Source organism: Oncorhynchus mykiss, chromosome 17 (genome assembly GCF_057628025.1).
Source record: "Oncorhynchus mykiss isolate SJ-2025 chromosome 17, ASM5762802v1, whole genome shotgun sequence".
Lineage (NCBI taxonomy): Eukaryota > Metazoa > Chordata > Actinopteri > Salmoniformes > Salmonidae > Oncorhynchus > Oncorhynchus mykiss.
In genome coordinates this window covers 58,666,114-58,810,292 of record NC_143038.1, presented here as the reverse complement: position 1 = coordinate 58,810,292, position 144,179 = coordinate 58,666,114, and the positions used below count along the sequence as shown (strand labels likewise).

Genomic DNA, 144,179 nt, shown 5'->3' with positions numbered 1-144,179 from the left:
GCTAATCTACAGGACTGTTTTGCTATCACAAACTGGAACATGTTCCATTCTTACGATTGCATTGAGGAGTACACCACATCAGTCACTGACTTTATCAATAAGTTCATCGAGGATGTCATCCCCACAGTGACTGTACATACATACCGCAACCAGAAGCCATGGAATACAGGCAACATTCGCAGTGAGCTAAAGGGTAGAGCTGCCGCTTTCAAGGTGTGGGACTCTAACCCGGAAGCTTATAAGAAATCCTGCCATACCCTCCAACGAACCATCAAACAAGCAAAGTGCCAATACAGGTCTAAGATTGAATCGTACTATACCGGCTCCAACGCTTGTCTTATGTGGTAGGGTTTGCAAATTATTACAGAATACAAATGGAAGCACAGCTACGAGCTGCCCAGTGACACACACTTACCAGACGAGCTAAATCACCTCTATGTCCGCTTCGAGGCAAGCAACACTGAGGCATGTATGAGAGCATCAGCTGTTCCAGACAACTGTGTGATCACTCTCTCCGTAGCCAAAGTGAGTAAGACCTTTAAACAGATCGACATTCACAAGGCCGCGGGGCCAGACGGATTACCAGGACGTGTGCTCCGGGCATGTGCTGACCAACTGGCAGGTATCTTCACTGACATTTTCAACATGTCCCTGATTGAGTCTGTAATGACAACATGTTTCAAGCAGACCACCATAGTCCCTGTGCCCAAGAACACTAAGGAAACATGCCTAAATGACTACAAACCCATAGCACTCACCTCCGTAGCCATGAAGTTCTTTGAAAGGTTGGTAATGGGTCACATCAACACCATTATCCCAGAAAACCTAGACCCACTCCTATTTGCATACTGCACAAACAGATCCACAGATGATGCAATCTCTATTGCACTCCACACTGCCCTTTCCCACCTGGACAAAAGGAACACCTTCGTGAGAATGCTATTCATTGACTGCAGCTCAGAGTTCCACACCATAGTGCCCTCAAAGCTCATCACTAAGCTAAGGATCCTGGGACTAAACACCTCCCTCTGCAACTGGATCCTGGACTTCCTCATGGGCCGCCCCCAGGTGGTGAGGGTAGGTAGCAACATATCTGCCACGCTGATCCTCAACACTGGAGCCCCTCAGGGGTGCTTGCTCAGTCCCCTCCTGTACTCCCTGTTCACCCACGACTGCGTAGCCAGATACAACTCCAACACCATCATTAAGTTTGCTCACGACACAACAGTGGTAGGCCTGATCACCAACAATGATGAGACAGCTTACAGAGAGAAGGTCAGCGACCTGGTGGTGCCAGAATAACAACATATCCCTCAAGGTAACCAAGACTAAGGAGATGATTGTTGACTACAGGAAAAGGAGGACCAAGCACGCCGTCTCATCAACGGGGCTGTAGCGGAGCAAGTTTTCGAGCTTCAAGTTCCTTGGTGTCCACATCACCAACAAACAAACATGGTCCAAACACACCAAGACAGTCGTGAAGAGGGCACTACAAAGCTTATTCCCCCTCAGGAAACTAAAAAGATTTGGCATGGGTCCTGAGATCCTCAAAAGGTTCTACAGCTTCAACATTGAGAAGCTGGTTGCATCACTGCCTGGTACGGCAATTGCTCGGCCTCCGACCACAAGGCACTGCAGAGGGTAGTGTGTACGGCCCAGTACATCACTAGGGCTAAGCTGCCTGCCATCAAGGACCTCTACACCAGGCGGGGTCAGTGGAAGGCCCTACAAATTGTCCAAGACCCCAGCCACCCCAGTCATGTTCTCTCTATTACCGCATGGCAAGCAGTACCGGAGAGCCAAGTCTAGGACCAAAAGGCTTCTCAGCAGCTTTTACCCCCAAGCCATAAGACTCCTGAACTGGTAATCAAATGGCTACTCTGACATTTGCATTGTGTTCCCGCCCCCCAACCCCTCTTTTACGCTGCTGCTACTCTCTGGTTATCATATATGCATAGTCACTTTAACTATAGATTTATGTACATACTACCTCAATTAGCCCGACTAACCGGCACATTGACTACCCAAACTGTCTGCATTGTGTCCCGCCACCCACCACCCGCCAACCCCTCTTTAACGCTACTGCCTCTCTCTGTTTATCATATATGCATAGTCACTTTAACCATATCTACATGTACACACTATCTCAATCAGCCTGACTAACCGGTGCCTGTATATAGCCTCGCTACTGTTATAGCCTCACTACTGTATATAGCCTCACTTCTGTTATTTTTCACTGTCTTTTTACTGTTGTTTTTTATGTCTTTACTTATCTATGGTTCACCTAATACCCATTTCTTTACTTAAAAATGGTAAGGTTGTATACCAGTTGTATACCTGTTGTATTCGGTGCATGTGACAAATACACAATGATTGGATTTGATTTGAATTGATAGAGTTGGGTTAAGACGGCCACCCCAATGAAACCTGTTGAGTCTCTTCTAGAGATCTGCCAATTTCTCCCACACTGCTGTCAAATGTATAAGATGAAGACAAACTGAGGACATCATGTTTTTTCACACATATAATTTGTTTGAGGGCCTCGATCCATTTATTATTATATAATTGAAGCATGCATCATTTAGTGGTGTCTTGAACACAAGCCTAAGTACATATTTCTGAAGGCAAATTGAGGGAATTGTATATGAGGAATCTCTCTTTTTTATTATGCGCAATCACTCGGGTCTCTTGCCAACCCTCTTTCTCCTTCTCGCATCTCTCTAGTCCTCTCTCTCTCTCTCTCTCTCTGATGTTTTTCTGAGGAAATGAATGTGAATGTGTGTAAATGTGTGTAATTGACCTGCTTTAGACTGAAGTGGTGTGGTGCTTGCAAACCAGGCTGTGTGCATGTGTGCATTAACCAGACCCTGGGGCCTGACAGCTCTCCAGTGGAAGCAGGCAGCAGGACTACAGGGGCGGGGGAACAGGGACCAATGCCTGTCATGGTGCATTCTGACTCCCATGACTAACACTAACAGCAGCCAAGTTCTGGTACACATCTATGGGATTAACACTAAGGACTGGAGTCAAAGGTCAATGGGTTTTAAATGGTGATATCCAGTACATAGTAATATTATAAATCAAGAAGAATGCAGCCTTGTTTTGAGTGAATGTAAACCAGAAAGAGCATCTCTAGTGTTAATGGCTGGCCTTTCAACTCCTGCTGTGCTGAATTAATGGTTATTCCCCAATGAAACTAGGTTGCTGAAAACACTCTCATCTAAATGCTAGATCAGGCCTCTTTACCATTGGCTTGTTTTCCCTTGGAACTCTTGTCCTGTCCTGGCAGTTGTTCAGAGCTCACTTTTTAAAGGTCCATTGAGTTGGTTTGGGGTTTGGGGGGATTGAGCCTCTGCTCTTGATCACACAATGTTGTATGTCCTGTCCTGTTGAGTGTCCTGCACCTCTTCAGTTCACCCCTCAGTGAATCTTAATGCAAGTGTTCATTTATGGGTTTTAGGCATTACGTCGTTACTCATCCCCGTTTCCTAATCAACTTCATGCTTGTATTGTTTTACCACAGGACTACTTTCATACATCTGTTTCTGATTCTCCTGAAAGCAGGGATATAAATGCATTCCTATCAACTGAATATAGACGGGAAGTGCAATTGCGATTCTGAGTTTTGCTACAGTACGAGTATTGAATTACTCCTGTAAAACAATGTGTTCTACTTGAAACTGAAAAGAGGAGACACAGGAGTACTAGTGCTCATGTTAATCGCCTACTCTATTCCAAATAACTCAACTTCTCTCCTCTGCCCTCAAAGGAGAAACAAGGGGTTATCAAGGGTCATCACCTTTTCATAATTTTGATTCAGAGGCCTCTTTCCTGTAATTCGTTTCTAGCTAGCGTCATTATTTATATCTGTAATCTATTTGTCTTACTCTTCATTGCTCTGTCCTCCTCAAGACCATATGATACTGGGCTTTTAGTGGATGGCTCCTGTCATTCCACCTCATTGTAAGCTTTATTTAACTAAGTGGTTAAAGTTTGTTATTGGAATTTATTGTTACAGCATATTGTCTTCTGCTGACAATATAGTATGTGGACACCCCTTCAAATTAGTGGATTTGACTATTTCAGCCACATGACAGAGCTTCTCATTCTGCTTCAAGCTCTTCACATGCGCAGCTTTCACACGCTATAAAATAGCCAATGATACACACTTAGAGAGGACTCCTGGATCGTGGCCCCTGCTGCCCCTATGCCAGGGAAAGGTCATGTGTCAACACTGCTGCATCTCTATATCCTCTCTTTAATGAGAACTTCCAATACTCAATGAGTCATGGACAAACATGTCCTTTAGCCCTTCCCCCCGTTGTGGACTGGAGAGAGTTGTGGGAAGGATGGAAGTGGGGCCAGGTGTACTGGGGGTGTTGCTCAGCTGTCAAAGAGAAGGAAACTGGCTTTGAAGAGAGTGAGACTGGACCCTGCTGTGCCTCATCTAAACTGATCCTGAAATGTTGTCACACAGAGAAGCAGAGTAAACACAGTACACAGGATTATGAGCTAGATTCAGCCTGTACCCACCATGCCGCCACACAAAGAGTTGAGATGACATCAGCTTGATCATTTTAATTATCCTGTAATCCGCTCTTCCTTGAATGAACTTCTCATTAAGCCATGCTGTAATGTGCCTGTCATAAGAAAAATCACTGTAGTGTAGGATTGTTTTGCTATTTTGCTAAATATGGCTGAACTTTTTGGGGAAAGATGTGTGGTCAAAGCAGTAAGTGGTTTTCCACTCATAATGCCTCTTATAATTCTGGCTGAGAGTTTTTGGTGTGATGTCACAGATGGCATGACCTCCGCTACGCCTGCACCCGGGAACATTTCCTACTCAGATATATCGCAAGTCATGTTTAACTACCTCCCATTCATTGTGCTGTAGTACTATTTTACTACAGTTGTGTGTGAGAGGATAACGATGGAAGTATATCTTAGAGTGACGCAACTTTAATTCATGAGAATTTATAGGGCCTTGTAGTGACCACAGTTTCCAGGGGAGGCCTGACACACTTTGCTTCCACTAACATAAACATGCAGGGGCATAAGCATCTTGGCGTAAGACCATAGCCCCCATACCAATAGGCCTACACATACCACCATCCACTGTATGAATCAACCTTCTTCTGTTTCAAAACTTCCCTCTCCCATTCTCCAACCTGGCAGTTGCTCTGTTCCAACAGTAAAGTATGTTATGACCAGTCACAGCATCTCTATACTTTAAACTGCATTGGCCACAGTGCTGCCTGGAAACGGACATTGGTGCCAACTAGGGCACATTCACCCAATGGCTTACAACTTAGAATGTGGATTTAGCTAATCGCTCCACTCCTGCAGTAGAGCCAGTTGAAAAGCACAGTTTGGTATATAATTACTGCTTTGATTAAAGAGACAGTAGCGTGATGATCCTTAGCATTCCAAACATGATTAATGGCTGTTTGGATTTAGTTGACTGACTTAAAATGTCTGTTTAACCTCCAAGAGGTCTGATGTGAAAATGAACCGGGCATATTTAATGAAAAGCCAGGAGAAACAAGTTACATCCCCATGAACCCTCGGTCCTTCAGGAATTTGACCCTTTTTCGAGGGGTTTAGTTCAAGTGATATTGCAACAGCTGTACTTCTCTTTCTAGTTGGGAAAATGGTATAAACTTGAGAAGGGTGCTTTCCTTTGAAGTATGAAGGACAGGGCCTGTCAGTCAATCTGTGGAGGACTAAGTAATTACAGAGAGGCCAAGTGAGAAAGGCCAGAGGGTGCGGGGTGGGGCCGAGCTGTGTGTCTTTGGACTTTTGAGAAATATTGTCAAACCATGGTCCAAAGGATTGTTTATACTTGCAAAACACTTTTATTTAAACAGTTGAAGAGAGTCTTCCACAAAGTTTTCCAAGGCTTCGACATTCTACAATAACCAAAACAACCAAGTGATACTGCACTCCAGGAAAACAAATCCTTCAGTATGCAAAATATTCAAAAATTCTTTCATCAGATAAGGGCTAAGATATATGGAGGCCCCAGTGAGCCAGCTAGTGATGCATTTATACAAATAATGAGTTTCCATTTAGGCTGTTTTGAAAATCTTCATGCCCCTCGGGTGATTCATGAAGTTTTGTGCCGATTTGTAACACGTTGTCAGAGTCAGTCATTCATAATGTGACAAATCTGGGTCAACATCAACTTGAAAAGGGGTCATGATGAGGCATACCTCTCTAAAAGGCAAATTATGAAATACATTTTGTTTATTAGTGCATGTTATGCTTTCATTATAGATTATGTGCCTACAGTTGTTTGAATGAATTGATGAATGTATGAATGAATAACCCCTATTTGCATTGATCAATGTCACTCTCGCTATGTGTTGTGTAAGCCTGTCAATACTGGAGTCACTCTAGTGGTAGAAATATGGCGCTCAGGTCGATGGACAGCTAAAGGCCATTGTTAAGAGCAGTTCATAAATGAGGAGCACTCAACACCCAGACAGGGGTTGGGAGGTCACATCTTCTCTGGTGGTTTGGTTTGATGCCACTAACTGACAGAGCCAGACTGATACTTCACTGCCTGCCTGCCCAGAGTGTTTGGGCTCAGAGACCTTGGATCCAGTGGCTGACAGGGAGAAATGCAATTACATCAATCAATACCTTCCCATCCAAACACACCTTAGAGACATCTTAAAGACAAGATGGTTTAGAGTCCACTTGTTGATAATTACGTCCATTATTATGCAGTCGTTGAAGGAATAAATGTTTTGTATGTTCCTGTTTCTTTCAATCTAATCCTTAGTACTGTACTTTACCACAAAAAGAATGAATCTGAAAATCTGAGTAGCCTAAATGAATATAAAACAGTTAATTGAGAGGTGGAGGTGTTCATTTCCACCTGGCCCTGGTGTTATTTATGGTCACCTCGTTGGTGTGTGGGGGCTGGTGATTTGTCATGTAGCTGAGTTAGGGCTGGGCCGTTCTGAGTGTGACTGAGATGCTGGCCCACGGCTGTCCTTTGGCTTTAAGTGACTCTGACAAAGCACTGTAATGAGTGTGCCCAGTGTAGAACCAGGGCGTGGGAAAACGTGTCACGGTGTGCGTGTGTGGCATGCTCCTAGAGTGGCTAACCCCCTGTGCCATGATGGCTGTGTGTGTGCTCCCTTTGAGTGTTAATTTTCCATAGAGAAGCACAAGAAGGCATCCCACCCCTACCCTCTTAGAAAAAAAGGTGCTATCTAGAACCTAAAAAGGTTATTCAGCTGTCCTGATTGGAGAACACTTTGAATAACCCTTTTTGGTTCCAGGTAGAACCATTTTGGTTCCAGGTAGAACTATTTTGGGTTCCATGTAGCGTTCTACCTGGAACCAAAAAGGGTTCTTCCTGGAAGCAAAAAGGTTTATCCTATGGGGGTAGCCAAATAACCCTTTTGGAACCGTTTTTTCTAAGAGCATAACATAGAGATGCAGGCTATGCCTCTTTTGTGGGCAGGCCACTCAGGCTTGTGAGGAAACAAATTATATTTTTTGTTGCCTTCCACAGCCATCTTGGAACTGGTGTCTCTGGTTTGATGTACTGTAACTCTACCAGTTGAAAGAAGACATGTGAGGAGTGACATATTTTGTGTGAGGAGATACTTATTTTATCAAGATGGGGAAACAAAACACCCTAGTATTAATAGAGACACATTCCTGCCAGGGTCTTCTTTAATGGAGTCTTCTTCTCTGAACATCCATCAGATCATTAGATCATCAACACAGATTGCATTTCCCAATGATATCACATACAGACATATCCCCAGGGACAAGCGGAGGTGAAATCATGGCACCTCGCAAAATGTACTTGAGAAAAGTGAAAAGGTTACTGATACTTTTTAATCCAGGTTGCCATGCAGCTCAGATACCTCATATCATAAGAAAGCATTGCAAACACAGGAGGAATCCACATCAATTGTGTCTTTTCTAAGAAGTTTTTTTTTTTTTTGCCCCGCCAATGATACACTGTGGTAGAAGAACATCTGTCATCTCAGACTGGGCGAGACAGGTAGGACAGAAAGACGACATATGTTGTCACTGGTGCCTTGCTGATCAATCTCTCATTTTCTGGAGCCCCTTTTTACGTGACCTGGTCACATGAAAGGGAGCGGCCTTCACAGATGAAGAGGGACGTCACTCAGCTTCCCCAACAAGCCTGCCCAGCTGTAGCTGCCCTGAATACCTTCTAACCAGATAGCTAATGAGATATCATGTCAGAGTAGCTAGATTAGGAGCCGCTAAGGGGTACAGATATACAGTACCAGACCCAACCTCTCTGTTCTGTTATTTTCTGCTGTGGAGCAGTGGCCAGGTCATTGATACGGGACAATGACGGGATTATCTGTCACCCTCTAATGCTGCCAAATACCAGCACTGTGTTGTTGATTGACCCCCTATCTACTTTCATGCTCCATAGCTCTGGGGAACAGGTGGTCCTTTCTAATGAGTGCCCAGAGGTCCAAGTGCCCAGTCCTTTATATACTGTTGTTTGTCTCAGATACTGTAGATCTGTAGATACTCGCTTTCCACATTAGTTCTTATTTTTGTATCCTTTCTCTTGCAGCCAACATTGTTACTCTTTAAAACTAAACTTGCACTTGGCTTAAAAAAAAAATATATATATATATATGTCATTATCCATTCAAGTCTTTGTTAGCATTTTAAAATGTCTTCCGAGCTGATGATTCTCCAAAACAAATGTTATATAATACATTCCTATGTAATGGGCCCCTGAGTGGCGCAGTGGTCTAAGGCACTGTATCTCAGTGCTAGAGGCGTCACTACAGACCCTGGTTTGAATCCAGGCTGTATCACAACTGCCGTGATTGGGAGTCCCATAGGTCAGCACACAATTGTCCCAGTGTCATTAGGGTTTGGCTGGGGTAGGCTGTCAACATTTCAAGTTATTTAAAATTACCCCAACTGGTCTGAACTGTACTCCATTTACTCAGTGGACCTTGTCTTCAACACTATATTCAGATCAGAATCACCTTTTTTTCACCAAGTACATTTACACATACCAATAATTTGTCTTAGTGTGATAATATGTTTCCTCTGCTGTATGGGAATCTATGTCAGCATACACCAGGGTGCCTGAACACAAACACACAGACTAAAACACACACTTTTGGACATGTCCGCTCATGGTCAGGGGAGTGTTAGGCAGCTCCTAAGATGACAGGACCATGAATAATGGCAGTTTACAGCAGAAAAAATCACCTCTAACTCAAGAGGCTGTAAATTATCTCCCATTAGGCCGTCTTTGAAGTGAGGAAAGCCACAGCGGACCTCTGCTGGGTTGTGATGAGGTGCTAAAAGTGTGATTTTATTTTATTTTTATTGGACAAGTCAAACATAATTCTGTAAAGTGAAAATATAATTTCACATTAATAAGGAACCATTAACTTTTATTTAAAGTTCAATTGCGTGTAGATGATTTACTTGAGAGCATCTGTTGGCATGCTTTATCACAGACATCTGCAATGAACAGGTTTATTTACACATTATGAATCCTCTCTCTAACAGTATCCATTAACCTTTAGTGAGAGATGCTAGCTATGCTTACATGCTCATTGTAGCTTGCCAGTCCAGAGTTTCCAAAATAAGAATTGAATTCTCACATCATTGCATTGACTCTCCAGGTATTTTGCTGCTGTGGCTTCTGGCATCAGGTGACAGAGACTCTGAATGTAGTGGCTTCTGTAGTGACTCTGCATCCCAAGCTCCCAAGGTCCTTAGGGACAACACGTTTCCCATTTTGGTAGCAGGTAATAATTCAAAGCAGCTGCTCTCTAATTGGAGCTCAGTGGTCTAATAGGTTGGACAGGCAGAACAAGCATTCCATATCAATCATTCCCTCATTTGCTCCTGTAATTTTGTTCCTTCTAAAGACAAAAGCAAAAACATCAGGTTTTTGGCTCTGCTCCATGAAGCACTATTCTCTGTTGCTGTACTGTAGATAGCCAACAGTGTTTTACAGTATCACCAGTTTGCTATGGATACTTCTGTTAGAGCTGGGCTAAGCTGGGCAGTGCTAATACTGGTGTCAGAAATGTTAGCATCCTAGTCAAGCGCATGAAGGGGACAACCCCAAAGCCTTGCCTTGGGTTTCACCCAGAACTAGATGCTTACTTAGTCTAGACAAACAACTCTCACTGAGGTTCCCTCTCTCCCACATGGTATGGTCTCCATGGAGATAGACACCTATGTCCTGCCTTCCTCTTACTCCCATAACGTTGTCTGTCATGCCTTACAGATGTAGAATCTTAATTTGATCATCACCCTGTTGCAGGAGAACTTAAAACGTTAAAGTTTAAAAAGGCTACGTAAGTTTGTAATTTCCACTTGGAAACTTCTGACTTGATTTTCCCTTATGAAAAATGAATCAACCCCTACAACAATTTCCATTAATTATAATCCACATAATAATTAAAATGTCCTGTTGCTGCAGGATTTTCCTGCAGTAGCAAACTGGCTCAAATTAAGATTCTGCATCTTTATGAGAGTCCACTGGCCAGTCCTCCGATGGGCACTCAGTAGTTCAACCAGGATGAAGTTGGGATCTTTTACTGGTTTGATATTCCAAAGTATTTTGTTTACTCTTACTGTGTGTTGTTAGCAAGAGGAATATTTTGACTGGCAGCATAAGGGAGTTGAAGTGGTCATCAGTGGTGTGTTCATCTTCACAACATTCTAGGACCACTTGCATGTGTATTAGCATTCTGGAGAGAAGGAGCATTCAAGGTTAACATTCAACACACATGCAAACGCACAGACATACTGTACATGCATACATACACCATACACACATGCACGCACACACAGGCATACACCACACACACAACCGAAACAGACTCAAATCACACCAAAGTCTTAATAATTTACACCCCAAAGTTCAGTCTGTTTCTCTCTGTTTTAACAGAGAGTGAGACAGAGAAAGACTTAAGAACCTTGTGTGTTTTATTCATTTTTTCCTCAAGCTCCTTGTCAGTTTGCCTCAAATGATGGCTTCTCCTCAGCTCACACTCTCAAAGCATGACATGTCCAAAGTTCAAGTAATTCAAGGAGTTTGTAGTTCATTTTGGAAAGTGGGAAGTAAGATTCTAGGTTGGACTTTGAAAATATGTCAGGTATTTGTTGGCCGTTGAGCTTACCCAAACAATGGCTCCTCTGTGCAAAACTGCCAACATTATTTCCATTCCCCTAATAATTTATTTCCAAAGAAGAGGCCTGCATGTCTTATTAATGTCAATCCATCAGAGTGCTGGAGATAACATAACTTGTTCACAATGTAGAGGGGTTTGTATGTCACCAGGGAAAAGGAGGTGAAGACTCTTTATGATGTTCCATAAAGGTGAGTGGAGTAGCAGGCCCACTGTAATAGTAGCACAGAGGGGCAGTCTGTATGTCATCAGGTCGCAGGGACATTGTAGACAACACAATAGATTTGATGTGGCCAACCATTCCATTCCATTCTCAGTGTAAGTTGTCAGATCCCCAGGGCTCTGCTGGATGACATGCCCTCAAGGCTGGCTGACTATATGATGATACACTGCTCATAAAGACAAACTTTAAAAGATCTCTGTGTGGAGGTGTCAATGATACACCATCTCCTGGTGACTTGTGTAGCCTACATTTCCCCATCAATAGACCACCTGTGTTCTCAAGGTGCTTGTGATGCAAATGCCAACAGCACTGGGATAAGATACCTTTACTTTTTTAAGGGCCTATAGAGGTCTGTTATTTTATGCTAAGAATATGACTCTCTGTTGTGTGTGTGTTTGGGCTCTATTTTAATCAACATAACGTAGTGACAGTAGCGCTATAGGTTCGGGAGTGTGTCTGAAATATTTTTGCTATTTTCGAAACCAACATGTTTTTGGCGCAGTGCTGACAGTGGCTTTTGATGAATAATCCAGTTGTGGGTGTGTTGAGACTTTGCCCCTTTGTGGCCAATCAGAACGTGCACCATGGCTAAATATGTGGTTGCTTCAAATTGTGTATTTACGGTATTTTATATAGTACCTTGGAATCAACTCCAAATCCAATGTTAGTCCGATTCCAATGTTAGTCCATTATAGTTTGTTAATAAACAGCTTACAGAAATGGAAGAGCAAAATGTAGACCTAATCCATCTTTGCTAAATATGTTAACTTGAACTTGAACCTGTTTGCAGTCAACATTGTTCAAAGTAAATGCATCGCTTGAATGTGGAAATATATACATAGCATTCACACTGATATAGGCCTACTGTAAATTGCATTATGGTTGAGCATGGACATGCCAAATGTTGTTAATAACCAAGATAAAATGCATTATTGCTAAGGCCTAAAAAGAGAGTAATTCTAATCAAATTGTAAACAACTAAACAACTTATTTTAAATAGGCTATCTCTAAATGAACTTACAAGCACCATAATTGCTCCCCTTGGGTATATAATATTAAAACTAAATAGACTATTGAGGGGTTTTACGCACATCCAAACTATTCACAGTAGCTGGACAAAAATCTAATATAAAGAGAAAGCGAGAATGTCCACTCCGTTAAACTGCTCCCAAATATAATGTTTATATACAGTTGAATTCGGGAAGTTTACATACACTTAGGTTGGAGTCATTAAAACTGGTTTTTCATTGCCTCCCGGGTGGCGCAGTGGTTAAGGGTGCTGTGCTGCAGCGGCAGCTGTGCCATCAGAGACTGTGTTCGCACCCAGTCGTCACTGGGAGGTCAATTGGCCTAGCGTCATCCGGGTTAGGGAGGGCTTGGCTGGTAGAGATGTCCTCGTCTCATCACGCACCAGCGACTCCTGTGGCGGGCCGGGTGCAGTGCGCACTAACCAAGGTTGCACGGTGTTTCCTCTGACACATTGGTTGGGTTGTGTATCGGAGGACGCATGACTTTCAACCTTCGTCTCTCCCGAGCCTGTACGGGAGTTGTAGCGATGAGACAAGATAGTAGCTTGGATACCATGAAATTGAGGAGAAAAAAGAGGTTCAAATTATATAAATTAAAATTCAACCACTCCACAAATGTCTTGTTAACACACTATAGTTTTGGCAAGTCAAGGACATCTACGCCTCACAAGTCATTTTTCCAACAATTGTTAACAGACAACTCTACATATAATTCACTTCATCACAATTCCAGTGGGTCAGAAGTTTACATTCATTCATTTACACTCATTTTCTTTAAACAGAAAATGAGGTCATGGCTTTAGAAGCTTCCAATAGGCTAATTGACATCATTTGAGTCAATTGGAGGTGTACAACCTGTGGTTGTATTTCAAGTTCTACCTTCAAACTCAGTGCCTCTTTACTTGACAACATGGGAAAATCAAAAGAAATCGGCCAAGACCTCAAAAAAAAGTGTAGACCTCCACAAGCCTGGTTCATCCTTGGGAGCAATTTCCACACGCCTGAAGGTACCATGTTCATCTGAACAAACAATAGTACGCAAGTATAAACACTATGGGACCACGCAGCCGTCACACCACTCAGGAAGATGACGCGTTCTGTCTCCTAGAGATGAACGTACTTTGGTGCGAAAAGTGCGAATCAATCCCAGAACAACAGCAAAGGACCTTGTGAAGATGCTGGGGGAAACAGGTACAAAAGTATCTATATTCACAGTAAAACGAGTCCTATATCGACATAACCTGAAAGGCCGCTCAGCAAGAAAGAAGCCACTGCTCCAAAACCGCAATAAAAAAAGCCAGACTACGGTTTGCAAATGCACATGGGGACAAAGATCGTACTTTTTGGAGAAATGTCCTCTGATCTGATGAAACGAAAAAAATAGCTATTTGGCTATAATGGCCATCGTTATGTTTGGAGGAAACCGGGGGAGGCTTGCAAGCCGAAGAACACTATCCCAAACGTGAAGCACGGGGGTGACAGCATCATGTTGTGGGCGTGATTTGTTGCAGGAGGGACTGGTGTACTTCACAAACTAGATGGCATCATGAGGTTGGAAAATGAGGTGAACATATTGAAGTAACATCTCAAGACATCAGTCAGGATATCAAAACTTGGTCTCAAATGGGTCTTCCAAATGGACAATGACCCCAAGCATACTTCCAAAGTTATGGCAAAATGGCTTAAGGACAACAAAGTGGCCATCACAAAGCCCTGACCTCAATACCATAGAACATTTGTTGGCAGAACTGAAAAAGTGTGTGCGAGCAAGGAGGCCTACAAACCTGACTCAGTTACACCAGCACTGTCAGGAGGAATGGGCCAAAATTCACCCAACTCATTGTGGGAAGCATGTGGAAGGCTAACCGAAATGTTTGAGCCAAGATAAACAATTTAAAGGCAATGCTACCAAATATTAATTGAGTGTATCTAAACTTCTGATCCACTGGGAATGTGATGAAAGAAATAAAAGCTGAAAGAAATAATTATCTCTACTATTATTCTGACGTTTCACATTCTTAAAATAAAGTGTTGATCCTAACTGACCTAAGACAGGGAATTTTTAAAAGGATTAAATGTCAGGAATTGTGAAAAACTGAGTTTAAATGTATTTGTCTAAGGTAATATATAAACTTCCGACTTCTACTGTACATATTTGAGCCATCTTACAGATCGCATTCATACTTCTCCAGAAGTTGCATACGCACCAAGGATGTTCACACCATAAACCCAAGACAGGACTCCTAGAAACATTAATTGATGTTGCTTATCCTGCTTCACTGCACATAACTGTAAGCAGTATCAGGTAGGCCGTCATTGTAAATAAGAATTTGTTCTTAACTGAATTGCCTTGTTAAATGAAGGTTAAATTTAAAAAAAATATGTAAAAAAATCTGCAGTTAGTTTTTCTGGAATCATACCAAGAAGCAGGTTATAATGATGCCATACTAGAGTGTGTATGTGTGTGGGGGGGGGGGGGGGGGGGTTGACACACCAGCCTACTTGGGGGAGAGGGCGAGGTCTACTAAATAACAAATCATTCAGCCACCATGCCTCTCCCTCTCACAGTACCAAAGAACATCTCAAAGGCCTGCTTAACATGCCCAACTAAGGCCCGTGTCTCTCTCTCAACCTTTTGTTATGAGACATTATCGTGTCTCTCTGTGTTATCTCCGGCTCACTTATCTGCTCTGAGTGGGCTCTTTGTCACTGTCCAGACCTCCATCTTCTAATGCCTGAGTACTGGGCTCTGGGCTGTGTGGCTGCTGTGTGGGATAGGGGGATTTAACTCCAATATTCTGGCTCCAGCGGAATGGGGCGACAAGCTGCAGGTGGTGTCTATCAGTTGCCTCCCTCCTTCCCTCTTTTCCCTCTCTCGCCTAAAATCACTCTTTCTCACCTCCTCTTAATTGAGATGTCCCTCCAATTCAAAAAATCTCATCAAATTCATATAACAATTTATTTGTCACATGCTTTGTAAACAACATGTGTAGACTAACAGTGAAACGCTAACTTACAGAGCTTCCCAACAATGCAGAGAGACAATTATATAAATACAATGACACAAGGATAAATGCACATTGAGTGAAGATACCATGGATATTTACACGGGGTACCAGTACCAAGTCTATGTGCAGGGGTACAAGGTAATTGAGGTAGATACTGTATGTGCATTTAAAGGTGGGGGTAAAGTCACTATGCAACAGGATAGATAATAAGCAGTAGCAGCAGCTTATGTGATGAGTCGAAACATTTAGAGCAAAGAGGGTCAATGCAGATTGTCCAGGTAGCTATTTGGTTAACTATTTAGTAGTCTTATGGCTTGGGGGTAGAAGGTGTTCAAGGTCCTGTTGGTGTACTGGGTTGTACGCATCTCCCTCTGTAGCGTCTTGCTGTCAGATGCCAAGTAGTTGCCATAACATGCAGAGATGCAGCCAGTCAAGATGCTCTCAAGGGTGCAGCTGTATAACTTTTTGATGATCTGAGGGCCCATGCCAAATATTTTCAGGCTCCCGAGGGGTAGAGGCATTGTTGTGCCTTCTGCATGACTGTGTTGGTGTGTGTGGACAATTTTAATTCTTAGTGACGTGGACCGAGGAACTTGAAACTCTTGACCCACTCCACTACAGCCCCGTTGATGTGGATAGGGGCGTGCTCGGACCTCTGTTTCCTGTAGTTTACGATCAGCTCCTTTGTCTTGCGGATGTTGAGGGAGAGGTTGTTGAGTCATGTCGCCACACTGCCTACCACAGTCGTGTCATCAGCAAACTTAATGATGGTGTTGGAGTCGTGCGTGGCTACGCATTTCCCAGGCCATTGAAGGTCATTTATGTCTAGTGAGTCAATACTAAGACCTCGATATTGTGCTTGTCCCTCCAGGTGCTTTGTTTTTATGGAGGACAGTTCTGTGGAAGGACCTATTACTAATTGAGCAGCAATAAATAGTAGCTAGCCAATCAGAATTGTTACCTATGTTTCCCCCTTTAATAATGATGACAAAGGGCCCTTTCATCTTTTCTTATTGGGAAGGAAACAGTCTGTGCACCGCAGGCATTAACATACCCCCACCTACCTGTGGTGAGGCCTTTCCTATTGCTGCACCTTTACGAGCTAACCAATAAACTCTGGTGGGTTCTCAGAGAGTTGGGAGGTCAGGTGACTCTAGTTATTGTTACTGTTGGACATTTACAGTGGTGTCCCCTGTTTACAGTGGAGTCCCCTGTTAAACTGAAGTTTCACTGGTGAAGTCAAGTGTCTCTGTGTGACATGCAATGCAACTGCCAATTACAACATTTTAAATAAATCACAGCGGGATGAAATAACAGGTTCATGTCAATTATAGGAATGTATCATTACTGCAGTTTAGTTATTGCCACACTGTGCTCTTTGTCTGGCAGTGGTATAGCCAGGGCTTGCCGTTAGTCAGAAACCAAATATGAATCCCAGGATAAATCACATCCAAATGACCTGTCTGTGGGTTGGACACTTGTGTATGATTCCTCTAAGCTGTACAAAGATACAGCATGTTAGATGTTCTAATCCTAGAGAATCAGCTCGTGTTTATTTGAATTAGAACAAGATAGCGGGAAGGTTCCTGGCTTTTTCCATGGCTAAACCAACTAGGCTCGTAATTTAACAATTTAATTTGTATTTACAGATGGCATACAAATGTGTTGTTAAGGCACATGAAAGTTCACAGGTTCCAGATGGCATTTCTGCCAAAATACACATTTTGATCCACAAAAAAAAGTTTACATTCAAATGTCTCTCCTGTGAACAAGTGAAGCGTGACATACGCCTAGCTTCCTGAAACGAGTCACGCATTTGTTTACATCCCTGCTAGTGAGCATTTCTGCTTTGCTAGGATAATCCATCCACAAGTCAGTATCTAGTGTCAGTCAATTGAAATAAATTCATTAGGCCATAGGTGGACCTTGGAGGTTATAGCCCCAACCATTTGGCAGCCAGGCTCAGCAAATCAGTTTTTCCTCACAAAAGGCCTCCCCACACACACATAAGCCAGATGTGGAGGTGCTGGGGCTGGCGTGGTCACACGTGGTCCCTCATCTGTGGCATTGTGTTGTGCGACAAAACTGCACATTTTAAGGTGGCCTTTTATTGTCCCTAGCACAAGGTGCCCCTGTGTAATGATCATGCTGTTTAATCAGCTTCCTGATATGCCACACCTGTCAGGTTGATGGATTATCTTGGCAAATGAGAAATTCTCACTAACAGGCATTTAAACAAATTTCAGCACAATATTTTAGAGAATTAAGCTTTTTGTGCGTATGATACACTTCTGGGATTTTTTAAATTTCAGTTCATGAAACATGGGACCAACACTTTACGTTTATATTGCGTTTATATTTTTGTTCAGTGTATATACTGTGTATATATAACCTCATCAGACAGTTTATTAGGTACACCCATGTAGTACCGGGTCGAACCCCCCTTTGGCTCCAGAACAGCCTGAATTGTTCAGGGCATTTTTACAAGATTTCAAAAATGTTCCACAGGGATGGTGGTCCACGCTGACTTGATGGTGTCACGCAGTTGCTACAGATTGGATGGCGGTACATTCATGCTGCCAACAGCCATCTCATCCCAAAGATCCTCTATTGGCAACTCGCTATCATGTTCCAGGTAATGTTTTTCCACTCCTCAATTGTGCTGTGTTGGTGATCGGTTGCCCACTGGAGTCGCTTCTTCTTGTATTTAGCTGATTGGAGTAGAACCCGGTAGTATACAATATATATAATATATATTGTTTGTAGTTTTTTGGGGGGAGGCGGTCTCGGGCTTCGACCCCTGGTATCATATAAACAAACAGATGACATATCATATAAACAAACAGATGAAATAGCAGGAAATGCGCTTTAAAACAGCAAAAAAAAGTATCTCCCCATGCAAAATTGTAGATTTGTGAGAATTTAGCATTAAAACAGAAAAAATATTGGTCAAGAAAAGGGGTGTGAACAGTTTGGTGTTGCATGGATTGCGAGGTGGGGGTTTGTTGCTGCGTCGATAAATGACAATATCCATCTGGACCTTTGCCATCTAGGAAATTAGTGTGACCAGAACTTTTAAAATATTACTTGAGTACCCCTGCAATAGAGCATAATGGAGAAAACATGAGGGTTCAGGGTAGGCCATAAATCCAGCTGGAGCTAAAATCAAGCTGTGAAATCTGTTTTAATAGCTTGATGGTGGCTGAATTGATACTCAGTTCAAACATATCATTGGACTTTAGCGACAGTCTCAGGGGAATTGTACAGGGTCCAGTTGGCAAACATCTATACTTAAACAGGTCATAAATCGTCTGAGTTTAAAGGGTGTCGGCTATGGCACTCAGCACTCCTAGTCATTAGCCGTACATGAGACCTAATGAGTTTGTCACCTGGAGTATAGAGCCCTGGAGCTCTAGAGAGAACCTGTGGTTTAACACCTCTACTGGGTGAGCTGGGCTGGGTAGAACTTGTGCTTTAACACCTCTACTGGGTGAGCTGGGCTGGGTAGAACCTGTGGTTTAACCATCTCTACTGGGTGAGCTGGGCTGGGTAGAACCTGTGGTTTAACCATCTCTACTGGGTGGGCTGGGATGTGTAGAACCTGTGGTTTAACACCTCTACTGGGTGAGCTGGGCTGGGTAGAACCTGTGGTTTAACTTCTTATGGCTGCCATCTCGTTAACGGGATAATTGTCATCAACAACCGCTGAATTGCATAGCGCCACATTCAAATAATATTACAAAAAATATTTATATTCATGAAATCACAAGTGCAATATATCAAAACACAGCGTAGCCTTTTGTTAATCCACCTGTCGTGTCAAATTTTGAAAATATGCTTTACAGCGAAAGCAATCCAAGCGTTTGTGTAAGTTCATCGATCGCTCGACACAACATTATGTACACCTAGCATCAAGTAGCTTGGTCACGAAAATCAGAAAAGCAATCAAATTAATAGTTTACCTTTGATGATCTTCGGATGTTTTCACTCACGAGACTCCCAGTTACACAATCAATGTCCTTTTGTTCCATAAAGATTATTTTTATATCCAAAATACCTCTGTTTGTTTGGCTGGGTGAGCTTGGCTGGGTAGAACCTGTGGTTTAAACACCTCTACTGGGTGAGCTTGGCTGGGTAGAACCTGTGGTTTAAACACCTCTACTGGGTGAGCTTGGCTGGGTAGAACCTGTGGTTTAACCACCTTTACTGAGTGAACTTTTCTTGGTAAAGCCTGTTGTTTAACCACCTCTACTGGGCGAGCTGTGCTGGGCTGATCCTCCTGGGATCTCTGCCGGTCTGTGATGACACTTGAGCTGGATGTGTTTTCCACCTGTGAGGTTTAGAAGCACCAGGGTTACAAACAATCCTTAATCAGTTATGTCATCGACACAAGATCACAGGATGACCTGTTTGGTAGACTGATCAACAGCCTGACAAGTTAAGAGGTGTGCCACACCTGTGATTTACTAAGGAGAGTCTCATCCAAAGAACATGCTCTGCTGGGGATTTGTCTGTTTGTTTCCACCCAACAGGAAATGCAGTGCCGGGTTCTAGTGGCATGGAGAGGGTGGCAGAGTGGTCTGGTCAGCTCTGGTCTCCTATCGCCACATCATGTCAATTCGGCGATGTGGTCTGTAGATATGAGAATGATTTATTGCATCAGACATGGTCTTGATTTCACTGGAATTAGAGTTTAAAGCACATAAATCATTCAGCAATGGTTTCCTGGCACTGTGCGGCATCAGTGTTTGTTTGTAGCAGGGGGTGAGAGAGTTATTGAAAACATCCAGCACTCAACCTAGAAATGAAGTTTATGTTAGGAACCCCTCCCTTGACATAATTCACTCGCCAAACGTGATCCTGGCAAAAGACGACAAAATAATAAAACAATTTTAGCATCTGATTTCTGTCAATGAGGCTTTAGAAACAAAGACTTAGCTTGGCAAGGCATTTAAGTTACATATAGCAACCAATGCCGCACTGTGTTTTAGGAAAACTTTTTCAGTGACCGGTAGAAAAAGGGCTAAAGCCTTAGAGCCGTTCTACGGGGTTTGCGTAGTAGTCTACACAGAGAAGCAGAGGAGCCCAGACGTGCAGGTCCCTCAGCCCCTCCAGCTCTATGGCAGACAAGTACAAGTGCCTCTAATAGCATCAAAAGCTTCTCCCCTTCCTAAAAACACCCAAACACAATTTCACTAAGTGTCAAGCTGTCTGTCACCTGGAGAACTATCATGTGTGTGTGTGTGTGTGTGTGTATGTTGTCTATCCAACTAGCCTCTGGCACTGAGGGGTAATTATCCTGAAGCACCTTTCACCACTCAGTCTTCTTCCTCCCTTCTCAACATCAAAGAGCTGATTCACCAAGCAAACAAGTGCTGTGGAGTTGTTCTGAGGGATGTTTTCAGAGTTGACCAGCTACTAATTTCACTACCTCTGTGGGTAATTTGCACTAGTAGGTGCTGGACAGAGGATACATTTATCCTGAGAATAGCTGAAGTACGCACACGCTTGTTCTGACAGCTCATTTTCTGACAGCTTTTGTCAATCTTCCTATTAAACACCTTCGTCATACATCATGACTCTGCAGAAACAGCATGATTCAGTGCTGGCTCCAGTTGGTTGCAAGGAAGCAGGTGGTTTCATGATGCGAAATCATGACTGCTGATATTTCCTGTGAAAGATACTAGAGTGAGTTTCCAGAACTTTTGGGTGGTGTGCATGTGAGAGTTATGTCATAGAGTGACATTTTGAGAGCACGCCCTGGGCTTTGCCTGGCTTCCTGTGGGCTGGCACGGGGGAAACAGGCAAGCTTCAGCAGGAAAAGGAAAGAGCAACTACATGGGAGCAGGTTTCCTTTACTATGGAATGACGTGATGAGGTGTGTGCCACTGTCATGAATGACTGTCAAACACACAGCCTTTCCACAGAATCCTTATGGTAAAACACAGACACTAGTACTGTATGTTCCTTACACATTACCCATACAAATCACCATGGCAATGTGTTTAATGAGGTTGTGAACATGAGGGATACTCCCCCACCAGTGGTGTAGTAGATGAATCAGATAAGGGACTGTTAATACATTCCTCTCATAGGTCTAATGCATTCTCCAACCAGCATCCAAAGACAGCAGACAAAGCAGCCAAAGTATCAGCACAGCACACCTAATTTGCAGTGTGAATAATGTCAGTTGTTGTTTTATTCTGGTGTGGGACAACAGCAATTCACAGCAGTTGTGTCTAATGTCTCCCATGTCTACTCTCTGCTCACTCGTTGGGGGTTGCACCTCATCAATTAGAGGAAGGGAGTGCTCTGTCTCTGCTGCTGCAATAGCTGATAGGACAGCCAGTGAGATCCTCTCAAGCTTGGTTCCCATGGACCCTTCTAGATAACCCTTCACCTCTGGCAACCCTTACAGGCCCAACTCATAGTGACAAGACTGGATATGAAGACATATTCAGCAAAACAGTCGACCCATTCCATTACTATCATGACTGTGCAGTATGCAGGAGAGGTTTGCATTGAGAGAATGGTAAACTTGTGAATACATTAGTTTGAACACATTTCACAGACTCCTGTCAGTATTTGAAATGTAGATATTATGCTGTAAGAAACTTAATGAATGCGTTCTGTGAATTCAAAGCTTTCTCTTCTCAAAAAAGAGCTTCAAGTATCAAACACATTGAGTTCATTCTCCTTTCAAACAGCCTAATTATGCGTGCTTAATCATGCACCTTAACCACCAATTTGTGACTAACAGCTATTACATTTTTTATTTTTTTTCTAATGTTCTTCGATGAACAATTAGAAGTTGCTTTTCTATTCTCTCTAAATATTTTTTACAATTCCTTTTCTGTGTCTTTCGTTGTCATGTCTGTCATTAATCCCTGCCATGTGGTATTTACAATAGAGTATTGGGATGCAGTATTCTTGAACTAAGCCTATCCATCCCAGTAGAGGTTCTGATGTAGGCTGGTGTCATCTCTGACCTCTGGCACAGCAACCTCCTGGTAGTGCCTAGTGATGGAGGAAAAAATAGATACAGTAATACATCAGGACATTATTTTTGATTTTATATCGTATCGTTTTGACAATATTGCAATATTATTTTTGCTCTTGTTGGCTGTACCTGCACCAAAAACTCCATATTCTTTTTAAATAGGGAGCCAATTTGTTTTCAGCACATGTATTTATGTTACTGATCAAAACTCAATTTCTCATGGCTCTCTCTTGTCCCTGTGCAACAGACATATGCTTAGCAATATGTTTGGAACATCGAAACGCAGAAAAATCACAGTATCGAATTGCAAGCCAAATAGATCTTGAGAATCGCAATATATATCGTATTGGCACCTAAGTATCATGATAATATCATATTGTGAGGTCCCTGGCAATTCCCAGCCCTAGTTAGTGCCCTTGTAGGATGTGAGTGTCATGGAGACTGAGGTCATAACCCAACTGCCCAGTAGCAAGGCAGGAAGTAGATGAACACATAGAGGAACTGGTGCGCTCTTACCCAGTAGAAGCCTGCTGCCTTCCCACAATATCCTCAGGAAGTATCAATGGGCTGGGCAACGCCAAGCCTACAGCACAATAGACCACTTGGGGAGAGAAGCCGCTGACGTCCTTTTGCTCAAGAGATGGATTAAGTAAAAGACGATACTGAACTTCAGAGTTTTATTACATATTTTCTGTCAATTCAAATGAAGTAAACAGATAACTGGTAAAAGACAGAGGGTAGAAGAAAGACATCATAAAGGTAGGGATATAATCAGCAGTAAGTGATTGTGTTGAGGACAAAGTGGAGGGAAATAGACTCCAGTAAGCCTAAATCTAACATTTAAGCAGATGGTGGTGAGGAGTTAACATGCACTCTACCCGACAGAGTACCTGCATGGTCTCAGTGACCTCTCTGACCTGACCGCCACAGCCACCTGCTCCATGGGCCTGTCAGCCCCAGTGATGACAGACACCCACTCCCAGGGAGAGGAGGGGAAAGGGGACAGCAGAGGGGTGAGGTGGGCTGAGCACACAAAGTTTCCAATATTCAATAATACTGATGTTTATCTTTTTGTAATGGTATGCAATCATACAGGGTCATATGACAACACTAATAATTCCTGTCCTCATTGAATAGAAAGCTTGGTGTAGAGAATAGCCCAGCATTCCTCTGGGGGAGATGCAGTGGTTTCCACACAATAACCACAGTAGCTGGCAGTGAGACAGCGTGGCATTGGCAAAGTGGTGGGGCCGGCAGCATTGAGCTGCTAATCTGTTTTTAAATGTACCCATACCTTTCAGTGCCCTTGCACATTCTCTGTCTGTCTGATAGACATGGGCACCACAATGTGTAGTGCAGCAATACGATACAATACAATAAAACTTGTCCAATATAACATCTTCATTGGTGGTTTTCTTTGTTGGGGGCATTAGCAAATAAAAAATGTCTGGTGATATCACAATAAGATATCAATGTATGGTGATATACTCTTATTTAAATTCAGTTGTTGTAAATAGGCACTCCCAACGATGCCGTCCATCCAATAACAATGCAGTAGTGACATAATAGAGGAGTTTTTGACTGTACTCTAAGGTACTACCAGCCAGCACAATGCACAGTCCCTACTTGCTGTTACTCCCCTGAAACGTCCCTTTAAATTGCATCAAAGCATGACGCATACTATGCATGAATCATGAATGACCCACCTCTAATTGTGCTTATTTCCCTTTCCGCAGATTGAAATCACCACTCAAAGTTTGAAAGATGGATTCTTTTTTACAAAGTTCTGCCCCTTGACTTGACTTTAGCAGCCAAGAAGGACCACAGAATTTGAGGTCCTGTCCCCATGAAAATAGGTTTATTGAGCAACATTGAGTTAGTGGATACTGAGATATTCTCCGCCCTAGCACTGTAGAGTTGTGACTTTGTTTAATTATCAGACTATTTACCTTAGACATATTTCAGCATTGATGTAGGGCGGTCGTGGGTAAAAATGAGCTCACCTTTTCCTCCATGCACACACAAGCACACGCACACACACGCACGCACACACACACACACGCACACACGCACACACGCACACACGCATACATCATGGGCAGTGGTCCAGTGGTCTCACTGGGATACTGATTTATTTGTGCAGCTTGGAAGAGAGAAGTTTACAGTACTCCTTCCCTTTCCTATTTGATGTGTGAAAGGTGGAAGGAAATCAAAGATTCTGGCCACAATGGGTTGTGGCTCCTCTTAGATACTGGCAGTAAGGAAACATAAGGGGCTGCAGTTAGAGTCTGGGAGGGAGCGAGGGAGGGAAGGAGGGAGGTGTGCTTCGTGAAAAGCTCAACATGCTGCCAAAAACAACAGAGGAAACTGTGGCTGAATCACTCCAACCACAGGTACGGGGAAAGGTGGTCCTGTAACATTAGTGTTCTTGTGAGGACCATGCTATTAAGGGCATTCAGAAAACATTATCAATCCAAATAATCTTTCAAATTAGATTTTTGGCACTGTTCGAGCTGAGGGGGCAGTTGACCAAAATGGCATGGTTGTGTGGTGAAAGCTGCAGAGGGTTGTGGTCTGTTGCTAAAGGGGCCAACACACAGCCAGTTGCCCTGTTCATCACTGCTGCCAGGCCCCACTCACTCCATCACTTAGACATTCACTCTCTTGCTAGCTTGCTTACTCACTCACTCTTCAACTCTCTATTTCACTCACTCTCTAACTTACTCACTCACTGACTCACACACTCTCTATCTCGCTCACTCTCTAACTCACTCACTACAGTAACTCACTCTCTAACTCACTCATTCGCTAACTCTAACACACTCACTCACTCTAACTAAGTCACTCACTCTCTAACTCAGTCACTCACCCTCTAACTCACTCACTCACTCTCTAACTAACTTACTCACTCTCTAACTCACTCACTCACTATCTAATTCACTCACTCTTTAACTCACTCTCTAAATCACTCACTCACTCTCTAACTAACTCACTCATTCATTTTTTAACTCACTCACTCTCTAACTCACTTACTCACTCTTCAACTCACTTTCAAATGCACTCATTTACTCTCTAACTCACTCACTCACTCTCTAACGCACTCACTCACTCACTCTTTAACTCACTCACTCCCCCTCTAACTCACACACTCTCTAAGTCACTCACTCACTCACTTACTCACTCACTCACTTGCTCTCTAACTCACTCTCTAACTCACTCACTCACTCACTCACTCACTCACTCACTCACTCACTTGCTCTCTATATCACTCACTCAGTCTCTAACTCACTCACTCTCTAATTCACTCACTCACTCTCTAACTCACTCTCCAACTCACTAATTCACTCACTCTCTCTACAGCACTCATTCATTCTCTAACTAACTAACTCACTCATTCATTTAACTCACTCACTATCTAACCCACTCACTCACTCTGTAATTCACTCACTCTCTAACTAACTCACTCATTCATTCTTTAAATCACTAACTATCTAACTCACTCACTCACTCACTCAGTCTCTCACTCACTTACTCACTCTCTAACTCACTCACTCACTCAATTCTCTAACTCACTCACTCACTCACTCTCTAATTAACTCACTCATTCATGTTTTAACTCACTCACTATCTAACTCACTCACTCTGTAATTCACTCACTCTGTAATTCACTCACTTTCTAATTCACTCACTCTCTAAGTAACTCACTCTCTAACCCACTCACTCTCTAACCCACTCTCTAACTCATTCACTTGGTTCTGTAAAATACTGCATGTGTGTTTAATTTGAAAAGTATTTTCAGCAAAAGTTATTACGTCTGTACTGCAGGTGGACTATAACTACTTACCAATGACAAAAGCAGTATAGGAGAAAGATTATTCCATGATCAAGGTGAGATGCTGTCTACTGCAATAACCTATTTTTCCATTTAAATGCTAATAACACTGAGAACATCGACTTCAGACCAGCATTTTTTGTCATATCTTGTCACACCATAAGGCTACAGCTTTTCTACTGAAGTTGAAAGATTACTACATGTGCAGCCCTTAAACTCAGCAAGGTTGTGTGTGTGTGCGCGCGTGTGCGCGTGTGTGCGTAGTTATGGGTTTCAGGTCGGAAGGTGCAATGTTAAACACATTAAACATGGTCAAAGACCAATGACCTAACACCCATATGTACAGCCAACCTTTTTGCCTCGTCATTATTCCTCCCTTGGAGATGTGTCTGTGATTATGCTTTACCTTTAGGCTTATTGACAGGGACTTCAGGCTCTCAAGAGGTTAAATTATGTCATATGTTTTACAATAAGGAACTAGTTGCCAAGCAATGAGGTAGATGTCCTGAAACAGAGTGTTTTGAAATGGCAACACAGCATGTGAAGACCGTAATACCTATTTCCAGGATGAACAAGACACCTCATGTGTTTCCCACAAAATTACTAAAACAATTCCCACAACTTGCCTGAAACATCCAGACAGAGACAGTTCAGTGCTGACAACTACACCTTTCAGCTCAGCAGCACCAACACCAGGTGGATTCTGAAACCTGCATTGTTCATCTGAATGCCAGCAGCACTGTAAAGCATGCAGTCACAAAGAGTGGAGAGCCAGACACACACCAGGGTTGTTACATCTCTCTATACAATGGGACTGTGAAGATGAACACAATGTGGATGTCACGCCTACTCCCGCTCCTCTCTCTGGCGCTCGAGGGTGCCAGGCTGCCCATCATTACGCACACCTGTCACCATCATTACACAGATCAGTGCTCATTGGACTCACCTGGACTCCTTCACTTTGTTGATTGCCCCTCTATCTATATATGTCTGTTCCTCAGTTGGTTCCCTGTGTCAGCATTATTTTTGAAATGTCGTTTTGTTCCCCCTGTCCAGACGCTGTTCTTCTTTTGTTATATGTCCGTTGTTTCATTAAATGTTCACTCCCTGTACTTCCTTCTCGTCTCCATCATCTGTCCTTACAGAACGCTGACACCACTATTTGAAGCATCAGGGAGTTCGTGTTTTTTGGTTTTGGTGGTGACGTCGGGTCCGGGTGCCGCTGCCGATGGAACAAGGGATGCCTCAGCTGGCTCGTTGGGCTTCCAAGCCTTTTTTAACCTTTTTTATTTCACCTTTATTTAACCAGGTAGGCTAGTTGAGAACAAGTTCTCATTTGCAACTGTGACCTGGCCAAGATAAAGCATGGAATAAAAAACATACAATCAATAATACAGTAGAAAAGTCTATATACAGTGAGAGCAAATGAGGTAGCATAAGGGAGGTAAAGGCAATAAATAGGCCATGGTGGCGAAGTAATTACAATATAGCAATTAAACACTGGAATGGTAGATGAAGCAGTTGGATGGTGTCACACCCTGACCATAGTTTGTTTTGTATGTTTCTATGTTTTGTTTGGTCAGGGTGTGATCTGAGTGGGCATTCTATGTTGGATGTCAAGTTTGTCTGTTTCTGTGTTTGGCCTGATATGGTTCTCAATCAGAGGCAGGTGTTAGTCATTGTCTCTGATTGGGAGCCATATTTAGTTAGCCTGTTTTGTCATTGTGGGTTGTGGGTGATTGTCTATGTTAGTTGCTTTTGTCAGCACAGTTCTCATTATAGCTTCACAGTCGTTTATTTTTATTTTTTATATTAATTTTTTTGACCCCTTTTTCTCCCCAATTTTCGTGGTATCCAATTGTTGTAGAAGCTACTATCTTGTCTCATCGCTACAACTCCCGTACGGACTCGGGAGAGACGAAGGTTGAAAGTCATGCGTCCTCCGATACACAACCCATCCAGCTTCTTAACACAGCGCGCCTCCAACCCGGAAGCCAGCCGCACCAATGTGTCGGAGGATACACCGTGCACCTGGCAACCTTGGTTAGCGCGCACTGCGCCCGGCCCGCCACAGGAGTCACTGGTGCGCGATGAGACAAGGACATCCCTACCGACCAAGCCCTCCCTAACCCGGACGACGCTAGGCCAATTGTGCGTCGCCCCACAGACCTCCCGGTCGTGGCCGGTTACGACAGAGCCTGGGCGCGAACCCAGGGACTCTGATGGCACAGCTGGCGCTGCAGTACAGCGCCCTTAACCACTGTGCCACCCGGGAGGCCTAGCTTCACGGTCGTTATTCGTTTATTGTTTTGTATAGTTGTATTCAGTGTTCAGTGCTTTCTTTAATTAAAAAATCATCATGAACACATACCACGCTGCATTTTGGTCCGCTCCTTACGACGATCGTGACAGATGGTTTATTTACAGATGTGCTATGCACAAGTGCAGTGATCTGTGAGCTGCTCTGACAGCTGGTGCTTAAAGCTAGTGAATGGGGATATGAGTCTCCAGCTTCAGGGATTTTTGTAGTTTGTCACAGTTATTGGCAGCAGAGAACTGGAAGGAAAGGCAGCCAAAGGAAGAATTGGCTTTGGGGGTGACCAGCAATACCTGCTGGAGCGAGTGCTACGGGTGGGTGCTGCTATGGTGACCAGTGAGCTGAGATAAGGCGGGGCTTAACTAGCAGAGACTTGTAGATGACCTGGAGCCAGTGGGTTTGACAACGAGCATGAAGCGAGGGCCAGCCAACGAGAGCGTACAGGTCGCAGTGGTGGTTAGTATATGGTTGGCTTTGGTGACACAACGGACAGCACTGTGATAGACTGCATCCTATTTGTTTAGTAGAGTGTTGGAGGCTATTTTGTAAATGACATTGCCGAAGTCAAGGAACCGTAGGATGGTCAGTTTTACGAGGGTATGTTTGACAGCATGAGTGAAGGATGCTTTGTTGCGAAATAGGAAGCTGATTCTAGATTTAATTTTGGATTGGAGATGCTTAATGTGAGTCTGGTAGGAGAGTTTACAGTCTAACCAGACACCTAGGTATTTGTAGTTGTCCACATATTCTAAGTCAGAACCGTCACAACCAAGTAGTGATGCTGTACATGTGGGCAGGTGCGGGTAGCGATCGGTTGAAGATCATGCAATTAGTTTTACTTGCATTTAAGGGCAGTTGGAGGCCATGGGAGGAGAGTTGTTTGGCATTGAAGCCCATCTGGAGGTTAGTTAACACAGTGTCCAAAGAAGGGCCAGATGTATACAGAATGGTGTCGTCTGCGTTGAGGTGGATCAGAGTATCACCAGCAGCAAGAGCGACATCATTGATGTATACAGAAGAGAGTCAGCCCAACAATTGAACCCTGTGGCACCCCCATAGAGACTGCCAGTGGTCCGGACAACAGGCCCTCCGATTTGACACACTGAACTCTGTCTGCAAAGTAGTTGGTGAACCAGGCGAGGCGGTCATTTGAGAAACCAAGGCTGTTGAGTCTGCCGATAAGAATGCAGTGATTGACAGAGTCAAAAGTCTTGGCCGGGTCGATGAAGACGGCTCCACAGTAATGTCTCCTATTGATGGCGGTTATGATATCCTGTAAGACCTTGAGCGTGGCTGAGGTTCACCCATGACCAGCTCTGAAACCAGATAGCATTCCAGAGAAGATACGGTGGGATTCTAAATGGTCGGTAATCTGTTTGTTAACTTGGCTTTCAAAGACCTTAGAAAGGCATGGTAGGATAGATATAGGTCTGTAGCAGTTTGTGTCTAGAGTGTCTCCCTCTTTGAATAGGGGGTGACCACGGCAACTTTCCAATCTTTGGGAATCTCAGATGATCCTGAAGAGAGGTTGAACAGGCTATTAATAGGGGTTGCAACAATTTCGGCAGATAATTTTAGAAAGAGAGGGTCCAGATTGTCTAGCCCGGCTGATTTGTAGGGGTCCAGATTTTGCAGCTCTTTCAGAACATCAGCTATCTGGATTTGGGTGTAGGAGAAATGGGGAGGCCTGGGCGAGCTGCTGTGTGGGGTGGAAGGCTGTTGATCAGGGCAGGGGTAGCCAGGTGGAAAGCATGGCCAGCCGTAGAAAAATGCTTATTGAAATGTTCAATTATAGTGGATTTATCAGTCGTGACAGTGCTTCCTAGCCTTAGTGCAGTGGGCAGCAGGGAGGAGCTGCTCTTATTCTCCATGGACTTTACAGTGTCCCAGAACTTTCTTGAGTTTGTGCTACATCATGCACATTTCTGTTTGAAAAAGCTAGCCTTCGCTTTCCTAACTGCCTGTGTATATTGGTTCCTATCTTCCCTGAAAAGTTGCCTATACCTTAGCTGGCTCGAGAGGTTTCCTTGCCTTGGTTAGCTCGCAGGCTCCCATCCCACATCAGGCCTCAGCCGGATCCTCGGGCTCCCATCCCATGTCATGCCTCACCTGGCTCGTCAGGTTCCCACACCTCAGCGGGATCATCCTGCTCTCTGGCACTCGAGCACTGCCCATCATTACAATCCACTTTTACATGTTTTATTGAACCTTTATTTAACTAGGCAAGTCAGTTGAGAACAAGTTATTTTTTACAATCACGGCCTACCAAAAGGCAAAAGGCCTCCTTTGGGGACGGGGCTGGGATTAAAAATAAATTAAATAAAAAACATATGACAAAACACACATCACAACAAGAGAGAAAACACAACACTACATAAAGAGAGACCTAAGACAACAACATTGCATGGCAGCAACACATGACAGCACAGCATGGTAGAAACACAACATGACAACAACATGGTAGTAACACAACATGGCAGCAGCACAACATGGTAGCAGCACAAGACAGGGTACAAACATTATTGGGAACAGACAACAGCACAAAGGGCAAGAAGGTAGAGACAACAATACATAACGCAAAGCAGACACAACTGTCAGCAAGAGTGTCCATGATTGAGTCTTTGAATGAGGAGATTGAGATAGAACTGTCCAGTTTGAGTATTTGTTGCATCTCGTTTCAGTCGCTAGCTGCAGCAAACTGAAAACACGAGCAACCCAGGGATGTGTGGGGACCTTTAGGGAATGTTTGGGGCTAGCATAACGGGTGTTGTATGTTGAGGATGAGGGCTGCAGTAGATATCTCAGATGGGGGGAGTGAGGCCTAAGAGGGTTTTATATACAAGCATCAACCAGTGGGTCTTGTGATGGATACACAGAGATGACCAGTTTACAGAGGAGTACAGAGTGCAGTGCTGTGTCCTATAAGGAGCATTAGTGGCAAATCTGATGACCGAATGATAAAGTACATCTAGCCGCTCAAGAACACCCTTTCCTGACAATCTATAAATTATGTCTCCGTAATCTAACATGGGTAGGAGGGTCATCTGAATCAGGGTTAGTTTGGCAGCTGGGGTGAAAGACGAGAGATTACGATACAGGAAACCAAGTCTTGATTTAACTTTAGCCTGCAGCTTTCATATGTGCTGAGAGAAGGACAGTGCACCGTCTAGCCATACTCCCAAGTACTTTTATGAGGACTACCTCAAGCTCTAAACACTCAGAGGTAGTAATCACACCTGTGGGGAAAGGGGCATTCTTCTTGCCAAACCACATGACCTTTGTTTTGGAGGCGTTCAGAACAAGGTTAATTAAGGGCACAGAAAACTTGTTGGACACTAAGAAGCTTTGTTGTAGAGCGTTTAACACAAAATCTGGGGAGGGGCCAGCTGAGTATAAAACTGTATTTTTTATTTTATTTTTATTTCACCTTTATTTAACCAGGTAGGCTAGTTGAGAACAAGTTCTCATTTACAACTGCGACCTGGCCAAGATAAAGCATAGCAGTGTGAACAGACAACACAGAGTTACACATGGAGTAAACAATTAACAAGTCAATAACACAGTACAAAAAAAAAAGAAAAAAAAAGAGAGTCTATATACATTGTGTGCAAAAGGCATGAGGAGGTAGGTGAATAATTACAATTTTGCAGATTAACACTGGAGTGATAAATGATCAGATGGTCATGTACAGGTAGAGATACTGGTGTGCAAAAGAGCAGAAAAGTAAATAAATATAAACAGTATGGGGATGAGGTAGGTAAATTGGGTGGGCTATTTACCGATAGACTATGTACAGCTGCAGCGATCGGTTAGCTGCTCAGATAGCAGATGTTTGAAGTTGGTGAGGGAGATAAAATTCTCCAACTTCAGCGATTTTTGCAATTTGTTCCAGTCACAGGCAGCAGAGAACTGGAACGAAAGGCGGCCAAATGAGGTGTTGGCTTTAGGGATGATCGGTGAGATACACCTGCTGGAGCGTGTGCTACGGGTGGGTGTTGCCATCGTGACCAGTGAACTGAGATAAGGTGGAGCTTTACCTAGCATGGACTTGTAGATGACCTGGAGCCAGTGGGTCTGGCAACGAATATGTAGCGAGGGCCAGTATCATCTGCATATAAATGGATGAGAGAGCTTCCTACTACCTGAGCTATGCTGTTGATGTAAACGCAGAAGAGCATGGGACCTAGGATCGAGCCTTGGGGTACACCATTGGTGACAGGCTGTGGCTGAGACAGCAGATGTTCTGACTTTATACACTTCACTCTTTGAGAGAGGTAGTTAGCAAAACCAGGCCAAAGACCCCTCAGAGACACCAATACTCAGTTGTGGAAAAAGTACCCAATTGTCATACTTGAGTAAAGTATAGATACCTTAATAGAAAGTTACTCAAGTAAAAGTGAAAGTCACCCAATAAAGTACTACTCACGTAAAGTCTAAAAGTACTTGGTTTTAAATATACTTAAGTATCAAAAGTACATTTAATTGCTCAAATATACTTAAGTATCAAAAGTAAAAGTATAAATAATTTCAAAATCCTTATATTAAGCAAACCAGACGGCACCATTTTCTTGTTTTTAAAATGTATGGATAGCCAACACTCCAACAAAACATGCATTTGTGTATGTGAGTCCACCAGAACATAAGGCAATAGGGATGACCACGTGTTCTCTTGATAGGTCTGTGAATTTTACAATTTTCCTGTTCTGCTAATCATTCAAAATGTAACGAGTAATTTGGGTGTAAAAAGTACAATATTTTTTTTAGGAATGTAGTGAATAAAAATTAAAAGTTGTCAAAATTATAAATAGTATAGACCAGATACCCCCAAAAAACTACTTAAGTAGTATTTTAAAGTATTTTTACTTAAGTACTTTATACTACTGCCAATACTCCTTAGCCGGCCCACAAGAATGGAATGGTCTACAGCAGGGGTGTCAAAGTCAAATGGACGGAGGGCCAAATAAAAAAATCAGCTACAAGACGAGGGCCGGACTGTTCGAATGTTCATTGAAAAAATTTTAAATGACGCATATAGTCTAGTGAACCTAATTGAACCTACTGAAAACCTAACAAATATATTACAATATGATCAGATAAATAAAGCAATATTTTCTTATGGCTCTGTCAGTAATCTTTAATTTTCAACAGACACAAAAGACAAATTTCCTTTATATAAATATCCCCATAACATGAACATTAAATGAAAGAAACCGGTATTCAAGGCACCATCAGTAGACTATATTTTCTATTTTAGCAAAAGTGGGCTAAATTTACTTCAAAGAAAAAACAATAATAGCAATTTTCTATCATCCACTCAACTGAAATATTTTTAAAATATAATTGGATTGAAATACAAAAAAATAAAGTGCAAAAATCTATTAATCAAAAACAACACTTTGTTTAAGGAGAAGTAACATGCAGTGAAAACAAATATTAAATTTTAACTTTTAAACTTGAACTGAGTAAAAACTCTAAATATGTGATTGCACAGTAATGTTCACTTGTTTGAGGTTGAGGGTGATACTTGGTGGTGTCCCATCTTTTCCACAAGTTCATCAATGTTCGGGGTAAGGCTCTGAGCTGAAGAAATCCTCAGAATTGAGTGGAGGTGTTCAGCAGTAAGTCGACTTCTGTGTGATGTTTTGTTCAGGTTCATCAAAGAAAACAGTTGTTCACACAGGTATGTGCTGCCAAACATAGACAACGTTTGAGCAGCCTGGATGCGCAGCTGGGGCATTGTGCCGGGGAGGAAACGGGCGAACTCCGCAGCACCCACTGCCGCATATTTTGCCCTCAGTGCATCATTGCATTGGAGGTCAATCAACTCCATTTGGAGGTTTGGTGGTGAGCTTTCCACGTCAACAGCAAATGGGTTACCGAGCAGTTCCAACCTGCTTTTTTGTGCTTCAAAGTCAGCAAATCGGCGTCGAAAGTCAGCGGCAAGCATACCTATTTTATCAGCCAACTGTGTGCTCGGGAACGCACTGGTAGAGAGCTTCTCTTTCATGGTCTGGCAGCTGGGAAAGTGGCTCAAATTTTCTTTCCGCATCTGCGTCTCCCACAGAGTCAGTTTGGTTTTAAATGCCTTCACTGTACTGTACATATCAGAGATGACACGATCCCGACCCTGCAGCTGCAAGTTTATTGCATTCAGATGACTCGTAATGTCACACAGAAAAGCCATTTCACACAGAAACATTTCGTCTCGGAGTTGTGTTGTGTCTTTCCCTTTGCTGTCCAAGAACAGACAAATCTCCTCACGAAGCTCGAAACATCTTTGAAGCACCTTTCCCTGGTTTAGCCATCGCACCTCTGTGTGATAAGGCAAATCACCATGCTCCGTTTCTAACTCCGTCAGAAATGCCTTGAACTGGCGGTGATTCAAACCTTTGGCTCTGATAAAGTTAACTGTGCGCGTGATGATGCTCATTACATGCTCCATTTTCAAGGCTTTACCGCACAACGCTTCCTGGTGTATGATACAATGATAAGCTGTCAGCTCACCTGTCGCGTTTTCCTCTTGCATCTTTTCCCGTATCTTCGCCACCAGTCCGCTCCTGTGTCCACACATCGCAGGTGCTCCGTCGGTTGTCAAACCCACGAGTTTTTCCCAAGGCAGCTCCATCTCATTTACACATCTTGACACCTCTTCATACAAATCATGCCCCGTAGTTGTGCCATGCATAGGACGTAAAGCCAAAAACTCCTCTGTCACGCTTAGGTTGGAGTCCACTCCGCGGATGAAAATTGACAACTGGGCAATGTCAGAAATGTCGGTGCTCTCATCCACAGCCAAGGAATATGCAATAAAATCTTTTCCCTTTTTCACAAGCTGCTCTTTTAGATTGATGGACAACTGGTCTACTCTCTCGGCAATGGTGTTTCTGCTCAGACTCACATTTAAAAAGAGTTGCCTTTTTTCTGGGCAAACTTCGTCACAAACTTTAATCATGCAGTTTTTGATGAAATCCCCCTCCGTAAATGGCCGGGCTGATTTAGCGATCTCTTCTGCCAAAATAAAACTGGCCTTTTGTAGCCTTTGTTCCATGTCCATATTCTTGTTTTTGTCCGCGTGTTTCGTTTCATAATGTCGTCTCAGATTATACTCTTTCAGTACCGCCACACTTTCTCCACACAGAAGACACACAGGTTTTCCAGCTACCTTCGTGAACATATACTCCGACTCCCACCTTGTTTGAAACCCCCGGTTCTCAGTATCCACCTTCCGTTTTGCCATTTTTGATGGGTATCTGAAAGTTAATTTTACTGTGATGCTGACGACTGCTGTGCCAATAAATATTGAAATGAAGCAGCCTACTGCTCGGTGCGTCACCTTTGCATTGTGGGAAATGTAGTATTGGTGCGTGTAAAAGATCTGCGGGCTGCCGGCTTGCTGCGGGCCGGTTCTAATAATAAATCAAGATCATCCCAGGGGCCGTAAAAAATCTTCTTGCGGGCCGGATGTGGCCCGCGGGCCTTGACTCTGACATATGTGGTCTACAGTATCAAAAGCTTTGGCCAAGTCAAAAATAGCTGCACAACATTGCTCAGAATTAAGGGCAAAGGTGACATCATTGAGGACATTTAAGGTTGCAGTGACATCCATAACCTGAGCGGAAACCAGATTGCATACCAGAGAGAACTACAGACATCAAGAAAGCCAATCAGTTGATTATTGACACGTTTTTCCAACACTTTTGAGAAACAGGGCAAAATAGAAATATTCCTATAACATCATATGTTGTGAAATGTATCTTACTGAGAGTATTTCTGTATTTTGGAAGTTACATATCTTGAAAACTAGATTTTTGGGGTGGAATTTTCCTTTATTGAATCATGCAGGGTGACATCCAATGCTTGCAATCCATCCCAGTCCCACAGGCAAGCAATGCCCATGATGTCACGCCCTGACCATAGAGAGCCATTGTTTCTCTATGGTGTAGTAGGTCAGGGCGTGACTAGGGGGTGTTCTGTATATTCTGTCTATGTTGTGTTCTAGTTTCTTTTTCTATGTTGGTGTTTTGTATGATTCCCAATTAGAGGCAGCTGGTAATTGTTGTCTCAAATTGGAGATCATATTTATGTAGTTATTTTTCCCACCTGTATTTGTGGGATCTTGTTTATGTGTAGTTGCCTGTTAGCACTCCATTGTCGTCACGTTTCGTTCATTCTTTATTGTTTTTGTGTGTTTCAGTTATTAAACATGTGGAAACCATATCACGCTGCACCTTGGTCCGATAATTCTTACGACGAACGTGACACCTGAGCAGGTTCTTCACTCTCCCTTTGGAATGCAGTATATTCTGCAGAACACTAAAAACAACGTCATACACCACTTAGATGTCAACAGCATCATTAAATCACCTCCCGGCAAATTTTATCCCAAATATTATAGTTCAGGCCCATTTAAAAACAGAAAGTCCTTTTGGCTGCAAAATGTCTACAACTCATCTTGCATTTTGATCAAGCAGAAAAGCACAACTCACACATGGGCAGTGTGGGACTCGTTCTGACACCCCATATGTTCTTCTTTCAGCAGAATGGATGAGGTGAGGAATATAGAGATGGCTTTGCAGAACTCTCAGGCACATTTCTCATCTCAGACAGCAAATCCATTCTGCCCTCAGCCTCAGACCCTACCTGAAGAGCTGAAGAGGAAGAAGTCAGTTTGAAGTCATCAGGGAGATCTTTTCCATTTGACCTCTGCCAAGTCACTTTGTAAAAGGACCTTTATGGAAGGCCAGAATACATTGGCGATTGAGGAGTATAGATTGAATTTCATGGCTTTTTATGTGTGAAAACTTGACAGACTTTATACAGATTATTTTGACTCCATTGATTCAACTCCAGCACATCTAGCTAACTTCCCCAACTCATTGGCATGCTTAATTGGGAAATGAATGCATGACATTTAAAGGGATGAGATTGAAGAAGAAAATTGTAAAGCAGGTAGGAAAGGACAGTGAAAATAATGAGTCTCCTTTTTGAAAATTAACAGCAGTAACTTAGTTAATACATTGGATTCTATCAGTTTGAATGGAGGGGGAAATTAACCATATTAATGATCATTTCCTAAGCTCTGTAAAATAAATTACATCAGTTGCCCTCTGACAATTATTATTCAAATTATCATCACAAGTACATGACGAAGATAACATTGTTTTTTTGGACATTTGCAATGGGTTTATTAATCAGCAGCTGTTAAAGTGTTCTTTGTGCTTGGTCATATTAGTGGAAGTGAAAGTCAAACATTAATTGGAAAGCGATGTGAATTATGTTCAATGGCTTTAAGGTCAACTTAGTATGTGGTGTCAGTCTTTATGGCCATAGAGTTGGCCAACTGAACATATACAACCTGTGCATTACCTGTGATTTGCAATAGGTATTCATTTGTCTGTTTCTTCTTGCATGAAGTTCCAATAATAAAATTTGTAAAAACGTATACTTTTTCCCGCTTGTGGATTGATCAAGCATTTAAATCCGTAGGAATATAGAACACATATTATTAGCAAGTATGTAATGTTTTCCTCAGCCAAATCCTGTTGAATATTATCCTTCCACATGTCATGTGAGGGTGGCAGATGGTAAGTCTCTGGCTGTCGTTGGGAAATGGAAATAATACAAGCAGTTGAATAAAAGCAAATAAACACCCTCTAAATAGTGAGAGTCAAATATGGTGATATACAGTGAGCTCCAAAAGTGTTGTGACAATGAATTTTTGTTTTTATTTTGGCAAAACTTTGAAGTTGAAATGATACAATGACTATGAGGTTAAAGTGCAGACTTTCAGCTTTAATTTGAGGGTATTTTCATCCATATCGTTTGAAAAAGTTTCGAAATTAGAGCACTTTCTGTACTTTCCCCCCATTTTAGGGGACCAAAAGTATTGCTCCCAGACAGACTAAATCACTTTTTTGCTCGCTTTGAGAACAATACAGTGCCACTGACACGGCCCGCTACCAAAACCTGCAGGCTCTCCTCCACTGCAACCAACGTAAGTAAAATTTTTAAACGTGTTAACCCTCGCAAGGCTGCAGGCCCAGACGGCATCCCCAGCCGTGTCCTCAGAGCATGCGCAGAAAAGCTGGCTGATGTGTTTACGGACATATTCAATCAATCCTTATCCCAGTCTGCTGTTCCCACATGCTTCTAGAGGGCCACCATTGTTCCTGTTTTCAAGAAAGCTAAGGTAACTGAGCTAAACGACTACCGCCACGTAGCACTCACTCCCGTCATCATGAAGTGCTTTGAGAGACTAGTCAAGGACCATATCACCTCCACCCTACCTGACACCCTAGACCCACTCCAATTTGCTTACCGCCCCAATAGGTCCACAGACGACGCAATCGCAACCACACTGCACACTGCCCTAACCCATCTGGACAAGAGGAATACCTATGTGAGAATGCTGTTCATCGACTACAGCTCAGCATTTAACACCATAGTAACCTCCAAACTCGTCACCAAGCTCGAGACCCTGGGTCTCGACCCCGCCCTGTGCAACTGGGTACTGGACTTCCTGACGGGCCGCCCCCAGGTGGTGAGGGTAGGTAACAACATCTCCACCCCGCTGATCCTCAACACTGGGGCCCCACAAGGGTGCGTTCTGATCCCTCTCCTGTACTCCCTGTTCACCCACGACTGTGTGGCCATGCACGCCTCCAACTCAATCATCAAGTTTGCGAACGACACTACAGTGGTAGGCTTGATTACCAACATCGACGAGACGGCCTACAGGGAGGAAGTGAGGGCCCTCGGAGTGTAGTGTCAGGAAAATAACCTCACACTCAACGTCAACAAAACAAAGGAGATGATTGTGGACTTCAGGAAAAAGCAGAGGGAGCACCCCCCTATCCACATCAACGGGACAGTAGTGGAGAGGGTAGTAAGTTTTAAGTTCCTCGGCGTACACATCATGGACAAACTGAATTGGTCCACCCACACAGACAGCGTGATGAAGAAGGCGCAGCAGCGCCTCTTCAACCTCAGGAGGCTTGATGAAATTTGGCTTGTCACCAAAAGCACTCACAAACTTCTACAGATGCACAATCGATAGCATCCTGTCGGGCTGTATCACCGCCTGGTGCTGCTCTGCCCACAACTGTAAGACTCTCCAGGGGGTAGTGAGGTCTGCACAACGCATCACCGGGGGCAAACTACCTGCCCTCCAGGACACCTACACCACCTGATGTCACAGGAAGGCCATAAAGATCATCAAGGACAACAACCACCCGAGCCACCTGTTCACCCCACTATCATCCAGAAGGCGAGGTCAGTACAGGTGCATCAAAGCAGGGACCGAGAGACTGAAAAACAGCTTCTATCTCAAGGCTGTTAAACAGCCACCACTAACATTGAGTGGCTGCTGTCAACATACTGACTCAACTCCAGCCACTTTAATAATGGAAATGTATGTAAAAATGTATCACTAGCCACTTTAAACAATGCCATGTTTACATACCCTACATTATTCATCTCATATGTATATGTATATACTGTTCTCATTTAAACTGCTGCATCCTGCTACATCTACTTCATCTTGCCATCTTTATGTTATACATGTATCACTAGCCACTTTAAACTATGCCACTTTATGTTTAAATACCCTACATTACTCATCTCATATGTATATACTGTACTCTATACCATCTACTGCATCTTGCCTATGCCGTTCTGTACCATCACTCGTTGATATATCTTTATGTACATATTCTTTATCCCTTTACACTTGTGTGTATAATGTAGTAGTTGTGGAATTGTTAGGTTAGATTACTCATTGGTTATTACTGCATTGTCGGAACTAGAAGCACAAGCATTTCGCTACACTCGCATTAACATCTGACAAATAAAATTTGATTCGATTTGACCAAAAGTATTGGGACAAATTCACTTATACAGTATGTGTATTAAAGTAGTTTAGCATTTGGTCCCATATTCCTAGCACGCAATGATTACATCAATCTTGTTACTCTAAAAACGTATTGGATGCATTTGTTGTTTGTTTTGCTTGTGTTTCAGATTATTTTCTGCCCAATAGAAATTAATATGAATGTATTGTGTCATTTTGGAGTCACTTTTATTGTAAATAAGAATCGATTATGTTTCTAAACACTTCTACATTAATGTGGATGCTACCATGATTTGGATAATCCTGAATGAATCGTGAATAATGATGAGTGAGAAAGTTGCAGATGCAAAAATATCATACCCCCCAAAAAATGCTAACCTGAAATGTTATCGTGATGGTAAGAAGTTAGCATGTCTTGGGGGTCTGACATTTCTGCATCTGTAACTTTCCCGACATGGATGAAAATACCCTCAAATTAATGCTGATAGTCTTTACTTTAACTTCATAGTCATTGTATCATTTCAAATTCCAAGAGAAGAGATACAGTAATAAAAATACAACCTTGGGGATTTTGAGTCATTCCCATTCCAAAGTGCTGAAAACAAAGATTTTAGAGTGACGTTTTGTAACATCTTTTTCATATCATTACAGTTTCGACAACTATTTTTTAACAATGGAATAATGCAGATTTCTGTGCTATAGCAACATGAATGGGGCAACATACACTGAGTGTACAAAATATCAAGAATGCCTATCTTTCCATGGCATAGACTGACCAGGTGAATCCAGGTGAAAGCTATGAACCCTTGTTTGTCACTTGTTAAATCCACTTCAATCAGTGTAGATGAAGGGGAGGAGACAGGTTAAATAAGGATTTTATGCCTTGAGACAATTGAGACATGGATTGTGTATGTGTGGTATTCAGAGGGTGAATGGGCAAGACAAGTTGTAAGTGCCTTTCAACAAGGTAGGTGCCTGGTAGGTGCCTGGTGCACCGGTTCGAGTGTCAGGAACTGCAACACCGCGGTTCAACTCAATATTAGGAATGCTCAGTGTAGATCATTTCTGTTCCATAGGCAAGTCTCTGATGCGCATAATTGCTTCATTTGCTAGCAATTGAAAGGAGCCATTCAAAGGACAATGTAGAATATAAGGTCATCTTTTCAGTTTGTCTCAGCTGTTATTGTAACAGGAGGATACTCCTGTTGTTTTTTATGAAATACTGCCTACAGGCTACTCTAGGCCTACAGACCTAAGGCAATTCTGCCAAAAGTCTGGCGTTTGCAACAATATCCTTTTACCTGTATTTTAACTTTGTTGTTGTTGATGTACAGTATGGCACGGTGTATGCCTTCCTACTATATAGTTAGTGTTTGTTCCAACATTCCAACATCAGGAAAACAAAGACCAAGATTGTTTTGCAGTCAGTCAGTCAGGTACAGTATGTTTCAACATACAGTAAGAAAGTATGGGATTGGTGACCCCCCCACGGGACGGTTGAGCTAACGTGCACTAATGTGATTAGCATGAGGTTGTAAGTAACAATAACATTTCCCAGGACATAGACATACTGTATCTGATATGGGCAGAAAGCTTAAATTCTTGTTAATCTAATTGCACTGTCCAATTTACAGTAGCTATTACAGTGAAAGAATACCATGCTATTGTTTGAGGAGAGTGCACAGTTATGAACTTGAAAATGCATCAATAAACCAATTAGGCACATCTGGCCAGACTTGATACAACATTTTGAGAAGAAATGCAATGGTTCATTGGATCAGTTTAAAACTTTGCACATACACTGCTAAATTGCACCTAAACTGGAATAACACATTGTGGCCTTTGTCTTGCATTTCAAAGATGATGGAACAAAACAACAACAATAAATAATCCATGTTTTTTTCTTTGTATTATCTTTTACCAGATCTAATGTGTTATATTCTCCTACATTCATTTCACATTTACACAAACTTCAAAGTGTTTCCTTTCAAATGGTATCAAGAATATGCATATCCTAGCTTCTGGTCCTGAGCTACAGGTAGTTAGATTTGGGTGTCTTTAGAGGGTAAAAAATTGCTGATATTTTCTTATCATATTATTATCCTAAGGACTAGGCAGTCAGCCCTGTGGGCAGGTAAGGTCTACCAGGTACGGTCTACACCTAGGCCCATACAATGTGTAGGCTACAACACTGTAATTACAGTAGCTGACTAGCCGCTTATATAGGATAACATAAGGTCATATGATATACAGTGCATTCGGTATAAATATTCAGACCCCTTCCCTTTTTCCACATTTTGTTACGTTTGTTACGCCTTAATCTAAAATGGATAAAATATGATTCATTAATCTACACACAATACCCCATAATGACTAAGAAAAAACAGGTTTTTAGAAAATGTTGCTTATATATTAAAAATGTTAAACTGTAATACCTTACATACACGTATTCAGACCCTTTGCTATGAGACTTGCAATTGAGCTCAGGTGCATCCAGTTTCCATTGATCATCCTTGAGATGTTTCTACAACTTGATTGGAGTCCACCTATGGTAAATTCAATTGGTTGGACATGATTTGGAAAGGCACACACCTGTCCATATAAGGTCCCACAGCGACAGTGCATGTCAGAGCAAAAACGAAGCCATGAGATTGAAGGAGGCACAGATCTGGGGAAGGGTACCAAAAAATGTCTGCAGCATTGAATGTCCTCAAGAACACAATGGCCTCCATCATTCTTAAATGGCAGAAGTTTGGAACCACCAAGACTCTTCCTAGAGCTGGCCGCTCGGCCAAACTGAGAAATCGTTAGGAGAAGGGCCTTGGTCAGGGAGGTGACCAAGAACCCGATAGACAAGAACCCGATAGACCGATAGAGCTTCAGAGTTCCTCTGTGGCAATGGGAGAACCTTCCAGAGGGACAACCATCTCTGCAGCACTCCACCAATCAGATCTTTATGCTAGAGTGGCCAGACGGCAGCCACTCCTCAGTAAAAGGTACATGACAGCCCTCTTGGAGTTTGCCAAAAGTCACCTAAAGGACTTTCAGACCATGAAGGTTCACCTTCCAACAGGACAATGACCCTAAGCACACAGCCAAGACAACGCAGGAATGGCTTTGAGACAAGTCTCTGAATGTCCTTGAGTGCTCCAGCCAGAGCCCGGACTTGTATCGGATCAAACATCTCTGTGGAGACCTGAAAATAGTTGTGCAGCAACACTCCCCATCCATCTGACAGAGCTTGAGAGGATCTGCAGAGAAGAATGGGAGAAACTCCCCAAATACAGGTGTGCAAAGCTTGTAGTGTCATAGCCTAGAAGATTATAAATATATATATATTTAAACTTTATTTAACTAGGCAAGTCAATTAAGAACAAATTATTATTTACAATGACAGCTGTAATCGCTGCAAAAGGTGCTTAAACAAAGTACTGAGTAAGGGGTCTGAATACTTATGTGAATGTGATATTTTAGTATATCATTTTCTAAAAGTTTAAATGCGTTAAATGTGTGTGTGTTTTTCATAAATGTGGAGTCAATCTGGTTTGAGGGATACTGATATTGTTGACCAATGAATCACCACAATAGTCCGGTCTGTTCTATCAGACTGATTATCTAGAGGCGGGAGGAATGGGCGGTGGCAGCTAAGGTACTTCCCTCCCCGTGGGTGTGTTTAACGCAAGTGTAGGCATTGCATCCACCTGCCAACGCGTTTCCCTAGCAGTCAGAAGCGAATACACTTTTACCAGGAACACTTTCTGCGTGTATAGATGAATTTCAGACAAAGAGGAATACTTAAAATTGTCTGTTTTCCGGAATCTGTCACATTGGACTTGTCACAACTTGTCATTAAACTTTCACAAAATTTATTTGGAGAGACGTTTTCAGCTGCTCCTCATGAGCATTGTACTGGGCAGCAATAAACACACCGGGCTCAGGTGTATCTCTAAAGACTGACCTGCAACGGAACCCGGATCTTATACATTTTAAACTTGGAAACGAGAGACGAGAGGCGAACGATTTCGTGGAATTCTGTTGGTTTTTTCGATGACTTGTAAGGTTGGACTTGGACTCAAAGTTATTTGTGGAGAGTAAAGTGACAATCAGGTAATTATTCATAACGTTAACCTTACGAAAAAAGATTGCAGTCTGAGTGCATTATAAATGTAGTACAGTGAATCATTACTGCAGTATGCTGCAAATACTGCGTCCAAAAATAAAACATGTTTAGTGTACTACAGTTATAACTGCAGTGTAACTATAGTTAGAGTGCAATATAACTGCAGTTCAACTGCGTCCAAAATACCACAGTCGACTGCAGTTACTGCACTTTTATTTTTGTAAGGGTAATGCTTTGCATTCAAACAGCCTACAATTTGCACACAGCACTGACATTATTTACTGGTGGGTTACATTTGACATGTTGTTTCTCCAAAAGAGCTGTGACAAAATGGGTCTAATAAGTACAACTGTTACATTTTTATTTTATTAGGTTAGCCTGTATGAAAAACAGCTTAATGTGGCTTGTTAATGAACATTTGAATTTAAGTGTGACAGCCAATGCCAATTCGACTTTGTTATAAACGTGTATGGCATGTCATGTCAGTTTTACCATTTTTAAAATTTAACCTTTATTTAACTAGGCATGTCAGTCTTATTTACAATGAAGGCCTACCCCGGCCAAACCCAGACAACGATGGGCCAATTGTGCTCAGCCCCATGGGACTCCCAAACACGGCCGGATGTGATACATCCTGGAATCGAACCAGGGACTGTAGTGACGCCTTTTGCACTGAGATGCTTTTGCCTTAGACCACTGCGCCACTCGGGAGCCGTGCCATGCTTTAAATTTGTTTTCCTTTTTTTCTGTTCACTCGTGCTGGAACAACTAGCTAACGTTACCAGCTGCAGTTCTATCTGAGAAATTAGTTGCTTTATGTCGCACAACTCAACACAGGTAGTATTGATAATGAGTGTCTCACATTGATTCTGCAATAGCCTAGGTGTTTTATTTTTAGAATTAACATACGTACGGGATTTAGTCATCCACAAAGGTTATTTTGTCTCTGGTAAAAGTGCACAAATCATTAGAAGCGCACGCGTCTCTCTAAGAAAGCAATGTAGCATACCCACGCCCGAAAGAATGCAGAAAGTATGAAATCCTACTCTTAGAATATGATCCTAATAGCCCGCTGAATTTTCAAGCGCGGCTGCCGCTGGACCAAGCAGAAAGAGGGCGAGTGGCTAAAAGCGAGTTTTAATAGTGGTCTTTACCGTCTTTCGGCCAGTAAATCATGCTCAACGTGGCAATTGTCTTGATTCACGATACAGCAATAAGTAATGTTTGCTGTCAAAAACACATGCAAGTACTGAGAACAGACAATTAGGCAACACCTCTGATAAAATGCATTAACGAGGAACCGTCCAAAATTATGTATTATTATAGGCTAGTTTGTCGACATTTGAACAAAAATGCTTATCTAATGTAAAAGTGATGACATGCCAATGAACCGATGGGGTGGGTGGGGGATGAGATGCCTTTATTAGGTGTCATGTTTATTATACATTTTCGATCCTTTGATGAGATCCATGCCAAGGCTACTGAGCGTCATTCCTATATTTAGCTCTAACGAATTTATGTTTATGTTTTCAAGTGTAGGCCCAGCTTTTACACTGCTATTACACTTGTTGCACTTCAAGAACATAAAGAGGAAGACATTGGATCTGGACCTGTTAGATCATTTAATCAAATTAGAATTCCTAGGATATTGTACAAATGGAAAATCATGCAGGTCTGTGTGTAACTGTGTGTGTGTGTGTGTGTGTGTGTATGCACCTGCGTGTGTTGGTGTGTGTCTGTGTCTGTTTAAATGTTATTTGTAAATAGTTCATTGTTTAATTTAATTTGCTTGTGTGAAGGAATCGGACCCTGACTCAGAATAAACAGCTGCCCAGTTAACAAATTGTCCACAAATAGCTGAGGTTTGAACAGCTGGTTATACTCATAAATCCACCCTAACCAACCCGTTTGGTTAAATGATCTCTTTTGAGCTGTAGGCTCTGGCCCCAGCTCTCCAGCAGTCTGCCTGTTGTGTTTGTGGTTGAAGTGCCCTTTACACTGTGGTCACTTGCAATCGCATGCAGAGTGGTTGTATAGCCATGAAAATGTAAACGTTGTTTATTGATGATGTGTATTCACTGAATCCAAGGTGCATGTGATGTCGTAGCACCCTGGGCTATGGGACACAGAAACTGCCTGTTACAGCTGAAGTAATAGCGCTATAGCTCCTTGACTGTGGGAATCAGGATAATGTGAAGGTTGACAGTGTCCATAAGAGCAGGGCACTGTATCTAGTAGATGGCATGAACCTGTTGGCCAAGCCTGAACATCCATGGATCCGTGGTTTATTAACCACAGTGGCATCTACACTGTTAAAGCCATGAAATAAGACTAATAATAATACTTATCCTAGATTTGAGTTTGTCAGTTTTTTTGTTGTTATATCAAGTCTAGGCAACACCATACTACCTTTAAAGGGGCAGTGCAGTCGAAACTTGATTTTCCTGCGTTTTATATATATTTCCACACTATGAGGCTTGGAATAATACTGGGAATTTTTGCTTGAAAAATAGCTTTTTGCTAAGAAGCTATTTTTGATCATTCTTTACCATTTAATTGAAAACAATCACAGTAAGGTACATTATTGTTACCCAGAAATGATTTGATATTGAGATAAAAATGGCTGCATTGGACCATTAATAAAGCATGCAGTATTCTGCTTACCCTTTTTAACTTGAGTTCCTTTTAGGTATGGCTCCATTGCTACATTTGATCACAATGTTATTACAGTTTCAATCAACAATCCCAGTGGTTCTGGTAAGACTCTGGTTGATTTTTATCTTCAATACTGTATTCTATTTTGTAGAGGTGAGATTACACCAGTGACAAAAAAAAAATCACTCTGGATTGTGTGAAGACAATGTATAACCTTACATTAGGTGACTACATAATTACAGAGTAGTGCACGGGGTTTGTGATCTTGAAAGAGGAATGTGTTTGGTGGGACTAGAAGATAACAGCATATTCTTGCACAAGAGGCAGGGAACAATGGAGGAGACAGCTTGATTTTTCCATAATTTTGTCTCGCATACATCAAGGTCAAATATGACTCTGGCCAAATGGAATTGGACTCTCTACTTTTCAAAGGTCCAATGGTCTGGGTGTAATCCCTAAACATCAGTGATGGAACATCAGATGTTCACAGCTCTCACAAGGAAGCTATCATCGTAAATACCACTGTGTAATACTTTTAGCAGCTAATGTTTTTAAATGTTTAATTGTTGACCTCTTCTTACCTCCAGTGTTCTGTGATTGTTCTTTACCTGGAGGTTGGTTCACCATGCTGTTGGCAGGTCTGTGGACGGTCCACATGCTCCTGGCCCTAGTTGTTGGGGCTCTGTGCAATCACAACATCAACGACCCTCATGCTTCACCCCGCGTCTTCATCTCCTTCAAAGGTAAGAGGCAAACATCTCTGGTCTACCCCCTAGTGGTTTCTATCTGGAGTCTTGAATTTATGTAGCTCTCTCCTCTAATAGCTTCCTCCCGTTGTGTGGCGTCATTAAAATAATCACCGCATTTTTTGTTTTCTAATGCTCTGCACTGTGTGTGCACCCTTTGTGTGACTGATGATATGACAATCAGATAAATGGGATGATTCTGGCCTTGATAAGTGCTCTAGATTCCATAGGAAGAACTTACAGCATAGTCATAAGTCATGTTGCACCGCAGATCCATCATAATGACCACTAACAAATCATGCGATTCTAATTTGCTTCCTCTCTTAAATATTCTGGCAGGGTCATTCTCAGCAACTGCTTCCACTTTACTATATTGAACGAATAATTAAAAACACAAACAAAGGAGAAAAAAAAGCTTCAAATTGATGTTAACAAAGACAACAGTGTATTTTTTAGAACAATTTTCCCTCTGATACAGAATGATAGTTATAAGGTGTCCTTGAATCAACAAGATTATATTATCTGATGTTTTTTGTAATGGAGAAGGAACAATCTAAAGGTGAAAGTGATGCATTAAAAAGACTTTGCCTGCAGCATTTTAGCATGTAATGATAACACTATCATGGTCATTATCAGATCAGGGTCCCTCTACAGAATGACACATCTCAGGGCTTTGTTCATGCACTTCAGTGGCCATGTAGATGAGGTGGGGTAGGGCTTGGGGGTTGTGGGGTTTGGAGGGAGCGTGTAGCGGGTATTACTGAGATCAAATTGCCTGGTTCAACCAAGCAGAGCGCTGTTTGTCCCTAAGGTCTGTCCCTCTCTCCAATCTAGCCGGCGATTAGCAGCCGTAGCAGCGCTAAGGGACTGAGCAGTGCCCCTGTTTGCTTTGGCTTCCATTTCCCAGGACTCCTGGGCTGGCACAGTTCAATATTAAAGGTTCTTTCCCTCTTTAATCAAGTCAGATTAAACACATCACTGAACACGTATCCAGAACTCAGCATTTCTTTCATTATTTTTCCCCCAAATATCAATATACCCAGTTCTCTAGTTGAATATCTTCAAATATATTGCTTTTACTCAACTGCATCAACAAAGTTGTTTTTTTCGTTTTTCGGTTGATTGTTTTTCTTAGAATGGAAGTGTGTCGTTTGAAATTGTGGCCTGCTCTTTATATTAGCTGCAATACTTTTTTGGCAAATCCAGCAGTATTGTTTGCTGATGAGCAGACACAGAGGAGAACCTGGCTCTCTTGCTTACCTGTTTGTTTTGCTACCCAGTCATGTTGCATTTCACAGTCTACTGACTCTGCTTTTCTCCTAAGCTCTGGAGAGAGCCTTTTCCACCTTCAATATTGTGATTCACCCACTTAATTGCTTTTCTAGTACCTTGTAAACCCCACATTGACAAAGCAGCTGCACTTTCTACCTTGCATTATAGTGTTTTAATTATTCACTACAGTTTCAGGGATGCATTTTACTATTTACTGGCGATGTAAGTTATTTTTATAGATCGTACTTACTAACTAGATTTTTAGCAACAAGTTTGAGATTTCTCTTTATGGCACCCTTTGATGTTTTGGGCATCAAAGGGTGCTATGGGCTATGGGCTTTGACACAGCATAAAATGTATATTGCAGTGGAGGCTCCTCAGAGGAGGAAGGGGAGGACCAACCTCCTGAGTGAATTTCATAAAAAAATGGTAAAACATTTAAAAAGTTATCCTTTTTAGATTAAACTATACAAAATATATTCACATCACCAAATAATTGATTAAAACACTTTTTTGCAATGAAGGTCGACAGTAGCCTCAGCAGCAGTCTGTATCGTAGCACAACGGTCTAGCCGGAGAACAGATAGCTTTCGTCCTCCTCTGGGTACGTTCCAAATCAAATCAAATCAAATTTTATTTGTCACATACACATGGTTAGCAGATGTTAATGCGAGTGTAGCGAAATGCTTGTGCTTCTAGTTCCGACAATGCAGTAATAACCAACAAGTAATCTAACTAACAATTCCAAAACTACTGTCTTGTACACAGTGTGAGGGGATAAAGAATATGTACATAAGGATATATGAATGAGTGATGGTACAGAGCAGCATAGGCAGATACAGTAGATGGTATCAAGTACAGTATATACATATGAGATGAGTATGTAAACAAAGTGGCATAGTTAAAGTGGCTAGTGATACATGTATTACATAAGGATACAGTCGATGATATAGAGTACAGTATATACGTATGCATATGAGATGAATAATGTAGGGTAAGTAACATTATATAAGGTAGCATTGTTTAAAGTGGCTAGTGATATATTTACATCATTTCCCATCAATTCCCATTATTAAAGTGGCTGGAGTTGAGTCAGTGTCAGTGTGTTGGCAGCAGCCACTCAATGTTAGTGGTGGCTGTTTAACAGTCTGATAGCCTTGAGATAGAAGCTGTTTTTCAGTCTCTCGGTCCCAGCTTTGATGCACCTGTACTGACCTCGCCTTCTGGATGATAGCGGGGTGAACAGGCAGTGGCTGAGTTCAATACAAAGCCTAGGCGGCTCATGGTTCTCACACCCTTTCATAGACTTACACAGTAATTATGACAACTTCCGGAGGACGTCCTCCAATCTATCAGAGCTCTTGCAGCATGAACTGACATGTTGTCCACCCAATCAAAGGATCAGAGAATGAATCTTGTACTGAAAGCATAAGCTACAGCTAGCTAACACTACAGTGCATAAAATGTGGTGAGTAGTTGACTCAAAGAGAAAGACAATAGTTTTGAACAAATTAATTTCTTCCAAAATGAAGGAGAAGCAAGAGAGAGAGAGAGAGATTTCATAATTTTGTTTCACTATCAGTTTCAAATTAAATCAAAGTGTATTTGTCACTTGCACTGAGTACAATAGGTGTAGACCTTGCAGTGAAATGCTTACTTACAGGCTCTAACCAATAGTGCAAAAAAGGTATTAGGTGAACAATAGGTAAGTAAAGAAATACAACAACAGTAAAAAGACAGGCTATATACGGTAGGGAGGCTATAAAAGTAGCGAGGCTACATACAGACACCGGTTAGTCAGGCTGATAGAGATAGTATGTACATGTAGATATGGTTAAAGTGACTATGCATATATGATGAACAGAGAGTAGCAGTAATGTAAAGGAGGGGTTGGTGGGTGGTGGGTGGTGGGTGGCGGGAAACAATGCAGATAGCCTGGTTAGCCAAGGTGCGGGAGCACTGGTTGGTCGGCACAATTGAGGTAGTATGTACATTAATGTATAGTTAAAGTGACTATGCATATACAGTGGGGCAAAAAAGTATTTAGTCAGCCACCAATTGTGCAAGTTCTCCCACTTAAAAAGATGAGAGAGGCCTGTAATTTTCATAATAGGTACACTTCAACTATGACAGACAAAATGAGAAAAAAATCCAGAAAATCACATTGTAGGATTTTTAATGAATTTATTTGCAAATGATGGTGGAAAATAAGTATTTGGTCACCTACAAACAAGCAAGATTTCTGGCTCTCACAGACCTGTAACTTCTTCTTTAAGAGGCTCCTCTGTCCTCCACTCGTTACCTGTATTAATGGCACCTGTTTGAACTTGTTATCAGTATAAATGACACCTGTCCACAACCTCAAACAGTCACACTCCAAACTCCACTATGGCCAAGACCAAAGAGCTGTCAAAGGACACCAGAAACAAAATTGTAGACCTGCACCAGGCTGGGAAGACTGAATCTGCAATAGGTAAGCAGCTTGGTTTGAAGAAATCAACTGTGGGAGCAATTATTAGGAAATGGAAGACATACAAGACCGCTGATAATCTCCCTCGATCTGGAGATCCACGCAAGATCTCACCCCGTGGGGTCAAAAGGTGTAGAGGTTATGGTATGGTTTTTTGTCTGGTCACATACAGCTGATGTGTTGTGCATTGAAGTTCACAAGCAAAGGGATAAGGTTAGAGGAGTAGAGCGCATTGATGCAAGAAGGAATACAACGCGGCTGCTATGAAAGTGAACTGTGTTTACTCTTGATCAGGGGTGTATTTATTCTGCCGGTTCTGTTAAAAAACTTTCTTAAACGGAAGCAAGCAGAATGAAACGGGAATAAGCATACCTGAATTTGTCCAATAGAAACTCTTGTTTGCAACTGTTGGACTAATGATTACACCCTAGATCAGTTAAATACAGGCAAGAGAGTGCAAGGCGGTATTGAATGTGTGCACCTACGTTTTAAACTTTAATTCATAGCCTAGTTTGTAGCAACCTCATCATGGTTATAGGAAAATTGTAATATCTTGTAGTAGCCTAAATCTATCTATTACATTGAACTGTGTGAATGGAATATGAATTACAGTCATCCAATAAACCGTCCTCCCTCATCTTAAACGGCATCGACTGCCGGTGTTATATTGATGTACTTTTATGTATAATATGCTCATTATGAAAGTGCCGTATAATGGTGCCGTATCATATTAAACGTATCCCAAATTAAAAACTTTAAGCTGACATCCCTTCTTGGTTATTTAATGGTCTGGTCTCTAACTATTGTGAGGTTGGTTGCTTGCCAAAACCTGCTTACTCTGCTGCTCCTGAGAAGCGCTAAGGACCGTGACCTCGTACACAAGAGGCCCTCACTTCCCCATTAAACAGGTCGTACCTACGTGGAGAGTAAGTCAAGAACCTCTTAATTGTTTTTTTCTTTCTACTTTAGTGAAATGCTTCCCCAGGGAACTTCACCTACAGATGCAGGCTCTTAATTTGATCACTCTTTTGTTGATGAGAATTTTCCTCCACTTAAAGAAATGCAGATGAGCTTCATGATTTACATAAATTCACAGAAAACCAGCACTAACACACGGTTATATTAACATGATTGCACTTTTCATGTAGCCTACTTTTATCCAGCTAATCGCTTAACCACCCATCAAGCAACATTATGGACTACATATTCAAATTCTGTTGCTGCAGGATTATTTTGCTACGACAATACTGGTGGAATTAAGATCCTACATCTCTATGATGCAGTCTGGTCTGGCCTACTGACTGAGTGTCAATTATATGCAGCCAAATGTGGAGCATGAAGCTCTGCTTTTGTAAATAAGAAAACGTTCAGCATTAGTATGTCTCAAGATATTCACTCTAAAACTTGAATGTTAGAAAGGTTTACGTATTGCACAAACGGTATGTTTTGGAACTAAATCGTTTGAACCACAATAGTGAGGATATTTCAAGTCTAGCCATCATCTGTAGCCAGTGAAAGCATGAGGTAAGAGCCTTGAAAGGGTAGACTTCGGTCAGGGTTATCACTGTCTCCTGCCCTGCACGATCACAGCCATGGTGAAGGACTTTGATAGCCAGAGCTGTGAAGTCTGCTTCAGTTAGGAAAGCTAATAGGAATCTGTGTAATCAATACCTCACAGCTCATTTAAATGGCCAACCTAATTTAGGCATAAAGAGAAGTGAGTCGCCATAGATAATCAATTGCACTCTATGGGGGTAGCTCAGACAAGACTGCTGTCGCCAACAATCCCCAAGAGGGGAATGTCTCCACCCGTCTACCCCCATAAGTCAGACCTGGAAAACTGGAGAATACAGTAAATTATACTGAACAAAAATATAACTGCAACATGTAAAGTGTTCATGAGCTGAAATAAAATATCTCAGAAATGTTCCATACGCATAAAACAATTATTTCTCTCAAATCTTGTGCACACATTTGTTTACATCCCTGTTAGTGAGCATTTCTTCTTTGCCAAGATAATCCATCCACCTGACAGGTGTGGCATATCAATAAGCTGATTAAATAGCGTGATCATCAAATCAAATCAAATCACATTTAATTTGTCACATACACATCAAATCAAATCAAATTGATTTATAAAGCCATTCTTAAATCAGCTGATATCTCAAAGTGCTGAACAGAAACCCAGCCTAAAACCCCAAAACAGCAAGCAAGGCAGGTATAGAAGCACGGTGGCTAGGAAAAACTCCCTAGAAATGCCAGAACCTAGGAAGAAACCTAGAGAGGATCCAGGCTATGAGGGGTGGCCAGTCCTCTTCTGGCTGTGCCGGGTGGAGATTATAACAGAACATGGCCAAGATGTTCAAATGTTCATAGATGACCAACAGGGTCAAATAATAATAATAATCACAGTGGTTGTCGAGGGTGCAACACATGGTTAGCAGATGTTAATGCGAGTGTAGCGAAATGCTTGTGCTTCTAGTTCCGACCATGCAGTAATATCTAACAAATAATCTAACAATTTCACAACAACTACCTTACACACAAGTGTAAAACTAATATGTACATAAAGATATATGAATGAACGATGGCCGAACGGCATAGGCAAGATGCAGTAGACGGTATAGAGTACAGTATATACATATGAGATGAGTAATGTATGTAAACATTATATAAAGTGGCATTGTTTAAAGGGGCTAGTGATACATTTATTACATACATTTTTCCTTATTAAAGTGGCTAGAGACGAGTCAGTATGTTGGCAGCAGCAACTCAAAGTTAGTGATGGCTGTTTAACAGTCTGATGGCCTTGAGATAGAAGCTGTTTTTCAGTCTCTCGGTCCCTGCTTTGATGCACCTGTACACCTGTACACCTGCACCTGACCTCGCCTTCTGGATGATAGCGGGGTGAACAGGCAGTGGCTCAGGTGGTTGTTGTCCTTGATGATCTTTTTGGCCTTCCTGTGACATCGGGTGGTGTAGGTGTCCTGGAGGGCAGGTAGTTTTCCCCCGGTGATGCGTTGTGCAGACCTCACTACCCTCTGGGAGAGCCTTACGGTTGTGGGCGGAGCAGTTGCCATACCAGGCGGTGATACAGCCCGACAGGATGCTCTCGATTGTGCATCTGTAAAAGTTTGTGAGTGTCTTTGGTGACAAGCCAAATTTCTTCAGCCTCCTGAGGTTGAAGAGGCGCTGCTGCGCCTTCTTCACGATGCTGTCTGTGTGGGTGGACCATTTCAGTTTGTCCGTGATGTGTACGCCGAGGAAATTAAAACTTTCCACCTTCTCCACTACTGTCCCGTCGATGTGGATAGGGGGCTGCTCCCTCTGCTGTTTCCTGAAGTCCACGATCATCTCCTTTGTTTTGAATCTAAACAGATGCACCTTGTGCTGGGGACAATAAAAGGCCATGCTAAAATGTTCAGTTTTGTCACACAACCCAATGCCACAGATATCTAAAATGATGAGGGAGCATGCAATGGGCAGGCTGACTGCAGGAATGTCCACCAGAGCTGTTGCCAGAGAATGTAATATTAATTTCTGTATCAACTAAGTTTTAGGTAATTTGACAGTACGTCCGACCGGCCTCACAACCACGGACCACGTGTATGGCATCGTGTGAGGGTGAGCGCTTTGCTGATGTTAACTTGTGAATTGAGTGCCCCATGGTGGCGGTGGGGTTATGGTATGACCAGGCATAAGCTACAGACAACAAACACAATTGCATTTTATTGATGCCAATTTGAATGCACAGAGATACCGTGACGAGATTCATCCGCTGCCATCACCTCATGTTTCAGCATGTCGCAAGGATGTATATACAATTCCTGGAAGCTGAACATTTCCCCGTTCTTCCATGGCCTGCATACTCACCAGACGTGTCACCCATTGAGAATGTTTGGGCTGCTCTGGATCAATATGTACGAGAGTGTGTTCCAGTTCCTACCAATATCCAACAATTTATCACAGCCATTGAAGAGGAGTGGGACAACAGGCCACAAACAACAGCCTGATCAACTCCATGTGAAGGAGACAGACTGGTTTTCTTATCCACGACCCTACTTTTTTTTAGAAGGTATCTGTGACCAACAGATGCATATTTGTATTCCCAGTCCTGTGATATCCATAGATTAGGCCCTAATTTATTAAATTAACTGATTTCCTTATATGAACTGGCACTAAATAAAATCTTAGAAATTGTTGCATGACCTCTTGACTTTTTTCACATTTTGTTATGTTACAGCCTTTATCTAAAATGGATAAATACAAATACAACTTGCTTCAATCTACACACAGTACCCCATAGTGACAAAGCGAAAACAGGTTTTTAGAATTTTTTGCCAAAAAAACCCTTATTTACATAAGTATTCAGACCCTTTGCTATGCGACTCGAAATTGATCTCAGGTGCATCCTGTTTCCATTGATCATCCTTGAGATGTTTCTACAATCTGGATTGAAGTGCACCTGTGGTAAATTTTATTGACTGAACATGATTTGGAAAGGCACACACCTGTCTATATACAGTTAACAGTGCATTTCAGAGCAAAAACCAAGCCATGAGGTCGACGGAATTGTCCGTAGAGCTCTGAGATAGGATTGCGTCGAGGCACAGATCTGGGGAAGGGTACCAAAAAATGTCTGCAGCATTGAAGGTCCCCAGGAACACAGAGGCCTCCATCATTCTTAAATGGAAGACGTTTGGAACCACCAATAATCTTCTTAGAGCTGGCCCCTTGGCCAAATTGAGCAATCGGGGAAGAAGGGTCTTGGACAGGGAATTGACCAAGAACCCGATGGTCACTCTGACAGAGCTCCAGAGTTCCTCTGTGGTGATGGGAGAACCTTCCAGAAGGACAAACATCTCTTCAGCACTCCACCAATCAGGCCTTTATGGTAGAGTGGCCAGACGGAAGCCAAAAGGCACCTAAAGGACTCTCAGACCATGAGAAACAAGATTCTCTGGTCTGATGAAACTGATGGTCTGATGATTGAACACTTTGGCCTGAATGCCAAGCGTCATGTCTGGAGGAAACCTCACACCATCCCTACGATGATGCATGGTGGTGGTATCATTATGCTGTCAGTATGCTTGTCAGTGGCAGGGACTGGGAGACTAGACAGGATCGAGGCAAAGATGAACGGAGCAAAGAACAGAGATCCTTAATCAAAACCTGCTCCAGAGCGTTCAGGACCTCAGACTGGGACGAAGGTTCACTTTCCAACAGGACAATGACCCGAAGCACACAGCCAAGACAACACAGGAGTGGTTTCTGGACAAATCTCTGAATGTCCTTGAGTGGTCTAGCCAGACCCCGGATTGAACCTGATCAAACATCGCTGGAGAGACCTGAATATAGCTGTGCAGTGACGCTCCCCATCCAACCTGACAGAGCTTGAGAGGATCTGCAGAGAAGAATGGGAGAAACTCCCCAAATACATGTGTGCCAAGCTTGTAGTGTCATACCCAAGAAAACTTGAGGCTGTAATCGCTGCCAAAGGTGCTTCAATAAAGTAATGAGTAAATGGTCTGAAAACCTATGTAAATGTGATATTTAATTTTTTATACATTTGCTAAAAAAAAAATCAAAAAATATTTTTTTTGCTTTGTCATTCTGGGTCATTGTGTGTAGATTATTGAGGAAAAAGACAGTTTAATCAATTTTAGAATAAGGCTGTAACGTAACAAAATGTGTAAGAAGTCAAGGGGTCTGAATATTTTCTGAATGCACTGTACATTCAGTGTAAAGGCATTATTCCAGATTTGGGTTTTTTGGAGAAAGTTAAGATAAACCACTACTAAAGTGAAAGCCAATGAATTACCATGCAAAAGTATTGTTTGAGAGAATACAGGCCTCCAACATGACAACTAATAAGTGATTGTTTATATGTAAGGCTCCTTGTAAATCCATTTACAGCAGATTACAACAGATTTAGCCCTTACCCGTGTTGAAATGCAGATTGACAATACCCATGGAGAATGACAAATCATTTTTACGAACAAATGCACTGATAGGCATTGCTCCAGCGATTCTTCTCATGTTTTGGTATAGAATTCCCCTGCATGACAGGTGAGCGTAACTCTACTTTGTTGGCTTATATCCCCCCTCTGACATAATGTAATAACACTATTTATGACACTAGTAGCAATATATGCTGTTTAGCAGACACTTTTATACAAAGAGGAATGCGTGCATATGTTTCTTTTAGGTATGGGTGGGCCCTGGAATTGAACCCACTATCCTGGCGTTGCATCCACCATGCTATACCAACTGAGCTACAGAGACATGTTATTGTTCATCCATTATGGAGTGATCCTTGCTTATGGCTCAGCCTTTTGAGGTTTTAAACCGCACATGAACCCTGGCTACAGCTGTGCTGTGCTGTTTAATACGTATGACTCACTAAATACTCATTGTAGTCAAATAGAACGTCAGCTTTTGTTTATTGTTATTGTAAAACCATTGCATATGCTGTATGCATGTGTTTACAGAAAGTGTGAGTTGTGAATAAAAGCCATTAGTGTCTATATTATCCCAGCAAGGCCTCTAGGACACAGGCTCTTTACATTTGTCTGCTAATATAAGGAGGCAAGGTAAACTTAAGGTGAGAATAAACAAAGGGACAGGGTCAAGAGGTACCACAGTTGTAAATAACATGACAGGACTTGGGCTAGGTGGTGATGACATGTCCCTCCCCCGCAACCACCTCCACAGAGATGTGCTGACAAGACCATGGTGTACACATTGGTATGTATATTAACATATCATTGGTTGTGTTTGCTGTTTCTAGCTTCCTGTTAACTGCAATATTTTTGAAGTTATCTACCTCTACACACGGTCTCCCTCTCACCTTTTCCCTGGCGGGGTTAATGGAATTTGAAACAGTTGTTCTCAAGTGTAGTAGGAGTTATGGGGTATGGTGGGAATGCTTGGGAATGCTGTGACATCACATGGGATTACTCCCTTTTTGGCATCCAGGACCAAATCCACAAAGAGGAGCAGGAATGTTGGTCACTGTGACCACTGTGGTTGGGATCGGGAATACCATTGGTAGGTGTCTCAGAGCAGGAGGAAGCTACACTGACTGACCACCGTGGTTGGGATCGGGAATACCATTGGTAGGTGTCTCAGAGCAGGAGGAAGCTACACTGACTGACCACCGTGGTTGGGATCGGGAATACCATTGGTAGGTGTCTCAGAGCAGGAGGAAGCTACACTGACTGACCACTGTGGTTGGGATCGGGAATACCATTGGTAGGTGTCTCAGAGCAGGAGGAAGCTACACTGACTGACCACTGTCGTTGGGATCGGGAATACCATTGGTAGGTGTCTCAGAGCAGGAGGAAGCTACACTGACTGACCACCGTGGTTGGGATCGGGAATACCATTGGTAGGTGTCTCAGAGCAGGAGGAAGCTACACTGACTGACCACCGTGGTTGGGATCGGGAATACCATTGGTAGGTGTCTCAGAGCAGGAGGAAGCTACACTGACTGACCACCGTGGTTGGGATCGGGAATACCATTGGTAGGTGTCTCAGAGCAGGAGGAAGCTACACTGACTGACCACCGTCGTTGGGATCGGGAATACCATTGGTAGGTGTCTCAGAGCAGGAGGAAACTACACTGACTGACCACCGTGGTTGGGATCGGGAATACCATTGGTCGGTGTCTCAGAGCAGGAGGAAGCTACACTGACGGACTGCCCCCGTCTTTCATTCACACTTCTCCTCTGCACCCTCCCCGTCTAGCCCGGAGGTAGCAGCACGCTTCTATTTTTACTCTCTGGCTCCGTCTTTCTGTCTATTTCGGGTGCTGCCGGGGTTGTAAACTTCCTTTCAGGGTTTATAGCCCTGCACTCAGGACTTTCAATGCCCTTGAAGTACAGTAGTGTTGTATCTGTAATGTAAAGTGTTATTTGCCAGTGTGTTAACGCCGCAGAACCTGAACAACAACAGAGGAGGATTAGAAGCAGCTTAATACCGTCCGCGCTGTTTACCAGTAGTTGTTTTCGTTTTTATAAATCTGAGTGTCAGTTCATCTTCCAGCTGACCCCCCAGTGGCTCCCTCTCACCGCCTCCACTAGTCAATGTTTACACCATTACAATATTCATACAGAATACAGACAGCAGCCCCATTGTTCATTTAGGAATACATTAGAGGACAAGTGTTCACTTACAGCCACACCTTCACACTGGCTGACTGGGTCTTATCACTCGAATGGACCACAAGATGTGTTGTTGATCCTATGAAACCAAACCACGCTTCCTTGCATCTGGCACAGATGAAAACGTTTGGCTATATTGTCGAATTACATTTAGCAGGCCTTCCTGGTCCCTATTGCAGTGGTGGAGAGGTAATGACTGACAAAGCATTAAAAAACGCTATAACTTTGGCCCTGACCCAGACCTCAATTTCCCCCCACAGCAGCTATACTTGTTGAGAAATACTGTGCTCCACTAAATGTCAGGCACACAGCGCCCATCTGTAATACAATTTTTAACTATTGAACATTGGCCGCTGGAGGCCAGTGGTTATATGGAAACACTGCCTGGTCTTTCCCTTCTCTCTGGGCTGTAGGTTCGGATTCATAATACACTCATCAATAGTGTTACTTCTGTCAGGAAAGCAAGTCTCATTGTGTCAGATGCATATTGTGTGCATGCAAAAATGTGTGTGTGCATGTGTGTATGAGAGGCGGAGAGAGAGAGAGTGTTGAAGCTCTATGTTGTGAGGTCAGTAGATTGAGCTCTTGTATTCCAAAACCAGTGTTAATCCTCCATTGTGGTCCACATTACCCACAGGAGGGAGGGAAGGGTGGCATGAGTCCCCCCCCTTACACCTGCTCCCTGACCTCACCCCCTTACCCCCTTACCCCCTACCCCCTCACCCCCTTACCTCCTCAGCCCTCACCCCGCCCACGTCAGGTGGTAGATGGGTTTGTGATCCCAGCAGGGTCACACGTGGGGGAGTGATTCTGCACACACTGTCCTTAATCCAGTTGTAATACTGTGTCATGATGCTACTTTCTCTCTCAAAATAAAACATTACAGCGGTCACAATGTCATTTCATATCTGTGCCAGCCAGCCATTAGTACTGCACCCCTACTATCAGCTTCTGACTCCTCTGGACTTGGCCAATCTGTTCTGTTCACTCATCTTCATGTGTTGGTCATTAAAAGCACATTGTAGTTTGTAGACTGTCCATGAATTGCGGTCATTGTAGTGCAGGGTTATAGAATTGCTGTTATAGAATCTTGCCGGTTGGCACTTGAGTCTGCAAGTAGCTTACCTAAGGCCATGTGGCCATGTAGTTTTTAAGAGAATATGTATCAGAATTCACTTACTTAGGTGGTCCAACTTTTTTATGCTGATAAAGTGTTGGAGCTTCCCTCTGGAATCTATTGGGGTTAAATAAGAGTTAGCAGCGTTGCTCAATGTGTGAACATCTGGGCCGAACTTCGGAATGATTGATGCTGATAAAGTCTCTTGTTGACACTTTCTGTCGCATTGTGTAATCTCTTGGGTGTCTGTGCACATGCACACGTGTGTGAGTGAGTGTGTTTTTCATTAAGTGTGTAAACAGATTCTATGGAGGAACAGGAGACGCAGGCAGGGTCAATCCCCACTGTGCTCGGCATGGAACTTAACTTGTAGCGGAAGGATTATTCTGGGGAGGGAAACTGAAGGTGACAGTGTATCGTCTAAATATAGTCCAGCCTGTCTCGGGGGTTCAGTTTCCTGGTGCCCTGCCCTCTCTCCTTCTCCCTCTCTCCTTCTCCCACTCCCTATCTTCTTCTCCCACTCCCTCTCTCTTCCATTGACAAGGGAACAGCGGCAAATGCAAAGGGAGTGGAGTGTTTGGAATTCCTGGAGTGGCAATGGTGCTCTCTTTTAGCACACAAGGGAACCGAGCTGCAGTGTGTGTGGTGTTCCCTCCCTGGTGAGACTTTCACCTGTGGACATCCTCTGGGCTCGGGTTCCTGATTCTGTCAGAGCCCTGTCTTGATTGAAACCGAGGCCCAATGTTGTCTGTCTATCTGTCTGGCTCCACTTTCACGGCCATGTTGTTGCATCTGTTGCTCCCTCGCCATGTTGGAAAATAACATCTATCCAGATAATATGAATGACTTTTTCCCTATGGGACCAGACCAGTGGGGCCTGTACACCTTTGTTTTTATTTTAAAATACGCACTCACACAGTTTCACTCTTTATTCAACTAGAATAACAGAAAAACAGAACCAGACCATCAAGTAAAAGCAGAGCAGAAACAGTGTTATCAAATCAAATCAAATCAAATCAAATCAAATTTATTTGTCACATACACATGGTTAGCAGAAACAGTGTTAGCCTTTAATATTGTGAGATTACACTGAGCCTCTTACAGAGAACATACGCAGACATTTGAAGGGTAAATGATGGCACATGTTCCAAATGAACGCTATTAAGACTCTACCTCATTGTTTCCTTTAATCAAAATGGTTGCTATGGTTTTCTTCAGTGGATTCAGTTTTCTCAGAGCTGAAATCCAAGCAGTCTGCTAGCTAAGTCAGTCTACAGTACTCAGTGATGGGTTGTATGTAGACAGACTTGTGTAGAGAGCAAGTGATTTTATTCTCACCAAAAATACAATACAGACATTGATAGATAATTGATTGTTTCCAGAAACTACCTTTCTTTCAGCACCAGCTGGTTGGGTTAAACTGAAGCAGTGAGACTAAACTGTCTAACAGACCCACAGGGTTTCACCCTTGAAGGTCACTCTTTTCTAGGTGGCATAAGTGGCACTTCCTGTGGGATTTGGTGGCTTTCCTCACCAGTGAAAACAGAGCATTAGTGCTCACTGGATAAACAGGTCTAGAAATCCTGTATGGCCTTGTCCCATTGTACACAACGCTCTGTTCTCAGATTGAGATCCAAACCACGGTGTATTCTTGTCCCATTGTACACAACTCTCTGTTCTCAGATTGAGATCCAAACCACGGTGTATTCTTGTCCCATTGTACACAACGCTCTGTTCTCAGATTGAGATCCAAACCACGGTGTATTCTTGTCCCATTGTACACAACTCTCTGTTCTCAGATTGAGATCCAAACCACGGTGTATTCTTGTCCCATTGTACACAACTCTCTGTTCTCAGATTGAGATCCAAACCACGGTGTATTCTTGTCCCATTGTACACAACGCTCTGTTCTCAGATTGAGATCCAAACCACGGTGTATTCTTGTCCCATTGTACACAACTCTCTGTTCTCAGATTGAGATCCAAACCACGGTGTATTCTTGTCCCATTGTACACAACTCTCTGTTCTCAGATTGAGATCCAAACCACGGTGTATTCTTGTCCCATTGTACACAACTCTCTGTTCTCAGATTGAGATCCAAACCACGGTGTATTCTTGTCCCATTGTACACAACTCTCTGTTCTCAGATTGAGATCCAAACCATGGTGTATTCTTGTCCCATTGTACACAACACTCTGTTCTCAGATTGAGATCCAAACCACGGTGTATTCTTGTCCCATTGTACACAACGCTCTGTTCTCAGATTGAGATCCAAACCACGGTGTATTCTTGTCCCATTGTACACAACTCTCTGTTCTCAGATTGAGATCCAAACCACGGTGTATTCTTGTCCCATTGTACACAACGCTCTGTTCTCAGATTGAGATCCAAACCACGGTGTATTCTTGTCCCATTGTACACAACGCTCTGTTCTCAGATTGAGATCCAAACCACGGTGTATTCTTGTCCCATTGTACACAACTCTCTGTTCTCAGATTGAGATCCAAACCACGGTGTATTCTTGTCCCATTGTACACAACGCTCTGTTCTCAGATTGAGATCCAAACCACGGTGTATTCTTGTCCCATTGTACACAACGCTCTGTTCTCAGATTGAGATCCAAACCACGGTGTATTCTTGTCCCATTGTACACAACTCTCTGTTCTCAGATTGAGATCCAAACCACGGTGTATTCTTGTCCCATTGTACACAACGCTCTGTTCTCAGATTGAGATCCAAACCACAGTGTATTCTTGTCCCATTGTACACAACGCTCTGTTCTCAGATTGAGATCCAAACCACGGTGTATTCTTGTCCCATTGTACACAACTCTCTGTTCTCAGATTGAGATCCAAACCACGGTGTATTCTTGGACGTAGCGCTGCCCCTGTGGAAGATAAGATTTACCTGTCAGCAAGAATAATAGTACAGAGGGATTAGTTGTCTAATAATTCCCCCTAAACCTGAGCTGAGGCTAGAAGGCTATCTGAAAACAGAACCCCGGTGCAAGTGAGGCTATTATAACAGGATCATCTTGAAGTGCTCCGATTTACTGGAATGGTGGGAAAAAGAGAGAATGAGGGAGGGACAGACAGACAGAGTGAGAGAGCCTGTATGCAGTGACCCAGACAGAGATCAAGTGCAGCTTGACTGAGCCATGACCTTCACAGGTTTCTTTGTCTTGTCATTTGGATACAGGGAGAATGCATCTCCAGCTCTACTCCAACTCAAATTACCACAATGGCTCATGACAGCAGTCTAGTGCTTCCTTAGATCAAGAGGCCGCCGTCTCACTGTACTGCACAGAGCACTGGAATTGGAGGGGAGATGGTAATGCACTGGGAAAATTGTGAGGTGGTAATGAGTGTAGTGTTGGGGACAATATTCATGACGTGGTGATGGTGATACATTTGAATCATTTTTATCCTCCAACTGCTCAAGGGAATCTCTCTCTCTCTTGTTTATTTCAGGGTGAGAAGAAGATTGTTGCATATCGCTCCTTCTGTTGTTTTTACCAGTTAGTAATTGGCTAAATCTCAAACTTGTCTCTCTCTCTCTTTCTCTCTCAGCAGAATGGGGAACACGTTAAGGGCAAAAACATTATCCTCTGAAAATGTGTCCAGCTGGATTATCCATTTATTAGTTGATGTTTGTCATTATATTTCAGGAGTTATGGCACGTAACATGGGGTATGGACTTACCCCATTCCCTATCTGTCGTAAACAAATAGGATGGTACAGGCCTCTTACATACATGTACACAACTCCTTTCTCACAAGAGGTCAGCTGTGTGGGAGTTCCTCAGAAATGTCATACCAGAGGGCCTGAACCTAACTGAGGAGGTCAATGGTCGCTCTTCCTCTCTTCTTCTGTCAGTTGGAGATTCTGTTACTGAGTTCTCTCTCGTATTCTCTCTATCTATCTCTCTCTTTCTCTCACCCCCTCTCTCTGGGCTGAGACTGGGAACACCATACAATGTAGTCACCAAGCTGAGTTATGAGAGTGGGAGACTATAGTTTAGATTTGAACCAAATGGACTCAACTGAGTTTACCTCAGGAACTAAAGTTTAGATTAGTTGGCCATATTACAGTGTTGCAAACTGACTGCTAAAAGAGAAGACTCCATGTCTCAGCTGTAAATGTACATTTCTGTGCATTACATTTTTTGATCAAAATTCAAACTACATCATTAATGTTACAAATGCCAAGGACTGAGGTCAGATATTGTTTTAAAGTAAAACCAAAACACCAACTAAGTGTTTTCCAATGCATGCAAAGGATAAAGGCAACTTGTTGGAACAATACGTAATATATAATTTTCAGGTAGGGATTAAATAGGTAAGTAGTAGGTAAGTAAGTAGTAGGTAGGGAGTATGTAGAGAGTAGATATGTATGTAGGGCGTAGGTAGGGGGTAGGTAGGTAAGTAGTAGGTAGGGAGTAGGTAGGGAGAAGCTAGGTAAGTAGTAGGTAGGGAGTAGCTAGGTAAGTAGTAAGTAGGGAGTAGGTTGGTAAGTACAGTGCCTTGTGAAAGTATTTGGCCCCCTTGAACTTTGCGACCTTTTGCCACATTTCAGGCTTCAAACATAAATATATAAAACTGTATTTTTTTGTGAAGAATCAATAACAAGTGGGACACAATCATGAAGTGGAACGACATTTATTGGATATTTCAAACTTTTTTAACAAATCAAAAACGGAAAAATTGGGCGTGCAAAATTATTCAGCCCCCTTAAGTTAATACTTTGTAGCGCCACCTTTTGCTGCGATTACAGCTCTAAGTCGCTTGGGGTATGTCTCTATCACTTTTGCACATCGAGAGACTGAAATCTTTTCCCATTCCTCCTTGCAAAACAGCTCGAGCTCAGTGAGGTTGGATGGAGAGCATTTGTGAACAGCAGTTTTCAGTTCTTTCCACAGATTCTCGATTGGATTCAGGTCTGGACTTTGACTTGGCCATTCTAACACCTGGATATGTTTATTTTTGAACCATTCCATTGTAGATTTTGCTTTATGTTTTGGATCATTGTCTTGTTGGAAGACAAATCTCCGTCCCAGTCTCAGGTCTTTTGCAGACTCCATCAGGTTTTCTTCCAGAATGGTCCTGTATTTGGCTCTATCCATCTTCCCATCAATTTTAACCATCTTCCCTGTCCCTGCTGAAGAAAAGCAGGCTCAAACCATGATGCTGCCACCACCATGTTTGACAGTGGGGATGGTGTGTTCAGCTGTGTTGCTTTTACGCCAAACATAACGTTTTGCATTGTTGCCAAAAAGTTCAATTTTGGTTTCATCTGACCAGAGCACCTTCTTCCACATGTTTGGTGTGTCTCCCAGGTAGCTTGTGGCAAACTTTAAACAACACTTTTTATGGATATCTTTAAGAAATGGCTTTCTTCTTGCCACTCTTCCATAAAGGCCAGATTTGTGCAATATACGACTGATTATTGTCCTATGGACAGAGTCTCCCACCTCAGCTGTAGATCTCTGCAGTTCATCCAGAGTGATCATGGGCCTCTTGGCTGCATCTCTGATCAGTCTTCTCCTTGTATGAGCTGAAAGTTTAGAGGGTCGGCCAGGTCTTGGTAGATTTGCAGTGGTCTGATACTCCTTCCATTTCAATATTATCGCTTGCACAGTGCTCCTTGGGATGTTTAAAGCTTGGGAAATCTTTTTGTATCCAAATCCGGCTTTAAACTTCTTCACAGCAGTATCTCGGACCTGCCTGGTGTGTTCCTTGTTCTTCATGATGCTCTCTGCGCTTTTAACGGACCTCTGAGACTATCACAGTGCAGGTGCATTTACACGGAGACTTGATTACACACAGGTGGATTGTATTTATCATCATTAGTCATTTAGGTCAACATTGGATCATTCAGAGATCCTCACTGAACTTCTGGGGAGAGTTTGCTGCACTGAAAGTAAAGGGGCTGAATAATTTTGCACGCCCAATTTTTACAGTTTTTGATTTGTTAAAAAAGTTTGAAATATCCAATAAATGTCGTTCCACTTCACGTCCCACTTGTTGTTGATTCTTCACAAAAAAATACAGTTTTATATCTTTATGTTTGAAGCCTGAAATGTGGCAAAAGGTCGCAAAGTTCAAGGGGGCCGAATACTTTCGCAAGGCACTGTAGTAGGTAGGGAGTAGGTAGGGAGTAGCTAGTAGCTAGGTAAGTAGTAGGTAGGGAGTAGGTAGGTGAGTAGTAGGTAGGGAGTAGGTAGGTAAGTAGTAGGTAGGTGAGTAGTAGGTAGAGAGTAGGTAGGTAAGTAGTAGGCAGGGAGTAGGTACGGAAGTAGTAGGTAGGGAGTAGGTAGGTAAGTTGTAGGTTGAGAGTAGGTAGGTAAGTTGTAGGTTGAGAGTAAGTAGGTAAGTAGTAGGTAGAGAGTAGGTAGGTAAGTAGTAGGTAGATAAGTAGTAGGTAGGGAGTAGGTAGGTAAGTAGTAGGTAGAGAGTAGGTAGGTAAGTAGTAGGTAGGGAGTAGGTAGAGAGTAGGTAGGTAAGTAGTAGATAGGGAGTAGGTAGGTAAGTAGTAGATAGGTAAGTAATAGGTAGGGAGTAGGTCGGTAGGTAAGTAGTAGGTAGGTAAGTAGTAGGTAGGGAATAGGTAGGTAAGTAGTAGGTATGGAGTAGGTAGGGAGTAGGTACGGAAGTAGTAGGTAGGGAGTAGGTCGGTAGGTAAGTAGTAGTAGGTAGGTAAGTAGTAGGTAGGGAGTAGGTAGGGAGTAGGTAGGGAGTAGCTAGTAACTAGGTAAATAGTAGGTAGGGAGTAGGTAGGTGAGTAGTAGGTAGGGAGTAGGTAGGTAAGTAGTAGGTAGGTGAGTAGTAGGTAGAGAGTAGGTAGGTAAGTAGTAGGCAGGGAGTAGGTACGGAAGTAGTAGGTAGGGAGTAGGTAGGTAAGTTGTAGGTTGAGAGTAGGTAGGTAAGTAGTAGGTAAGTAGTAGGTAGGGAGTAGGTAGGGAGTAGGTAGGTAAGTAGTAGGTAGATAAGTAGTAGGTAGGGAGTAGGTAGGTAAGTAGTAGATAGGGAGTAGGTAGGTAAGTAGTAGGCAGGGAGTAGGTAGGTAAGTAGTAGGCAGGGAGTAGGTACGAAAGTAGTAGGTAGGGAGTAGGTAGGTAAGTTGTAGGTTGAGAGTAGGTAGGTAAGTAGTAGGTAGGGAGTAGGTAGGTAAGTAGTAGGTAGGGAGTAGGTAGGTAAGTAGTAGGTAGATAAGTAGTAGGTAGGGAGTAGGTAGGTAAGTAGTAGATAGGGAGTAGGTAGGTAAGTAGTAGGTAGGGAGTAGGTAGGGAGTAGGTAGGTAAGTAGTAGATAGGGAGTAGGTAGGTAAGTAGTAAGTAGGGAGTATATAGGGAGTAGGGAGTAGGTGGCGAGTAGGTAGGTAGGTAAGTAGTAGGTAGGGAGTAGGTGGGAGTAGTAGGTAGGTAAGTAGTAGGTAGGGAGTAGGTAGGTAGGTAAGTAGTAGGTAGGTAAGTAGTAGGTAGGGAGTAGGTAGGGAGTAGGTAGGTAAGTAGTAGATAGGGAGTAGGTAGGTAAGTAGTAAGTAGGGAGTATATAGGGAGTAGGGAGTAGGTGGCGAGTAGGTAGGTAGGTAAGTAGTAGGTAGGGAGTAGGTAGGAGTAGTAGGTAGGCAAGTAGTAGGTAGAGAGTAGGTAGGTAAGTAGTAGGTAGATAAGTAGTAGGTAGGGAGTAGGTAGGTAAGTAGTAGGTAGATAAGTAGTAGGTAGATAAGTAGTAGGTAGGGAGTAGGTAGGTAACTAGTAGGTAGAGAGTAGGTAGGTAAGTAGTAGGTAGATAAGTAGTAGGTAGGGAGTAGGTAGGTAAGTAGTAGGTAGATAAGTAGTAGGTAGAGAGTAGGTAGGTAAGTAGTAGGTAGATAAGTAGTAGGTAGGGAGTAGGTAGGTAACTAGTAGGTAGAGAGTAGGTAGGTAAGTAGTAGGTAGATAAGTAGTAGGTAGGGAGTAGGTAGGTAAGTAGTAGATAGGGAGTAGGTAGGTAAGTAGTAGGTAGGGAGTAGGTAGGGAGTAGGTAGGTAAGTAGTAGATAGGGAGTAGGTAGGTAAGTAGTAAGTAGGGAGTATATAGGGAGTAGGGAGTAGGTGGCGAGTAGGTAGGTAGGTAAGTAGTAGGTAGGGAGTAGGTGGGAGTAGTAGGTAGGCAAGTAGTAGGTAGGGTGTAGATAGGGAGTAGGTAGGTAGGTAGTAGATAGGGAGTAGATAGGAAGTAGTTAGGTAGGTGTTAATTGTTACGTGAGGAGTTTGAGGCCAGGCCAGGGCAGCTCTTACCCAATTCGGTTTTGTTTTTGTTTGTGGCCCATCTTTTCAAGGACCCCCGTGATGGTGCCTCCTCTCCATTGGTGGGGGAGAGAAAGGGGGGACCCCGGCTTGCAATCCCCTTGTTGTTGTTCTGTGTCGCCCACACACTCTTCCCCCTGTGAAGGTCCTGCAGGCCTCTCGAGCAACAGCGGCGTTTGTGTAGGTCTGCCTCCCATTCACAGAACTACATTCACATTCTGGGAGACCTGGGGGTGGGTGTCAAACTGTCAGCAGGCCTTTTTGTCAATGAATGCCCTGCACACCATCCCACAGGCCTCTCTCTGTGCTGCCTGTATATTCTATAGGCCATGCCCAGGACTGCTTTTTGAAAAATTGACGGGCATGGGGGTGCTTGGTGATGATTTGATGGACATGGGGGTGCTTGGTGATGATTTGATGGACATGGGGGTGCTGGGTGATGATTTGATGGACATGGGGGTGCTTGGTGATGATTTGATGGACATGGGGGTGCTTGGTGATGATTTGCTGGACATGGGGGTGCTTGGTGATGATTTGATGGACATGGGGGTACTGGGTGATGATTTGATGGACATGGGGGTGCTGGGTGATGATTTGATGGACATGGGGGTGCTGGGTGATGATTTGATGGACATGGGGTGCTGGGTGATGATTTGATGGATATTGGGATGCTGGGTGATGATTTGATGGACATGGGGGTGCTGGGTGATGATTTGATGGACATGGGGTGCTGGGTGATGATTTGATGGATATGGGGGTGCTGGGTGATGATTTGATGGACATGGGGGTGCTGGGTGATGATTTGATGGACATGGGGGTGCTGGGTGATGATTTGATGGACATGGGGGTGCTTGGTGATGATTTGATGGACATGGGGGTGCTTGGTGATGATTTGATGGACATGGGGTGCTGGGTGATGATTTGATGGACATGGGGGTGCTGGGTGATGATTTGATGGACACGGGGGTGCTGGGTGATGATTTGATGGATATGGGGGTGCTGAGTGATGATTTGATGGACATGGGGGTGCTGGGTGATGATTTGATGGACATGGGGGTGCTGGGTGATGATTTGATGGACATGGGGGTGCTGGGTGATGATTTGATGGACATGGGGGTGCTGGGTGATGATTTGATGGATATGGGGGTGCTGGGAGTCACAGGAGCCGGGGGGATAGTTTACACTCTCCCCTGGCTGGCCTATCGCCATGTCAACAACTGTGTTGTAATTGGGAATATCTTTGGATATTATGGGTGTGAAGGGAAAAGATAATGTTTTTGAAATGCTTTGGCATAGTGCTCCACTTAACCCCAGGAGATTTCACTCATCTGTTTTCCTTTTAATTAGGTCCAGCTCTGGAGTTTTCTCTATTCTCTTACCCCCTCAGGTGCACTCCAAACCTGAGCTCATCAAAGGCTTCCCATTGTTTTACAGATAGAAACTTGGGTCAGTTTACAATGTTAAGTCTCTGTTCGAAAACTTAACTTGGCTGCATGTTTCCCCCACTTCCCCTCTGAATGGGGGTTAATGAATACTTCATTGCCACTTTACTGTGTGTATCTCAGTGAGCTTATTCACCCCCCCCCCGCCTTCCCCCCAGAGATGTCCCGTTGAGTTTCCCAGAGTATCACGACAGCCTCTTTTGCATTTCCTTTCTGTGTGAATACAAACGGATCCAGAGTCCGAGAAAAAACACTCACCCATACGCTGAGAGATAGAGAGAGAACATCCCTGGTCATTCCTAACTCCTCTGATGTGGTGGATTCACTAAACACAGATGCTTTTATTTTTTAATTTTTTTACAAATGTTAATTGTTGTAGTGTTATCCGTAAATTAAGAAAATTGTGCCATCTAGTTTGCTTAATATAAGGTATTTGAAATGATTTATACTTTTAATGCTTAAGTATATATTAGCAATTACATTTACTTTTGATACTTAAGTATATTTAAAACCACGTACTTTTAGACTTTTACTCAAGTAACATTTTATTGGGTGACTTTCACTTTTACTTGAGTCATTTACTATTAAGGTATCTTTACTTTTACTCAAGTATGACAATTGAGTACTTTTTCCACCACTGGAGAGAGGATAACACTCTCCCACTCCCTCTCAGTCAGTGTTGGTTCACAGACTCGCTCTCTCTCTTGATACAGTGTGGATATCATTTCATCCACAGTTTTCCTTTTACACTTTTACACTTGCCCAGTTTAGACATGTTTATGCTGTATCTTACAGGATATGACTAGAGATAAATAGTGAGAGAACAGGGTGAGAGAGAGAGAGTGTAAACGATTGGAGGAGGATAGGGATGGAGTGAATAAGCTGTTTGGGTGCAGAGAATTGGGAGTACTGATTGCATTGGGATTCAACTGTAGCCTTGTCTGTAACTGTACATAGTGGCTGCATGCAGTCACCCCTGGAGTTAAACTCTACTGGTGTGTAATCAGGCAAAAGTCCATGTGTTTCTCACCATTGAGGTTTTATTTATGCTGCCTTTAGTGCCAGTATTAACAAACTACTCAACTCAACCTCATTATTTTTCACTTTCGGTTGACAGATATCATCACCCACTTTGGAATGTTGCTTTTTCTCTGCCGCCATTGAGAAAACTATGATACATAACTCTGTCAGCTTAAGTTAAATGACATTTCATGGCTGTAAGGATGACCATTGACTATTTTAATCAATGTTATTAACTAAGTGCACCTCGTCATTTTCCGTTACGGGGAGGAGGGTGTGTGACCATGCAGAGGAAGGTGCCCGGGTGGACTCTGTCCATGTCTTTTGAATGCAACCCATCCTCTCAGCAGAAATAAGGCCGAGTTGAGCTTGTGAAGCCCAGTGTTTCCCCTATATAGAAATTGTGACTGCCACTGAAAAAAAAAATATTAATAATATTCAGTACCAGTGAAAAGTTTGACAACATCAAAACTATGAAACATACAGAATCATGTATTAACCAAAAAAAGTGTTAAACAAGTCCAAATACTGTATATTTGAGATTTGAGATTCTTCAAAGTAGCCACCCCTTTGCCTTGTCACCTTGTCACAACACAACTGATTGGCTCAAATCCATTAAGAACAAAATCATTTCCACAAATTAACTTTTAACAAGGCACACCTGTTAATTGAAATGCATTCCAGGTGACTACCTCATGAAGCAGGTTGAGAGAATGCCAAGAGTGTGCAAAGCTGTCATCAAGGCAAAGGGTGGCTACTTTGAAGAATCGCAAATATAAAATACACGTTTTTGGTTACTACATGAATCCATGTCTGTTATTTCATAGTGTTCATGACTTGACTATTATTCTACTAATAATAGTGAAATATAGTGAAGATTATTCACCCCCCCCAGTCTATCTAACATTTATACCCAAAAGCCTTTCCCAAAACGTTTTTGGTGGAAATAAAACTGTTATTTAATGCTGTCTCCAGAAGAGGATTTAATTTGGTGTGACTCCATATCTCTCTCTCTCTCTCTCTCTCTCTCTCTCTCTCTCTCTCTCTCTCTCTCTCTCTCTATTTCTACTCCACTTGGCTCCTGTTGTCTTTACTAATCAGCACTACACATGGATGGTGTTGCCATGGTGAGAGCGAGAGAGGTTGTGGATCTGTAGTGGCATGACAGCAACATTGACAGACAGAAGCTCACCTGATCTGCTGCTCCAACCCTATGCCAGTCCCGATAGCAGCCATCTCTCTCCATTCCAGTCCCTATACCAGCCAGCTCTCTCCATGCCATTCCCTATACCAGCCAGCTTTCTCCATGCCAGTCCCTACAACAGCCAGCTCTCGTCATGCCAGTCCCTATACCAGCCAGCTTTCCCCATGCCAGTCCCTATACCAGCCAGCTCTCTCCATGCCAGTCCCTATACCAGCCAGCTTTCCCCATGCCAGTCGCTATACCAGCCAGCTTTCCCCATGCCAGTCGCTATACCAGCCAGCTTTCCCCATGCCAGTCCCTATACCAGCCAGCTCACTCCACGCCAGTCCCTATACCAGCCAGCTCTCTCCATGCCAGTCCCTATAAAAGCCAGCTCTCTCCATGCCAGTCCCTATAGAAGCCAGCTCTCTCCATGCAGTCCCTATAGAAGCCAGCTCTCTCCATGCCATTCCCTATAGAATCTCAAACATAAATGCATTCCAGGTGACTACCACCAGAGAATGCCAAGAGTGTGCAAAGCTGTCATCAAGGCAAATGGTAGGTACTTTGAAGAATCTCAAATATAAAATATATTTTGATTTGTTTATTGCTTTTTTGGTTACTATATGATTCCATATGTGTTATTTCATCAGTTTTGATGTCTTCACTATTATTTTAATAAGCCAGCTCTCTCTATGCCAGTCCCTATACCAGCCAGCTCTCTCCATGCCCGTCCCTATACTAGCTAGCTCTCTCCATGCCCGTCCCTATACTAGCTAGCTCTCTCCATGCCCGTCCCTATACCAGCCAGCTCTCTCCATGCCCGTCCCTATACCAGCCAGCTCTCTCCATGCCCGTCCCTATACTAGCTAGCTCTCTCCATGCCCGTCCCTATACTAGCTAGCTCTCTCCATGCCCGTCCCTATACTAGCTAGCTCTCTCCATGCCCGTCCCTATACTAGCTAGCTCTCTCCATGCCCGTCCCTATACTAGCTAGCTCTCTCCATGCCCGTCCCTATACTAGCTAGCTCTCTCCATGCCCGTCCCTATACTAGCTAGCTCTCTCCATGCCCGTCCCTATACTAGCTAGCTCTCTCCATGCCCGTCCCTATACCAGCTAGCTCTCTCCATGTTACAAGTCCGTTGTCATTGCCAGGAACACCCAGGTCTGGCTCAGACTAAGAGCTGGAAAAAATAACGGGCCATTATGAAAAGAGAGTCTGGCAGATTTGCGAAATCTCCCAAACAACTCAAATGACTTTATTATGGTTCAACTTGTTATGATTTATGTGGTGTTATTAGAAAAGAGAAAGAGTATCTTGTTGTGGAAACCAAAGGCAGCTGAGGCTTCAGCCCAGTGGTTTTAGTGTCATGAAGGCAATAGCAATGGGAAATTTTTAACATAGAGTAATTACATTCAAACAGCTATGAGAGTCATATACATTAAATCAATAGAGGATCTTAGTAGTGCTCTCTGGTGGCTTTCATGACCTCCTTTCAAATGTAACTTCGTAAGATGTTTTGCCATTTACTTTACAGTTGTAGTACAATGAAATGGTTAATGGTCAACTGAAGGCTTTGTGTTAAAATAGGATGGCCTACTATTTCTCTCTATTTTCTCATTGTCTCCAAAGTTGTATTCTGTCAACCCCTTAGCGTAGAGTGTGTAGGTCCATAGTGAAACTGAGAGTTGGTTTTGGATCACATGTTGAGTCGTTTCACAGTCGGGCTTCTGTCTCAGTGGAGCTCAGTTATTTTCCGCTGTTCAACAGAACCCCAATTCTCACCCTCAGTAACATCCTTAAGTTACCTGCAAATGGCTGCCATTTGAGATCGAGAGGAGATTCACTTCCATCAGATTATTCAGAGGGACAGCTGAAATTCACTTTTTAAAAGAGCTGTCATGACCTCTGGACAACCAGCCACAACACCTGGTATATTTCCTGTCATTGAGTTTTATACTTTCCTGTATCACACACACATTGGATTAAGAACATATTGATCTGCATCAGTCTGACCTTGGTTGATGTGACAACCAGAAGACCCATGGGCACTGTTGGACTGTTTTCCTCTGTGCCCTAGGACGCTGGCACAAATTTGCACCACAATCGCATTTGACTAGCTAAACAACATTTAATCCATTCAACAAGATTTTAAGTAGAGAAACTATTTCCTTATTTTATCAAAATGCTGTGGTTTGTGTAATGGGATTCTGCAGGACAGCATATCTGATTCTTATGAATGGAGGTGTAAGGCAGTGGGTCGGCGGAGGTACTGCAGATCTCTCTCTCTCTCTCTCTCATATATATATATATAATCTATACAGTGCCTTGCGAAAGTATTCGGCCCCCTTGAACTTTGTGACCTTTTGCCACATTTCAGGCTTCAAACATAAAGATATAAAACTGTATTTTTTTGTGAAGAATCAACAACAAGTGGGACACAATCATGACGTGGAACGACATTTATTGGATATTTCAAACTTTTTTAACAAATCAAAAACTGAAAAATTGGGCATGCAAAATTATTCAGCCCCTTTACTTTCAGTGCAGCAAACTCTCTCCAGAAGTTCAGTGAGGATCTCTGAATGATCCAATGTTGACCTAAATGACTAATGATGATAAATACAATCCACCTGTGTGTAATAAAGTCCCAAGGAGCACTGTGCAAGCGATAATAGTGAAATGGAAGGAGTTTCAGACCACTGCAAATCTACCAAGACCAAATCTACCAAGACCTGGCCGTCCCTCTAAACTTTCAGCTCATACAAGGAGAAGACTGATCAGAGACGCAGCCAAGAGGCCCATGATCACTCTGGATGAACTGCAGAGATCTAAAGCTGAGGTGGGAGACTCTGTCGATAGGACAACAATCAGTCGTATATTGCACAAATCTGGCCTTTATGGAAGAGTGGCAAGAAGAAAGCCATTTCTTAAAGATATCCATAAAAAAGTGTCGGTTAAAGTTTGCCACAAGCCACCTGGGAGACACACCAAACATGTGGAAGAAGGTGCGCTGGTCAGATGAAACCAAAATTGAACTTTTTGGCAACAATGCAAAACGTTATGTTTGGCGTAAAAGCAACACAGCTCATCACCATGAACACACCATCCCCACTGTCAAACATGGTGGTGGCAGCATCATGGTTTGGGCCTGCTTTTCTTCAGCAGGGACAGGGAAGATGGTTAAAATTGATGGGAAGATGGATGGAGCCAAATACAGGACCATTCTGGAAGAAAACCTGATGGAGTCTGCAAAAGACCTGAGACTGGGACGGAGATTTGTCTTCCAACAAGACAATGATCCAAAACATAAAGCAAAATCTACAATGGAATGGTTCAAAAATAAACATATCCAGGTGTTAGAATGGCCAAGTCAAAGTCCAGTCCTGAATCCAATCGAGAATCTGTGGAAAGAACTGAAAACTGCTGTTCACAAATGCTCTCCATCCAACCTCACTGAGCTCGAGTTGTTTTGCTAGGAGGAATGGGAAAAGATTTCAGTCTCTCGATGTGCAAAAGTGATAGAGACATACCCCAAGCGACTTACAGCTGTAATCGCAGCAAAAGGTGGCACCACAAAGTATTAACTTAAGGGGGCTGAATAATTTTGCACGCCCAATTTTTCTGTTTTTGATTTGTTAAAAAAGTTTGAAATATCCAATAAATGTCATTCCACTTCATGATTGTGTCCCACTTGTTGTTGATTCTTCACAAAAAAATACAGTTTTATATCTTTATGTTTGAAGCCTGAAATGTGGCAAAAGGTCGCAAAGTTCAAGGGGGCCGAATACTTTCGCAAGGCACTGTATGTATATATATATATATATATATATACAATTTTTATCATAGGTACACTTCAACTGTGAGAAGACGGAATCTAAAACAAAAATCCAGAAAATCACATTGTATGATTTTTAAGTAATTAATTTGCATTTTATTGCATGACATAAGTATTTGATACATCAGAAAAGCAGAACTTAATATTTGGTACAGAAACCTTTGTTTGCAATTACAGAGATCATATGTTTCCTGTAGTTGTTGACCAGATTTGCACACACTGCAGCAGGGATTTTGGCCCACTCCTCCATACAGACCTTCTCCAGATCCTTCAGGTTCCGGGGCTGTCGCTGGGCAATACAGACTTTCAGCTCCCTCCAAAGATTTTCTATTGGAATCAGGTCTGGAGACTGGCTAAGACCCAGCCACGACCCATCTTCAATGCTCTTACTGAGGGAAGGAGGTTGTTGGCCAAGATCTCGCGATACATGGCCCGATCGATCCACACCTCAATACGGTGCAGTCGTCCTGTCCCCTTTGCAGAAAAGCATCCCCAAAGAATGATGTTTCCACCTCCATGCTTACAGTTGGGATGGTGTTCTTGGGGTTGTACTCATCCTTCTTCTTCCTCCAAACACAGCGAGTGGAGTTTAGACCAAAAAGCCCTATTTTTGTCTCATGAGACCACATGACCTTCTCCCATTCCTCCTCTGGATCATCCAGATGGTCATTGGCAAACTTCAGATGGGCCTGGACATGCGCTGGTTTGAGCAGGGGGACCTTGCACAGCAGGATTTCAATCCATGACGGCGTAGTGTGTTACTAATGTTTTTCTTTGAGACTGTGGTCCCAGCTCTCTTCAGGTCATTGACCAGGTCCTGGCGTGTAGTTCTGGGCTGATCCCTCACCTTCCTCATGATCATTGATGCCCCACGAGGTGAGATCTTGCATGGAGCCCCAGACCGAGGGTGATTGACCGTCATCTTGAACTTCTTCCCTTTTCTAATAATTGTGCCAACAGATTTTGCCTTCTCACTAAGCTGCTTATCTATTGTCCTGTAGCCCATCCCAGCCTTGTGCAGGTCTACAATTGTATCCCTGATGTCCTTACACAGCTCTCTGGCCTTGGCCATTGTGGAGAGGTTGGAGTATGTTTGATTTTGTGTGTGGACAGGTTTTTTAAATGTATTTTTATTTCAACTTTATTTAACCAGGTAGGCTAGTTGAGAACAAGTTCTCATGTACAACTGCGACCTGGCCAAGATAAAGCATAGCAGTATGAACAGACAAAACAGAGTTACACATGGAGTAAACAATGAACAAGTCAATAACACAGTAGAAAGAAAAAAAAGAGAGTCTATATACATTGTGTGCAAAAGGCATGAGGAGGTAGGCAAATAATTACAATTTTGCAGATTAACACTGGAGTGATAAATGATCAGATGGTCATGTACAGGCAGAGATACAGGTGTGCAAAAGAGCAGAAAAGTAAATAAATATAAACAGTATGGGGATGAGGTAGGTAAATTGGGTGGGCTATTTACCGATAGACGATGTACAGCTGCAGCGATCGGTTAGCTGCTCAGATAGCAGATGTTTGAAGTTGGTGAGGGAGATAAAAGTCTCCAACTTCAGCGATTTTTGCAATTTGTTCCAGTCACAGGCAGCAGAGAACTGGAATGAAAGGCGGCCAAATGAGGTGTTGGCTTTAGGGCTGATCAGTGAGATACACCTGCTGGAGCACGTGCTGCCATTGGGTGTTGCCATCGTGACCAGTGACCTGAGATAAGGCGGAGCTTTACCTAGCATGGACTTATAGATGACCTGGAGCCAGTGGGTCTGGCGACGAATATGTAGCGAGGGCCAGCCGACTAGAGCATACAGGTCGCAGTTGTGGGTGGTATAAGGTGCTTTAGTAACAAAACGGATGGCACTGTGATAAACTGCATCCAGTTTGCTGAGTAGAGTATTGGAAGCTTTTTTGTAGAAGACATCGCTGAAGTCGAGGATCGGTGGGATAGTCCGTTTTACTAGGGTAAGTTTGGCGAGGTGAGTGAAGGAGGCTTTGTTGCGGAATAGAAAGCCGACTCTAGATTTGATTTTCGATTGGAGATGTTTGATATGAGTCTGGAAGGAGAGTTTACAGTCTAGCCAGACACCTAGGTACTTATAGATGTCCACATATTCTAGGTCGGAACCATCCAGGGTGGTGATGCTAGTCGGGCGTGCGGGTGCAGGCAGCGAATGGTTGAAAAGCATGCATTTGGTTTTACTAGCGTTTAAGAGCAGTTGGAGTTCACAGAGGGAGTGTTGTATGGCATTGAAGCTCGTTTGGAGGTTAGATAGCACAGTGTCCAAGGAAGGGCCGGAAGTATACAGAATGGTGTCGTCTGCGTAGAGGTGGATGAGGGAATCACCCACAGCAAGAGCAACATCATTGATATGTACAGAGAAAAGAGTCAGCCCTAGAATTGAACCTTGTGGCACCCCCATAGAGACTGCCAGAGGACCGAACAACATGCCCTCCGATTTGACACACTGAACTATGTCTGCAAAGTAGTTGGTGAACCAGGCAAGGCAGTCATTAGAAAAACCGAGGCTACTAAGAATATGGTGATTGACAGAATCGAAAGCCTTGGCCAGGTCGATGAAGACGGCTGCACAGTACTGTCTTTTATCGATGGCGGTTATGATATACCTTGAGGTACTAGGTGGTACCAGGTGTCTTTTATACAGGAGTTCAAACAGGTGCAGTTAATACAGGTAATGAGTGGAGAACAGAATAGCTTCTTAAAGAAAAACTAACAGGTCTGTGAGAGACGGAATTCTTACTGGTTGGTAGGTGATCAAATACTTACGTCATGCAATAAAATGCCAATGAATTACTTAAAAATCATACAATGTGATTTTCTTGCAGAGAGCAGAGGGTTCAAGGAAAAATGGCAATTTCAAGGAAAAATGGCAATTTACTCCGGCACAAATGGTCATGCCCAAACACAGGGCGGAAAACACTGACCAAACCAAAACACAGGGTAACACGGTCCGGAGCACAAAAACACCTCCAACTCAAAACGTGAACACAAAATAATCCCGCACAAACAAGAGCAGGCCTCACAAACTTAAATAGGTGAGCAAGTCAAGAAAACACAAATGGAAACAGGTGCAACTAATAAGACAAAACTAACAGAAAAAGAAAAAGGGATCGGTGGTGGCTAGTAGGCCGGTGACGACGACCGCCGAGCACCGCCCGAACAGGCAGGGGAGCCAACTTCGGCGGGAGTCGTGACAACGGGTCCCTGACCTCAAAATGTTTGAGATACCCTGGTGTAAGGTACTCAGTTTTAGAGTAACTTAAACTGAAGTTCTCACTTCATTATTTAGAAGCATTTGAGGGAATAGAAATGGTCTGGAGGTCGATGGTAGTAGACATTGTCTGTATAAGGAGTTTTCACAGGTTACGTATCAATGTCAACACAGTCTGGTTAAGAGTGGATGGATAATCCAGGTTGTTCTCTCTCCATTCTCAGCTTTACAGTAAACCAACCCTATCTGCCCACTGGATAAAAACAGATAGATTTGCATGCTGTATTTCTCAAATGTTTGAATGCTGTCAAAGTCGTGTACTATCTCAACTTGAAGCTTAATAATGAAATTCCCCACATATGGAAGTGTATATTAACTCAATTTCTGAATGACATAAAAGAACATTCCAATAAATCTATTTTTTTCTCCACACAGCGGTTGTCCCACATCAAATCATAGCTGAGACCATGTGGGTTTAGTGCATAAAGCATCGGACAAAATCAATTAAGTACGTTAGCTGTACTGCAGTTCAATTCACATCATCCCACAACCCAAATATTTTCCCTTAAGAGCACTTTCTCTGGCATTGATGTAAGCCATAGATCTCCGACTGATATTCTGCATCCTCTAATAGCATTCTGTGGAAGAGAAACTTGCCTGGGGAATCAGATTAATTTCTATCTCACAAAGAGCTTCCACAAGAGCTCTGTTTTGACTTGTCTTGCTTAATTTCTGTGGCAAACAGTTTTTCTGAAGTCATCATGGATGTGGGATAGGGGCCAGAGAAATCGCTGAAAGGTACATGTCGATCTCGTTCACAGCTGTGCAACGTCTCTTGTGTAGCTACTGTAGAGAAGAAAAGCTGTCGAGCAAAAACAAACAATGGGCCAAGAATCATGTCTGTAGTCCCAGTCCAAATCAGATGATCATATAACTGATTGCAGTAAGGAAGAGGCACCTCCTTTATCATGACATACATATGAGGGGTGGTTCTCCCTGGAGCTACTGGGATATCATCTGCCTGGACCTGATATCCTCTGCCTGGCCCTCTGCAGATGGGTGTGGAGTGGACCTTGGTTGGCAGTCGTGGTAAGAGATAAAAAAAATATGATTTATTATATTATGCTGAGCAAATATTAATTGCAGGTGGTATCACCCCCTGACTCTCTTTATTTGACCTTTACACACGGAAATGCTGAGACTGAGACCAACTGAAAATGTATGTGAATAAAGAGCAATTACAGTGCCTTGCGAAAGTATTTGGCCCCCTTGAACTTTGCGACATTTCAGGCTTCAAACATAAAGATATAAAACTGTATTTTTTTGTGAAGAATCAACAACAAGTGGGACACAATCATGAAGTGGAACGACATTTATTGGATATTTCAAACTTTTTTAACAAATCAAAAACTGAAAAATTGGGTGTGCAAAATTATTCAGCCCCCTTAAGTTAATACTTTGTAGCGCCACCTTTTGCTGCGATTACAGCTGTAAGTCGCTTGGGGTATGTCTCTATCACTTTTGCACATCGAGAGACTGAAATCTTTTCCCATTCCTCCTTGCAAAACAGCTCGAGCTCAGTGAGGTTGGATGGAGAGCATTTGTGAACAGCAGTTTTCAGTTCTTTCCACAGATTCTCGATTGGATTCAGGTCTGGACTTTGACTTGGCCATTCTAACACCTGGATATGTTTATTTTTGAACCATTCCATTGTAGATTTTGCTTTATGTTTTGGATCATTGTCTTGTTGGAAGACAAATCTCCGTCCCAGTCTCAGGTCTTTTGCAGACTCCATCAGGTTTTCTTCCAGAATGGTCCTGTATTTGGCTCCATCCATCTTCCCATCAATTTTAACCATCTTCCCTGTCCCTGCTGAAGAAAAGCAGGCCCAAACCATGATGCTGCCACCACCATGTTTGACAGTGGGGATGGTGTGTTCAGCTGTGTTGCTTTTACGCCAAACATAATGTTTTGCATTGTTGCCAAAAAGTTCAATTTTGGTTTCATCTGACCAGAGCACCTTCTTCCACATGTTTGGTGTGTCTCCCAGGTGGCTTGTGGCAGACTTTAAACGACACTTTTTATGGATATCTTTAAGAAATGTATTTCTTCTTGCCACTCTTCCATAAAGGCCAGATTTGTGCAATATACGACTGATTGTTGTCCTATGGACAGAGTCTCCCACCTCAGCTGTAGTTCATCCAGAGTGATCATGGGCCTCTTGGCTGCATCTCTGATCAGTCTTCTCCTTGTATGAGCTGAAAGTTTAGAGGGACGGCCAGGTCTTGGTAGATTTGCAGTGGTCTGATACTCCTTCCATTTCAATATTATCGCTTGCACAGTGCTCCTTTTGATGTTTAAAGCTTGGGAAATATTTTTGTATCCAAATCTGGCTTTAAACTTCTTCACAACAGTATCTCGGACCTGCCTGGTGTGTTCCTTGTTCTTCATGATGCTCTCTGCGCTTTTAACGGACCTCTGAGACTATCACAGTGCAGGTGCATTTATACGGAGACTTGATTACACACAGGTGGATTGTATTTATCATCATTAGTCATTTAGTTCAACATTGGATCATTCAGAGATCCTCACTGAACTTCTGGAGAGAGTTTGCTGCACTGAAAGTAAAGGGGTTGAATAATTTTGCACGCCCAATTTTTCAGTTTTTGATTTGTTAAAAAAGTTTGAAATATCCAATAAATGTCGTTCCACGTCATGATTGTGTCCCACTTGTTGTTGATTCTTCACAAAAAAATACAGTTTTATATCTTTATGCTTGAAGCCTGAAATGTGGCAAAAGGTCGCAAAGTTCAAGGGGGCCGAATACTTTCGCAAGGCACTGTAGGTAGACGTGGCAAATTATAAACAAGAGAGAGTTAAAACAAATGAGAAAGTCCATAACTAGAGAACAACTTTGTCACGCACACTTAAAACGTTTTGTTTTCATCTGCTTCTATGGCACCACAGTGCAGCCAGAGACAGAGCCACTGACCCTGGACAGAACCCCTGGTAGGCCAGTACCCTCTCAGCATTCACTCCAGCCTCCTTTTCCTTTGTCTATTGTTAGCTCTTCATTTATGCTATCTGGTTTGAAAGTCATGGTTCCACACACCACAGAAGTTACATTTGTGGAACACCCTTTACATACTACATGTTTTACTGGATCAGATTTTCACAAAGCCCCTTTACTGTATATTTTTTGATAACTCATACAAAGTGAATTGTAACTCATAAAATGACTCTGGGGCCCCTCATTGTGAGTGATGTGACGATTAGAGACGCGCCTTTCAGTGTATTCATGTTTCCTTGTGTGAATGGGGCCAACAATAACGTGCCATATTAATTGCTTACACACTGGGATTGGGTTTTGTTCCATTTGGCTCAGTGCAGAGAATCCATTAATCTCTTCCCTCAAACCAGGGGTAGTCTCTATCCACGGTTTCATTCCCAGTTGATGGTAAATTGCTGGAGACCTGGAGGGCCACAAAAGAGTGCGAGAAAGACGGAGTTCCATCTGTACTGGAGCATGCTGGGCCTTTTACACAGGGCCAGGCATGACAGAGTTCTCAGCTCCAAAGAGCAGTTTGGGTGCATCAAAGCATAACACTGCTGAGGAAATGCTGCAATAACCCCAATTATAGACAGACCAAAATATCTTAGTCGCTGGTGTCCGTGGTGCTTGTTCCTTTACTTCTCTCCCACTCTTCCTCCCTCATCCCTTTTTACTTTATATTTTCAGTTTCTCCCTCTGTCTTTATCCATCTATTTAGTTTCTCCCTGGATACACCAACATTCTCTGCGACCAGGTGTGAGGTCTCTCAAATGGGATTTGCAGTGACAGTAAGAGAGAGCACCTTCTCATCGAGCTTGTCTTAGGTCATGTTGCCTCCTCCCAACCAAACCAATGCCTTTCTTACTATATAGAAATTCACTGAGAAGAGCTGTCTTTCAAACAAGTTGAAATGTACACTTTCGACCCCGTCCACTGCCAAAATTCCTGGTGGGCTACAAGGTCATGGGATAGAATGTCAATCAAACATTATGACTGTCAGTTTTGACTGCAGTTAAAGATTTAGTTCCTTGGGGAGAGTCTGGCTGGTCAGTCAGAGCTGGGGGAGAGACTGGCTGGTCAGTCAGAGCTGGTGGAGAGACTGGCTGGTCAGTCAGAGCTGGGGGAGAGGAATAGTCTTGATTTCATTATTTTTCCTGAGTTGTCTACCTGTCTGTTACGAGTGTAGATCAGGGAGTTGACTTTCCTTAGACATTCTCAGGCCTCTGGCCTGAACCCTCAGGGCTCATATGGGATTAATGTTAAGACCTCGGGACGCTAGCCGGCTGCAAAGTGCTTAAGAATGCTTTCTTCCCTTCTCTAAGAGTGCACCCGGGGATTTAGAGTTTCTGGAGTGGATGACCAATAGGATTTAGAGTGGCTGGAGTGGTTGACCAATAGGATTTAGAGTGGCTGGAGTGGTTGACCAATAGGCTAGCTGGTATCTGACAGGCCTAATGTGTGTTAGAACTCAACACTAAGACCTTGATTAATGGACTTGGTCCAGACCAATAGAAAATCTGACAAGGGTTGTGTTTTTTCATTCCATTCCAGTTGAACTGCCAGGAAAGAGTACTCTTCATGTTAGTATATAATCCACACATGAGTTAATAAAGGATTGTTTTTGCAATCATGCTGTACAGTATCAGACTTTGAACTTGTCAGTGGTTGGCCAAGTGAGAGGGAGAGTAGGCTCAGGGAATCAGAACCTTTCAGAGGGAAGTATTGTATTTGTAGTAGAGTGCACTGCTCTTTCTTTTTCTACTAGATTTTCTTTATTCACAGTCTCCCCCTCCCATCCCACTCTCTACCTGCTGCTTTCTGTTGTCATGCCAGTCCCAAAGGTTATAATTGAATGGAAATGTGTGAGCCTGTCGTGGGTGTGCAGAGGGAGTCCATTGTGAATTTCAAATGTTTGGGGTTATTATGAGGGAAGAGCAATGGATGTCACATGGTGTGAGATGACAGTTTAGTGTTTGAGATGATAAAAGAATGTACAGATAACTGGCAAAATAAAGGAAACACCAACATAAAGCCTCTTAATACATTTACTCAAGAGTTGCCTTTATTTTGGCAGTTACCTGTATGTTACCACTCTTCCACTGGAAGTCGAAAATAATGGATGAGATAGAGGGAGAGGGGAACCCCTCTAATCAGTGGGGATGTACATTCCATCCAGAGAGATGGATGGTTCTTTTCTTCTACCCCCAGACTGAGTGCTCTGCTACAGAAAGCAGCCTCAGCGCCGCTGCTGAACTCTAAATGCACTTAGCGGCATGAGAGATTCCGAGCTTGGCCCATTAGCTCAGATAAACCCAGCAGGGATTGAGAAGCTAAGATCAATGACTCATTTTGGGTAGTCTATGGCTGAAGTTCTGTGCCAATGTACAGAGTGGGATGCTATTGGTCAGCTCAACAATCCTATAAAACCCCCTCCAATCCCCTTCCAGCCTGCAGTCAGGGCATCTTGGTTCAACAACACAGCAGGATCCCTCTGGGATTTACCACATATTCTATGTCAAATATACTCTCCAGAAATAATGAGCAAAGGTTTCAGCATTTTAACCTGACACTTTAGAGGATAGATACAACACTGAATTAGTTTGATAACCTCAGGTGCATTGTGTATATTTACACTTATGGTTCCAAGTTTACTATGGAATGCTCTGGTGTAGAACTTTCTGCATCTACCTCAGACCATTTACTGAGCACTTACTGAACACAAACAGACCCAAGGCTCAGGTAGCACTGGGATATAGCCCTCGTAGTAGGATTAAAGTTCCTGCTCATATAGGAACATTGAAACCTGCTCAGGTGAAGATCTTTCAGTGCTTGTCTTGTCAGGCCTGATGCATAAACTGTTACTGATTCAGTGGAGTCATGTCGGTGATCCCATTGCTAATGTAGGAATGTGTTTGTTTAGTACGGAGGACTTGTTTTCTCTGACATTAATAGGCTTTTCTCCCCTTGCTCTGTGGCAGTGATTACATTTTCATAACCAGCGCATAAACTGTACTGTGGCAGTGGCTCTATTTTAATAGAGAAGGATGTGTAGAGATGGCTGGATCTGTTGTTTTATCCCTCTAAAGGAGCAATTATATGCATTATATTACCATAAAAGGGGATGTTTCATAACATTATGCTTGATTAAGAGTGTTGAGAATAATGCGTGTTGTTGCCCACATCCAGTGAAAGGGAGGATCCAGTCTTCCTGGTGATGTCATTGTGTGAAAGGACAGTGGCCTTTTGTTTGTATTCATCATGCGTGTCCAATGACATTAATGTCAAAAGCTGGCCTGGCCTGCTATGTCCCTGTATTGGCACTAGCTTGGTTGAGAGGTTAACCCATCTTTCATACCCAGGAGTCAAGTGTAGGTGGGTTGGATTTAGGGACTGTTGTAGAATGTATAAGTGGGGTTTGGTAGGTTTTGATCACATGCCTGCCATTCTGATCAACAAACAACTCCATACGTGCACCAGTTGCATTAACTCTCTCTCTCTCTCTCTCTCTCTCTCTCTCTCTCTCTCTCTCTCTGTCTCTCTCTCTCTCTCTCTCTGTCTCTCTCTCTCTCTCTCTCGCTCTCTCGCTCTCTCTCTCTGTCTCTCTCTCTCTCTCTGTCTCTCTCTCTCTCTCTCTGTCTCTCTCTCTCTCTCTGTCTCTGTCTCTCTCTCTCTCTCTGTCTCTCTCTCTCTCTCTCTCTCGCTCTCTCGCTCTCTCTCTCTCGCTCTCTCTCTCTCATTCTCTGAACTAATAACCCCTGTCCCCCCCTGGTCCAACGTCCTCTTAATATACCTGCCTCAGTGGGTTTCTGTCTGTGTTTTGGCTGATTGATCAATGTTGAAAGGGGACCCCTTAAGTGAAAGTGTAAAAAATATCTGCAATCAATGATTGACAGTTTGGTTTTCCTCTATCAAGGTCACATAGCCAATTTTAGCCTGTCAGAGCCGTAGGCCAATCAAGTGGTGAGTGGATGAAGCTTTGTTTTGTCTCTTCAGATTCTCTAGTACCAGAGGCAAGGAGATAGGTGGGGGCAGCAGTAAATCAGACTAAGATTTAGAGCTATGAGCATGACAGAACAGAACTGAGAGAGAAGAACTGGAGAATGAGTTTCTGTGTTTCTGCCATCTCTACTTGCTACAAATGCAATTTAGCTGCAGGGTTTTTGTTTAATCTGCCATAGGTCTGATAGATTAGCTGGTTAATATACAGCTACATGTAGTCAAATAGGATTTTATCCAGTCAGTATGAGTAAATCCTAGTGCCACAGTATGTTATGTTTTGTGAAACGTATGCACATTATTGGACAATGCACAGACGACACCATTCTGTATACATCTGGCCCTTCTTTGGACACTGTGTTAACTAACCTCCAAACGAGCTTCAATGGCATACAACACTCCTTCCGTGGCCTCCAACTGCTCTTAAAGGCTAGTAAAACCAAATGCATGCTTTTCACCCGTTTGCTGCCCGCACCCGCCCGCCCGACTAGCATCACTACTCTGGGCGGTTCTGACTTGAATGAATATGTGGAATATGTGACTTGAATGAATATGTGGACAACTACAGATACCTAGGTGTCTGGCTAGACTGTAAACTCTCCTTCCAAACTCATAATAAACATCTACAATCTAAAATTAAATCTAGAATCGGCTTACTATTTCGCAACAAAGCCTCCTTCACTCACGCCGCCAAACATACCCTCGTAAAACTGACTATCCTACCAATCCTCGACTTTGGCGATGTCATTTACAAAATAGCTTCCAATACTCTACTCAGCAAACTGGATGTAGTCTATCACAGTGCCATCCGTTTTGTCACCAAAGCCCCTTATACCACACACCACTGCGACCTGTATGCTCTAGTCGGCTGGCCCTCGCTACATATTCGTCGCCAGACCCACTGGCTCCAGGTCATCTATAAGTCTATGCTAGGTAAAGCTCCGCCTTATCTCAGCTCACTGATCACGATAACAACACCCACCCGTAGCACGTGCTCCAGCAGATATATCTCACTGGTCATCCCCAAAGCCAACACCTCCTTTGGTCGCTTATCCTTCCAGTTCTCTGCTGCCAATGACTGGAACGAATTGCAAAAATCGCTGAAGCTGGAGACTTATATTTCCCTCACTAACTTTAAACATCAGCTATCTGAGCAGCTAACCGATCGCTGCAGCTGTACATAGCCCATCTGTAAATAGCCCACCCAATCTACCTACCTCATCCCCATATTGTTTTTATTTACTTTTCTGCTCTTTTGCACACCAGTATTTCTGCTTGCACATCATCATCTGCTCATCTATCACACCAGTGTTAATTTGCTAAACTGTAATTTCTTCGCTACTATGGCCTATTTATTGCCTTACCTCCTCACGCCATTTGCACACACTGTATATAGACTTTCTTTTTTTCTATTGTGTTATTGACTGTACGCTTGTTTATTCCATGTGTAACTCTGTGTTGTTGTTTGTGTCGCACTGCTTTGCTTTATCTTGGCCAGGTCGCAGTTGTAAATGAGAACTTGTTCTCAACTAGCTTACCTGGTTAAATAAAGGTTAATTAATATATTTTTTAATAAATGTATAGAGGGTATAGAGGGTTCGCATGAAAACACACAGAGGTGCACATTTTCTCTTAGAAGCTACTGCTCATCACAGCTAAAACTGCAGTTGGTAAATTCATTTTGACACAATGAACTTTTATTTTTGTGAAAGTGAGGAAATTAATCTGGGTGCTCCAGATGAGGACCTGTTGGCCTGTCATGGCTGTGATGAAATGTAAGAGCACGCTAGCCGCTCACACGTGACCTCTTTATTGAGAATAATATCCCTTGTTTCCCCTGGGCCAGAGGAGACTTGGCTGTGGTTGGCTCGGCTCACTGGGAGTCAGAATGGAGACGTGTTCACATAGACCCCCATCTCTCTCTCACTCTGGAATGGAGATTGAGGCTTTTAAAAAAGATAGCAAATTGTCGGGGGTCACGGTAAGATGAGGGATGCGTGGCGATGGGGGTGTTGGGAGGTCATGTTGGGGCGATTAAGGGAAGGGAATGACGGATACTTTTGCATGGTAGCTATCTGTGAGGTCCTAGGACTCGGGCTGGCACAAACAAACTAAACACTATTCCACCTCGGGGGAACCGGCCTGATATGCATGTTGTCTCAATCACACACTTCTTTCTTTACTCTCTTTCTGACCTCATTCTGGTCTCTGATTACTTACTAGGAATGGTTGGGATATTGTGTGTGTGTGTGTGTGTGTGTGTGTGTGTCTGTGTGTGTCTGTGTCTGTGTCTGTGTGTGTGTGTGTGTGTGTGTGTGTGTGTGTGTGTGTGTGTGTGTGTGTCAGAGAGGGAGAGTTGAAATCAGAGATAGCATGTCATCATCAGCTTGGAGAACTTTTCACCCACTGTCTCTTAATCGTCCTGTTAGCTGCAGAGAGATTACCAGTGACAAGCTGAGAGGACTAAATCGTCTTGGCAAACTCCAACTCACTGACCCGGGCTCCCATTCCTCTTCTCCTGTATCTTCTCAACACCACCACCTCACATGGACTGGGAGTAGAGCAGGACTGCAGGAATCCATCTGAACAATTTGTGACAACAAATTTGATAAGACAAAGAGCACATTTTTATGTGCAGACTTGTGAAAATTATTCTGTAAAATTCTTACAGTGATGTAGAATCATTGTCAATGCCTTAGAAATTCAGTCAGTTTTGTTATGAATTATTGTAATTTTTATGGACAATGAGTATTGTACAGTATGTACATCACTGTCCAAGATGTGTAGGGACAAGAGCTTTGACACAAAAATGTTGAATGGACAGAGAGGCTCTCTGACCAGATGGAATGCTAGTGTCTTTAGGGAGTGTATTGTCTCCTTCTGGCTTCTGATGCAGATCAGACATCTCAAGCCTAGGAAGGCCCTTTAACACGGCCATGCATGTTTAAAGGACGGTCATTAGGCTTACAGTCACAAACCACCATGGTACTAGCTCAGTGCTCTCTGTCCCTTGGTATGTCACTGGGTTGTGCTGGATGGGTTAACCCTGTGGCCTCTCATTCCCATGAGCGCATGTGTTGGGGATGTAGGGCACTTCAGCATTCTGCTTGGTGAGGGGCCCGGAGAGGAGACAACAGACAAAACACCATGCTGTTTGTGAAGGGCTAATCGCTTTTATTTCAGATGAGCGCCCTCTCAAAAGAGAAAGAAAATTATGAGGCAAAATGCATGACCCTGCTGACATAAGCGTGGGAAAACACCCGCTTTGACTCCTAATCCCATTTCCTGTCCTTCCGGCCTGGGTAACGGGGCACTTGCCTGTGGACTGATCCGCACCCGCTGCTATTGGTGGGGCCCCAACCCCCATAACCAACCCTCAACTCTCCTAACCAAACCCCATGTCAGGGTTTCAGGCTTTAGCTCTTGGATACTTCTCCCTGACAAGGTAGGGGACAAATGGGTAGGGAATGGTTATATAGCAACCAGTGTATCCTTCCTCATTCCTCTATCCCTAAAAACAGAAATAATCACACAAAGGGTCAAACACTCTCAAATCAAATCAAACGTATTTGTCACATGGTTCGCAGATGTTAATGCGAGTGTAGCGAAATGCTTGTGCTTCTAGTTAAGACAATGCAGTAGTAACCAACAAGTAATCTAACCTAACAATTCTCACCACCCTCCCTCCTGCGGGTCAGGAAGATAAGCGCTGTGCTGTAGAGGCCCAAAGTGAAGTAGCAGCAGGAGGTGGCTGGTGGGAGGAAGAGCCTTGTCACAATGGCCTCTGTCACATTCTGTCAGCTTTTCCTGTCCTTTACAGGATGAGGAGGAACAATAATGCTCTCCTACACTGTGACCCCACACTGATAAACAAATAGGACCTTTAAATTTATGGGTCATCACATGGGGTCACATTAGTTTACCATCCTTATCTTCTGGGTTCTAAATCAACTGCAGACACGAGGATACACCTGAAAAGTTTAAAGGAGAGAGATATGTACCGTTATCTTCCAATGGTCTTCCTAAACTCTGCACATTGTCTCCTGAATGGCCCTCATTCTCTTACTCAGTTGAAGCCCCCTACCTCTTCTTACTTTCCTTTTGATTCACTTTGTTTTTCTTAGTATTGTTTGATGGTGTATAGAGGGGAGGCAGTTGCTGTATTTCGCACAAATAAAACGGTCAATTGTTCTCTTATGAATTTTCTTTGTCAAAAGCAGAGGATTCTCCACTCAGTAGAGTGCTAAGTATCTCCTGGTTTACCCTTCCTGCGTTCTGGGACTTTCTGAGAGTTTCCAACCTACAGCATAGCACAAGACCAATGGGGGACCTCCTGATAAAATAATATCATTTAGATAGACCACAAATTACTTTGACTAAAGTTGAAAAAAAAACATTATATCCATCAAAGTTTAGTTTTGTGTCCGTTTCGGCTTTGGTTTGGCAGTTTAATTTAAGATGTTATCTATAATTTCAGTAATATCATAATAGTCACTTTTGAATGATATTCATTAGGGTAAATGTGGTCCAGCTTGGAAATAAAAATCCCCTCTTCATTGAAGCTCCTGTCCAATTCACACAGAGTTGACTGATTCAGCAGAGATAGGGCTATTGAAGCTCCTGTCCAATTCACACAGAGTTGACTGATTCAGCAGAGATAGGGCTATTGAAGCTCCTGTCCAATTCACACAGAGGACTGATTCAGCAGAGATAGGGTTATTGAAGCTCCTGTCCAATTCACACATAGTTGACTGATTCAGCAGAGATAGGGCTATTGAAACTCCTGTCCAATTCACACAGAGTTGACTGATTCAGCAGAGATAGGGTTATTGAAGCTCCTGTCCAATTCACACAGAGCTGACTGATTCAGCAGAGATAGGGTTATTGAAGCTCCTGTGCAATTCACACAGAGTTGACTGATTCGGCAGAGATAGGGTTATTGAAGCTCCTGTGCAATTCACACAGAGTTGACTGATTCAGCAGATATGGGGTTATTGAAACTCCTGTCCAATTCACACAGAGCTGACTGATTCAGCAGAGATATGGTCATTGAAGCTCCTGTCCAATTCACACAGAGTTGACTGATTCAGCAGAGATAGGGTTATTGAAGCTCCTGTCCAATTCACACAGAGTTGACTGATTCAGCAGAGATAGGGTTATTGAAACACAGACAATTGCTCTGTAGGTGAAATATGACGACTGATCATTTTTGACTTGTGAAAACAGGATTTTGTCCCTTTAGGATCTGACCGTTTTTCAGCCGTATTCACTTCAATTAAATCAATTTAAGTGGCAGAGTTTGATGGTGCCTTTGATATGCAAACCTTATTCCTATGGTGAGGAAGTGTTTGTGAAGACCCCATTAATGAGAGGAGAGATTGAACTCCAGGCTATTTCAACTTAGTTCTGTACATGTTGTTGAGACAAGCCAGTTTGACATAGATACCAATGAACATTTGACTATTTTACATGTTTTGTTCCGAAGGCTTTGCTGCTTCTTTAAATTCCTACCATTATTCATTGGTCTTACTTCTGTTGAAGTACTTATGTTGATTACAGAAATTCATTTTGCACAATTGGAGAAGTATGGTTAGGATATTACAAATTGTTGGCTACTGTAGCCTATATAATTTAGTTTTCATACAACGCCTCTCGACTTTCATGGTACCAGACTACGATGTATTCAGGACACCAGAAGTTATGCTCAATATGTCTAGACACATTATGCATATTATTAATGGGTTCACAGGGCATAGTAATTCATAGACACACATAGTGCGCATTGTCTTCCAGTAAGAGGGATCTTACGGCGGGGAGTGTTCTAGAGTGATGGCAGGGGGTCACGACCTTAGGCTCAGTGAAACATGGAGGTCCCTCTTTCTGCCCGTTTGTCTCTGTGTCTGGACTCTGTGTCTCTCTCTGATGAACAGAGAACACAGGCTCATTGGGATTATTTTCAGGCGGCCAGTAATGTCACTTTACCCCAGGACAATCCCTGTTTCCTGATTCCTGTCAGGCAGAGGCGAGATAACCCTTACCCTGAGCTAATCCCAGATTAGACTGGAGCATGGCCAGACGTTGCTGACCACTGCTGACCTCCCTCCTCTCGGTCTCAGAGTCGATACTGGACTGTGCTCAGCACTGTTGACCAGCACTCATAACACCGGGAGATGGAAAGTGCTATCAAAGCAGGTTGGCCAGAGACACAAGCCATGTCATCTCTCAGAGAAGTAAAAATGCATTGATGTCCTCTCAAGCTATGAGTGCCTAAGCCACAGACACAGGAGTGTGGGTGCAATAATCAGGTTAAATTTGGTTTGAAATCTACTGAGAGAGATACAGGGGAGGAATGCAACTGATTTACAGCAGGCTCTGGTTTAGACACAGTGTCTGGGGGAGGAGGGAGATATGGGGAGGGAACGTTTGGGATATGAGCAGGGTTTGGATTCGTCACTGTTGAGAAGGAGATTGTTCGTAAAACACATGGCCACAGAAAGAGACGTGTTTTTGCAGATGTGTGTGATTAGATGAAGCCTCCCTAGAGATGATCTCCTTCCCTCTCCTTCTCTTTCTCCTTCCCTTTCCTTCTCTTTCTCCTTCTCCTTCTCTTTTCCTTCCCTCTCCTTCTCTTTCTGCTTCCCTCTCATTCTCTTTCTCCTTCTCTTTCTCCTTCCCTCTCCTTCTCTTTCTCCTTCCCTCTCCTTCACTTTCTCCTTCCCTCTCCTTCACTTTCTCCTTCCCTCTCCTTCTCTTTCTTCTTCTCTTTCTCCTTCCCTTTCCTTCTCTTTCTCCTTCTCCTTCTCTTTTCCTTCCCTCTCCTTCTCTTTCTGCTTCCCTCTCATTCTCTTTCTCCTTCTCTTTCTCCTTCCCTCTCCTTCACTTTCTCCTTCCCTCTCCTTCACTTTCTCCTTCCCTCTCCTTCTCTTTCTCCTTCTCTTTCTCCTTCCCTCTCCTTCTCTTTCTGCTTCCCTCTCATTCTCTTTCTCCTTCTCTTTCTCCTTCCCTCTCCTTCTCTTTCTCCTTCCCTTTCCTTCTCTTTCTCCTTCTCCTTCTCTTTTCCTTCCCTCTCCTTCTCTTTCTGCTTCCCTCTCATTCTCTTTCTCCTTCTCTTTCTCCTTCCCTCTCCTACTCTTTTTTTTCTTTCTCTTTTTTCTTTACAAAGGGGTGGATCAGCTTAATATTGCGGAAAGAATATTGGTTCCATCAATGTAATTGTCTGCATCATTTCCAATCCCCCATATAGTTTTTTGGTAAATATACAGTGGGGCAAAAAAGTATTTAGTCAGCCACCAATTGTGCAAGTTCTCCCACTTAAAAAGATGATAGAGGCCTGTAATTTTCATCATAGGTACACTTTAACTATGACAGACAAAATGAGAAAAAAATATCCGGAAAATCACATTGTAGGATTTTTTATGAATTTATTTGCAAATTATGGTTATTATGCTCCATATATCCCACTTGGGTCCTGTTTCAGTAATAATGGTATTAGACTTTCTTGATGCGTGTCTGATAATCTACCATTTATATAGGACTGGTTAATACATTCTAATAATGGTCCTTTGATTATATCACAAAAAGTTTTGTATTCTTCCACTGGTATTCCATCCAGCCCTGGAGTTTTCCCAGCCTTAAAGGCCCCAACTGCATCAAGCAGTTCCTCCTCAGTCATTTGGCCTTCACATGAGTCTTTCTGTACGGATGTTAATTTTACAATATTATTAGGAAAAAAATCCATACAATTAGTTTCAGTTAGTGGAGATGGAGGAGCCTGAAATGAAAACATTAGCCTCTCCTACAAGATGAAACAATGAAAGAGGACAGAGTCTCTTCTTCACAGTATGAGGAACAACTCCCTCAGAGTTCCCTCATCTCCTCTCCTCCATGGTGTTAGCCTGATACTGAAGTATGGCACATCTTTCTGCAACATTTAGGATGATGATTCCATTCCCAACCTCCCAGACCCAGACATGCCGCCCTATACACACCCTCCCAGACCCAGACATGCCTCCCCCATACACACCCTCCCAGACCCAGACATGTCTCCCCATTCACACCCTCCCAGACCTAGACATGCCTCCCCCATACACACCCTCCCAAACCCAGACACGTCTCCCCCATACCCTCCCAGACCCAGTCATGCCTCCCCATACACACCCTCTCAGACCCAGTCTTGCCTCCCCATTCACACCCTCCCAGACCCAGACGTGCCTCCCCCATACACACCCTCCCAGACCCAGACATGTCTCCCCCATACACACCCTCCCAGACCCAGGCATGCCTCCCCCATACACACCTTCCCAGAACCAGACATGCCTCCCCATACACGCCCTGCCAGACCCAGACATGTCTCCCCCATACACACCCTCCCAGACCCAGGCATGCCTCCCTCATACACACCTTCCCAGAACCAGACATGCCTCCCCCATACACACCCTCCCAGACCCAGACATGTCTCCCCATTCACACCCTCCCAGACCCAGACATGCCTCCCCCATACACACCCTCCCAGACCCAGACATGCCTCCCCATACACACCCTGCCAGAACCAGACATTTCTCCCCCAGCCAGCCTGTCTCCTCTCTCCCCTAGCCTGTCGAAGAGGAGAGGGCTTAGGTGACAGGAACCAGAGGCCCCCAGTGATAAGGGCCATCTCTCCGCATGAGAGCCCATCAGAGCTGACAGTGTATACAAATTGATACCATTAGCAAAGAGTGGGCGAGAGGGGGGTGGAGGTGGGGAAGCCATTAATTGGCTCTAATTATAGAGCGGGTGGGCCCCGGGGTCGGGGGTGGGGGGTAGAGGAGTGATAACAAGCTGGCGATGGTGGTAAATCAGAGGCAGTGGGTGACATGGGCATCACAGCACATGATCCTCTACATTCTGTGGGGTCAGACCTGTACACTAATGATCTTCATCGAGTAACACATGTGCATGCATCTGACAAACACGCTCACACGCACGCGCGCACACACACACACACACACACACACACACACACACACACACACACACACACACACACACACACACACACACACCATGGTTTGAGACATTCTTGAGCAGTGCTGGGACACACCTATTTCATAAAAAGGGAGCTTACCGCAATGGACTATCAACAGCATGTCGTGAATACCTGGGCAGGTATGCTTTATTGTGAGCCAGCAGATGGGGTGGACTGGATGGGGTGGGCTGATAGTAGGTAACTTTTGAAGTTGCAAAATCCAAGACACCTGATTATTTGCCTATAGGGGTCTCTTTTTCTAGCATGTCTTTCTTGCTGAATATACAGGTATGTTTCCTGCAAGACACGCTATAAAGGAGGACGAGCATTGCTATCCATGTAGGCTACTACAGTAATAATATTTTAAGCTTGGAAGATGAAATCACAAAGTTTATGATAGTGGCTGTACGTGTAAGAGGTAGCAGTCTGGTAACATACACAGCACAGGGTACAGGCATGCTGTCAAGTCTCTATTTGTTAGCCCCCCCCCCCCCCCCCCCCCTCTCGGCATCAAGGCGTTGGGCTGTCTCTGCACTAAGACATGTAGGGAAGCATAACCACTCCACTGAGAGACAAATATGCCAGGTTACCACCCCCCCCCCCCCCCCCCCCCCCCTCCATGGGGCGCGTAGGCATCTCTAAGGAAGTCTGATCATATCTCCTCATTATAATCGTGAAGCCGTGCTCTTGTATTTCTCTTATCTGGTGATTCATATTTGCTATCTGATCTGACACCGCCAGCCCCTCTGACCCTGTCCATTTTTCTTTACCTCTCAGTGTTGTTCTAGAAGCACTAGGTAAGTAAGCAGCAGGTGCTGTTTTTCCATGCTCCATGCCCTCATCATTTATTTTCATTAAATGCAGCTGCACAGCTACTCGTACACACTGTACTCTACAGGACCAACCTCCAGCAATCACACAGGCATTCTTTTAACATTGTGTCACCTCTCCTCGGGCTTTGATGCGTGCAGCCAACGCAAATCCAAACAACTCCTGTTAATCTTTGACATGAAGACAAATCGTGTTGAAAGGAGCTGTTGAAGGTAAATCAAAGAGGACGCTAGCTGTAGGACGCTGGTCGCTCCGGGCTGCTGATTAGAAGAGGCTCTCCCCTGTGTGCAAGCTGGGACTGAAGGGATGTCAGTGGTGGTGTCAGACATAACCTTGTACCAGTGTGCTGGAGATCCACGCCAGTGGAGCAGCTAGCTCTAATACAGGGGACTGTATATAACGAGGACCCTACTGCTGTGAAGGGGCAGTGGGGACACATCCAGTTCATGTCACCTGTCATACTGCTCAGTTACAGTCACACCATCTGGCCCTTTATCTTCCCACTACAGGAAGTCACCGTTGTGAAAGCTGTGTCAGATTTTCAGAGCCGAGAAATAACAACCTGTCTAAGACATGCAGGTATCTGGAGATGGGCCATATCTGTGGAAATATACCGGATTCCCCACCGTTATGGTTATGGTGGCAACACACCCTGCTAGGACCAGGTTGCATACAGTACTCAGAGAGCCCTCTCAGAGTAACTTTGTGGTGTCTTTAAGAGTGTTTACTGTGCAGTGTGAACATGTGCTTTTGCTGCTTTGTCCTGACACTAATTGCGAGTGTCACACCATGACCTTAGATATCTCTGTTTTCTATATATTTTGCTTAGGTCAGGGTGTGACTAAGGTGGGTACTCTAGTATTTTGAATGCCTAGGGTTTTCGTATGTCTAGGATTTTTGTAGGTCTAGGGTTTTTTGTATATCTATGTTGGCCTGTTGTGGTTCCCTGTTTATCGTTGTCTCTGATTGGGGATCATATTTAGGCAGGCCTTTTTCCCCACTTTCTGGTGTGGGATCTTGTCTATGTGTAGTTGCCTGTCAGCACTATATTGTATAGCGTCACGGTTAGTTTGTTATTTTGTTAGTTTGTTCGGTGTTCATTCTTTTAATAAAGAGAATGTACTCATACCACGCTGCGCCTTGGTCTCCTTCATACGACCAACGTGACAATTCATTCAAGCCCAACCGCTAAATATCACACTGCATTTCTAAAGTTAAACACAAGCTGGGCCACTGACAGCTGATTAGCTCTTCTGGAAAAACTCTGATTAGATACAAAGCTTCTCTCACATTAGTTTAGTGTCTATAGTGATTAGATACATCTATCACTAGATGATAAATCAACCAAAACACTGGATGCAGCATTTTCTCATATGTGTCCGCAAACTAGTTGAAGCATGTTTACAGTAGTACCATGGAGGAGAACAAGATGAGGACAGAATGACAGTGAATGATTGTAGCTCTGATCTCCAGATAGTAGAGCCTGAGCTCTGAGCCCATCCCCAGGTCCATCATACCACTGGCAGGTCTAACCAACCAATGATATTGAGTCTGCCTAAGAACAAATGAGCCTTTCTTACTGTGTACAGAGCTACAGGCAGAAGACACTTCCTAAATATGGCAGGTAGAAAAGAGTAACACAGGCGTTAATGAGAAGGTCTGATTTAGACTTCCAAAAGGTATTGGATGACGGGCAAAGCTTTTAAACCTGTGGCACCGTTGCCTGGTGGACACATTACTGCACCTCGTAAAAAGGGGATGGAGCTGCCAACATCATTCTGTCCTCCTATTGGTGATAGGTTTTTCCTTAGGTCCTAAATCTATAGGGTTTGAGATCCCATCACTGGAACGGAGTGGGCGTAGGGAAGGAATGCTGACCACTTTGACATTTTTCTTCACTACGTTGACAGCTTTCAAATGATTCTGGGTTTCTGACGTGCACCTCCTTTCATGTGGGTGAGCATGCCATTTCTCCCAGCCCCTCTTAAACACTGCCATTATCACTCCTGCCACTCCAGTGTGCGTGAAGTCACATACCTAGCTTTGCCTCGCTCCGAGGGGCTCTGGCTGTAATCGTAGGCTACAGGCTCTTTGTGATCACCCATAGCAAGCTCACAGAAAATTTGTCTCTATGCTTTATTGCATAGCCATAAAGCATTGGCATGTGTCAGTTTACCCAAACTGCATTGTTTGCTTTGCAATAAATACGCCCCAATCAATGTAACAGGATAAACTGATGGCGCTGCTTGTATTCTTGTCTTCACTATAACTCTAATGATGAAAAAATTATAAAAGAGAAACCACAGACAAAATCTAGTTAGCTCAGGTGGTTTAGAGCCAAACCTCTTTGCAATTTCCGCCACAGTCTCAAATAGACAAATTTAATGTAACCATTCACCCCCTCAACCCATGACCCCTCCACCCTCCTCTTCTTCCAGGCCCCGCAGAGACACAGGCAGGATTCATGCAGTAACATGCTATGCTCCATCTTTCTTTGGAAGAGCCCACACTTTTAATGTACCCAGTTTCAAACCAGAGAAATATGTAGCTGGGTGGAACACCCACATCAGGCTGATGTAGCTAATGTGAGCTGCACAGTCAGGTGCCTGGAGTATTCTTTCCCCCCTGTGTTATGTTTAAACATACAAATGTTTTCCATTATTCAGTCATTCGCCTTATTCAACTTGTAGATTCGCCAGGAGAGTTAATATGGGTTGAGCCGGGTACACTTAAATCATGCAGTAATCTTTCCCTAATGAGAGGAAGTGCTCATGTTTCTGAGCCCGCCACAAAACATGATTCATTAATACAGTCTACAATACAAATCTACAAAATCCTTCTTCCTTTAGTTATTTCATACTACAGTGGATTGTGCATTATTTTATATAAGACAGCATTAACCTATGTTAATAATTTTTGCATTGAAATATAGATGTGCAGTATACCCAGGGGATATCAAGAATATACACCCTTGAACTCAACATTATCATGCTCAAACATACATTTTCAAAGTACTCTGGACCCATGGGCAATTCATTGAAGAAGGGGAGATATGTTGTAACATGCGTGCCTGCAGCCATGGGAGATCATCGTCAGTTGCCAAGTATTCTCTCAGGAGGTGGAATGGATGGCCCTGTTTGACTGTCAGGCTTCTGAGATCTGCCTTTGATTTGTGCCTTCCTCCCCTAGCCAGCAGAAACACGGCTCTGCTGGCTCTCTGGCGGGTTTCACTAAATACCACAGCCACAAAGTCCAAATTGGCTAAAGAAAATAGCTTTTTGGTCTTAATTTAATGTCAGGGTTAGGCATACGTTTAGCAGTGTGGTTAAGGTGGGATTTGGAGCATCTGCCAGAGAATATGCCATTAAGAAACAGTGGGTTTGGGCGTCTTCTTACATGACTCCAAGCCACATCCACTAACATTTTATGCTAATAGAATGGAATGTTCAGTAATAGGAAGTGGCACGGGCTCTGTAAGCCAGCACTAGCTAGAGATATCCGGACGGAGTATGGAGAGGATTGTCCATGCTCAGTAGACTGGAGAGAATGGACAGGACCGCCACCAAAGACTTTACTGAGAGTTCTGAGCTCAAGCGACAGAGGTTTCACCTACCACTCTGCACACCATTACCCATGGCAATATTGTCTGTTTGCACTCGTTGCGTGCATGTGTGTGTTTGAGTGATCAGGAGTACATGGATCAGCATCTCTCAGTGGCAATCGGCAGTCTCACTTTTCCCACTAATAGAGGCATTGCCATTCCACGGGGGGGAATTGTTCTGCTCCCTCTGTGTCCTACAGACCCCCCAGAGTCAGCTACACCTAGTAATGGACTCCTTTAAGAGTTGATCTTGCTCTAATAGACTGAACCAGGTCTCCAAATCTCCAGGCTAAGTCTATGTGGTGAGAATGCTGTCATGCCCTAATGCAGCTGGCAAACAGCACTCAGAGTTCATCCTGGGAGGCCCATTATGTAGTAAAGCTCCCCGGCTTGGTCTGCACAGAGGCCTAGTTCCAGCTGCTTCACTCCCTCTGCTGTCAGAGATCATGCACCTGTCCTGTATTATAGAGAGAACTTGCACAAGCATGTCTTGTAATAGGCCTGACATTGGCTATAGATAGAAGCAGATCTTTAAGAAACTGTGGCATGAAGCACCCTGTTCACTACAAGCCTGACCAAAACTCATTCTCCTCCTTCTTGCCAAATGGTATGACATCTAATGAAGTAGCCCAGTCAAAAACCTCCATCCATCTTGATCATGCACACAGGACATTTTCCCCTCTGTCTTAGTGTGCCTTAGCTTTCTGATGGTGGCTCGGTGTTTGCCCATTCCCTTTTGCAGGCCTTCTGGGTTTGTTTCCACAGGTGGCTTGACCTCTGAGGCAGTGTGGCGGAGCCTGCCGCCATTATGAGCCCTGGATCAACATTTAATATGAGCACACTCCCCGGTGCCTCTGTCTGTCTGAGCAGAGGGCCGAGCAGGGGAGGGGAGAGGAGGAGAGAGGAGCGGAGGGGATGGGAGAGGAGAGGAGGGGAGAGGAGTGGAGGGGATGGGAGAGGAGAGGAGAGGAGGGGAGAAGGGGAGAGAGGATGGGATGGGAGAGGAAGGGGGAGAGGAGAGGAGAGGAGAGGAGAGGAGAGGAGAGGAGAGGAGAGGAGAGGAGAGGAGAGGAGAGGAGAGGAGAGGAGAGGAGAGGAGAGGAGAGGAGAGGAGAGGAGAGGAGAGGAGAGGAGGGGAGAGAAGGAGAGGAAAGAGTAGAGGGGGTTGAAGGGAGGAGAGGATGGGATGGGAGAGGAGAGGATGAGAGGAGAGGAGAGGAAGGGAGAGGGTGGACGGGGAGGGGAGAGGGGGATAATGTACAGTGGCTGGTGTGCTTTTCCTTCCAGATTTCCTCCTCTTTTTTTTCTCTTGTTTTACCCTCGACGAGACACCAGGAAGTTCCATGGCACGTTGGGTTTACAATGAGCTCAATGCCAAACCCCCAGGAGAAAGGCCTCTAATACGGGTATAGAAACAGTAGATTCCTCCTCTTAGTAACGCTTCAATTCAGTGCTACAGGAGGAGCATTAGGGGAGACTAAAGAGAAAGCTCTGATCCATTCTTTAACCAGAACAGATGAGAACTGATGGAATAGGATTTTCTACACAGCCTGGCAAATGTTCTGTATTTGTTTAGATAACTATTTTTCACTGACAAAGGAGCAGTGTTATTATATAAATATGCATATCTAATGCATAACAGTATACTAAAGTGTAATAGATATTGAATGTGTTATGTTATAGTTTTGGTGAAGAAAAAAACACATGGCAACTAGCTATAGATGTTTTAAATGGGTCATATGTTTGGTGTGGTAGTGTTTGTTGCCACCCTTTGGTGTACATTATCACTCCATTATTCATACATTATCAGGTGATTATGCTTTTGGATTACATATGTTTTGGAGCTGGATATGGGTGTTCTATAGGGTATATTGTTGCTCTGTAGCTCTCTGAGTCCCTCCTCACCTAACAGATGGTCACATCCAGCTAGCCTCTGAAAACCAACATACGTTGAGTTGTTGCCGACAGGCTGGTTCAGAAAGGGCTTGAACTGCCCTGGAATGTGTCTGTGTTAAACGTCCTGTTCAGTAGCACATCACCAGTGATATAAAGTGCCGTGAAAAAGTATTTGCCCCCTTTCTGACTTTCTACAATTATTTGCATATTTTTGGTCCTGAATAATATCAGATCTTCAACCAAAACCTAATACTAGATAAAGGGAACCTGAGTTCACAAATGACAAAAAAGATGGATACTTATTTTATTTATTTATTTAACAAAGTTATGTAACACCCAGTTCCATAAAGGCCTGATTGGTGGAATCCTGCCAAAATGGTTGTCCTTCAGGCAGGTTCTCCCATCTCCACAGAGGAACTCTGGAGCTCTGTCAGAGTGACAGATTGCTCAGTTTGTCCGGGCGGCCAGCTCTAGGAAGAGTCTTGAAGGTTCCAAACGTCTTCCATTTAAGAGTGATGGAGGCCACTGTGTTCCTGGGGACCTTCAATGCTGCAGACATTTTTTGGTACCCTTCCCCAGATCTGTGCATCGTCACAATCCTGTCTCGGAGCTCTACTGACAATTCCCTCGACCTCATGGCTTGGTTTTTGCTCTGACCTTCACTGTCAACTGTGGGACCTTTATATAGACAGGTGTGTACCTTTCCAAATCATCTCCAATCAATTGAATTTACCACAGGTAGACTCCAATCAAGTTGTAGAAACATCTCAATTTTGAGTATCATAGCAAAGGGTCTGAATGCTTATAGAAATAAGGTATTTCTGTTAGATTTGTAAACTATTTTTTCGCTTTGTCATTATGGGGTATTATGTGTAGATTGCTGAGAAAAAAATAATAGTTAATCCATTTTAGAAGAAGGCTGTAATGTGGAAAAAGTCAAAGGGTCTGAATATTTTCCAAAGGCACTGTAGGTCCCCGACAGCTGTCAATCACACATATGACCTATAAACAGACGCTTGCCTGACACACGTATTAAATTAAACTGTATAAATATAGCAAATCTAATGCTATTAATCATTGATTATTGACGTAACCCAGAGTTATATTTAGATCCTGTATGAAAGACTGGTAATATCAGATTCAGTGGTGAGTATGTTAAGAAATGTCTGTGGATAGAGTTTATTTTAAGGTCCTGTGGTTTGATGGGGGACATGGGCATGACTCCCGCCTTGTCTTGGTATTCAGACAACTTCCTGAGAGACAGTCAGACAGTTACATAGGAATGTAGTTTTCACTATGTTCAACAGAGGGACTTGAATGTAAACCAGCACTTGCCTGCTTTGGCTTTAGACAGGCATACCAGAGTAGAGTTACTGGTTTTGAAACAGGTCCTGCATAAACATGGATATTAATAAACTGCTTTTTACACTTTTGAAATAGCAGATACATTTTATGTATTTTTACTATGCTGTGTTGTTTTCACTTTGAAGCTGTGATACACCAGGACCATTTTGTTTGTTGACATAAGTTGACGTAACAATATTAATAATAATAATTATTATTATCATTTTTAGGTGGCTGCTCATATTTGACCTATTTCACACAGGTATAAGTGTGTATTAATATGAATGTGCGAATTTGAAATGTGTTTTTTTGCATATCCCACTCTCCCTATGACACCCTCAGAGAGTGGGGACATGGCCAAACATCTTCCTCTGATTACGTGCAGGCACACCTTAGACTTTAATTAGACCTACATGCTTCCTGTACTGTTTTTTATCTCCACAATTGAACCACTAAAAGTAACATACAGTACATGTGGTATCTTAGAGCTGTTGTTTGTTGGTGGTCTCCTGAAATGTTTAAGTAGAATAAAGGTAAAATTTAACAGGATCTTCCAGCTTATTTAGTGAAACCTCAATGTTTGTCAAGCAGCAGTATATTAGTACCATCCTGCTAAGCCCTACCCTGTAGGGTCCCACAGAGTGTTTGTGTTTGGTGCTGAACCGTAGAGAACAAATCAAACAAACACTCCAGTCTCACATGGAAGGTTCTGTAGGAAGCGTCCTGTTTCTGTTTCCTTGGGAATGTCTGTTAAATGCATTCTTCATTTCGTCAGAGCTCAGACCTTCAGATGACCAGAGAAAAGCATCCTTGGCAGATGTCCATGGCAGTATTTGACAGAGATGTGGAAGAAAGACAATAATAATTATACTTTTCTTAGAAGGAGCATCTCTTAGACAGTGTTAAGATGTCAACAACACAATGAGACCCTCTCTAGCACTTGTCACTGATCTGCTGTGTTTGGTTTCAACAGTATTAGTTCAAACCATCATATGAACCACACATCGGTATGCCTAACAGGGGTGGTTTGTGAAATGTGTCAGTTGAGCGTGTGTGTTACTGTGTTTGTGTACAGCAATTTTATGCCCCAAAAGGATACATTGCTCTCTTGTTCCCCCCTCTCTCTGCAGAGCTGAGGTCCACTGGCACTGCCCAACACTTTGCCTACCTGCTGAACACGTCTGACTATCGTATCCTGCGTATGGACGAGGACCACGACCGCATGTACGTGGGCAGCAAGGACCACATCCTGTCCCTGGACCTGCATGACATCAACAAGGAGCCGCTCATTGTAAGACCTTACAGTCACTAACGCTTCACCTCTTCACCTTCCCTTACCTCCTGTCACCCCATCCTTCTCCCAAATCCAGTCAGCTGATGTTCTGAAAGACTGCAAAATCTGGGCCCCTATAAATCAGCCGGGTTAGACAATCTGGACCCTTTCTTTCTAAAACTATCTGCCGAAATTGTTGCCACCCCTATTACTAGCCTGTTCAACCTCTCTTTCGTGTCATCTGAGATTCCCAAAGATTGGAAAGCAGCTGCGGTCATCCCCCTCTTCAAAGGGGGGGACACTCTTGACCCAAACTGCTACAGACTACCCTGCCTTTCTAAGGTCTTCGAAAGCCAAGTCAACAAACAGATTACCGACCATTTCGAATCTCACCATACCTTCTCTGCTATGCAATCTGGTTTCAGAGCTGGTCATGGGTGCACCTCAGCCACGCTCAAGGTCCTAAATGATATCTTAACCGCCATCGATAAGAAACATTACTGTGCAGACGTATTCATTGATCTGGCCAAGGCTTTCGACTCTGTCAATCACCACATCCTCATCGGCAGACTCGACAGCCTTGGTTTCTCAAATGATTGCCTCGCCTGGTTCACCAACTACTTCTCTGATAGAGTTCAGTGTGTCAAATCGGAGGGTCTGCTGTCCGGACCTCTGGCAGTCTCAATAGGGGTGCCACAGGGTTCAATTCTTGGACCGACTCTCTTCTCTGTATACATCAATGATGTCGCTCTTGCTGCTGGTGAGTCTCTGATCAACCTCTACCCAGACGACACCATTCTGTATGCTTCTGGCCCTTCTTTGGACACTGTGTTAACAACCCTCCAGGCAAGCTTCAATGCCATACAACTCTCCTTCCGTGGCCTCCAATTGCTCTTAAATACAAGTAAAACTAAATGCATGCTCTTCAACAGATCGCTGCCTGCACCTAAAACTATCTGCCTGTCCAACATCACTACTCTGGACGGCTCTGACTTAGAATACGTGGACAACTACAAATACCTAGGTGTCTGGTTAGACTGTAAACTCACCTTCCAGACCCACATCAAACATCTCCAATCCAAAGTTAAATCTAGAATTGGCTTCCTATTTCGCAGCAAAGCATCCTTCACTCATGTTGCCAAACATACCCTTGTAAAACTGACCATCCTACCAATCCTCGACTTCGGCGATGTCATTTACAAAATAACCTCTAATACCCTACTCAACAAATTGGGTGTAGTCTATCACAGTGCCATCCGTTTTATCATCAAAGCCCCATATACTACCCACCGCTCTCGTTGGCTGGCCCTCGCTTCATACTAGTCGCCTAACCCACTGGCTCCAGGTCATCTACTAGGCAAAGTCTCCCCTTATCTCAGCTCGCTGGTCACCATAACATCACCCACCTGTAGCACGTGCTCCAGCAGGTATATCTCTCTGGTCACCCCCAAAACCAATTATTTCTTTGGCCGCCTCTCTTTCCAGTTCTCTGCTGCCAATGACTGGAACAAACTACAAAAATCTCAGAAACTGGAAACACTTATCTCCCTCACTAGCTTTAAGCACCAGCTGTCAGAGCAGCTCACAGATTACTGCACCTGTACATAGCCCACCTATAATTTAGCCCAAACAACTACCTCTTTCCCTACTGTATTTATTTTATTTTATTTATTTATTTATTTATTTATCTCCTTTGCACCCCATTATTTTTATTTCTACTTTGCACATTCTTCCACTGCAAATCTACCATTCTAGTGTTTTACTTGCTATATTGTATTTACTTTGCCACCATGGCCTTTTTTTTTGCCTTTACCTCCCTTATCTCACCTCATTTGCTCACATCGTATATAGACTTGTTTCTACTGTATTATTGACTGTATGTTTGTTTTACTCCATGTGTAACTCTGTGTCGTTGTATGTGTCGAACTGCTTTGCTTTATCTTGGCCAGGTCGCAATTGTAAATGAGAACTTGTTCTCAACTTGCCTACCTGGTTAAATAAAGGTAAAATAAAAAAAAAAAAAAATCTCCTCCCTTCCCTCCCCTCTCCTCTCCAGGGCTCTATAAGCCCGGGTGAGGCTAACCATTTACCTCAGCTCTCAGAAACGGCCCCGAGGGTCATATGTTCCATTCCGCTGCCCTGCGTTGGATGTTTTGATTAGCTCACCTCCAGTTTGTATTTGACTGTACCATTTTCTGGAGATGAGGGTTGTAAAACTACAAAAACATGTCTAGATATGACCATTCCTAGTCGGCTAATATTACCGTGGGTGGATATCCCTGTGGCAGGTTTTGCCCCACAGCTATAAAGTCCAGTGATGTTGAACGGGTTGTGCGATGGGTTGGGTTATTGCTATAAAATGACCTCTGTTTTCCCCCCTGCCATCAGCTCCACTGGCCTGTCTCCCAGCAGAGGAAGACTGAGTGTCTTCTAAGTGGAAAGGACACCAATGTAAGTATTTCTGTTGACTCTCCATTTCCACACAACTAATTCAGCATTTATGTTTCAGGTCAGGTGATTTGTGCCATCTGTAACATGAAGTCATGTATTTTCTTCATATATTGAACATCTATAAAGTATATATATTTTTTTACTCACTTATATTTGTGTGCCTGTATTGCTAGGTGTATACAGCCTAAGTATTTATGTGAGTTTTTAGCTTAGTGAAAAAAGGGTTCAAGCGAAACCATTCTAGTGGCACACACCTGTGTGGATTTCATTTGGCCCTGTAAAAGCCTGTTTCCCCTCTGTCTGGCCAGGCAGACAGGGCAGGACTGGCAATGAACAGCTCATAGGAGACCAACCAGCCTCACTGTCTCCCTTTGGCCAATGTTAAGTCTGGATTAATAGATGACCGTTAAACTGGTATATTGAAATAGTGACATTCTGTACCTTGTTCTATCTGGGTATCATTCATGTTGATAATCCATTCTTGTTTGTCTATGTTTGTCCCCGAGCAGGGCGAGTGTGGGAACTTCATCCGTCTGATTGAGCCGTGGAACAGGACCCACCTGTATGTCTGTGGGACTGGAGCCTACAACCCCGTCTGTACCTACGTCAACCGCGGACACAAAGCACAGGTTAGAGCTCCATGAATTTTGGAATACACTAGGTGTGTGTTCCCTACGCTATAGTACACAGTCAAGAGGTGAAGGAGGGAGACTACTGCTCTAACATTTTAGTCTCCATCCCACACCTCTAACCCAGCCTTCCTCCCTTCCATCTTTCTCTCGCTCTCTCTTTCCATCCCCACACCTCTCTTACTCTCTCTACCTCTCTCTCAATCCTACTTTCATTCCTACCTTCACAAACCTCTACCCCTCCTGATATCCACAGCTCCATCTCCTGCCCCCATGCCTAGACAACCATTGGAGTCCCAGCCTGCACACAGCTGTCGTCCCCAGCGCAGTGTTGCTGTTACCGTTACTGTTACGGTGCTGTCTGTTTAGTCTCACTCCTTAATTGGAAGTCTTGAGTTTCCTGGAGCCGGGCATCACCACCACAGAGTACTTCCCTGTTTCATTGCCCCTCTCCAATACCCCCAGCCCTGCTGCTTTAAATTCAACACTTGTTCCTTAACGATGTTCCTGGGGCATTTAAGAGGGAATAAATAAAGGGTTGTGGATAAATAATATTTCCCTGTTTCCTCCTCTCTGAGGACTCACTCTTCACACCCCTTTGCTATTTCATATGGATCCATATGACCCTTACTAACAAAGGGCATCCATCCATCTACTCATAGCTCTAGCAGCCCTGTGCCTCTCAGTTGGCCTGCTCCCTCTTTGCTCCCTCAGCCTCTAGTCCTCACCATGTGAGGAGTTGGGTAATTGGCCATGGCAGCTCCCATTATGGGGTGCCAGTGAAATGTCCTAGTTATAGTACATTAATGAGATGGCTTTTATTTTCCCTTCACATTGAACAGACAGGTCAGTCGCTCTCTCTCTCTGGAGTTAAGTATGGGAGCAGAGATGTAAAATGGTACAACCATACACACACACAGCTTTTCAGACGGGAAACCATGAGTAGGCGAAACGCTGCTCAATGCCAGAAATCGGCTCATTTTCTAATGTGGATGTATACACACACATGGACACTCCTTCTCATACGTCAGGAACCTGCTTTTGTAACTGAAGACATGCAGATCAATTGATAACAGCTTGCCAGATTTCAGAATTCTTTCATTTTCATTTAAGCCATTATTCAGGCGTGATTTCCTTTTTACAAACCTAAAGGATAGTAGCCTACATGGGGCTATGATAGCTAGTATTGTCTGGAAAATCCAAATATTGGTTCTTGGCAGTGGCTCAGGCCAGAGTTGAGTGGAAGTACCATGCTGTGAGAGACTGTATTGACTCAACGACAGGGTATAGAATGGATTTTGCTGATGTTCGTGCCATCTGGTGAAGTTAAGCTACACAAACATTCATCTCACAGAGAATGTAGAGAATGAGAAATCCATACATTTTCCTCACAAACTGTCCGAATGACATTATTCAAACGGTCATGCAGTCACATCAGTCCCAGACCAGTTTACAGAGTTACTGAGCTCACGTCATGTCCCGTCTACTGCAGGTGCGTAACATCCAGAATGTGTCGCTGTCTCCTGTTTTAGGCCGCCATGCACCTGCAGATGCCCCAGACTGGAGCGAGGGCTAACCGTGCGGCCCAACCCAGCGCTGTGTTCGAGACACTGGGACTGAAGGTGGGACGTGGGTCAGGTGCCCGTCACTAGCCTGGACAGTTCTGCCTGTCTGCCCCTGAGCCTTGCCCCAATGGGCTGGGGAGTGCACTGGCGACCCACTCTGGGCCTCAGCTTGCATGCCATGCGCACTCTCTCTCCCCCTCTCTCCCTCTCTCCCTCTCTCTCTGTAGGGGGAGGGCTGTGCATGTCTCCTGACCCTTCTGTTCTGTCTGTGCTCATTCTGTGTCTTGAAACACTTCTGTCATCATCCGTTGAATTGTCCCACTGAGTTGGGTCTCTAGTGTAGTTGACCGCTGATCTCTTCACTGCTAAGCATGTCTTCTCTAGACCCTGTCCATTTGGAGAAAATAAATTGGTTGTTCAAATGTTTGTCTGTTTTTGTTTCCTCCGTCATATTTCTGTTGTGCGTTGCTCTCGTTGTTCATTTGTCAATTTTTGTGTAAGCCTCCTCTTTTGAGCACTCGCTCTTTCTCATGCTCACTCACTCACTCTCTCTCTCTCTCTCTCTCTCTCTCTCTCTCTCTCTCTCTCTCACACTCTTTTGGTGTGCAGTTGAACTGATTGTCCACTATTTGTGTCACCTGCTTCTTATGCATGAGAGAGATGAATGTCCAGCACTTTGTGATTTTCTACACAAGGTCACACAACATGTTAATACACTACATAATCAAATATAGATCTTTCATTGAGGATTAATACAGTATAACACTGACACCATCGATGACTGATGTATGACAGTGTTTCTAACTAATAAGCCCATTTGTGGTCGATAAATTCATCTCTTTCCTCTCCTCCTTACATTGTCCTGTCACTTGTGTTATAGGACACAGAACACCCCACCCTCCAGTCCTTCACCCCCCACCCCCCCCACCCCCACCCCACCGCCCTCTCCCTCTGTAGGAATGTGGGCCAACCTCTCCCACAGGTCTCACACGGTTAACGTCTGACCCACTCTCACTGCAGCCCTGTTGGTTCAGGACAAACACAAACTGCTAAAGCAGAAAGGAAATAATAGATCCACATAGCTGAGCAACACCATTCACAGTACAGGAAGGAACTCTTAACCCTTAGAAGGACAGGGCCTTTATGTTTGAATATGTTGCATGCAACACTTAGTCCTCTGTCGGGTAACATCTTTCATAAAGGGTTTAAAAACATGTTCAGAGAATATCCCTTGGCACATGTGACCGCATTTTCATTAACATCTGGCATCTCTTGCAGGGAGCTGCCAACACATTCAGATTTACATGTGTGGTTGATTTTAATCAAAGGTGAGAGGGAATATCATAAGGGTGCACGCAGGAGCCAGTGGAGAATAACATTGGCAAGCGCTGCACTTTCTCCTGTGTTGACGGACAAGGACAAAGGTGCCTTCGTCTCTCTGCTCCCCTCAGTCCTCGATTGGAGAGTGAGGGATTGGGGGATTTTACTTGTTCTGGTTTGTGGCAAGGCTACAGGGCATGTCATCGCATGCCATTGGCTGTTTCTATCCGCGACTCCAAATACCTGCCAATCACCTTTCAGTGCTGTGTATAGAGACACCAGGAGTCATGAGCATCAGTCATCCAGCCTCCATCCCAGGCATGTTTTTGCTGAGCAGAAGTACAGGTCTCAGCAGCAGTAGGGCTATATACAGTATACAGATTTAACCAAGAGAGGATGAGAGACATTTGGCCAATGAGAGATTGTTGTGCAGAGAACAGCCCCTTGACGCATTATGCCCTCAGTCATTCTAGTGCACTAGAGAGGAATTAAAAGAGTTGGATTGAGATCCTGTTTTTTTTCTATATGCAGGCACTCTCATTAGTCTATGTTTCATCCTTTACAAACCACAATGCCTTATAGGTCCCAGAGGACCTACTGGAAGAATATTGAACTGCCTCAATTTTCCCTCCACCAGGGAATCACACTGACATGAGGAAGACCACTATGAATTTATTGCTTCTTTCTTATGATTTTTCCATTTCAGGAATACATATGGCATTTGGAGCCGGGAAAAGTGGAGTCTGGGAAGGGAAAGTGCTCCTACGACCCAAAGCTCAACAGTGTCTCGGCTTTGATCAGTGAGTATCATCATCCAAGCCACACTTGGCCACATGGCTGGAGATGTCCCAGGAATGTCCCAGTCTCAGTCCATTCCAGTTCACCCAGTTTGTCCCCATGGCTCTCTCAGTGACTCTGACGCTCCCTGAGGCCATGTCCCCTGTGTACGCCTACTTTTATCTCCCACTGCTACAAATGGCCACCTCCTTTATTCCAATTTTTGGGGGGGCAACTTTTAAATGTTTGTATTGCCTAACATCTGTCTAGGCAGAAAAAGTATCCTTTTTCATTTTGTGCCTATTTTCATTGAGATGGATAGCAGAGCAATGCTGAGCTCATCTCTGATGATAAAATCAGAAGGCATCATGCCTTGTTAAGAATCAGATTTAAGGAGCTGTGGGCACAGACCAGTGGGTTCACAGTTTTAATAAACCAATCCTTTCCATGGTAGCTTTGTGACTTTCATTGGAAAAATACCAAGAACATATTCATATGATTTGTTGTGGTCATTTATCATGAGAAATCCAATCATGTGCTTTTCTAGCCAATACATGCAGATCAATCACATGACACATTGCAACATGTTTGGTTTGTGGTAACTTCATGTTGTAAGGTATGGTGTTGGTGTTGGTGGATCTTCTAAAAGGAACCATGAGGTAGTTGAGTGTCATTCTGCCTGGGCCAGACCTCATAGTTGCCACCCGTGTAAATTGATCCTGACTGTGGGGTGGGACAGTCAGTGTAAATTGATCCTGACTGTGGAGTGGGAAAGTCTGTGTAAATCGTCAGCACGGCCTTCCCACATTAGCACACTGCCAGCTGAACAGGGCGGAACCAGGGAAGCAGGGAACCAGGACGAATGAACCCCAGTCTCTACTAGTTAACATCAGCTATGGGTGACTAATGGCGGGGAATAAGAACTGGATACTACTTTGACCCCTAAAAGGTCACACATGTAGGTCTACCCCCTCACCCCTACCCCTAGATATCACACACGCTCTATACTGTAAATCAGGGCCTGTGTTGACTTTACTTATTAAAGACCTGGAGAATTGAATTAATTCTGTTACAGACTAGTAGTATAGCTGTTGCTGCCTTTGCCCTAAGCCCCTGCTGTCCCATTAACCCCACCCCTGAGAACTCCCCGTAGCTACTAAATGCTTGCTGGAACACCTGCTCTGATATGAGGCCCAAACAGCAACTGGAGGACCAAAATTCAGTCTCCCCACTGATTAACAAGACTCTGGTCCTTCTACCCTGTGTGTGCCTTTTTCACATATCTTTAAAAAGCGGCTAGTCCGTTTCGCCAAACAGCGTGATCTTTATTATGTGTGTATTATGATGTATGCTGTTCATCTGTCTTTGTCCACACTGTGTGCTAAAGATGTCTTTGACATTGACACCCTGGTGATGACAGTCTAAAGATATTTTGCTGGACATGGGTAAGGGAAAGCCCTAAAAATTGTTCAAAGACTTCAGTCACCCAAGTCGTTGACTGTTCTCTCTGCTCCTACACAGCAAGCGGTACCGGAGCGCCAAGTCTAGGACCGAAAGGCTCCTTAACTACCCCCAAGTCATAAGACTGCTGAACAATTAATCAAATGGCCCCCCTGACTAGTTACCTTTACCCCCCCCATTTGTTTTTACACTGCTGCTACTTGCTGTTTATTATCTATGCATAGTCACTTCACCCCTACCCCTATGTACAAATGACCTGGACTAACCTGTACCCCTGCACGTTGACTCGGTATCGGTACCCCCTGTATATAGCCTCGTTACTTTTATTTTATTGTGTTACTTTTTTATTTATTATCTGGTAAATATTTTCTTAACTCTTCTTGAACTGTACTGTTGGTTAAGGGCTTGTAAGTAAGCATTTCACAGTAAGGTCTTCCTGTTGTATTTGGCGCATGTGACAAATAAAGTTTGATTTTGATTTGAAAGTATTGGGCGCTAGGGTCCGCCAGGGGGTCTTGCCAGGGACTGAAGGTTTCATTTGAATCTATTTCCCTCTGTCCTTCCCTCTCCCCTCTCTCTCAGATGGTGAACTCTATGCTGGGGTCTACATTGACTTCATGGGAACAGACTCTGCCATCTTCCGTACTGGGAAACAGACCGCGATGCGTACAGACCAGTATAACTCCAGATGGTTAAACGGTAAATAAATATCTTCTTTAATAATATTTCATGTTTACAAATCCTCAACTCTTTAATAAACAGGAAATGCAAACAGTTTGTAAATGATATCAACCAGATGTTCAGTGATCTTCATATCCTCCTACGCATCTTTCTCTCCTTCTCTCTCTCTCTTTCTCCCAGACCCTTCCTTCATCCATGTGCAGCTCATCCCTGACAGTGCAGAGAGGAATGACGACAAGCTGTACTTCTTCTTCCGTGAGAAGTCTGCTGAGATGGGCCAGAGTCCTGTGACCCAGGCCCGCATCGGTCGGATCTGCCTGGTGAGCACACCCTCAGAATGGATTGTACTAATAATGAGACCACATTCACAAATAACAATGCATGTGACATGCACAGCAAATATACCCCAGTTTCATTAAGAAAGGGAAAGGAACCAGTCTGGGTCTGTAGAACTGATGTTTGTCTAACACTGACTCGCTGAAATCCATGTGTATTTAACCTCCATGTGTACAATACATGTCTCTATCCTTGAGATGGAACCCTGACATACGACCCTATGATCGTCTGACCTCCCGACTGGTAGTCTTAAAACGTATTAAAGGATGTAATATATTAGGTATTCAGGTAACAGAGCAGCAGGGTAAAAGCCAGATCCCCTAAACCAGTTCTACCTGATCATTAATTGCACACACCTAGTGTCCCAGGTTTAAATCAGTTCCTGATTAGATGGGATTAATGAAAAAAACGCAGTGAATCTAGCTTTGAGGTCCAGAGTTGAGTTTGAGACAGCGTGTGGTAATTTCCCTGACCTTCTCCCCAAAAGCTGCAAATTGAGAGGATCAGCAAAAACAAATAACAGGGAATGTGTTTGTCCCTGTAGGGTCAACTTGGAGCTTAGGATGCATCTTTCTGGGCTTTGCTTACAAACATGGAAAGCATAGTGTTTATTCAGTTAGTCACCGTGGGTGTGTGCTTGCATGTACGTGCATGTGTCAGATCTTTAGCTGCTAACAACTGTTTATTTGAGTGGATCAGGTAGTGACCCTGCACACAATCACCCATCCCCCAATCAGTGGGTTCTACACTCTGTACTATTCTCGTCCCCAGTGGTCCCCAGTGATACTGTTCTATCATTCACTGGTCCCCAGTGATACTGTTCTATCATTCACTGGTCCATCGTTCACTGGTCCCCAGTGATACGTTCTATCATTCACTGGTCCCCAGTTATGCTGTTCTATCATTCACTGGTCCCCAGTGATACGTTCTATCATTCACTGGTCCCCAGTTATGCTGTTCTATCATTCACTGGTCCCCAGTGATACGTTCTATCATTCACTGGTCCCCAGTGATACGTTCTATCATTCACTGGTCCCCAGTGATACGTTATATCATTCACTGGTCCCCAGTGATACGTTCTATCGTTCACTGGTCCCCAGTTATGCTGTTCTATCATTCACTGGTCCCCAGTTATGCTGTTCTATCATTCACTGGTCCCCAGTTATGCTGTTCTATCATTCACTGGTCCCCAGTGATACGTTCTATCATTCACTGGTCCCCAGTTATGCTGTTCTATCATTCACTGGTCCCCAGTGATACGTTCTATCATTCACTGGTCCCCAGTGATACGTTCTATCATTCACTGGTCCCCAGTGATACTTTCTAACATTCACTGGTCCCCAGTGATACTTTCTAACATTCACTGGTCCCCAGTGATATGTTCTATCATTCATTGGTCCCCAGTGATACTTTCTAACATTCACTGGTCCCCAGTGATACTTTCTATCATTCACTGGTCCCCAGTGATACTGTTCTATCATTCACTGGTCCCCAGTGATACTTTATATCATTCACTGGTCCCCAGTGATGCTGTTCTATCATTCACTGGTCCCCAGTGATACTGTTCTATCATTCACAGGTCCCCAGTGATACGTTCTATCATTCACTGGTCCCCAGTGATACTGTTCTATCATTCACTGGTCCCCAGTGATACTTTATATCATTCACTGGTCCCCAGTGATGCTGTTCTATCATTCACTGGTCCCCAGTGATACGTTCTATCATTCACAGGTCCCCAGTGATACGTTATATCATTCACTGGTCCCCAGTGATGCTGTTCTATCATTCACTGGTCCCCAGTGATACGTTCTATCATTCACAGGTCCCCAGTGATACGTTATATCATTCACTGGTCCCCAGTGATACGTTCTATCGTTCACTGGTCCCCAGTGATACGTTCTATCGTTCACTGGTCCCCAGTGATACGTTCTATCATTCACTGGTCCCCAGTTATGCTGTTCTATCATTCACTGGTCCCCAGTGATACGTTCTATCATTCACTGGTCCCCAGTTATGCTGTTCTATCATTCACTGGTCCCCAGTGATACGTTCTATCATTCACAGGTCCCCAGTGATACGTTATATCATTCACTGGTCCCCAGTGATACGTTCTATCGTTCACTGGTCCCCAGTGATACGTTCTATCGTTCACTGGTCCCCAGTGATACGTTCTATCATTCACTGGTCCCCAGTTATGCTGTTCTATCATTCACTGGTCCCCAGTGATACGTTCTATCATTCACTGGTCCCCAGTTATGCTGTTCTATCATTCACTGGTCCCCAGTGATACTTTCTATCATTCAATGGTCCCCAGTTATGCTGTTCTATCATTCACTGGTCCCCAGTTATGCTATTCTCTCTTTTTCACTTCTATACATATCTGGATGCTCTTAATGCTGTTCGGTTTATTGTCTCTACACACTCCTAGTACCCAAATATATGAACAAATGTACAGTGTATTTGCTCAAATAATGTAACACAAAATGTATGAAAACAATTTCAAATCCCAGTTAGGGACTTATTACATATAAATATGTGTAGACTGTCGTGTGCAGTATGTACAGGCCTACAACCACCATGTGGGCATTACAATGATATATGTGTTGAAAACAATTTGTTAGAGCAATATTTATTCATGTATGACCTGACAGTGTAGTTTCCCCATAAAAGTGGAATGTGCTTTAAGGAGAATGTGTTGGTTAAGGAGGAGGATGCCTCTAAATCACATCTACTGGGTTTGGCTCTCCCTCACTGGGCTAGAATTTGGCTCTAAATAAAAGGAGACAGTGTTTACCATCTCATCTCCTCACAACTAACCAATTGTCAACGATTCGCCAGCTCGCTCTCCAAACCGGGCTGCTTTTTAAATATGTACAGTGTGTGTGGGTGACTCCACCTGTGTTTATTTTTGGTGGGAGGATGTGAGTGTGTGTGTGACGAAGACCATGTTTTGTCCCTCTCTCTCCCCCGCTCTCTGTCCGTCCGCGTCTCCCACTCTCTACCCTTCTCCCTCCCTCTCTCTCTCTCCCTCCACTTCTCCCTCTCTCTCTCCCTCCCTCCACTTCTACCTCTCTCTCATATTCTCCCTCTCCCTCTGCTTCTCCCTCATTCTCTCCTTCCGCTTCTCCCTCTCCCTCTGCTTCTCCCTCTCTCTCCCTCCACTTATCCCTCCCTCTCCACTTCTTCCTCTCTCTCCCTCCCTCTCTCTCCCTCCGCTTCTCCCTCTCTCTCCCTTTCCCTCTCCCTCTTCTTCTCCCTGCAGAATGATGACGGTGGACACTGCTGTCTGGTCAACAAGTGGAGCACTTTCCTGAAGGCTCGGCTCATCTGTTCAGTGCCGGGGGCCGACGGGATCGAGACACACTTCGACGAGCTCCGTGAGTTCTCCTCCCTTCCCTTGATATGGTGTCACCCGTTATCCACATTAAAGTGAGGAGCGAGGAACCAGACAGCCTGTGGCATGTCTTGAGGTTTCCCATTGGTATTAATACTGTGTCAAATAGAGTCCACAAATTATGATGGAACTGACTCCAGACCAGCTAGAGGAACTAGTTGGTGTTGCCTGTCCTTTATAATCCTGCTTGCACTATCCATCCAGCCTGATCTCAGACCAGTTTTATCTCTGCATACCACCACCTGCCCAGAGCCTGACTGCACTGCACACAGCCCAGTCCTTGTCCCATATGGCAGCCTCTTCCATTACACTCAATACTCCTGTGGCCCATACTGCATGCTGTAATGGGAATTGCACACACTCCCGTAGTGTACTTATTATTTTCCTTCAAGATGTCTCTTTTTCCTGGCTGTGCATTAAGAGGTGCTCTTCCCTCCTGTAATTTACTGGATATGAGGGGCTTGCTGCCTCGTGGCAGACAGATCAGGTAGCCAGGCAGGAATGTCAGGTCCATTACCATGTCTTTCTCTCTCTCTGTCTCACTGCTTCCAAATAGAGCGTTGGAATGATGAGGCTTCTGATGGTTCTGTGACGGAGTCTACAGTTACTCAAGCCCTAACCTCAGCAATAAAAAGCTTGTGTGACTTTCTATTTGACCTCTGCTTTTAGGTTATGGTTGAGTAATTTTGCTCGTGTGTGCATTAGTCTTGGACTTACCTGAACACTATGGCGCAATGGTAAGGCTTTTTTTGTTAATGGTAACCATTTCACCCAAGTAAATGAAAGGACATCCAAACCGCAAGCACCATACTCCGTACTGGTAGAATTACTCCAGTAATACAAGACAACAAGATCTATGTGCCATCTAGATAATATGTACTCTGAGTATCTCTAAAACGTACATGCCACCAAAGTATTTGGGTTTAGCCTACCTTGATGTAAGAAGAACTTTGCAGCAAGCCGGGACTGGTTACGAAAGTACCTGGATAAAGAGAACAGATTAACTTACATTTCCCTTCTCTCTATTAGTGTTGTAGTAAAGTAAAGAGGACATTGGGGTCATTATTGAAAACGTTGAGCCCAGCTTTAGGCCTTGTAGTTTGGGAGCAGTATTATGTGTGACTGCGGTTAGCGAGGGACGCCAAAGACCCAGGGAGTTTTTGCAGTTGGAAAGAGAAAAAGACTTGGCTCTACTTGGCTCTGTGCATCCACATTACACACAGTAAATTTAAACACACAATGTAGAGGCCTTATCCAGGCACATGTGGTTGTATTCTATGTCAAAATTAAGAGGCCAAAGAAAATAGGTTGTAGATATACAATAAAGAGATGCTATAAAGGTTTAGATTGTATGGTTTGATATAAATTAAGAGGTGCATTGCATGAGCTTGAGCTTGATCAACAATATGGCTCATGGACTTCAGAGAGAAGACTTTATGAGAGATGAACAAGAGTGGTAAAGAAATAGAAAGAGTGAAAGAGAAAGAGAAGGGGGGAGTGGGAGAGAGCGATATCAGTCAAAGCTCCAGCAGAAATACATTATTTCTGAGGAATCAAAAAATGTGTAGACTGAGTTTTTATTGCTTTAGAAAAGAGGAAAGGGCAGTTTTGGTTCCATTCATAGCTCTTATTAAAGACATGCTCCAGAAATGTGGCTACTACTAAGTATTTTTTAACTACTAAGTATTTTTTAAACCTCCTGATTTGGGCTTGATGTGTCAATGTGTAGTTCATACATAAATAACCTATGAGCAGAATTACCGTCTTACCTCAATTAGCCACGGAATCCCGAGTTTGAAAGCAACTGTTTTTCTAGAACCTGTGCTGTGCCATTTTCCCTACACTTTCCCCCACGTTGGTTAGCCCCCTAGCAATTCGAGTTCAACCAATGAGCTTTAGCCTCTCGCCATATGAGTGACAGCTAGCAAGAGGTACATCATGCAACAACACCAGACCGAAATGAGAGCAATGACGTGGTGCACATATCTGCACGTGCACTATGTAGACACCCTTCAAATTAATGTATTTGGCTATTGCAGCCACACCCGTTGCTAACAAGTATATAAAATCGAGCACACAGCCATGCAATCTCCATAGACAAACATTGGCTGAAGAGCTCAGTGACTTTCAACGTGGCACCATCATAGGATGTCACCTTTCCAACAAGTCAGTTTTTGTCAAATTTCTGCCCTGCTAGAGCTGCCACGTTCCACTGTAAGTGCTGTTATTGTGAAGTGGAAATGTCTAGGCAACAACGGCTCAGCCGCGAAGTGGTAGGCCACACAAGCTCACAGAACGTGTGCTGAAGCAACGTGTGCGTAAAAATCATCTGTCCTCGGTGACAACTCTCACTACCGAGTTCCAAACTGCCTTTGGAAGCAACGTCAGCACAATAACTGTTTGTCGGGAGCTTCATGAAATGGCTGTCTATGGCCCAACAGCTGCACACAAGCCTAAGATCACCATGTGCAATGCCAAGCGTTGGCTAAAGGGGTGTATAGCGCGCGCACCATTGGACTCTGGAGCAGTGGAAACGCATTCTCTGGAGTGATGAATCACGAATCTGGGTTTGGCGCATGCCAGGAGAACGCTACCTGTCCGAATGCATAGTTCCAACTGTAAAGTTTGGTGGAAGACAAATAATGGTCTGGGGCTGTTTTTCATTGTTCGGGTTAGGCCCCTTAGTTCCAGTGAATTTAAATCTTAATGCTACAGCATATAATGACAATGACAATACAATGACAATGCCCTTGTGAACAAAGTAAGGTCCATACAGAAATGGTATGTCGAGATCGGCCTGCAACGGAGCACCGACCTCAACCCCATCAAAAACACCTTTGGGATGAATTGGAACACCCACAGCGAGCCAGGCCTAATTGCCCAATATCAGTGCCCGACCTCACTAATGCTCTTGTAGCTGATTGGAAGCAAGTCCCCGTAGCAATGTTCCAACAACTAGTGGAAAGCCTTCCCAGAAGATTGGAGGCTGTTATATCAGCAAAGGGGGGACCAACTCCCTATCAATGCCCATGATTTTGCAATGAGATGTTCGATGAGAAGGTGCCCACAAACTTTTGGCAATGTAGTGACGTTGTACGCAATTTTCAGGGACTACTTTCAAAAGTATACAAATGTACCGGAGAATCTCTTTAACAAGCCTTCCTGTTGCCAACTCTTCTCTGCCTTGTCAGAATATTTATATTTCCAATCAAGTAGCTTTTCCCCTTTATAATAATAATATTTTGGGGGGCAACCGACTGCTGTACATGTATTGAGCTAATGATAGCTCCTGTTTTCTGTCTGTTTGTGACTGCCGTGTAGTTTATCTGATTCATCCCTTTCTGTACTGGAACAGCTGTGTGTCTTGGTGGGGCTCATCTGTTGTATGACAACCCTGACAGCCCTTCTCTCTGTGTCTGTAGTAACCCATGACCGTTCCGCTGTTCTGCCTTGAGCAGCTGTGGGCTCTGGATGAGGGTGTATGTGTGTGTGTGTGTGCATACGTATGTGTATGCATGTGTGTGTCTAGAGATAAAAGGTGGTTAAGGAGGAATAAGGACCATATGCTCTGTTTCAGTCCCTCTCCTTATCCTTTGCTATGGGAATGAAATCATAACCTCAGACTCTCCCCTGAGAGAGCCTTGAGTGACATTCAGAGCGTACACATACAACTGGACTCACCAGGCCTGCTCACCTCTACTGTCATTCAACTGGACTCACCAGGCCTGCTCACCTCTACTGTCATACAACTGGACTCACCAGGCCTGCTCACCTCTACTGTCATACAACTGGACTCACCAGGCCTGCTCACCTCTACTGTCATACAACTGGACTCACCAGGCCTGCTCACCTCTACTGTCATACAACTGGACTCACCAGGCCTGCTCACCTCTACTGTCATACAACTGGACTCACTAGGCCTGCTCACCTCTATTGTCATACAACTGGACTCACTAGGCCTGCTCACCTCTACTGTCATACAACTGGACTCACCAGGCCTGCTCACCTCTACTGTCATACAACTGGACTCACCAGGCCTGCTCACCTCTACTGTCATTCTGTTGTGTATATACAGTTAGAACTATGTCAACCGGACAACTATTGTTTTTAGTATGTCCCATTGCAAATACTAGTGAATAAAAATGTGTTCAGTGTACGCAAAATGAGTAATTTGTGACTATAAGACTTGTAGAATGTATTATACGTCAGATCATTGTCCATTAAATGCCATATACTGCTTTCAATTCAAGTTGTAGAGTTCTCACAGGTTCTTGACAGCGTGGTATGTGTAGACATGCAGTGTCTTTATCCTCTGGCCAATGTAAATTCCCCTACTACACACTGGCAGGCTGGCCACTTACTCTTGAATTCTGTTCTGTGAGGTAGATGGGCCTCCTAAGAGGAGAATGTGGGCCAGTCAGAGAGCAGGCCAGCGGGGAGAGACAAACTGCCCAAATCTTAGGTAGAGTTCTTGCTGGGCCCCCCAGAGGCTTGTGAGGTATGATTCCGTCTTCCTCTAAGGGCTTAGAATACGCTCATGGATAGAATGGTGACTTTCCAAAGGTGTTGTCTCTGAAGCTCTTGGTCTTTTCTTTGTGTGTTTTATTACATTATGTATAATACAGTACTGAATCCTTCACCTTGGCCTGCTAGTCCTTCCTGTGGAGATGTCTCTCAGTTCATTTCCTGTTGCTCTATAGAGATGTGCCATGGGCTTACACCTCCTATTTCCGACAGCAGGATACTGGAATTCAGTAGTACAACCCTGGAGGAGGAGGCTAGCCACATCTTCTCCTTTCTTCTTGGCTTTGACCCCATCCTCACTGCTAGTTTATCTCCAATTCCATCAAGCCACTGCATGACTGTTATCCGGTCACAACCTCTTTCAGCAACACAAAGCTTGACTTGCCTCTGACCTGCAGTTTGAAAGAGGAGAGGAGAAACGTGTACATTTGCGCATCCTGTTTGACACCTTTGGATCCCTAAGAGCAGAGCTGTTCTGCCTGTTCTGATGGGAGTTCAGGTTTTGTGAAAGGCAAAGGGTGTTTCACCGAGTAACTTTTGAATGAGTGACTGGAGCTCTGTAAATATTAGCGGTGATGAGGAGTGTGCTGTGGAACAGGACGTTTCTTTAGTCTGTCCTCTTTGCACTGACTTGATTGTCTCTGTGTATCTGTCTTTTAGGAGATGTTTACATACAGCCGACGCAGGATACCAAGACTCCTGTTATCTACGGAGTCTTCTCTGTCTCAGGGTGAGTGGCCAAACTTCTGTTCAGACACTTTTATTAGAAAATATTAAGAATAATTATTGAAATATACTTTCATTGTCATATTATGTCCCTTTTGGGTTTATTTCAGTTCTTAACACACTGAGCTGTCTATCTCACTCCTCTCCATACAGCTCAGTGTTCAAGGGCTCAGCAGTTTGTGTCTATTCCATGGCTGACATCCGCCAGGTCTTCAATGGACCCTTTGCCCATAAGGAGGGGCCCAACTACCAGTGGGTGGCCTACACTGGGAAGATCCCCTACCCTCGGCCTGGGACGGTGAGCCTCACCCTCCCATGACCCTGAGTGTTAATACCAAACCAAGGTGGCATAAAAGACACTTAGACATCAAACAGAAACCATTTGTCTTTCAAGCAGGACACATATCAGCCTTCATACCCAACATTTAAGTGGTTGTTGATATTTCTGTGGTGAGAGGCAAATGTTTTAATGCTAGTTTCCTTTTCAACAACAGTGCCCCGGTGGTACGTTCACCCCCAACATGAAGTCCACCAAAGACTACCCAGACGAGGTGATCAACTTCATGCGGAACCACCCCAATATGTACAATGCTGTGTACCCAATACACAAGCGCCCCCTGGTGGTCCGGACCAACGTGGAGTACGAGTTCACCACCATCACTGTGGACCAGGTGGCCGCGGTAGACGGGAACTATGAAGTGCTGTTCCTGGGAACTGGTGAGTCCTCACTAGTCTATATTCATGTGAAATATAGCAGGCCTACATCACTCTTTGTACAATGTCCAAGGATGCCAAACAGATTTCCTTCTGTTAGTAAAACAAAGGAGAAACGTGTAAATAATCCCAAGGCAGTCCCGCCAGATGGACCTGCTGTCTTTCTCCCTATCATTTAACCCCAGGAGCAAAGCTTTTGAATGCCTTTTTGTCAAAATGGATGTTTCACCAATAAATAGGATCATTCTTCACATCATTCACTTTAAGTAAAAGCTTTTGGGTTCTCTACCTGCAGGGCAGGGCAGGGCAGGGGGGGGGGGGGTGAGAGGAGAGGGAAAGGAGGAGGGGGCTTACAGTAAGGAAATCCATCACACAAATCTCACCACCGGTACATTGCAGCGGTAGAGATTTTTCTGTTTGTCTCCTTTCTTTGAACTTTTTAAAAGCTGACGTGACATCACTCCCCTAGTGCATGAAGCCCATACATGCAGCACATTATCCCCTTTGTGTGTGTTTTTTGTTCTGCTCTGCGTCTCTGGGAGACTAATGGATTTTTATACGAGCACACCGTGCTCCACTATGCCCAGAGTCAGTGTAAAATGTAGGACAAAAGGTGAACACAGAGAGATCTGTCTGAAAGTGGTGAAGAGTACTGTAGTGTAGTTCTAAGGCCTGATGGAATGATGAGTGAGGATTAACCTTTACATTAGCAGAGGAATGTAGCGAGGGCAGTTTGATTAACTGGCAGCAAGGCAGGGTAGTGTTGGGTGATAACTAATCTCCTTCCCAGACACTTCCGCCCAAATGCGCAAAGAGTCTGATGGATCAATGTGTCAAACTTGGCCTTCTTTAGCCATTACAGAAAGACTGGGATAAACTCCCAGTGCATAGGCATTGGCTTAATCGGCTTAATCTACCAACCAATCACGCTAGCGCAACACAAGCACTGAGTCACGCCTCATAGTCGTGTGGTTTGCTAAAATTAATTGATGACAAATATTCAGTAAGGTCACTCCCATATAATTCTATGATCACTCCCACTAAGACCAAAATTGAATCATTGATGTACCAGGCATTTATGCGCAATAGTCTGGGGACAAGGTTAGGTTACAACAGGTATGTAGTGTTACAAGTCTCAGGTGTTTCCTTGGGCCATAGACAGGGGAACGGTTCAGAAGGTGATTGTGTTGCCCAGAGACGACCTGCAGACTGAAGAACTGGTCCTGGAGGAGGTAGAGGTGTTCAAGGTGAGCACTAACTGTCTTTCTTATTTTTCTATCCTCTCTCTCTCTCATTTTCTCTCTCTGTCTCTCTCTTTCTATTTCTATCTTTCTCCGTTTCTCTTTGGCTTTCTCTGTCTCTCTCTGTCTCTCTGTCTTTCTCTATGCCTCTCTCTGTCTCTCTCTCTTTCTCTGTCTCTCTGTCTCTGTCTCTCCCTGTCGCTCTGTCTCTCTTTATGTCTCTCTGTGTCTCTCTCTCTGTCTCTGTCTTTCTCTTTCTTTCTCGTTCTCTCTCTTTGTCTCTCCATGTCGCTCTCTGTCTCTCTCTGTCTCTCTATATGTCTCTCTGTGTCTCTCTCTCTGTCTCTGTCTTTCTCTTTCTTTCTCGTGTCTCCCTCTTTGTCTCTCTGTGTCTCTCTCTCTGTCTCTGTCTTTCTCTTTCTTTCTCGTGTCTCCCTCTTTGTCTCTCCATGTCGCTCTCTGTCTCTCTCTCTGTCTATCTTTATGTCTCTCTCTCTGTCGCTCCCTGTCGCTCTCTGTCGCTCTCTGTCTCTCTCTGTCTCTCTCTATGTCTCTCTCTATGTCTCTCTCTATGTCGCTCCATGTCGCTCTCTGTCTCTCTCTGTCTATCTCTATGTCTCTCTCTCTGTCACTCCCTGTCGCTCTCTGTCTCTCTGTCTCTCTCTATGTCTCTCTCAATGTCTCTCTCTATGTCGCTCCATGTCGCTCTCTGTCTCTCTCTGTCTATCTCTATGTCTCTCTCTCTGTCACTCCCTGTCGCTCTCTGTCTCTCTCTATGTCTCTCTCTCTGTCACTCCCTGTCGCTCTCTGTCTCTCTCTCTTTCTCCCTCTGTCTTTCTCTTTCTTTCGCTCTTTCTCGGACTCTCTCTGTGCCTCTCTCTCCCTCTATCTCTGCTTTTAACCATGTATATTTTCAACAACTTTATAAGACTGATCAATGCATTGTCTTCCCATTTCAGGTTCCTACTCCGATTATAACAATGAAGATCTCGTCCAAAAGGGTAAGCATATCTGTATAAAACCTTACCTAATAGACCTATATATCTTTCCTGGGATAAAGAGCCAAGGAGCTGAATTAAATGAAGGGAAATTATTTAGGAATACCATGACCTACATGTAAACAGCTGTGGAACTAATGTGTCCCTTCATAGTTCATAGAAGCCTGCAGTCTGGTTTAGACAATGAAAAGAGAAATATGGAAAATGCATTCAACTTTAGTTTTGTCTTTCACTGTGATTAAAATAGTTGGCCATGGATACATGACATCATTCTTAGAAAGGGTTGCAATTTTACAACAGCTGATCTTAAAAACTGAATATTGTCTTAGAACAATGGAAATCTTTGTTATACAGAAAGGGTGAGCTCTCCCAATGTGCTCACAAATCTTCCAATAAGCAAATTATATTATCACATTACATTGTTATGGCTTTGATGGATTCTTATCCCCTGTAAACCTCTGCACTGAAAAAATGGAGAGCCTTCATAGAAGCCTCTCTGCATCCTCTGTTCACTGATACTCTGATACTTTATCTAGCTGTGATCTAACATCCTCCATGGCTTCCTCCTCTCACAGCAACAGCTCTACGTGTCTTCTGAGCTTGGTGTTACCCACCTGGCCCTCCACCGCTGTGACGTGTACGGGGAGGCATGTGCTGACTGCTGCCTGGCCCGGGACCCCTACTGCGCCTGGGATGGAAGGTCCTGCTCCCGCTACTCCGCCTCGCAAAAGAGGTGAGCATCAGCATGAGCTGCTCAGAATGGCTTTATGGATTGTTGACTGGCTCTATACATTGTTGACTGGCTCTGTACATTGTTGACTGGCTCTATACACTGTTGACTGGCTTTATACATTATTGACTGGCTCTATAGGTTGTTGACTGGCTCTACAGGTTGTTGACTGGCTCTATACATTATTGACTGGCTCTATAGATTGTTGACTGGCTCTATATATTGTTGACTGGCTCTATACATTATTGACTGGCTCTATAGATTGTTGACTGGCTCTATACATTACTGACTGACTGTATAGATTGTTGACTTGCTCTATACATTGTTGACTGGCTCTATATATTGTTCCTGGCTGGATATGTTGTTGACTGGCTCTACAGATTGTTGAATGGCTCTCTACATTGTTTACTGGCTCTATAGATTGTTGACTGGCTCTATGCATTGTTGACTGGTTCAATACATTTTTGGCTGGCTCTATACATTGTTGACGGGCTCTATAGCTTGTTGACCGGCTCTATACATTGTTGACCCTCTCTGTAGATTGTTGACTGGATCCATTGATTATTTACTGGCTCGAAATATTGTTTCCTGGCTGGATATGTTGTTGACTGGCTCTACAGATTGTTGAATGGCTCTATACATTGTTGACCGGCTCTATAGATTGTTGACTGGCTCTATACATTGTTGACTGGCTCTATAAATTGTTGACTGGCTCTGTACATTGTTGACTGGTTCTATACATTGTTGACTGGCTCTATAGATTTCTGACTGGCTCTATACATTGTTGACCGGCTCTATAGATTGTTGACTGGCTCTATACATTGTTGACTGGCTCTATAAATTGTTGACTGGCTCAATACATTGTTGACTGGCTCTATACATTGTTGACTGCCTCCATATATGTTTTACTGGCTTTATAGATTGTTGACTGGATTTATACATTGTTGACTAGCTGTTTAGATTCTTGACTGGCTCAATAGATTGTTGACTGCCTCTATACATTGTTGACTGGCTCTATACATTGTTGACTGGCTCTATAGATTTCTGACTGGCTCTATACATTGTTGACTGGATCTATACATTGTTGACTGGCTCTATACATTGTTGACTGGCTCTATAGATTGTTGACTGGCTCTATACATTGTTGACTGGCTCTATACATTGTTGACTGGCTCCATAGATTTTTTACTGGCTTTATAGATTGTTGACTGGATTTATACATTGTTGACTAGCTGCTTAGATTCTTGACTGGCTCAATAGATTGTTGACTGCCTCTATACATTGTTGACTGGCTCTATACATTGTTGACTGGCTCTATGCATTGTTGACTGGCTCTATAGATTGTTGACTGGCTCTAAACATTGTTGACTGGCTCTATACATTGTTGACTGGCTCCATAGATTTTTTACTGGCTTTATAGATTGTTGACTGGATTTATACATTGTTGACTAGCTGTTTAGATTCTTGACTGGCTCAATAGATTGTTGACTGCCTCTATACATTGTTGACTGGCTCTATACATTGTTGACTGGCTCTATAGATTTATGACTGGCTCTGTACGTTGTTGGCTGGCTTTATATATTGTTGACTGGCTCTATAGATTGTTGACTGGTTCTATACATTGTTGACTGGCTCTATAGATTTCTGACTGGCTCTATACATTGTTGACCGGCTCTATAGATTGTTGACTGGCTCTATAGATTGTTGACTGGCTCTATACACTGTTGACTGGCTCCATAGAGTTTTGACTGGCTCAATACATTGTTGACTGCCTCCATAGATTTTTTACTGGCTTTATAGATTGTTGACTGGATGTATACATTGTTGACTAGCTGTTTAGATTCTTGACTGGCTCAATAGATTGTTGACTGGCTCTATACATTGTTGACTGGCTCTATAGATTTATGACTGGCTCTGTACGTTGTTGGCTGGCTCTATATATTGTTGACTGGCTCTATAGATTGTTGACTGGTTCTATACATTGTTGACTGGCTCTATAGATTTCTGACTGGCTCTATACATTGTTGACTGGCTCTATAGATTGATGACTGGATTTATACAGTGTTGACTGGCTCTATAGATTGTTGACTGGCTCCATAGATTTTTTACTGGCTTTATAGATTGTTGACTGGATTTATATATTGTTGACTAGCTGTTTAGATTCTTGACTGGCTCAATAGATTGTTGACTGCCTCTATACATTGTTGACTGGCTCTATACATTGTTGACTGGCTCTATACATTGTTGACTCTGCTCTATAGATTGTTGACTGGCTCTATACATTGTTGACTGGCTCTATACATTGTTGACTGGCTCCATAGATTTTTTACTGGCTTTATAGATTGTTGACTGGATTTATACATTGTTGACTGGCTCTATAGATTTCTGACTGGCTCTATAGATTTCTGACTGGCTCTATACATTGTTGACCTTCTCTATAGATTGTTGACTGGCTCTATTCATTGTTGACTGGCTCTATAAATTGTTGACTGGCTCTATACATTGTTGACTGGCTCTATACATTGTTGACTGCCTCCATATATTTTTTACTGGCTTTATAGATTGTTGACTGGATTTATACATTGTTGACTAGCTGTTTAGATTCTTGACTGGCTCAATAGATTGTTGACTGGCTCTATACATTGTTGACTGGCTCTATACATTGTTGACTGGCTCTATAGATTTATGACTGGCTCTGTACGTTGTTGGCTGGCTCTATATATTGTTGACTGGCTCTATAGATTGTTGACTGGTTCTATACATTGTTGACTGGCTCTATAGATTTCTGACTGGCTATAGATTTCTGACTGGCTCTATACATTGTTGACCGGCTCTATAGATTGTTGACTGGCTCTATTCATTGTTGACTGGCTCTATAAATTGTTGACTGGCTCAATACATTGTTGACTGGCTCTATACATTGTTGACTGCCTCCATAGATTTTTTACTGGCTTTATAGATTGTTGACTGGATTTATACATTGTTGACTAGCTGTTTAGATTCTTGACTGGCTCAATAGATTGTTGACTGGCTCTATACATTGTTGACTGGCTCTATAGATTTATGACTGGCTCTGTACGTTGTTGGCTGGCTCTATATATTGTTGACTGGCTCTATAGATTGTTGACTGGTTCTATACATTGTTGACTGGCTCTATAGATTTCTGACTGGCTCTATACATTGTTGACTGGCTCTATAGATTGATGACTGGATTTATACAGTGTTGACTGGCTCTATAGATTGTTGACTGGATTTATACATTGTTGACTGGATTTATACATTGTTGACTAGCTGTTTAGATTGTTGGCTGGCTCTATACATTGTTGACTGGCTCTATAGATTGTTGAGTGGCTCTATACATTGTTGACTGGCTCTATAGATTCTTGACTGGCTCAATAGATTGTTGACTGCCTCTATACATTGTTGACTGGCTCTATACATTGTTGACTGGCTCTATACATTGTTGACTGGCTCTATAGATTGTTGACTGGCTCTATACATTGTTGACTGGCTCTATACATTGTTGACTGGCTCCATAGATTTTTTACTGGCTTTATAGATTGTTGACTGGATTTATACATTGTTGACTAGCTGTTTAGATTCTTGACTGGCTCAATAGATTGTTGACTGCCTCTATACATTGTTGACTGGCTCTATACATGTTTGACTGGCTCTATAGATTTATGACTGGCTCTGTACGTTGTTGGCTGGCTCTATATATTGTTGACTGGCTCTATAGATTGTTGACTGGTTCTATACATTGTTGACTGGCTCTATAGATTTCTGACTGGCTCTATACATTGTTGACCGGCTCTATAGATTGTTGACTGGCTCTATTCATTGTTGACTGGCTCTATAAATTGTTGACTGGCTCAATACATTGTTGACTGGCTCTATACATTGTTGACTGCCTCCATAGATTTTTTACTGGCTTTATAGATTGTTGACTGGATTTATACATTGTTGACTAGCTGTTTAGATTCTTGACTGGCTCAATAGATTGTTGACTGGCTCTATACATTGTTGACTGGCTCTATAGATTTATGACTGGCTCTGTACGTTGTTGGCTGGCTCTATATATTGTTGACTGGCTCTATAGATTGTTGACTGGTTCTATACATTGTTGACTGGCTCTATAGATTTCTGACTGGCTCTATACATTGTTGACTGGCTCTATAGATTGATGACTGGATTTATACAGTGTTGACTGGCTCTATAGATTGTTGACTGGCTCTATAGATTGTTGACTGGATTTATACATTGTTGACTGGATTTATACATTGTTGACTAGCTGTTTAGATTGTTGGCTGGCTCTATACATTGTTGACTGGCTCTATAGATTGTTGAGTGGCTCTATACATTGTTGACTTGCTCTATAGATTTTTGACTGGCTCAATAGATTGTTGACTGGCTCTATACATTGTTGACTGGCTCTAGAGATTTTTGACTGGCTCTATACATTGTTGACTGGCTCTAGAGATTTTTGACTGGCTCTATACATTTTTGACTGGCTCTATACATTTTTGACTGGCTCTATAAATTTTTGATTGGCTTTATACATTGATGACTAGCTGGATATCTTGTTGACTGTTTCTGTAGATTGTTTACTGGCTCTATACAATGTTGACTGACTCTATAGGTTGTTGATTGGCTCCATAGATTGTTGACCTGCTCCATATATTTTTGATTGGCTCCATAGATTGTTGACTGGCTCCATAGATTGTTGACTGGCTCCATATATTTTTGATTGGCTCCATAGATTGTTGACTGGCTCCATATATTTTTGACTGGCTCCATATATTTTTGATTGGCTCCATAGATTGTTGACTGGCTCTATAGATTGTTGACTGGCTCCATAGATTGTTGACTGGCTCTATACATTGTTGACTGGCTTTATATTTTTTTGACTGGCTCTGTAGATTTTTGACTGGCTCTATATATTGTTGACTGGCTCTATACTTTGTTAGCTGGCTCTATAAATTGTTGACTAGCTGTGTAGATTGTTGAATGGCTCCATGGATTGTTGACTGGCTGTATAAATTGTTGAGTGCCTCCTTACAGTAGGTCGTTGACTGGCTCTGTAGGTTGTTGAATGGCTCTTTAGGTTGTTGAATGGCTTTCTGCAGTAGGTCGTTGACTGGCTCTTTAGGTTGTTGAAAGGCTCTATAGGTTTTTGAATGGCTTTATAGGTTGTTGATTGATTCTATAGGTTGTTGAATGGCTTTTTGGTTGTTCACTCATTCTATAGGTTGTTGAATGGCTCTTTAGATTGTTGACTAACTCTATATGTTATTGGATGGCTCTATAGGTTGTTGAATGAATATATGCAAAGTTTTATGGCTGTATGGATTTTTGACTGGCTCGGTGGATTGTTGAATGGCTTTGCATTTGCTTGGTAATTTATTCTCTTCTCTTATTCGGGAATACTGGTCTGACCCCTTTAGACGCAGCCGAAGGCAGGACGTCAAGTACGGGAATCCCATCCGGCAGTGCAGGGGCTTCAACTCCAATGGTAAGACCAGTATTTGCCAGTTCTAGTGGGTGGATGGGTTAGAGATTTTCAGTGGTGGTGAATTAATCTCATTCATTTTGAGAGGACTGACTTAATTTATGCCATCACATGCCAGCATTTGTAGAAAATTCTCCCCAATTTTGTGATATCCAATTGTGACCCAATTACGATCTTGTCTCAACTCTGCAACTCCCCAATGGGCTCAGTAGAGGTGAAGGTCAAGTCATGCATCCTCGAAACATGGCCTGCCAAACCTCACTTCTTAACACCTCCCCACTTAACCCGGAAGCCAGCTGTACCATTGTGTCGGAGGAAACACCGTTCAACTGACCACCTGAGTCAGCCTGCAGGCGCCCTGGCCAGCCACAAGGTGTCGCTAGAGCGCTATGAGCAAAGTAAAGCCCCCCCCCCCGGCCATACATTCCCCTATCCTGGATGATGCTGGCCAATTGTGCACCGCCCTATGGGACTCCCGGTCACGGCCATTTGTGACACAGCCTGGGATCGAACCTCGGTCTGTAGAATGCCTCAAGCACTGTGATGCAGTGCCTTAGACTGCTGCGCATCTCGGGAGGCCCCACATGCCAGCATTTTCTTCAAATAGATATAAATAAAACATTGCTCTTTTGGATTTTTGGTCTTTGTGGGACTTGATACTGAATCTATGGTTGCCATGGTGTCTTTCATTCTCAGCTAATAAGAACACCCTGGAGATGGTGCAGTATGGGGTGGAGGGCAGCAGCACCTTCCTGGAGTGCCAGGCCCGTTCACCTCATGCCGCCATCAAGTGGCACCTGCAAAGGGACAACAGTGACCGCCGTAAAGAGGTAAGCAATATCACTCAAACTAGTATTCTTCCCAAAACACTGTTGAGATCTACAGGTATACTTTCTGCACAATTTAACTTTATACTCAGACATATTAAGGGATACCATGAACTAAGTTAACTTGAACCATACATCACCTCTCTGACAGGGAGTTTATAGGTTTAGGAGTAAATCTCTCTAGAAGGACGTGATGTTCCTCTCTGTCGACAGCACTTCTCATTCTGTTACATAATGATGGTGAAGAGTCTTTGTCAGGCTGCTGTATGTTTCATCTGATAGCTGAAATCTGTTGATGTATTACTGTTGTCAGTCTATTGATGTATTACTGTTGTCAGTCTATTGATGTATTACTGTTGTCAGTCTATTTCTGTATTACTGTTGTCAGTCTATTGATGTATTACTGTGATAAAGAGACAACATCCATCCAGACATGACAACCAGGTGGTTGGTCTTCAACCTGGCATGGTAAAGCCCAAACTTTCCCATTATCCAAAGGATGGGCCCATACATAAAACAGCATAAGACCAGCTCATGGTTTCTCACCCTGACGCTTTTGTTAAAGTTTTATGGTGTAACTTCTGTTTTATTGGCTTTTCTGTTGGATTCTGCCTATCCCCATTGGCTTGGCTCAGTTGGCAGGGCTGTTGTCAGCACATCTGATTCTGGGTAGAATAGCTGTCAGCGGCTAATAACACTCTTGAATATGTACCAGGGTAAACATCAAGAGACAATGGATTCAATCACTAGAGCACTTATTGAACTGCAGGTCAATGTGGATTGTGTTAGTCGAAGAATGTATAGGTAGTCATAACACTGATATAGTGGTATAGTTGGTGGTTGGTGATGATGCTGTTCTGCCAACAAGAGCAGGAAATTAGCTGTCTGCTTGGCCTCTCCTCTGATGTTTCTACCCTGGCTTTACATCATGCCTTATTTCTTCATAACTCTCATAAGTCATAACTCTCTCCCTCTCTCACACACTTTCTATCTCTCTCGCTCTCTCGTTCTCTCTCTCTCTCTCTATCGCTCTCTGTCTCTATCGCTCCTTCTCATTCACTCAATTTCAATTCAATTTAAGAGCTTTATTGGCATGGGAAACATGTTTACATTGCTAAAGCAAGTGAAATAGATAATAAACAATAAAAAATTCACGGTAAACGTTACACGTACAAAAGTTCTAAAATAATAAAGACATACAGTGTTGTAATGATGTGCAAATAGTTAAAGTACAAATAAAAATACATAAATATAAAATATAAAATATATTTACAATGGTGTTTGTTCTTCACTGGTTGCCCTTTTCTTGTGGCAACAGGTCACATATCTTGCTGCTGTGATTGCACACTGTGGTATTTCACCCACAAGATATGGGAGTTGGATTTGTTTTTGAAATCTTTGTTGGTCTGTGTAATCAGGGAAATATGTGTCCCTAATATGGTCATACATTTGGCAGGTTAGGAAGTGCAGCTTAGTTTCCACCTCATTTTGTGGGCAGTGTGCACATAGCCTGTCTTCTCTTGAGAGCCAGGTCTGCCTTCGGCAGCCTTTCTCAATGGCAAGGCTCTGCTCACTGTCTGTACATAGTCAAAGATTTCCTTAATTTTGGGTCACTCACTAATGGTCAGGTATTCTGCCACTGTGTACTCTCTGTTTAGGGCCAAATAGAATTCTAGTTTGCTCAGTTTTTTTTGTAAATACTTTCCAATGTGTCAAGTAATTATATTTCTGTTTTCTCATGATTTGGTTTGGTCTAATTGTGTTGCTGTCCTGGGGCTCTGTGGGGTCTGTTTGTGTTTGTGAATAGAGCCCCAGGACCAGCTTTCTTAGGGGGCTCTTCTCCAGGTGAATTTCTCTGTAGGTGATGGCTTTGTTATGGAAGGTTTGGGAATCGCTTCCTTTAAGGTGGTTATAGAATTTAGCATCTCTTTTCTGGATTTTGATTAATAGCGGGTATCAGCCTATTTCCGCTTTGCATGCATTATTTGGTGTTTTACGTTGTACACTGAGAATATTTTTGAAGAATTCTGCATGCAGTCTCAATTTGGTGTTTGTCCCATTTTCTGAATTCTTGGTTGGTAAGCGGACCCCAGACCTCACAACCATAAAGGGCAATGGGTTCCATAATTGATTAAAGTATTTTTTGCCAGATCCTAATTGGTATGTGGAATTTTATGTTCCTTTTGATGGCATAGAATGCCCTTCTTTGTGGAAGTTACCTGTGGCGCTGATGTTTAGGCCGAGGTATGTATAATTTTTTTGTGTGCTCTAGGGTAACGGTGGCTAGATGGAATTTGTATTTGTGGTCCTGGCAAGTGTAACTTTTTTTGGAACACTATTATTTTTTGTCTTTCTGAGATTTACTGTCAGGGTCCAGGTCTGACAGAATCTGTGCAGAAGATGCTGCTGTAGGCCCTCCTTGGTTGGGGAGAGAAGATAACAGTATACATTTGACTTCAGATTCTCTCTCTCACTCTCTCAGATGCGCTCTGACGGGCGGGTACTGAAGACAGAGCAGGGTCTGCTGCTGCGTTCTCTCCAGCCCTCAGACTCCGGGGTGTACCAGTGCACGGCCACAGAGAAGAACTTCAAACACACGCTGGTCAAGCTGCAGCTAGTGGTCCTGTCCAGCCGAGCCGTCAACAACCTCCCGGTGGAGGGTGGGGGGCTGGGGCCGTCTCCGCCCAGCGCGGGTCAGTACAAGGACCTGCTGACCATCCTGAGCCAGCCAGAGATGGGCCTCATCAACCAGTACTGTGAGGACTACTGGCAGCTGGGAGACTCAATGATGGGAGCCATCAAGGGCAAAGACACGAAAGAACTCAAGGAGCAGAAGAAACCACGCAACCGCCGACATCACAGCGAGGGAGAGGAGGAGGTGGAGACATGAGGGGTCCCTTAACTCTCCCAAACCTCAATGGCACTCTTTGGAAACTGGGAAAGACTCAACTTAAGAGAGTGACTAGGTGAAAGAAATCTAAAAACACAAATAAAATACACAGAAGTGGTAAAAAACAAGAGGCATACAAACACACCCCACATCCCTTTGAACAATACAGTATATGATACACAGTATTTATTGTAAGTTGTATATAGAATCATTCAGTGGATTTCTTTGTACTTATAGAAAAATGCTCTTTGTGTATAGGTACCTTTTGGGCAAATGTTGTTGTTATTATTGTTATTAATTGTATTATTGTTATTACTGTCATTACAAAATTCTTCATCTTTCCATCTTTCGACATTGACACCTCTGTTTGGAATGTGTAAACTGGCATGTAAAGGCTGTTCATTGTGAACTGAAAGGTGTCATTGTAAACAGAGAAATTAACTGAGGGCTGGGGTAGATGGAGATATATCTATCTTGCCTGTTGTTTGCTTTGACAGAAATTCAATACTCAAATTAAGGGCTCGCCAGGAATTGTTTGAACATAGAGTAACCTCACCATCACTGCATAAGGACAAAGACTCCTCACTTTAAGTTTCAAGTTTTATTTGTCTTATGTACGGGATACACATGGTATACACCATCCAACCAAATGCTTACTTGCAGGTTCCTTCTCGACAGTGCAACAACATTAAGAAAATATTAAAGATAAGAATACGAACATAAAGTAAATATCTCAGTAGAATAGAATAAACATTTTAGCATAAGTATAATACAGGAAGGCACAATTTATTGTCCAATGTTTACAAGTGTTTTAGTGAAGGGGGGATTCGGGGGCAAGTTCAATGGCAGAGGATGCACAAATTCCTCCACTCATTGGATAGCTATCCCTGTGAACCTGGTGTCTAAATGACTATATTGAATACCCATGCTATTTTATTGGCTCCCTAAATAGGTTGATGGTTTTTATTTCTGGCTTAATTTGTTATTCCTCACTATACAGTATATGCCTTTGTCTCAGGCAAACCAGTTGTACTAAATGCTGTGTTGCTATGTATCCTACAGTATGCATGAAAACAGCTCTACATGGCCAGGATCAGGGTAGGTATCAGTATATCAAATTTTTCCAAGGCAATTCATATTTGTGTGAGTGCGAAGGTTGACACTATGATTGTTATTGAATGGCCAGGTCAATCAAATAGATATTTTAACAAAAGGATGAAAAAAAGGATTCAAATCTTACCTTTGAGACGCTCAATTGTGGTAAACTAAGTTGTGAAAACGGTCAAGTAAAAAAGAAACAAACACCATAGATACTTATCAAATAAACATTCTAAGGCTTTCTTTGGTTTATCTAAACATCCAATGGGATTGAGTGTGAGGGACAGTAAAGGAAGGGTCAAGGTTTTGGAACAAAGGGCATTATTCTCTTATCTTTAAAAGATTGACTTGAATCTTATGGAATGTATTAGATATTCAAAACATTGGCCAGGGCCAAACCTAGCACACTTTGGCCAAATACGTTTTATTTTGGTTGACAAAAACAAAAGCACAATTCAGCTTGAGATGGTGCGATGCCCAGATCCCTTTTACTAAGCAGCCATTTTGTTCTGACTAGGAGCCATCTATTTTCATTTATTGGTGAGTTTGGCTTTACATGTACAAAAATAAACATGCCCTTACAGAACAGAGCATTGAACAATGTTGTGACACTTACTAACCAAAATATTTGGGAAGCTGGCTTTTCATTGTGTGCATGAGTATGTATTTGTACTGTAATTATAAAACAAACAAAAAAACGATGTTGTAGTTTTTCTGTTCTTCCAGTGTACAGTAGGGTCAACTTCAGCCAAGGTCTGAGGGACAGCCTCAGTGGCACAGAGAAAAACTGAATGGATGAGAACTACTATGCGTAATGTACCTACAGATATTGACATGCTCGCCCTTCCACTCTTCATTATAGAATACTATTCATTCCCAGAATAAAACCAGTCAGCCCCTGTTACTCTCCTCTAGTTGAAAACAGGGTGTTACAGCAACAAACAAAAAAAGGATTTTTAAGATGTGTCTTTACTTTTGGAGTGTTTTTGTTTTGTTCTGCTCGGTTAAGACTTTCTGAAAAAAGATTAAATGCACAGACAGAGCTGACGTTATTGTAATGACTTGTGTAAATTACTTTCTCTTCCCTTTCCATTGTTGTTGCTGACTAATAAATTAAAGCTCTATATTTATAAAGAATGGAATGGTGTACTTTTATTCTGATGTGTCCATATTATATTTTAAATATCACTCAGACCTTTTGGGATTAAATGTTCCAAGCTTCCTCAGAGAGAGTATGATGAGCTACTAGCCATTTGTGGCAGACAAGGGCATCACTGACAGCGATGCTCTATTATTATCTAAGACAGAACCCTCGGAGGAAAGACATTTACATTGTAGTAATTTAGCAGAGGGTCTTATCCAAAGCACATTTTTGTACTGGTCTCCCACATCAATTGAACCCACAACCCTAGTGTTGCAAGTGCCATGCTCTGTCAACTGAGCCACATGGGTGGGACTCAATAGATGAGGAGGGAGATGAGGAGATGAACAGTGTAAGATGAATACTGAGGCTGTTCCTACTATCAGCTCGCTGTGTGCCTCTCTCGGATCAGCACACTTACTGCTCTATTCAATCAAACCTGTATTGCAGTATTTACGCAGTAGCCTGATTTCCAATGGTCAAATTAACTCAGAGTGGTCTTGGGTACTGTATAAAAACATGAAACTAGTACCAGGGTGTCCCCCATCACAGGTATGCTTTCCCTTTTCAGAATTAGAAGTGTGTGGGTATGGGATGAATACTGTAAAAAAGACACCGGTGTAAACATTGCTATTTCAGATTTAGGGCTCTATTCAATCTGTAGAGCTGGGGCCTCATTTATAAAACGGATTTACAATTTTTTGATCTTAAGTATGACTTACGCAGAAAACCACTTACAATAAGTTATTTATAAAACCTTACTTTGACGTGAACATGATTTTATCTCTATGCAAATTCTAGACTTGACGTAAGTGATTTTTCTGCTGGTTATGTAGGGGTATTGCAGTTTGGGACGCATATGCGTCCAAGCCTGTTGTAAACTTTGCATTAGCTTCATGAACAATTTGTTAGGAATTATCAATTAAAGGTGTGAGGAATTAATTGCAAGGTATTTTGAATTAAAACAGGGTGCATGTTCTGTAAAAAAGAGTGTAAAATGAAATAAAAGGTAACCATGTTCTTGCGTAATTGGAAGATATTGAAAACCGTGCTTTTAGAAGGGAGAGAGTTTTCAGAGACGTGAATGCCTTTTTTTTGCGCATGATGATCGCTATCGTCTCCCAGGAAATGTTCTGTTAGATTTGTGCACGGATTTAGCCCCTAGTCTGGAAAGGAAGACACGCTGCAATCATGCCATATCTGTCCAAGTAGCCTACTGTCCACTCTGGGATTCCTTGCTACTTGGGACATTCCAGAGGGAAATTAGTGATATCTCAGCCGCATCCTGCCACAAGTGATCGAGTGATCGAGGCGATTCTCCCATTATTGTCCACGAGATACATTCGTTTCCCATTTACAGCCGATGAACAGGCGCGCGCGTTAATTTCCCAGGAGGATAGGCTCATCAGTTGACAACTACTTCGTTACGGATTGAAACGCTATTAGCGCGCACCACCGCTAACTAGCTAGCCATTTCACATCGGTTACATGTAGGTGAACATGTATATGTTAACAGGAGGAATTTCCGTTCAATGCAACTACTCAAAGTATGCTCAAAGTGGCCAGGGTCTACGCACGACTCATTCATTCTGCGCCAGAGCAGAGTAGCCTTGCGTCTTGAAGCTGGTGAGAGTGAAGGCGGATGGCTTCTCGGCAAAAAAATAATGTAACACAACGGTTTAACCCTATTCGGTGACCGGGGCTATCCACTGAAAACGTAGCTTCTCACTGGCTTTGCCAATCCCAGAACAGCAGAGGAAATGCGCAACAATTTGACAGCACGGAAGAACACGATCGGTTGTGGGGCACACTATTGGACTGCTGAAGGGCAGGTGACTTCAATTTTTGAGATTTATAGATCACCGGCTCTGTGATCTGGGCTCTGTGTAATAATGGCTGGAATGGAATAAATGGAACGTGGTTTCCATGTGTTTGGTACCGTTTCATTAATTCCATTCCAGCCATTTTAATGAGCCTATCCTCCTATAGCTCCTCCCACCAGCCTCCACTGGTCTCCACTAAAGCAGGAACATTGCCTTTAAATGTACATCATGCTGTCAAGCTGAACTGCGATGTTAATTAAATAGAGCCCTTAAAGGGATGAAGGAGGTAGCTAGATACAACATTTAAATAACTGTAGCAACATCCATGCAGATGTAAAAACAATATGACACTTACATAAATTGATAATTTCATATCTAATCAAATTGTGTTTGTCGCTCACGCCGAATACAACAGACCTTAGAGTGAAATAATTACTTACAAGCCCCTAACCAACAATACAGTTTAAAAAACACAAATAAGAATACGAAATAAAAGTAACAAGTAGTTAAAGAGCAGCAGTAAAATAACAATAGCGAGACTATATACAGGGGGTACCGGTACAGAGTCAATGTGTGCGGGCACAGTCAAGATAATTGAGGTAGTATGTACATGTAGGTAGAGTTATTATAGTAACTATAATAACAGAGAGTGGCAGCAGCGTAAAAGAGGGGGCAATGCAAATAGTCTCGGTAGCCATGATTATATGTTCAGCAGTCTTATGGCTTGTGGGTAGAAGCTGTTAAGAAGCCTCTTGGACCTAGACTTGGCACTCCGGTACCGCTTGTTGTGCAGTAGCAGAGAGAACAGTCTATGACTGGGGTGACTGTAGTCTTTGACAATTTTTAGGGCCTTCCTCTGACACAGCCTGGTATAGGGGTCCTGGATGGCAAGAAGCTTGGCCCCAGTGATGTGTAGGATCGTACGCACTACCCTCTGTAGTGCCTTGCAGTCGGAGTCCAAGCAGTTGCCATACCTGGCAGTTTAAAAAAAATGATTTCACCTTATTTAACCAGGTAGGCCAGTTGAGAACAAGATCTAATTTACAACTGCGACCAGGCCAAGATAAAGCAAAGCAGTGCGAAAAAAACAACAACATAGAGTTACACATTGGATAAACAAACATACAGTCAATAACACAATAGAAAAAGTCTATGTACAGTGTGTGAAAATGTAGTAAGATTAGGGAGGTACGGCAATAAATAGGCCATAGAGGCGAAATAATTACAATTTAGCATTAACACTGGAGTGATACACAAGTAGAGATACTGGGGTGCAAAAAAAAAACAATATGGGGATGAGGTAGTTGGGTGTGCTATTTACAGATGGGCTGTGTACAGGTACAGTGATCGGTAAGCTGCTCTGACAGATGATACTTAAAGTTAGAGTGGGAGATGTAAGACTCCAGCTTCAGTGATCTTTGCAATTCGTTCCAGTCCTTGGCAGCAGAGAACTGGAAGGAAAGACGGCCAAAGGAGGTGGAGCGCGTGCTACGGGTGGGTGTTGCTATGGTGACCAGTGAGCTGAGATAAGGTGGGGCTTTACCTAGCAAAGACTTATTGATGACCTGGAGCCAGTGGATTTGGCGATGAATATGTAGTGAGGGCCAGCCGACGAGAGCATACACGCCGTGGTGATGGGTTGTATATGGGGCTTTGGTGACAAAACGGATGGCACTGTGATAGACTACATCCAATTTGCTGAGTAGAGTGTTGGAGGCTATTTTGTAAATGACATCACCGAAGTCAAGGATCGGTAGGATAGTCAGTTTTACGAGGGTATGTTTGGCCCTCAGGCCCTGAAGCAAGAATATGCATATTATTGGTACCATTTGAAACGAAACACTTTGAACTTTTTGGAAATGCGAAAGGAATGTAGGATAATATAACAGAATAGATCTGGTAAAACATAATACAAAGAAAAAAACAACCGTTCTTTTGTATTTTTTTGTACCATCATCTTTGAAATGCAAGAGAAAGGCCATAATGTATTATTCCAGCCCATGTACAATATAGATTGTGTCCACTAGATGGCAGCAGTGTATGGGCAAAGTTTTAGACTGATCCAATGAACCATTTAATTTCTGTTAAAAATGTTGTATTAAGACTGCTCAAATGCCCCTAATATGTTTATTAATAACTTTTCATGTTCAAAATTATGCACTCTCCTCAAACAATAGCATGGCATTATTTCACTGTAATAGCTACTGTAAATTAGACAGTGCAGTTAGATTAACAAGAATTTAAGCTTTCTGCCAATATCAGATATGTCTATTTCCTGGGAAATTTTTGCTGTTACTTACAACATCACGCTAATCGCATTGGCCTACGTTAGCTCAACCATCCAGAGGAAGGGACACTGTGGGATTCGAAATGGTCGGTGATCTGTTTGTTAACATGGCTTTCGAAGTTTTTAAAAAGGCAAGGCAGGATGGATATAGGTCTATAACATTTTGGGTCTGGAGTGTCTCCCTCCTTAAAGAGGGGGATGATCGCAGAAGCTTTTTGAACAGGCTAGTAATAGGGGTTGCAACAATTGCGGCGGATAATTTTAGAAAGAGAGGGTCCAGATTGTCTAGCCCAGCTGATTTGTAGGGATCCAGATTTTTCAGCTCTTTCAGAACATCCGCTGTCTGGATTTGGGAGAAGGAGAAGCGGGGGGGGGGGGGGGGGCTTGGACAAGTTGCTGTGGGGGGTGTAGAGCTGTTGACCGTGGTAGGGGTAGCCAGGTGGAAAGTGTGGCCAGCCATAGAAAAATGCTTATTGAAATGATCGATTATCGTAGATTTATCGGGGGTGACAGTGTTTCCTAGCCTCAGTGCAGTGGGCAGCTGGGAGGAGGTGCTCTTTTTCTCCATGGACTTTACAGTGTACCAAACACTGGAATTAGTGCTACAGGATGTACAGTTCTGTTTGAAAAAGCTAGCCTTAGCTTTCCTAACTGACTATGTATATTGGTTGCTGCCTTCCCTGAAAAGTTGCATATCGTGATGCATATCGTGATTTTATCCTGCCAATACAGCATATAACCAGCAAGCTGTATGTTGATAATGTTGTCGTTCAGCCATGACTCTGTGAAGCATAAGATATTACAGTTTTTGATGTCCCGTTGTTAGTGTAATCTTCCTCTTAGGTCGTCAATTTTATTTTCCAATGATTGCATGTTAGCTAGAAGAACGGAAGGCAGGGTGGTTTATTTGATCACGTACGAATTCTCAGAAGTCTGCCCAACCTCCGTCCTCTTTTTCTCCGTCGTCTCTTCACGCAAATGACGGGGATTTGGGCCTGTTCCCGGGAAAGCCGTATGTCGTTCACGGCATAGCTTCTGCCAGTTCGTGGTGAGTAATTGCTGTTCTGATGTCCAGAATATATTTTTGGTCATAAGAGATGGTAGCAGCATCACTATGTACAAAATAAGTAAAAAAATAAGTTACAAGCAAATGCAAAAAAACAAACATAAAATCACAATTGGTTAGGAGCAAGTAAAATGTCAGCCATCTTCTCCGGCAACGTCTTTACGGTTAAGGTTAGTATTACTTACGGCTGTAAATACAATGTATTACCAGTGTAGGGTTAGAGCTAGGGTTGGTGTTACGGCTGGAGGTATAATGAATTTCCAGTCTAGGGTTAGGGTTTGCAAAGAGAGCCTCCCATCATTCCTGCAGTGCTGCCCCTTTTGGCTCTAACTCAGGCCAGGGACAATAAGAACATGACCTGCCTCAGTGTTAGTAAGTTGTGCCTGTCATCTCTGTTTGAGGCCACTCCAGGCAACAGCTCAGATTGGTGGGGAAGACAATGAGACATCAGAGCAACATGGCATTGTCTGAACATCACTGGGCCCTATTGTCCATCCCCACCCTGCCCCATAGATGGAGCGCTGTTACCCAGCTTATCTGATGGCTGACAGTAGCTGACGGGGATCAGTGGAGCAAAGCTCGGAGACAGTGTGGGTGGTAGACTTCCCAACCCTGGATACACGGACACCAACATCTAGTGGCCAGCTCTCATTTCCCTTCAATGGGGGCCTGAATTGGTGTTGTAATGTTGGCCATGATGAAGCCAGTAAAACTACTGTATGGTACCCACCAATACAGTACCTCTACTGTACCTCTCTGACAGATTAGAGATGGGCAAAATACCAAGATATCAGTGGAAGGCTACGTTTACTCATGGCAATCAGTCGTCCTCAATTTCTTGTGCCTTGGTGGGTTAGCGCAGCATCTTCTGTGTAATTTGGAACCGTTAGACAGAGAGCTGCAAGACACCACACATCTCAAAGAGAACTGTCGTGGGATGCTATCTCTAACATGCCATGACACACTGACATCATTCAAGTGACTTTCCATGAGAG

The 144,179-nt window shown here is 43.2% G+C and overlaps 1 protein-coding gene across 6 annotated transcripts; it reads left to right on the top strand.

Moving 5' to 3' along the window:
* The first annotated feature begins 44,114 nt into the window (after nt 1–44,114).
* On the top strand, nt 44,115–138,001 carry LOC110494581 (semaphorin-3F). Of its 6 annotated transcripts, none has more exons than XM_021569771.3 (19): nt 44,115–44,546; nt 47,802–47,957; nt 104,854–105,014; nt 107,385–107,447; nt 107,957–108,076; nt 109,609–109,698; nt 111,668–111,761; nt 113,782–113,898; nt 114,061–114,200; nt 117,479–117,593; nt 122,795–122,864; nt 123,014–123,158; nt 123,355–123,577; nt 124,733–124,821; nt 125,775–125,816; nt 126,389–126,546; nt 131,988–132,055; nt 132,749–132,882; nt 135,362–138,001. In XM_021569771.3, exons 2-19 carry the CDS (start codon nt 47,840–47,842, stop codon nt 135,767–135,769), a joined length of 2,355 nt encoding a protein of 784 aa, XP_021425446.3. In that variant the 5' UTR covers nt 44,115–44,546; nt 47,802–47,839; the 3' UTR covers nt 135,770–138,001. The 6 variants fall into 6 exon arrangements, with proteins under 6 accessions (XP_021425446.3, XP_090062227.1, XP_021425448.3 ...); XM_090206101.1 differs by having other exon boundaries at nt 126,389–126,548; nt 131,975–132,055; XM_090206102.1 differs by having other exon boundaries at nt 44,159–44,546; nt 47,829–47,957; nt 126,389–126,548; nt 131,975–132,055.
* The last annotated feature ends 6,178 nt before the right edge of the window (nt 138,002–144,179 follow it).

Coding starts and splice junctions, on each gene's coding strand:
- LOC110494581 (XM_090206101.1), top strand. CDS start 47,840: ATGCTGTTGGCAGGTCTGTGGACGGTCCACATGCTCCTGGCCCTAGTT. Junction 111,762..113,781: donor CAGTGTCTCGGCTTTGATCA/GTGAGTATCATC, acceptor CCTCTCTCTCAG/ATGGTGAACTCTATGCTGGG. Junction 125,817..126,388: donor TGAAGATCTCGTCCAAAAGG/GTAAGCATATCT, acceptor CTCCTCTCACAG/CAACAGCTCTACGTGTCTTC.